At 37.6% G+C, this 122,001-nt stretch overlaps 2 protein-coding genes across 3 annotated transcripts; both read right to left on the bottom strand.

Moving 5' to 3' along the window:
• Window positions 1-1,189: 1,189 nt before the first annotated feature.
• On the bottom strand, window positions 1,190-74,957 carry LOC306871134 (zinc finger matrin-type protein 4-like). Of its 2 annotated transcripts, none has more exons than XM_079418851.1 (7): window positions 74,806-74,957; window positions 63,721-63,822; window positions 54,219-54,308; window positions 38,549-38,705; window positions 26,597-26,821; window positions 15,905-16,001; window positions 1,190-2,897 (listed from the first exon to the last, which is right to left on the bottom strand). In XM_079418851.1, exons 1-7 carry the CDS (start codon window positions 74,890-74,892, stop codon window positions 2,870-2,872), a joined length of 786 nt encoding a protein of 261 aa, XP_079274977.1. In that variant the 5' UTR covers window positions 74,893-74,957; the 3' UTR covers window positions 1,190-2,869. The 2 variants fall into 2 exon arrangements, with proteins under 2 accessions (XP_079274977.1, XP_079274978.1); XM_079418852.1 differs by lacking the exon at window positions 1,190-2,897 and adding an exon at window positions 14,983-15,165 and having other exon boundaries at window positions 74,806-74,910.
• A 19,151-nt stretch (window positions 74,958-94,108) lies between these two features.
• LOC306871251 (secreted frizzled-related protein 1-like) lies at window positions 94,109-104,040 on the bottom strand. The gene is made up of 3 exons (XM_079419049.1): window positions 103,297-104,040; window positions 100,543-100,623; window positions 94,109-95,527 (listed from the first exon to the last, which is right to left on the bottom strand). The coding sequence occupies exons 1-3, from the start codon at window positions 103,808-103,810 to the stop codon at window positions 95,202-95,204; spliced, it is 921 nt and encodes a 306-aa protein (XP_079275175.1). The 5' UTR covers window positions 103,811-104,040; the 3' UTR covers window positions 94,109-95,201.
• Window positions 104,041-122,001: the final 17,961 nt, after the last annotated feature.

Below are 122,001 nucleotides of genomic sequence, written 5' to 3'. Positions count from 1 at the left end.
GAAAGCTATAAATTATAAATTCATAATCACAAGAGACTTTTCCATCAACTGGATTTTCCATTCTTATTGCTGTGCACCAGCAAGACACTTTGGGTCTTGTTTTCATATTACATGCAGTTATGTAGTAGTGAAAAACCATGTTATGGTTTTGGAAGATTGTTTATATTATGTACATCTACACATGTATTCTCTGTTGACTTTCCGTTATTTGTAGCTCTACACAAAGTGGATATCCTTTGAAAACACAAATGTGGAAAAACAGATACCCCTGACTGTTACAGGCCTCCTATGGATCTGCTTTTCCAGCACAAGTGCACAGAGCAGGGGCTTGGAGCAATGGATTATTTATGGCTCTGGTGAGTTGCAGTCTATGGGGTCTAAAAGGCACTTGCCTGTTTACCAAAAATAACAATCATGCAGCTGTAGATAGCTCTGCACACCTGAGTGAGACTGAAAGCACATCGAAATATGCGTTATATCTTCTTTTTTTTTTTCTTTTGCTAGGCCAGTCTCTGGACTCTTTTGGGATGGACATGGCTGCTTTATTACACACTGTCATTTGCTCACTTTAACATGTTCACCCAGTCAGCTTCCTTTTGGGAGAATTCCCCATTTACATTCCATTATTTAAATTTCCTCATGAGCAGAATTAATGACTCAGGCCTTCTGATGATGTGCCGCCATCACTTAATTAGAATAATCTATCTCTATGGGTCAGGATGCATGGAAGGGGGGCACAGCATTGGAACGTTTCATTAGAAAAGTTCATTATCAAATAAATAGCTTTGACTCGCCGAGAGACTGAAGGTGGAGAGGTGCTTTGAATGAACATGGCAGTCTGAGTATCGGTCCTTTGAGAGGAAAAGGAGGATAGAAAAGCGCAACAGCTGATTGTTTTTTATTATCGAAGGGTAACGTATCGGAAGCATAGTGGGATTCTGGCAGGCAATTTCATGACATGTTGCAGCTTAATTAGTATCGGAAATGGGACATCTGAATGTTAATTACATTTGATGAAGGCTTGTGCTCACTGCAGAGTGAATTATGAACCTGTGCCACTCCTTGCTGCTCAAATTGGGAAATAATGATGTCCCACCGAGAAATAACCCACTGAGCATATCTACTGTAAAAGCATATCTACAGTACGTCTTAATGAAAGAGGGTAGAAATCAAAACAATGTAGCAGAAGTGATTTGAAGTGCCTTTTATTTTGTTTCAGACACAGTTGATCACATGACCCAGAGCACAAAGAGGGAGAGAGTTGCTCTCTTAAAGGGACCACACACTAGTTCCAATGAAACGATGGATAAATGGATACTTCCATCTTTGTGACGGAGCGGTGATTATTTGTGCACTGAATTGCTCTTATATTAAAATCTTTATATACATTATGACCTATTACGTTCGAACACACTTGGCTAAATATGTTATGTTTTGATCTAAAGATCTGGCTTTAGCTATTTCTTGATTGTAAGAAGAATAACATTGACATCTTTCTATAGAGTGTAAAATAGGAAAGGGATAATGGGCAGTCAACCATTATCACAAAACAATGAACCCTGTCAGGTGTCTTGTATCACTTTAAAAGAGTTTGTTTTGAAATGATGACGATATAACTGTACTTACATTAACATACATATTTCTAAGCTGATTTGGGTTGAAATGACTCTATTAGCTCACTTGTAGAGACAACCGAGAAACAGACCATGAGCACACAGCAAAGAATACAGATAAGTGAGCAGATGTACACCTTTGCATTATGCAGAAATATCTGAATATTTGGAATGCAAAAATTGACCAAACAAAATTAAGTATTTCAAAGAGCTGTGCAATAAAAAGTCATAAATTAAATTTTAAAGTAAACCTTCCAACTGTAAATTTTTTTTAACAAATACAATACAGGTAGTGCAAACCTCTGAATAACTATATTATATTTTAAAATACCTTTTACCTTAAATTTTTAAAATATTGTTAGAATACTTTCAAAAAACAATTTTGTATGCATCTAATTTCCACCGTGACATGTAAAAGCAAAGAGGCATATAAAATAAGTGACGGACAACCGTATGAAGGATTAGCTGCTTGATCTTTGCTTCTCGATCTTCTTCTGAAGACCTTTACAACTTCATTCTGTTCAAAATGTCAAAAATGTTTTAAAAACCAGACCGTAAATCTGAATAGGCTCACATTAGCTTACAAATATTCTCAAATGCCCATTCATCAAACAGCTATCTACAGATCACACATACATACAACAAACACATTTAATAAACTGTTTTTCGTTAGAGCCCTGCCCCAAATGCCCATATTTATAGGCCAAAAACACATAGATATTTGTATAACGTGTATTGTTTGCTCACAAACAACAAATAGTGCATTAAAAATGAGGACATAAAAATAAATGTGGACCAAAGTTTCTATAGAGTGCATTCTCTTTTTATGTTAATTTTTATGATTTTAACTATTAATTTGGCAGATTTTGGACAAATATTGCTTAGCTGAGAAAGTGACAACGAATGCAGTATTCAGTCATGCACACAACAACTGACTGAGATTAGCTATATAAACTTCTGGCGCTAAAACAGAATAAGTACCGGATGGGTGTCCCTGGATGAAGTCACATCTCCAGAGATTCAGAGTCTGATGTCTGTGTTTGAGTCATGAGGAGGAGAGCTGCTGGAGAGGAAGGGTTCAGGATGACTAAAGGCTGACTTTAAGAGAATCTTCTTTTGCAGTCAAATTGCGAGTAAGACAACAGAGTAAAAGAAGGAGAGAGAGAAAGGGATGACAGAATAGAGGCAGAAAATCCTGGGCAAGCTGATCACAGCTTGTCTGACATCAATCCAATCATCTTGTTTTTCCTATTGGTTCACTGGACACACAGCTGATTTTTTAGGCTGGAAAGAGAAAAAGAAAGTTCAGAAGGTCAGATGATACTATAGGATATTACGGTCACTGCAGTTGAGAAGCACTTTAATGTAGAAATATTTACATTTTCACCTATCCAACCCTGTCATTTCATCCGAAAACCTTTCAGAGCTCAGCTTTAGGGCTTGGAGTGGTTGGTGTTTAATCCGGTGTCTCTATCTGATAGGTTTAAAAGTTAAAGTCTAAAGTCAAAACACAGTATATGTAACCCATACTCCACACAGAAGAACCCATCCATTTCCCCCTTTAATGACAGGGCTGTGAAAAATTTCCCTGGAACAAAAGATGATAATGTGCTGTGTAGAAACATGAGGGTGTTATGTCATTACACATTACCATAACTCTGACTCTAATGCTCTACACCGATGCAGCCATAGAGAAAAAATACAGGTTGAGATCTCACAGTAAAAGATGAAAGGGAAATTATGCTTGAGGCCTGTAATTTGCCAGCAGTCCTGTAAACCATGTTAACATCTCATTAAATATTTACATTGAAATATTGATAAGTGACTTTCGCCCTTGCAAAAGACAAATCTTCAGAAGGAACACTGATATTATTTGTCTTGTCAGTAAAACGGGTTATCCAAAAGGGTTGTCCCTTTCTCTTAATGAGTGATAGGTGTGTTTTGGGCACAACGTGCAATATAAACCAATCAGAGTATCATCTCCCATTCCCTTTAAGAGCCAGTTGCTTTCATGCCATGGTGGATTTGCTATTTACATGGCAGAATTTGCAAGAGAAAAGACTGAACGTGTCTCCAGAGAGGAAGCTGCTCGTGTGCGGGCAAATAGGTAGGCTAATTCTGATACATGCAATGACTATCCATTATGACATATTTTTCTATTTATGTAGCCTACACACTAATAATATTTTACATTGTAATTCTTGAATTTGTAATATTTGGCATGGTTGTGTGCAGCTGTGTGTAATTAGCAGAATGTGCGTTGTGGACCTGCCTATAGGAGCATATTACTAACGCGCTCTTTAAATAACAAGTAAAATACTGCGCCATTGACTTTAGACCAGGTTTTAGTTGGTCAGTGGTGCGGTCTATTTCAGTTGCCTCAAAATAGCAACGTGCCAACGATGCACCTGAACACACCTGGTTTTCAGACCAGCACGCCCATGAGCGCACAAATGGGCGCAAATGCATTTGCACATTAAACAATGTGGCGCAGGACGTGAAAATGATAACTGAAACTAGCAAAAAACACCTGCGTCGTGCCTGGAGCTGCATTGCAAATTTCTTGCAAGTTTTAGGTGTCAATAAAATATGACACTATATTTCCTTTTCTGGATAATTCAAGGGTTCTTAAAGACAAGGACACTCTGATGGCTCAAAGAACGTTCCTTGAAGTTAGAGATTTGAGGGCACTGTTGATTCAACTATAAAGAATAAGAGGCTGTATCTACCCAGATGTTGCTTACAACAGGTTGTTACTCTAAACTCTCCAAACAAACAAGATAAAGGCTTGGTTGGCAAGCCAGAGCGAAGCCATAATGAGCAATAAGAGCTATGGAGACTGAAGTATGGAGGTGGTGTAACAAAAGAAGCTACTAACTAGAAACAACCATGTCAAAAGATGATTGTGACTGAGCTAAAATCAGATGTATAAAACTATTATCAGATGATATCAAGAGCCTTTTTAACCTTAAATTCAGACTGCTTTTAATCAGCATTGATATTATGCATCTTTAACAGTATGGAGTAATGAATGGTTTTAGTTTACCATAAATTCAAGCTTTCTGGACAGTGACCCTAAATAGGCTACTAGATCATATGAACACTGGAGTGGCCCCAGAATATGCTACAATAGTCCACTAAATGTTCTGACATCGATCCAACTGAAAATCTGTATTTTGTATCTGCAAAACTACTAATTTTTTCAGGTGTTTAAAAATGAAAGCATCAAGGAGGTGAAATGAGAGACTTGCACTGTACGTGATATATAACCATAAACAAAAGCATGACAGGTAAATGCATTTGGTGAAGACTTTTTAACATGGCTCATTATGTTAAATTAAGCACATGGTTAGAGTAACACTGGAACCGATTGCATAGAGCAATAACAGCACCAGCGAGAGCACTTCAGACTTTAATTACAACCTTAATCTTTGATGCACCCCAGTATTGTTACAGCCAACGTAAGCCAAAGAACAGACACAAAACTCTGCGAAAACATCACTTCATGTGACATTTCGAAGGACTCTGCTGAAGTTTAGGTCACTTGATACAGTGAGAGAGAGAGGACTGTTTATCTTTGCCATAGTAATGAAATACCCCAGATGCCTCTTCAAAGGGCAATTTGCATTTCAGGCCTCAACACTAAAACCATCCATCATTTCCAAATGCCAGGCCTCAGAGGGTTATTCACATAAATTCTGCAGTACACAATCACTTTAAAACAGCCCAGTAAAATCTAGAAAGACCTCCCCACCACCCACTTGTCTCCTGACACAGCTTCAAGCCTAAAGTGAATGAAAAGCCCTCTTTGACAGTAACTTGTTTTGCTAATTGTTTCATTATTGCTTAAATACAATATGCTATAATTTTATTTTGTCACAAAATGGTTTCTTTCCCCCAAAAGAATTTAATAAAAATATTTTTTGCATGGATGAAGCTGGTGGTTTGAGGTATACACATGGTTGCCTGTGATAAACATATCAGTCATTTTACACCAAGACCCACTGACATTAAGAAGAAAGTCAGTCCTAAAAGACTTGCATGTGAAAAATGTTGCCGGAGCAAGTAACATAAGCTGACAGTACTCACTCGATAATAAAATTGAGTATTTTCACCACAAAAACATGCAGTGCATAATGCACAACGAAGCTAAACCCTGGATAGGCAATGGTCTCAATGGAAAATATTCTACAAAGTCAAAAAAGCAAGATCAAACAGTTGGTGCATATTTATCCAGTTGCTGAGTCAATTCATGTGTTTTTATTAGGTTTTATTGCGATTTGCTGTTTTATCAGCAGCCAAAAAAATTCAAGCAATCCAATTTTGGCCAAATCTGATTGTTTGCATTTTTTACTGTGTGACAAAAGTAAGCTTTATCTTACTTTCAAGATGTTTCTGATTACTTAACAGGTCAAGCTCACAAGCTGAAGTTTACTCAGCAGAAGACATAGGCCTACCTTCGTCATGAGGTTTTCATACAGCATTTGAATTGTTGCCGCTCCTCTTAAAATAGCTGTATTAAACATGCCGTCTGTTGTTAATAATTTACAGGGCTCACATCCCAAATTAAGCCAAACGAAGTAGCCTGGAGCAAAATTTTACATAATAATCTTCACAGCTTTAGATCCCACGTTCAAATGAAATTGCTGTTGCCAAACCAATGCTGACCTCCATCCACCTTCTCCCTCCCACCTTCCATTCATTCCTCCCTCTGGTGTTGTTTTCAAGTGTTGAACTTAAATATGATGGAACGGTCCGATTTTCGCCTGTGCAGTTTTGTGGTTTCACTTACAAAGAAATTTAGACAAATACATTTAACAATGTTCTTTTCAGTTTTGTAAGGGAAAAAAAAAAGTGTTAAATGACACAAACCTTTCATAAAATGTCACAGTGACATTGTACTTTTGATTCTGAGACCCTTTCAATTCCTACCACTGACACTGGGTCATTCTTGTGCGATTTCAATTACCCAGACCTCTGTATGAGCAGGACTCAGGCAGCAGAACCCTGAAAGTGAGTGAGCTGCAGTAGTGGTGATTCATTCTTCTCCAAAGGCAATGCTCAAGCAGCTTCCCTATTATGCTTCTGAGTGGAGGGTGGGTGTCTCAGGATAGAGACATCAAAGAGTCATGGTCTGATCTTCTGCAATCGCAGCTGTGATGTGAATGGAGGAAGCACTTGGGGCATACAATTTGCATTGAAGCTGTGGGACTGTGTATGTTAAATGCTGCTCTTCACGTGTAGGGTCCTCAGAATGGATCAGCCCACTATAGTGATACTGTTGCATTTTACTGTACATATTAAATAGTCAACACTGAAATAGTTTTTTCAGAGTCAAAATATAAGATAATATACGTGCAGCTTTATGTTGGATGAAGAGGCTGTTTATTTGGGGTTGGTTTCAACAGACCTAGATGCTTATTAGGACCTTTCAAGTCTAAAATCCAGCAGGCAATCCACAGGCAGAAATTATATGTAACAGTTTAATACTTACAATAAATAATAATTCATAAACTGATACCATTTGTTTTGGAGGGGGGGGGGGGGGGGGGGGGGGGCATTATGGTTCCATGAGGAACCTTTAACAATAATAAAACTTTTTTTTAGTGGTTACCAGAAAGAATCAGCAACATTGTATAAATAATTTCATCACTGAATGTCAATGAAGAGCCTTTGTTTTTAAGAGTAGCAAAAATGGTTCTTTCAAGAACATTTGACTGAAAGTTTCTTTGGAGAACTAAAGCCTGTTATCTTTATATCTTTAAAAGCGAAGCTCTTAGTGAACTGTAAAAACACTACCTGTAAATCATGGAAGGTAGAAAATAATGTGTCAGAGCCATGTCTCCATAGGGTAGTGCACAGCTCTTGTCTATTTCTAGCTCATGTCAAAGCAAGATCAAGTTATTTTTCTCTTGTCTTTACTACCATTTACTTTCTTTTCCAAAATAAAGCAAAAAGCCCATAAATAAGAAACCTAGGCATTCTGAGGTCAAGTTTTCATCTGACATTCCTCAGGACAAGCAATCGTGTATAAAAGGAAAGAAAATGCAAAGCAGAGAAGGAGAAAAAAAGGAGAACAAACCCACAGATCATGCTGATGGGAAACACTTTCACTCTTCAAAGAAATAATGAAATGGTGAATCAACAGTGTCTGTATAAAACAAACAAGTCTATACAAAGGGTGGCTTTTCAAGATGAAATACAATGTTTAAGGAATGAGTCATCGGAAAATGCCACAGTGGGTTTTTCAATGTCGCTGGGGTATATTTGTAGCCAAAAATACATTGTATGGGTCAAAATGATCCATTTTTCTTTTATGCCAAAAATCATTAGGACATTAAGTAAAGATCATGTTCTATGAAGATATTTTGTGAATTTCCTACTGTAAATATATAAAAACTTCATTTTTGATTAATAATATGCTTTGCTAAGAACTTCATTTGGACAAATTTAAAGGCGATTTTCTCAATATTTAGATTTTTTCACACCCTCAGATTCCAGATTTTCAAATAGTTGTATCTCAGCCAAATATTGTCCTATCCTAACAAACCATATATCAATGGAACGCTTATTTATCCAGCTTTCAGATAATGCATAAATCTCAATTTAAGAAAAATTGACCCTTATGACTGGTTTTGTGGTCCAGGCAGGGTTACATATAGGCCTACCGATAAAATATATACATAGATACACTTTAAGTTGCTATGAATAAAAGTCCTTGTTAAATCAATAACCGTTAAAGCGGGGTTGATGAATCTCCAGTATCTCTGTGATACTGTACAAAGGATAAGTGGTTTGGAGAATGGATGGGATGAAAGAGTTAACTCAAAAAAAAAAATTCTGTCATCATTCACTCAAGGACTAGTTGTTCTAACCTGCATGTTATACTTTGTTTTGTGAAACAAAAAATAAGTTATTTTTGTTTTTAAGATCTATACAGTGAAAGTCAATGAGGTCCAGTGAGGTTTTGGACCCCGCACCGACTTTCATTGTATAGACAAACAGTTGAAACATTCTTCAAAATATCTTCCTTTTATGTTACAAAGAAGAAAGTAAATCATACAGGCTTGGCATAACATGAGGGTGAGTAAATGCTATATTTCATCCTTTTAATTTACAACTGAACCAGGACCGTTGAACACAGTCACTATTAAACATTTGTCTTCTCCACATTGTAATTTGTCAAGACAAGTAACGTATCTTAGTTAAGCGGAGAAGAGAATTTTTTAAATGCATCAAATCAATCATGTCAATGCTACTGAGTTTTGTAAAAACTTTTGTAAGTTTAAGAATTTACTGTGAGATGATATTGGGATTAATAAGATTTAAGCACAGTTTGACACTGAAATATTGTTCACCTCAAAAAAAATAAAAAGCTCCATGCTCCACTTCTGTCTCTGTTTTTATCTTCTGTAACACAAAATAAGTCCTCATCTTGTCTCATCACAATATGATGCAAAAAGCAAACAATTTTGTTTTAATACTGTCTTAGGCTATTTGTTCATACTGTAACAAAATCAATACTTCATGTTTTATTAGCACTTGGAGTGTAGATATGTTTATTTTACACCGAAAAATCAAGATTACCCTAGGGAGCTTACTTCTTGTTGAGACAAACAAATCAGCCAAGATGGTGTTTGGAAAATGGGGCAAGCGAGATTGAAGACAAATAGCTTGTTTCAGACAGGATGAGACTGGAATGAAAGAGCTTTCAGGTGGCTGCGCAGAGACATATCCTCCTGGCTGTAAGGTTGCTGAGCAGGAGAATTGTAGGGGGAATAAGATGATGGACAGGAGAGGGACCAAGATGAAAGAATTTCATTAACCAGCAGGGTTAAAAGTAGCGGTTGGGGTAAATGATGTCTGGGGAGGGGGACAGTGATGAGAAGTTATAAGGCAGGCGTCTTACTGTGTATCATTTAATGTACTGAACAGCACCTTTAATCACTTCAGCTGAAGAGCAGCGGGGAGACAGGCAACATCCCTGATGCATTCTATGGGCACTTTCATAACCTTTAAGTTGTTGTTTGTGATGGCTAGTAAATTGAGATTTGTAGTCAATGTGAGGGAGTCTTTTTATTTTACTCTGATTACCTGTTGAGGAAAACATTTACAGAACAAATTAAAAATGACTGAAAAGGTGTTTGCGAGACAAATTAAGTCAAAAGTACCCACACTTTTAAATAGTCAAAGCTAATTGTCTTTGTTATTGTCTTTCTGCAGTTGATATCATGTGCTGAAAGACTGACTGATAGTCAAAATAAATCTGTATTATACAGGTATTATTATCAAAAAAAAATAATACTTAGCTACATGCCTTTGTTGTGTGCCCCTGTGGTTAAGAATCGTAAAATCGTAAAAATTTCAATTGTATTTGTACCAACTTCTGAGCTGGAAAAATACACAAAAAGTCACTTTTTCATTTAGAATTTACCTTAAATCTCATTTTCTAAAAAAAAAATATCAATATCGTGAATCGTATCGCATCGTGAGTTGATTGAATCTTTACATCCGTAAGAATAATAATGTTCTCCATCAGAATGTCGTTAGCTCTGAGACATATTTTATGAAACAGCAGTTGTAGTTATCAATCAGAAAGTGAACAGTTGCTAAGAGAAAGAGTGTGTTTGTCGATTAAGGGCTAGAGAAAAACATGTTTCTGTATGTAGTAAGCATGCTGTTCCTGTGTTTGTAAGTTATTTGATGGATGGTGCGACAGGAGTGTAGTGATGCGATGGTAATGAGCCTGTCGGACATGGCTTTACCTATTGATACTGGAGTACACGAGGAATGAGTCTTTTACATCTTTCTTATTCTGATCATATCCCAAAGCCTCTGTTGTTTCTTTATCATTTGTCTTCTATGTTTTAATCAGGAAATCACAAGTACACAAACCCTTGTGTTATGGGTCACTTGCTTATGTGTGTATAACCAGCGTTAAAAAATGGTATCTTACAGAAACTTAAGAGTTTAGAGCTCTGAATCAAGAAAACAAGGTAACACTTTATTTTAAGGACAAATTTCCACTGCTAACTAGTTGCTTATTAGCATGAACATTACTAGATACAGTGCACTCTACAGATACTGATGTAATTGTCTTGTCTGAAACCTGGTTAAGTAAATCGGTTTCAGATAAAGAAATCAATATAAGTGATTATAATGTTTTTAGGACTGACCGCCCTAATAGAGGTGGGGGTGTAGCAATCTACATCAAAAACCTGTATCAAGTTAATGTATTGCTATCAATATCGTTAGTTAAACAGTTTGGATTTTTAGCCTTGGGGCTCAAAGTCTCTAACTCACTTTGTATAACGGTCGTTGGTTATTATAGGACACCTTCAGCTGTTAGCGGGGCTTTGCCCTCCTTAATGCAACTCCTGTCTGATTTTAACTCTAAGGAATTAGTAGCCTTTTGAGACCTAAATTGGAACTGGTTACAACCAGTATCTGATGGTTTCAGAGCTTATTGTGATTAAATCTCTATCAGATTGTTGACAGTCCCACATGGCCAAACTTTAAAAACCCGGAAAAACCATCGCTAATAGATGTGATTTTAACTAACGTTCCTCATAAGTACTCAACCGCTTCTATATTTGCAAAAGACATCATTGACCACTGTGTCGTATCAACAGTTAGAAGTACTAAAATACCTCAAATTAAATCACGCATTATAGTCAAGCGTAACATGAAGCACTTCTCAGAACAAAAATTCCTCCACGATTTATCTAATTATGACTGGGGAAAAATTAATATTAGTGCAGATGTTGATAGTGCCGGCAACCTCTTTTATGAGGGGTTTACCAATATAATTAATAAGTATGCTCCATTAAAGAAGTACAGAGTTAAAGGCCGAAACAATGAAACGTGGCATCGGCAAAAGCCAGAAAATCAAATCAGAACTATGACTGGCTGGTTTTCAGGCAACTGCGTAATGCTTGTACTCTAAAAATTAGAAAAGCCAAAGCTAATTATTTTCTTTCTCAAACCACTCATAACCTGAATAATCCATCAAAATTTTGGAAAACTATTAAATCATTATCAGAAAACAGTAAGGACCAGGAGCTTCCTTCAAGCATTGTGATAGACTCTCAAAAACTTACTGATAAGACCAAAATACTTGACTGTTTCAATTAACATTTCATAGCCTCAGGATTTTTATTTGAGTCACTCAATACTCAACATGAGTGTTCCTCTACAGTGGAGACTGTTGGTTTGGATTCTTCTGGTCAGTCTTTTAGTTTCAGTCCTATTACAGTTTCAGATGTAAATAAAGCCCTCAAGCAATTGGACACGACAAAATCTGCAGGCCCAGATAAACTGGATGAAAGTTAGCAGCAAATTTTATTGCATGCCTTTAACTAATATTTTTAATCTGTGCTTGAACACAAATGACATTCCTTCCATTTGGAAATCAGCCTTTGTGGTTCCCCTGTTAAAAGGTGGTGGCCCTTCTATCTTAAATAATTACAGACCGATCTCTAAATTATCTGTTCCGGTCAAGGTTTTAGAGTCCATTGTTAGTTATCAATTAAAGGATTTTTTTAACAATAAAAATGTTTTATCTGACTTCCAATCTGGTTTTAGAAAAAGGCATGGTACAATATTACATTATTCCATATCATGATTTAAGTGTACAACACTTATTCAAATTTGCCAAATCCTGCGTTGCAGAAATCATAGGGCCCCATTATTATATGCAGCATGCCAGCATGCTCTCTGTGTCTGGTTATATGTTTGTGACAGTGTGTATTTGTATCTCAATCAGTCAACTTGTTGAGGTGGTCCGCTCAAAACAAACCACCTGGTTAAGGATGAGCAGGCAGAGTGCAGAGCAGTACACCCCCAAAACATATGCTACTGGACCACACGACAGGGAAGATATCTACTATGACGGCAGAGGGTGATAAAAGGACATCTGAAAGCTATGTAGATGGAGTCAGGCTGCACTTTTTTTTTTTTTTTACAGTGCTCAGAGTTATAGAGCAGTAGATTTTGTCTAGTGAGAAGGAGCAATGGAGAAGGATTTTTAATAAGTGATGGAGAGCTGACTGAGAGTCTAGTCTCCAGTGTTCACTAAAATCTCAATTTTGGATGTGCTCCTAATGTTGGCACAGCTAATGACACGCATGTGTGTGTAAACAGAGGAACTGGGGTCAGTACCAAAATTATGGAGTAATTGCTTCAAACACGCTTGGAGCAGAGTGTTGAAAGAAGGGGGAAATTCCGAACAGTCAGACTGCCAATCCAGAGGACTGAAAGACTGTGAACAAGCATAAGAGGTAGTATATCAAAGGGGACAAAAACTCCACTTTAGGGTTAAATTAAAGAAGAACTGTCCAAAAATTCAATAATAATCTAGGAACTGTCAGACCTCTGTTGTGTGTGTCTTGTGTTTCCACGTGCTCCCTGTGTTTCCATGCCCATATTTGGTTTGTTTCCTGTCCTCATCCTATGTGATCATTAGTTAATCCTTGTCTAGCTGTGTTGTCTCGTTATCTCTGATTTACCTGTGTATTTATAGTCCTGTCTGTTCAGTTAGAGTTCGTTCTAGAGTCTCGTTACTCCCCGGTGTTCCTGTCTGTGTCTGCCTTGCCTTGTCCTGCCCTGATGTCGACATTAAAGATATGTTATTTGAGTTTACGTCCTCGTCTCTGCGTGTTCCTCGTTCCTCCTTGCTGTGTGCACCGTGACAGGAACATCCAAAAATGCCCTGGAACCTAGCAGCAATACTTCCAAAAAATCTGTCTAGTAAACTAAACTATTGCGCTCCGTTTGTGTTATTATCCTCATTGCAATATGTCACTTTCATTGACAGATATCAAATGGAAAAGAAACACACAACGCACTTGATGTCTAGTTCCACTAAAATCAGTTGCTGTTATATGAGAAAACTCTTTGTCATATTTCAATTAACTATTGATCACAGTTAATTATATTATAATACTGTTTTATTATGTATATATAAATGTATGTGTGTATGCGTGTGTGTGTGTGTGTATATATATATATATATATATATATTACACAGTGCAAAGCATAAATGAGTACATCCCCCTCTAAACCTTAACAAATTCAGCAATTACTCTTTGCTTATATGACATGTTAGGGTTCTTTGGAGATATAATGTTCCAACAAGCCTGCTTGATCAATTACCAAAGAATAATGTCAAAATGATTCAGCAAAATAAGATTTTCTTGTCAAAGTGATAAACTGTTGTGTTGCAAAAATGATTACACCCTCCTGTAAGTTACTAAAAACTTAAAAAAATAAATAAAAGTGTACAGATTTAAGGCTATTTTTGATCAACAGGAAAGTATATTGAACCAAAACTGTTAAAGACAAGTAATTTCCTGACAAATAAAGTGTGGTAACACTTTATTTTACGGTTACACCTATTAGTTGCTTATTAGCATGCATATTACTAGAATATTAGCCATGTATTAGTGCTAATTAAGCACATATTAATGCGTTATTCTACATCCCTAATCCTACCCAATACCTAAACTTAACAACTACCTTACTAACTATTAATAAGCAGCAAATTAAGAATTTATTGAGGGAAAAGTCGTAGTTAATAGTTAACAAGTGTTACCTATTCTAAAGTGTTACCAAAAGTGTTATATAGCCCACTGAATCATACTCATGATATAATGAATGACTTAATGCTGGCAACAGTGGAACCACTTGGTAGAGAACTGCCAGGTGACTTATTTCTTAGAATAAAAGAGCACAATGTTACAAGAGGAATACCAAATTATTGTTTTAAGTGTGAAAATATAGCAGATGTAACACCAACATTCAAAAACAATGGATTGGTGGCAAGGCTCCTGAAATAATCAGGTCTTCACTTTAAGTATTCATTTAGTGATGAGAGAAATTTTGCTAGAAAAAGAGCAGTAGAAATAACATGCGAGTGTCCCAGAGCCGGCAAAAGCTATGAAAAAAGTGACACTTTATAGACACAAAATTGACATAGAGTATGACGCAGCCTGCAGAAGTGACATGCATGGTCATTGTCACCACTAGAATTACGTACTGTGGCCAAAGCAAAATAAACTAATTTAACCTCTTCCAAGGCCCATATTTACAAAATAGAGACTTCAGGGAATCCATACTCTGGTCTCAAGAGACCAAGTCAATCATTTCAGATCCAAAAGCATCCAAAATGTTCTGGTATTGCTAGAGGAGGAGTAGAGTGAGAAGTGCTTGGTACCCACAGTGACGTTCAGTGGTAGTAAAGCTTTTATATAGGGATGAGTGAGTGCTGAAGGTGTGAGGGAGTTGTGCTTTATCAAAGCTGTCATGAATTCAAACACTACTGTGTGATGGAATACAAAAACTTGAAACAGAAGAGGCTACCCTCCCCTCATTCCTGCATTATTGGGCATTTTTTCAGCATGACAATGAAGATATTCATCCTCTCAAGGTGAAAATCCTTCAGTGGACATGTATTTCACTGAATCTTAGCGCTCGAGCAGCTGTGGGGGATTCAGTAGAGACGAGCTGAGCAAAACTCCCCATTAAATACCAAAGCATTTAAGGAAGTCGTCCTCTAGGAGTAAAACAGGACAGATGTGAAAATTTGTCATGAACTTGTACACTCAGTGCCAAGAAGGGTCAGAGCAGTATTCTGGAGGACATACTAAGTACAAGAATATTGTACATTTGCTGAATTAAATCTAGGGTGTACTCATTTCTGTAATCCTTCATTTAAACAAAATTTACTAATTTACTTATTTTACAGAAAATACTGGCATATATTTTGTTGTTTTTATTAAGTATATGTTTAATACATTTCAATCTTTCCATCTTTCCATGATTTATATTAGAAAATACATCTTTTATATTTATTCAAAGGGGGTGTACTCATTAGGCCATATATATATATATATATATATATATATATATATATATATATATATATATATAATATATATATATATATACACATACATACATACAATATATATATATACATAGTAAACGCACATCATTTTGCTTCATTATATTAAAATAAAATTTTTTGGTAATGAGTTCCAGAGGCTTTAAATGGGCTACCTTAAGCATTGAGATGGATTGCATCAATGTGAACGTGAAATTTTACGCAAGGTTTAATTTAGCTATTTTACATAATTATTTACAAAATGTTTAATTTTATTAATTTAAAATACATTTAATTTAGATTTTTTTTTTTTATTGCTATTAAAAAAAAAAAAACAAAAAAAAAAAACAACCACCTCCAAAATCAAGCGTTTATTTATTTATTTATTTTGTTACACGTTGGCACTTACTTGTTTTGGTGCTTGGATCCCTGCAGGTGTGCATGATACTGTGCCACTGAATTCAGTGTGACACTGCAGACATCACATGTATAGCAGCGTTTTAAGCCTAAACAGAAAAGAGACACACACAAATTTTGTTTTTAGCAAGTACAAATTCAAATGCGCATAATCTAGCATGACAGTCATAGCGAGAATATTCAGCTGTGAAATCTCATAATGTATATCTTTCAATTACATAATCTTTACAGCATTTAGAGGACAAAATGATTTCATTATATTTGGGGTGAATCATAAAAAATAACATTACATGCATATCCTTTGACTATCTTTTGTCCACAGCCTCTGCACCATGCTAAGCTGAAAGCAGAGTGGACAATAAAGCCTTATCATGTCATTCCTGAGAACAGAAGGACTAACTGGGGAATGAGATAACGCTGGTCTCTCTATCTCTCTCAGTCAGCCGAGGCTCAGCACGGGTCACTGCTCGGCTGTGTTACACAGTTCTGCCTGATCAACTCTCCTGATTACCGTACCCTGAGGGAATGTGTGTGTAGAGAGAATCAATTAAAGAGATATAAATATAGAAATGTCAAGCCTTTTTATGTATTTATTTGTGCTTTTAAGAACAACTATGAAATTACAATGGAAGATCTCTCCATGAAATGTGATCCGTGTCTAGGGAGGGGGACCTTAGAGGAGACAAGTTCCTCTGTTCTTGAGTGTGTGTGTGTGTGTGTGTCAAGTGACATTATAAATATTTGAGAAGGCCATGTGGCTTGTAATCCAGCTTGGGATGCTGATGTTGTTGCACCCGTAAGGGCAAGAGAGGGGAAGCCACGAACTGTGACGCTCTTGTGCAGCTATGAAGAAATATAAGAGGAGTGAAATTTGGCCGAAACGAAATAACTCTTCATATTATTATTCAGTGGGGAAACCACTTTAAAGCTACTTATTATTTTAAGTAGTTTATAAACAGTCAGATGATACTTTTAACATTAAATTGAACTTATGCTCAAGTTAGATTCTAAACAATCAAGAAAGCTATACATTTATATTTATATTACTAATTCAAAAAACACTACCTCATTTATTTGATGTTGAATTGTTTATTTACATAAACAAGTTATTATATATGGCAAACGGGACAGAACATCTCTGATCATAGCCTCAGCTTGCTCTGTCTGCTATCAAATAATATGAGACAAAAAATACAGTAATATAGCATTCTGTCACACTTCTACCTGTTGGCACTACTAAAAAATGTAGTTAAGTTAGTAGCACTTACTCTCCTCTACCTATTCGTGTGTTGACTCTGGACAGCAAAAAGCTTGTTACTAACGTGACACAGCAGCACTTTGGCTCTCTATCAGTGCTGTTTCCCGCCTGCGCCCCCGTTATGGATTAAGCGTCCCGTATAATTGCTGTCATGTTGCACTAATGATATTGTAGCTGAAAAATGGCCTTTGCAATCTCCTTCTCTCCAAATTGAGTTAAACCCATAAACCACGTTTGCAGGAGAAGGGCATGGAGAAATTAATGTTGTACTGTTGATTCATCATCATGCTTAATTTGACTCATTCTCATACATCTAGAGTTTGCTCCCTCTGTTGATATGCACTTGCGGTGTATTACAGTAGGTTGGCAAAAAACAACAAAAAAAAAAACTGACAATGACAGACCAGGAACAAAGTCTTCCTTGTGTCTATCTGTGTTATACCCAAGAGTCTGATTATTTCTGCCACTGGCCAGCCAGCAGGAGTTTTTAAAACTGGCTAATCATATCAGCAACAGTGAAACTGAAAAGCACAGCAAAAAAAAAAAGTAATTTCCTTCCACAACTTTTTAAAGCTCCTAGATACATGGTCATAAACAAAATATTTTTTGACTTCAGCAGTTTAACATTTGTACAATGTGCCCATGGTTTGTATCAGGCTGATGGCCCAGAAAGAATTTGCATATGTTTATTGTGTTTTCTGCACTGATTTTTTGGGCAGAAATTCTGCATAATTATGCATAAAAAGTCTTCTGAGTTTTGTGGGTACCAATTCAGCTGACCATATCGTCAGCTGTTTAGTTTAGCTGGTATATTTTATTGGTGGGATAAATACACCCACTTGCTTTATTCCACACACCCACACTCTTGGGTACTGACATTGAGAGGATGTGGCAGAGCCGTGTAGCTTGTGGTGACTCCCAGCTGGCCTTTTGACAGGCCGCCTCTCAAATGCTTTTTGAAAAGGTGAAATAATGGAGCACCGCCCAGGCATCCATCAATGTTAGCCATCCATTCTGCTTGTCGCGGTGCCCACGGAACAAATGAGCAATGAAGAGTCGAGCAGTGCGCATCTCCTATGAAGTCTCTTTCATCTGTGTCACCCTTGCCTCAGATTTATTACCGTTAGCACAGAATATCCTCCGAACGGGAATAGAGGAACCACAAGTGGAAAAAATCAGATGGAATGTTGACTCTTTGCTATCCCTGTTGCACAGTGTATATGCTGTAAATTATTTTTCACATATGGACGCAGATGAAGACTCACTTACATAGAAATGTAGAATTTTCAAGGAAATCATTTTTCTATACATTAGGAATTACATTTTGACCATTTGGCTCAGAGTGTTATTCAGAATAAAAATGTGAAGTAGATGGAATGGAACACACAGCTTTCAGAATTCCTAGAGCACCATAAAGTTTAATGATGCCTTCAGGGATATTATCATCTCAGGCTTCTGGTCCCGTCAGGGATCATAACACCACTGAACTGGGACATACTTGCTGAGATTCCCATCTGTCGATCCTACAGTTTATCCAACTTAAACTAGTTGGCATAATAGTTAGACTATTAGTCACTAACCATTACACTCTAAGACTCAATTCATTTCGCCATCAATAATCATATAAGGCACCAGGACACACTCACCACAGATGGGATTTCAACAGACATTAATGTGTATCAACTATAGGTGTTGTAGGACTCTGCTTCAAACAGGCTTTAGCTAAGTATTTACTTTTTTAAAGGTAAAAGTTAGGTGCTTGGCCATTTTTCATTTCCTTCTTTATATAAAGTGGGATTCAAATGTCAGAGTCAGCTGTTTAGAGCATGTTTTTTTTTCTTTATATAAAAATGAATTACTGTATTCTATTTGAATATATTTTAAAATGTAATTTATTTCTGTTATGACAAAGCTTAATGATAGACGAATAAGCAAATAGTTAAATTTCAGCAGCTATTACTCTAATTCTCTGTCACATAATCCTTCAGAAATCATGAAATCAGAAATGTAGCCTTGGTAAACAAACTACTACTAATTAGAAAAATGCTTTAGCATGCCCACGTTTATTTTATTTTTTTCCAATCTTGCCTCTATAGGACAAGCTCTCTGGCAAGTTGATGATTTATGAACTTTAAGGCAACACTGGTTCATCTATTTTTACCTCCAGCAATCTGTCCTCCTGATGGTACAGCACAGATCTCACTTTGACTCTCTCCGTGAGCCAGAAAACCCAAGCATATGTTTTATTATAGTACGACTCTGTAAATTATAAGGCGTTCCAACTACTACATCATTTACATGGGCAGTGATCATGAGGGCAGAGGTCATATTAACAACATCCTGCCATATTCAGCACATTATCAACCACTAATCTGTCGGACAGGCTTGAATCAGCATGTTTGCACTGTAAATAGACACTATTTCTGCCTCAATCAGCTCTGCTGTGTGAATTCAAACATGAGCAAATATACACTATACAACAATGAATGAGAAAAATATGCCCATATTTGTACAGTGACACACAGATGGCATCTAAATGGTGGGTAATTCAGCAAACAGTGATCCACTTCTGCTCCAGAAGAAAATATATCAACCATATCAAATTGAAAAAGCCCATGGCAAGTGCACATATAATACAACACAATTCATTTAGCATCTGAGTACATTTACATACTAATAATTACAGTATCTCAATTATGTGATAAAAGTACCTTATACAGTTTACCCAAAATTAACATTCTGGTCACCATTTACATGTATGACTTTCTTTTTTCTGCAGAAAACAAACAGACTCCTATATGTAGCATATTAGTAACTTAAAGTGTAAATATTTAGAAAGGATACCATCTTAGTGACAGCTGTTATACCAGCTGTGTAAAGATACAGAGTGTAAAGACCGTTAAAACATTCCTCAGAATATTTTCTTTTGTGTTTCACAGAAGAAAGTGCAACATATGAATGAGTTAATGATGACAGAATTTTATTTTTGGGGTGAACTAGCCTTCTGACAATTGCTGGTGCAAGATGTCTTAAATTAGATATTTTTCCAGGACATAGAAGTCTTTCCAAAATCATTTTAGAAACAAGAGCTAACGTCTTACCTTTACAATAAAATATAATTTCAACAAAGCCTAAAAGAATACAGATAACATGTCACCTTAGCATGAAATCACAACAACCACCAACACTCCTCGATTGGTTTAAGGTTGGCACGTAAGACTAATGGCTTGTACACTGAAGCACTAGGCAGGAAGAATGTAATTGCACAGTCCTTTGGAGTGAAGACGCTGATTACCAGACGAGCCAAATTATATCTCCAAACTTGTCTTTCCAATTAACCAGCAGGACTGTGTTTGGATAGATGGAATTTGTCACAGGCGTCGCCTGATTGGCTTGGTGATGACACTAAAAAAAAAAACTCACAGAAAAGAGCCATAATCGCTTCTGAAATCATATCAGTTTGAATTATATCAGCATTCTCTGTTAACATGAGGACAGCTAAGCAGACTTGATTGATAAAGTGTTTGAAATGAAAGCTCTTTTCCTCAAAGGCAAACCAAAGCCTTAACTAAAGTCCAGTTTTCAACATTCATTCTGGTCACTGCATTGCTAAATATATGCCAGTAATAAAAGCACTGTATGAGACCATGATTAAAAGCAAGTTAGCATGCTGTTTTATTGAAAATATGATGAAAACCTCATTCTGATGTTATTCTTTGGAAGGTTTTGTATTAGTAAAAAGAGTACATAGATTGAATTAAAACTATTTTTGTAGTTTTGAAAACATAAAATGTTGTGATAGCTGATAGCTACATGATAGCTGTGTGAGACAGAATGTTAAAAAAGGCCACTATGTATAATACCAACAGAACACATTGGGATGTTGGATCAAATCATAAGGGCTTCCTCCACGGAGTGCTGAGAAAAACAAAAATAATCCCCATTTGCTGCCTCTCCTTCAAAATGACTATGTATTGGCCCGCTAATGAGTTGGGTTTTGTGCAGTGTGCAATGTTAAGTGTTAAAAGGAAGGATTGGATGAATGTGAAAACAGCAACTACACACTCGTACATGAGGAGAGTGAAGAGCAAAGAGACATAAAATGAGGTCAGCTCTTCAGTTCACTGCTGAAAAACTCAAATTTGACAGGCTTTAGACCCCTATTACTGCACAGAGTCCTAAAAAGCCACAAAAGACAAAATAAATATAAAGAGGAGCTAAAAGGAGGGAAAACCCCTGTGCAATAGTAAAAGAAAAATGTAAAAAATATATATATTTATAGAAATTCAAATACCATATGTATTCAGTTATTTGTGTATTCATTTTTATTTGTGTTGTACATTTAAACAACATCTGATCAGTACATCATACTAGTTACGAAGAAGAGATAACCTCCAAAAAGGTGTCAATTATAATTACAAATTAATAATAATAATATTAATAATTATTTATATCATGAATGATGAATGTGTATATACACAGATACATTAATCATACTGTATAATAATTATATATATATATATATATATATATATATATATATATATATATATATATATATATAACACCCCTCTACTTATTTCACCTATCTGACTGAAATACATTTATTTTAATCTATAATTGATAGATTTTTTAAATGTCACGTATTAAATGATTATGTATTTCTGTCCGTATATATTTGGCATCATGATACATAATGATAGTTGCGAAGAAAAGACGACCTCCAACATTTCTGTCAGTGCATCATCAGCTTTACCAATAACTGCATACAGTTTAAGTTCATGGGTGTGTAAAAAAAATTAACATTCAACTGGTATCACCTGGATAGTGGCCCTTTTTCAACAATGTATAAAAATGCAAGAGACCCCTTGATGTTTACCCTCCCAAAAAATCTACAGAATAGAGAAGTAACAGTTAGCCCTCCCTTTGTGTAAATAAAAAGGTGCTGCAATTCAAAGCAGCAGGAAAAGAAAACGTGCTATGCACTCACAGATACACACACACACACACACACACACACATTCACCACGCAGACATAGTGCTCAACAGAAAAGCTATGAATATTTCATGATGTTGCAGTCTTCAAAGTGTGACTGCTGCCTCCCTCTCTGATGCTCTGAACATCAGACAACACTCAAAGGATGCCCGGGACAGATATATGCAAACAGAGAAATAGGCAGAAAAATCTAAGGCAAGCAGACTAAAGGAAAAAAAAAAAACATGGGATGGATACTGAAAGAGAGACAGAGGCAAGTGTTCTAGGTGCTAACGCTTTGTGTGAAAGATGAGCCTGCCACCAGCAGCTCCCAGCCCGATGAATTAGACAGCAAGTTCTCCTGCAACATTTCCCTCTCTGCCAAACTCTCTCCCTCTCGCCCTCTCGCTCTGGCCGTTAGGGTGATTTGCCACATCATTACTAATTGATAATCATGTTGGAGAGAAGCCATCAGAGGCGTACTACTAAACGCTGCGGTGTCTGCGCTGACATTTCCTGGCTGGAGTAATGACTAGGTGACATTAGTGAGAGACCTTGCAGGCCAGACAGTGAGACCAGAGAGACAGGGCAGCCAAGGGGAAAATTGCAGATATGGTTGGCCCATCCATTTTTCCCTCCTTAACCCAGTGAAGAGGAAACATGTGTGAAGGATCAGCTGTGGTGCAGTATACTGACTGGGTATTTCTAAAGGTCCGTTTTTGTCTTGGTCTTCCTGATGCTGAAATCACAGAGTGTGGTAGTAAATGCAAACTGAAAATGGATAAATAGGAGAGGCCGAGGATAACTGTGCTGGACCTTAAACCAATTTAAACTGAAATAAGTTGTAAGTCACAGTGTACAATGGGGCTGGGCAGTAAAACGGTAACAGCAATTATCATCATGAAATAATTTTCTTTGATAAAACAATTAATAGAGTTTGATAAACGTTCAATGTAATGTTTAGGCGCCAAAAGCAGAATGAAATAGTTCTACTCGTTTGAGCTGTGCCACACGGACCATTTATCTGCTCGGCTCAAAGTTCAAACGGCAGCGCTGTGCAAGCTTACTACAGCAGATGTATTTACTCGCTGATAAGATTCGGTCACACGAGCACTAAACAGCGCTGTGAGATCCAGTGTGATGCGCTTGAATTCAACGAAGAACACAAATGAATCTGAGATTTAAACTAATGAACGCGCTGACCACCATGATTTACTGTAGCAACACAAAGTGCATCATGGTATTGTGGGAGAACCATATTTTTACCATGGTATTGAGGTACTATATGTGTGGTTTTAACTGTAGTTATCATAGTCTAAATGTATGCTAGAATGGAAGACCAATGGTTAATTTGAATAAAACTCTCACCAAATAAAACATTTCACCACATAAAAATTAAGTTGCTACAGTTTTTGCAGATGTCACTGTTTTTGTGTCACGGCACGGCGAAGAGGCGCCACGAAAAGACGAGGTCAGGGCCCAATTGCAGGTAAGGTGCTCTTTAATCAGAAAACAAAAAGCCAACATGGCAAAAAACAAAACTATAACGGACTGGGATACAAACGGCAACACAGTGCATGTATCCCAGACCAGAGCAAAAACTAGCACTACAACACATTCACAAATAACAATTAACAAATAATGAACCCAGGCAGAGCAGTGGGAGAGTGGTGCATAAATAGTCTGTGCCAAATGGGGAACAGCTGGGAGTGTGACGTGTTTGCAGGTGTGTGTAATGTGACAGGTGTACGTGGTTACAGGAAATGAGTCCGGGAGGAAGGGAGATGGTGACCTCTGGTGGAAACGGGAAGAACTGCCGAGCCCGGACTCATGACATTTTGTTAATGAACATAAATCCTAACTCAAGTTACTACTGTCAAGTATGCATTTCTAAGAGATAAAAAATATATATATATTATTATTAATATTGCAGCCTGCCCTGCAAACTGTGCTGAAGATACAGGTCATCAAAGTCAGGCAACACAAGCCTGTTTCATTGAAATAATCAATCGTTAGAACATGCAGAAACTAAGAAATATTTTTTTTCTATTAAGATATTTATTATTTTGTTAAGGAAAAGAGACTGGAAAAGTGTAAAGAATTCAAAAACGTGAAGTGTTTGTCATGTTCTGACCATAAAGGGTGGTTTAAAACCACAATTAATGGTCTGGTTTCTACAGCTTTCACTTAGGAGCAAACTTCTGCCTTTAAACTTGAAAAAAATAAAGATTTGAAATTTATATGGATAATTATCAATTTTACCGCTGATATGAACATTTTTATTGTGATAAAATATAATAGAAAAAAATATAATGGAAATATAAAGGATTTACAGAAGAAATGATGGGTGAAAATTTAATTTGCGATTAGGTTGATGTTAAGTGACAGAACTGGTATCATCTGAATCAGAAGATTCTCTTGTTTAATTTCTTGTTTTAACTTCCACCTTTACTACCAGTGTGGGATTGGTACTTGGTATTGCTATTAAAAAAAAAAATAGTCTCTTATGCTCAGCAACACTGTAAAAAATAAATAATAATAATATTGTGAAATATTATTCAAATTTAAAATAACTGTTTTCTATTTTAATACATTTTAAAATGTAATGTATTCTTTTGATGGCAAAGCTGAATTTTCAGCAGCCCTTACTCCTTTATTTTCGCCCCATTACAATTATTAAAATAGTTGGGAAAATGTGATAAATTATATCAAAGTTTGGGATAAATAGAACAAAAATCACTTACAGTTAAAGGGAAAAAGTGGAACTAAAATAGTGATCAGTGATCTCTCCCACTTTAAAGTGTGACCTACAGCTTTGAGCTTGCATGTGAAGGAGGATGTTTGATAAAATCTTAAAATAATTCCTAAATCTCTTGTGATCTTGGGAAATGAAGATAACTTCTATCCTCAATGAAGTAAAAATCTCCAGTTTATTTTCTCATTCTGCACTCAGACTAATTGTTTTCCATTTTAATCTTGTGCTGACAGAGTAATAGTCACTATGTGCCTGGCCAAGTCTTCAGTGTGTCTTCCATTAACAAGGATGCTCTGAATTCACCATCCATCACTCTAAGCTAGGGATAACCTTCAGTCCAAACAAACTAAACCCAACCTCAGCTCAGTGCTCATCTCAGTCTCACAGCGCCAATCTCTCCGAAGCTTTGATCCGTACCTCAATAGCTCTAATGAGTTGAAACATCCCATGTTACCTAACAGGTCTACTAGGAGGTGGAAGCCCTCACAGCAATGACTGCTGGCCTGGTCTCTTTCCCTCTCACCTAAGAGAAAATTTATTTGTAATTGTTATTGACACAATGTAAGCCATAAGACAATGGGAGAGCACACTCTTCATCCCTGAGAAATTAATAGCCTGTATCAAAGTCTCTGGATGCACAAACCTATTGCTTTTATTCTCTTGGAGCCCAGGCTGGAGAAGAGGCAAGGGAAGTAAAAGACACATCGAGAAGTTTTATTGTATTGTGGGAGCGCTTTCATTAATCTATCGAGGAAGTGAGCCCCACGGCACCAACTACCGCTCTGAGCTGGGAATAGCCTTCAATAAAAAAAACACAGTGAAATATAACATGAGCAACATAGGTCAATCTTTGTGACCTCACAGTTTGCCATTGAGCTCTCATTTCTTGAGTAACAAAGAGGATATATAAAATTCACACAACTCTGAATTCCTTTTTCAATGCAGTTACTTTTAAAGACATCACAGCATCAAAGGAAAAGGAGCTGAGATTTATGACATATCTGTGCTGCATGATAGACAAAATAAAAAAAATAAAAAAATACTGAGACCAAAAACCGTTTATAAGATTTTTCGAAAAAACAAACAAACAAACAAAAAAAAAACATTATGATGTTTGATGAACATTGATGATGTGACTTTCGGTTCAGAGTCTAAGTGCTGCTATCAATAAGCAAAAAGGTGGCAAACTATTTTTTTCCCTTTACATTCTAATTGTTTTGCTGATTATAATGTGTAATGATTTTATATATTTAATAAGAAAAATGTAAAATCGATGCATTTTGAAGAATGGCCTCTGATTTTTGGACCCCATTGTAAATACTTGGGTTGTTTAAATTAAATATAATAAATTACTATTGCAAAACACTGAAATGTTTTACGAAAACCATAAGGAAAATATTTGCATTATTCAATGCATTTCTCCTTAAATATTTTTTACCGTTAAATGGCATCACACCTAGTAATATAAAGCATAATTATATGACACAGTGTGTAATTTTGCTAAACCAATTCATTTCTCGGCAGTTGCACTACCATTATAATCAACATTCTCATTTCCATCAAAGACCTGCAGGACAGTAAAGCAATACAAATCTTGTATCATTCAGTTCAGTGCTTCATCATCTAATGAACTAACAGCCAAATTAATCATGCAGCCATAAACAGCCATTAAGAGAGAGTTTAAGTGTGTCTGTACCTTTCATCTCTCCCATGTCTAAAGTCTTCCCTAGTTGTTCCAGTAGGTCTGCGCGTGCTGCATTTTTCTTGTGCTTTTTGCCGTCGTAGTGTTGCTGTGCCATTCCAGGATTGTTGAACCAAGCATTGCACAGCTGACAGTAGCGATCTGAATCCCGGTGCTGACGGGTCGAGGTCACAGGTGAGGTTTCTGTGGAGGGTGTTTTCACTGGACTAGGTGTCACCTCTGAAGAAACAAAGCAGAACAAGAATTAGAATAGAATAATGATTTGTTTTATATTTGACATATTTAAAGGGGTCATGAACTTAAAAATTACAATCCCCTTGATCTTTTATCATAAGAGGTCATTGTGCTATAAAAACATTCTGTAATTTTCAGAACTCAAAACTTTCTTGTTATTCTAAAATCAGCTTATATTGAAGCCAGTCTGCCAAAATGACAGGTTTTGGAATGTACCACTCTATGATGTAATAGTGTGGCTTAACTCCGCCTCTGCAGAAGATCAACACCTGCTTCTACATCACTGCCTGTTTAGCTCCGCCCACCGATTCACACACATAGTGTAAATAATGAGATATGCGAACACAGGTCTACATAGAAACAAAATGATAAAGATGGCTCTGAAGACAACAAGATGCTGTAAAGTGCCAAGTTGTGGAAAAACACAGTATATGCCTTCCTTCTGATTCCAACATTAGGCAAGAGAGGATGAACTTTACTTGTTATGAAGATTCAGACTGCGCCAGTAAGAACTTGGTCCTTTGTTCACTTCAATACCATGGATTTGTTTAAAAACGAGGCACAATTCCACACAGGATTTTCAAGAAAGTCTGAAACTAAAAGACAATAATGTGCCAACTATATGGATCTGACAGTAATGTTTTCATAAAAAACAAAAAAAAAACAACTTCATAACATTATAAGTGGATCTCAGAGAACAGTATAAAATAAAAATGCAGTTTATGACCCTTTTAAGACCAGATTTGAACGCAAGAGCAAAATACTTTGGAGAGGTGTGTTTGGTAAGGCAGCAGAAGTTTGGCAGCCAGGTACAAGATGGTAAATTCTGTAGATTGCTATATAAAACTTCAGGCAACGGCCAAGATTCTGTGCTCTCTGGGACATACCCCTAAATATTGGAGGAGAGATTCACTGCAAACTGCAGGAGATTTTTTCCTCCATATTTCCATCACACTCTCTGTACTAGTGATATGCGGATGGCGGTTACATCCGCGTGGCAGGTGGGTCGGGTAATAAAAAACGCATTCTGATTATTTGCGGGTGGGTCGCGGGTGGATAAGACAAATCATTAATGATGCAAATATTAACTACATTTTCTAAATAGGCTACAGAAATTGAATAAAGTGTAAATTAACATATTAAAGTTATTCAACAAAACATTATTTAGTCAAGAGCAGTGAGGGGTTTCCTCTGTCTTTTGTTGTTTGATTCACATTAATGACAGACCGCACAGCTTTATTAGGCTGCTGTCACAAGACCTATTTCACGGATCCAATGCTTATACACATTTGTTTTCTTTTGCAACTGTTTGCATTAACTTAAGACAAAACCGTGCTTATGAGTATACTCACCAGGACGACCATTTTGACGTCCTTTTGTATGTATTTGGCCACTTAAGCGCAACAAGATTTGCTTGCAAACTCAATTTGGTACTCACAGAGCAAGCTTTGGATGTGACTGTGAGCGCACAAGTACCGAATGGCTTAAAAAGATGTGAAAATAATACATTTTTGTGACGATGCAACAATGACCGATTATGAAATTGACAATTCTGTCAACTGCACCGAAATGCGATCTAAAGTCTTGTATCACAGCGTACAGCTCTAGATGCGCCGATGTGAAGAGAAGGTCAAAGAGAGAAGACGCAGTACAGCTGAATCACTCACGCTGTTTTCAATGACTGATTTGATCTGACGGTTTGTGTGGATTTATTTACTCATCTAACCTATACGCTATATTGAATAAATGTTTTTCAGTAATTTCCCTCATTTTAAAGCTGAAAGCTGCGGGAATGAGTATTGCGATATAGCCTGCGCAATCCCGCACCGAAATTCAGGATCTAATTAAACATAATTCTATTATACACAGGATTGTGAAACAGATTTCCATGACTTTTCCAAAACATTCTGGGTTTATTTATTTTTCCAAAACTTTCCAGGCCTGGAAATTGCTGTTTTAAAATTCCATGACTTTTCTGGGTTTTCATGACCGTATGAACCCTGAATGTGATGATCGGGTGTGGGTCGGGTGCGGTTATCTTGGCGGGTGGATAATTTATTTGAACCTGCGGATTCGGGTGACGTTTTAGCTCATCCGCGCATCACTACTCTGTACATATTTGTTGGAATTGCGGTACAAAGTTACTGCTAACCAATTCTGGAGAAACTGAGAAAATTTAGTCATAAATGTTTCTTACTGGCCATTAAACTATATTTTGTATTATTTTATTTTAAATATACATACACTACCATTCAAAAGTATGCAATTAATCAAATGATTCAAAATGATTCAAAAGCATGCAATGATTCAATTAAATGAATCAAAAGTGACAAACACTTGTACTTCATTGCAAAAGATTTCGATTTTCCTATTAATCAAGAATCCTGAGGAAAATAATCTATAGTATACATATGGTTATTATATTTCAGTTATGTTTTTATAGATTGTTGTTTATATTTTCCATTCACTTGCAACACTTCTGTTTCCACATGAAAATGCTACAAAGAAGCGTTTAGAAACTTAACATGAAGAATATTCTATACTTTTGTCACAACATGGTTTTCTGAGGAAAAATGAGGAAACCTTTGTTCTAGATAAACAAAAGTTAGAAGAGGTGAGGTTCGGAGCTAAGGTTTTACAGTTTGTGTGGCTTTGATTCTACTGCTTACATCACAAGGGGCACACAATCTGTTTTAAATCATGTAATGTTGCCATTTCTAATATAATTATCTGCCAACTTGCAATTAATTTTATTTTATTCACTTGCCAAAGCCAAGTTTTACTCTCATTTGGTGCTTTAAGGGTATGATTTTGGACCCTGGTTGCAATCCAGATAGCTTGAGGATTTTGGGATTTTCTGTAAGTACATGCTCAGAAAGCCAAAGAGAAACTCACAAATCAAATGATTCCCAGCTATGTGAAGACATTTTACTGTTTGGAAACCCAATGAAACAAAACAAAAGTATGTCTTATTCTTGTTTACTTCAGTGATTCTAGTCGGAAATTATTTCTGATCTTGACAGCAACAACCCAATTACTGAGATTTTATTCATCATTGTGTTTGGATGTGTCCTCTGCTACATAACTAACAAGCTGTTGCCACTGACTTTATCAGGAAGGTGATGCTTTGCATTGTTTCTGACAGTCCTGAGTTTGACCCACACACACACACACAAAGCCAAGCTTCTTTACTCATTTACTCTTGTGCATGGATGGCGGCATCACCACAGAGCAGACAGCATAAACATAAAAAACACCAGAGATAATGCCAGGCCAAACAATCAGTTTTAACACCTCAGTGACTGTCCACTCTGCCATGGACAATGTTTACAAAAGCTCTGTTCAGCCTTGACATCAGAAGGGACAATTGGAAAGAATAAGCCACTTCCTGTCTGAGTCCATTAGTGTTCAAAGGTGTTATTGAGCGGTGAGATTGAACTGACCCAATATCTTTGACGGAGTTTGTGTACATTTACACTGACTGCCCTAAAGTCAAACTCTGTTTTTCAGCCCTATTTGCAACTTTATATATGATTTGATATATAAACTACATTAGTAGTGACTGCAAAAGCTATGGCAGAGGCTAAAGAGACTCCACATAAGCTTCCTACAAAGCTTTGATTTATTAGCATATCTCTAAAAACTGTGACGTCCACGAACAAGAGACGTGTTGAAAAGTACTCTTGTTGTGCCAGGAAATTTATACCCTGCCAAAACACGTGCATTATTCCTTCAATCTGTTTTTCGCTCTTTTTTTACATTCCTTCCAGTGGGGTTGATAAAAGTATAATGCATGGTTTGGTTGGAACGCAATATTTAATTTAGGCAATCAACAACCACTGCTGCAAAAATTTAATTTGATACCGTAAATTAAAATGCTACATGAGATGAAAATTTAAAGAAGATAAATGAGCTGCCACAAGAGAGGGTGGCTGTACATGAGCAGGCAACTTCATTTTGAGAAAGCTTAATCTAGTTTATTTTTAACTGATGGTCATTCTCTGTAAAATAAATATTGTTTATTGCAGGGCCTATGAGTTCTTGGCACAATGAGAGACAATACATTTGCATTAAAGCCATTAAATTAATTAATCCTGCCTGAAGTGTGGTCACACTCCTCTTACAGGACATTTACATAGCATTTTATGTGTGGCAGTGCTAAACTGTCTATGAAGAACAAATGTTAAAAGTGCAAAGCAAATACAAATTTAATAAAAGTAACAGTAAAGGAAAGCACATAATGTGTAATTCAGAAAGCCCCAGCTGCCGTTATTGGAGTATCTGACAGACTCTTGCAGTATAACACTATGGATATTAGCAGAATCCAGCACTGAAACATTGGAGTATTGATTTACAAGCTCAGGGGTTTATGGAATGTCATCCATCAAAATGAAAAACAGGAAAGTTTCTAGTTTCCTTAACACAAGACCAAGGCCATCCCTGGCTTTAACACAGACATTTTTGCACTAGTTTTTCATTCCATGTTTAATACAAGGTCACCAAGCTTTTTGACATTATTTACTAGATTATTTGCATTTATTGTATTCGTTGTTACCTTTGAGTCATGTGTCACATGGCGACAACTTAATAGCAGTTCCTTGCTATGTATAGGTGGGGTATGTATTTTTTCAAAAACACTTTAGAAAACTGAGTCGGGCCCATTACCAAAACAAACTTGTAGCCAATCAGCAGTAAGGGGTGTTTCTACTCATGATGTGGAGGAGAGAGCACTCAGTGCACATGACGGACATTAGCCGAGTGCCGACAGAAAGATAGAGATGGCGGATAAAAAACTAAAGAGGAAAACGTCTGCGGAACAAAAGAAGGAAGGCTTACACCGTGTCGGTGTAGACACGGTGTTACGATAAGGCAAGAAGTAGGACCCGCGTAAATATCAGATCAACTTTCCAGCACTGGAGAGAACTGCGAGGTTGCTTTGTTTCTTCTCGATAGGTAAGTAACATTGCTTTTGCTTTGTTTCACAAAACTAATCGTTGCCTGGGTTGCGTATGTATGTGTGGGGCGGAGCTATCAAAATAGGGGGAGACCCTTTTGGGGTAGGGGCCAGGGGGCTGCCCCTAACTATTGAAAGATTTTACAAAATATTTATTAATTAATAATGTTTTCAACTCAAAAAGTAAATATGCACATAATGTAGTTATTTTAATATATTTTAAATTGTTATTTTTTTTTAATAAATTAAAAAATATAATCAAACTTACTAATGGCTTCAATCTCATTTGCGTAAGAAGTTGTCGCGTGACGAATCTGCATTTTGGCGGATAATAGCCTATACTGCTTGCCTGTAAATGGATATTTACAGAAATGCTAAAATGTATTTAAAAGTTTGACTGAGCAAATCGACTGGCTTGGTTTGGCCCCCCCAAGCTCAAATGTCAAGCTACGCCTATGGGTAGGGGCGTGTTTGTTTTGGAGATTTGAAATGTCAACATTGGCTACCAGAAATCACTTACCCACCTTTAATAGTGAGTGTCACTGTCACTGTTTTTTGTGTGTGGAATATGCAATATGCATGAATGTCTTCATTAATTGTTAGATTTGTGTACTAAAATGCCATATACTCTTACGTCTGTTTCACAACGCAAGCTTTAGCTTCGCGTTAGCTTCATGTCAGCGTAAATACATCATTACTGCAGCTGCAGGCTCAACAGAGTATTTACATTGGAAGTGTTTGTACAGCGCCACAGCAAAGCTAAATATTTATTTACAAAGACAACTATACATTTGTTTTTAGAAGTTTATCAGTTATAAACCTGAAAGTTTTAAAGTCTTGAAAGTTTGTTAACATGGATTTGCTTGTAAATAGTAAACAACAAATAAAAAAAGCTCTGATCACATTATTTCAGTCATACTATAGAACGATAATGTTCAATAGTGTTTTTTTTTACAATACCATACTTTTACCCAAACTAAATAATTAAAAACAATTTTGAACGGGTAAATCTTCTATACATATTTTAGATTCAAGTTCAAGTTCAAGTTTTATTGTCATTCTGCTACATGTGTGGACATATAGTGGAACGAAATGTCGTGTCTCGCAGGACCATGGGGCTACATACTTGTTAAACATAAGATAAACATAAAACAATGCAAGTATAAGAGAGAAAAAAAAAAAAGTGCATGTGACTTTTTTATAGTCAAATACTATTACTACTATACCTAGTTGGCTAGACATACACAAACTGAGACTGTACAAGAACTTTACATATATACTGTACATGATGATCTTTGGTGGTCCAGGTGAGATCCTCTGAGATGTGCACCCCCAGGAATTTAGTGCTGCCGACTCTCTCCACGGTTGAGTCGTCGATGGTCAGTGGGGGGTGGTCAACGAACGGAGTTTCTCCTGAAGTCCCTCACAACCTCTTTTGTCTTACTTAATCTGTGCATGTTTAGCACTTTTTATGAGAATTCATATTTATTTTGTAAACCAACAGTGTGCTGTCTCTTTAATTGAGCGTGAGCAGCGCAACAAAAGCCGAAACCATCGCTTCAGTGCTGCTCATGTGCCGCTCCAGCTCCCAGTGTGAATGCTCTCATTTGTTAACATGCACGCCGAAGAAAATATGCATTGCTCATGCGCCACTCATGCTTGCAGTGTGAAACCGGCCTTATTCTGCACAGTTTAGTTGATTCAATTCTTTATTATATCTGTTGTCGATTGATTAATGCGGCCCGTGAACTGTTTGGCCATTAATAAATGGTTTCTGTCTTGCGTGTCCTTCTTATGTTACTTAACCCCCTCTTTACTGTTACTTTTGAATAAAAAGAAGACTTACTGACCCCAAACATTTGAACATATAGTTCATGAGGACAAAGTGGCAGTGTGAAGTCCTTCCAGAAATATCACGCAGCAATTCACTGGGTATATTTAAGCATATTAGCTAAAACACTGAGCCTAACAAAAGTGATAAAGGATAAATGAATATATTCCCTGGGAATGTCCCCAATAACTCCATCACTAGTCTCTCAGTGCAGATGGCAATGTCTCAACCAATGTAATTACTGCAACCAGACTTCTGCCTTAATAGTCCTTCTGTATTGCCTAAATTAAATTTGGTGCCACAGGCCAGTGACACTAAAGTCCTTCATTACCGCTATCACAGTTTTACTTAATGTTCTCTTGGTCACTGGGGGTGGCCAAAACCTTGTCTAGAACTGTTACTCCTTGCTCTTTTTTTGGGCATGAAACCAGCTCTTTAACATTATTTCAGTGTATCATTAGCACCTCACTGTCCCCTCCCCCACTGTGCCTCTTATTCGCAAGCTCAGGGAGGAGCGATGAGCATGTCTGTTCCCCAAAAGACACATCCATCCTCCCACTTATTTGCTGCCCTTTGCCTACTGCAGCATAAAAGCACTTTAAAATCACTTAGAAGGCTCCAGAGTATCCCTGGTTAAGGCTATATATATATATATATATATATATATATATATATATATATATATATATATATATATACACAGTAACTGAAATGGAATTAGGAACAGACAAGGGGATAGCAGGTCGAGAACAGTAACAACTAAGAACAACAACAAAATGTTCATAGTGCACTGATTGAAATCATTTCATACCCTCTCACATTCTAATAAATTCAGTTCATGGCCACTGCTGCAGTGAAAAACATTCACCGGTAATGTGTTTCCTGTCTTCTTTATAACAAACAATAGTCTGACACCAGCAGGCAAGAGATTTCAAACATTAATGAGATTCTGTGGGAGGAAATAACAGAGAAACTTCAGGTAATTCCAGGTGACAGTTTAGGCAATAAGGGAAGAGTCATCTACCAGGAGATTTACTGCAGGCACAAAGACAGCTACTGGATTTGGGTGACATAAAGATGGAGAGGGACTTTCGAAGAGATCATTCATCCAAGCAGAAAGCCTGCACAAGTCATATGCACAAAACTTTGTGTGATTTCTTTGCGACAATTGTTGCGCGTCGTTAAGTCTGAGTACACCCACACGTCTACACACTTTTATCACATTTAACTGTGGGGGAAAACGTAAAATACCTGATATATTTATTAAGCGAACATGCAAGGTGCAGGCGATGTGTATAACTTTATAAATTATGCTTTGTCAAACTTTACAATCCATACAAGGCCTAGTTATGAAGTTTATGCTGCCTTCACGTTACCTGATTTATCATGAAATTTCTAAGTTATATATAGTTTCTGACTCAGAAGTTGCACATGAAAAATCATTATGCCTTATTTAATTTTTCCAAATACAAATTGCCATACATATACGCATAACAGAAACCATTCAATGCATATTATAAGCTATTTTTACACATTTTTACAAAAAAACACCAAAATTCCACTGAATATAAATCTATATTTCTGTAAATTAAGGTTTTCTTATTTGTCTTATTTACATTCTAACTAAACCTCTAATACATTTCCCCCAAATACACAAATCAGAACCTATAACCTTATAAACAGCTTTAGTGCACAAAAAAATTAAAATGGCACAAACCACCGAATGTGCATTTCAGATGCAATCTTATCCTAATGCAATGAAGGTGTACGTACGGCTTGAGAGATTTCATTTCTGGATCAACCAGAACAGGATCAAAGGCCTTTTTTTCTTTTTTCTTTAAATCCTTGCAGTTATCCGCTTTCCTATCTAAAAAGTCCTCACTGGAGTTTCTGTTCAGTTTTCTCACTGCTGAATCTCATCTAGCCCCCTGCTTTATATAAGCAGGGAATTTTTGACCACATATTTGAAATATTTTACAAGATGAAAACACTTCGCATTAAAAAAAAGCTTTTCGAAGATGCTGGAAGGCTTAAAAAATGAAAATCATAATTATATTTAAATTATAATTAGGTAGCTTGCCCTGTTTCCACAAACTGCTGTGTCTAGACACACATTTGCACAAACAATTTTCCATATTTACCAGAAGCAAAGATGTTTATTGTAGTAACAGGATGCACAGGCAACCAGACATGACGGCAAACCACCCTGCTGAGTAATTTAATAAGATGGATGTAGTACCCTTAAATGTCATGTATAAATAAACAAATGTACATGTAGGTCAATACACATGGCCTTCTAGTGATTTCTCATTTGTCTTATTGAATACAAAAGAGGATGAGGAGAAGGAGAAAGACACAGGATGTTTTGGGTTATTAGCTGATATCCAGCAGAAACAATAGTGTTTCCCAGGAGATGAGCTTGGCTCAGGTCACTGGCTTTACTCAGCCATGTCACTTATGCGTGTTATGCAGAAATCAATAAGGGTTGCCTTTTAATGGCCTGGTTTTATTTCACACAAACTGAACTAGAGCCACTAAGATCCTAACACATCACACAATACAAGCTAACTTCTTAAAACCATCATCGAGCATTAAATTACTTGCATGACCAGCATATCAATGAATATTCAAAGATATACAAGTGGATAACTTGCTGTTGTAGATGCACACAGTCAATGCGTTCAAAGATTTGCAGACCGTTACAAAAATGGCAGATGACTTGCGTATCGCGGCTCATAAAAACAGTCGATAACGAGGCATCTAGGTTTATACTGCATATCTATGGAGCATACTAAACTTCAGCTGCAAAACTGGCTAACTAGCACAGTATTAGGAAAGGCGATTTGCAAAGATTCATAAAAACCCTTATACTCACTTCTTCTGTAGATAAAGCTGGATCACGAATGATTCGTGCGAACATAGATTCATTTATGTAGATCGGGGATCTGTGCATTCACTTCAAAGCGAAAGTAATGTTAATCCTCTGCCTCTTCAGCGGCTCAGATGTCGGGAGTAAATGACGACTGCTATATTCATTATTACATCAAACAACTAAACACTTCAATCGCTTAATCGGAGACATCTTGTCTTCCCCGGCACCGGAGTCGACACAATGGAGGACTGATGACAGCTCTCTCAGGGCGGGTCTAAGGTAAGACGGCCTTGTCAATCAACTATCATGGGAGCGGTCTGTGCAGAACTACGTCATTCTGACAGGAACCTCAGAACAGCCTGATTTGAGAAAGGGGATTTTAAAACAAGGATTTGAAAAAAACACTGGGTGGATTTTTATCATTATAAGATGGATGTGTACACACACTTTCAACACACATTTATGTTCAAACAACTTGTAAAGAGAATTTTGCATCCGATGACCCCTTTAAAGTCAATAATTGCATTTAAAAATGGTATAAACATGTTTTCAGAAATAAAACCAACATGAAAACAAAGATTGTATTTCTAAAAAATCAAATAATCTTTCCCTCTAAAAAAGACCAGCACTTTTTGGTTACCGTGAACAAATGTTGAAGTGGCACTGCAACATGTTTACAGTTTGTCCCCAGATTGCCAGGACATTGAAAAGCTTACTGAGTTCCAAGAGAACTCCTCTCTGCTCAGTTAAGTTGGGCCTGAGCTAGTCTGTCTCAGTATGCCACATGTCAGAGGGATTGATGGTCTGCCTCAATCCCCTCAGAGTGGCACACAAGCCTCGTCTGTCTCTAGCCATCAGACGCAGATGGCACAGCTAATGATGGTATCAGTCAGTGACAGGAAACATGGGAGGAACAAGCAGAGACAGAGAGAGAGAGAGCAAAGAAAAAAATAAGACTACTGTGGTAATTAATTTTTAAGCCAGATATGCTACATAGCCTTGCATTTAAAACCAGATTGTGAAAAGAACGAACCTGCGAATTTTAAATTAACATGGCAACACACAAGACCATTAAACAATATTTGTTTTTATTTAGATGTTTTTAATCATTAAATTGATTTTATAATTATACTAAATGTGTAATATTTGAAAAAGCATAAGAATAATTATTATAATAAAATATTAATAAAAATATTAATAAATAATAAAAATAATACAGTATATCCCACAGGACACACTGTGGTTTTCATACACCAGTCTGTCTTGTATGCCCATTAGATTACATCCATTTGACATAGATAGAGGACAGACTGTGGCTCCATCTCAAGCGTTAGAATTGTGTAATTGATCCTAAACACTGGATGTGATGTGGTGGGCCTCCTAACTATGCCATATGCGGCACAGCTGTCCAGAGAAGAGTGTAATTAATAAACACATTGGGCATTTGGAGGCACAGCCAGTAGGAAAGCTGGTGACTAATGGATGCTGAACACAACTGAGAGCCAGTGTAGTCTCTCTCCATTGGCTGAAATGGAAACGACACATGAAACCTCTCTCTACTGTACACAATGTATATCCTTTGTGCATCCTCCTACAGGCAGAGGATTTCTGAGAGCCCACAGATCCCTGAGTGTTTCCTGTTCATTTCTATTGTGTTGTAAACAGGTCAGAAACCTAACATGCACAGCAAAGCACTGCATGACAGAAACCTAATGCAAGAATGAACACAGACATAAACACAAATATGCAGACAGTGTGACAACAGTATTCTCAAACTCTCTGCTTTCACTCGGCTGCTTCAGTAAAGCTCCTTTTACAAAGTCACAGACAGACACATGCACACTCTTCCACCTTATTTTTAGGTCAATTACCCCTGTAGGCAAGTAGGCGGCGAGCTATGATGTGTAGTGCAAGGCTGTGAGTGCCCGGCTCGTTCATACGTCTGCCCTGATCCTAAAGCAACACGCGCTCATCTCCGACAGATCTCCTCATATATAAACACCCTCCTAGAGAACTTTTTAGTGCTGCATGTGTGTTTGTGCGTGAAACACGTACCTTTGGCTGTTATGGCAGGCTGTTCCCCCAGCAGAAGTTTGAGCCTCTTAGCATGGATCTTGCCTTGGTAATGAGACTGCGCTACCACCGCTGAAGTAAAGGACATGTTACACAGTGTACAGCACTTGTTCTTATCCACATCTCCCTCCTCACTCCCCTGCAACACATCAGACACATTTATCATGGTCAGAAGGTCAGACGGAGCAAGGGCACGGGGTTAAAAGAGGAAATCTAGAACTTAGCACAATATTTCTCACAGCAGATTTTCTCCTCCTAACCCCCCAGCAATGCTTGAGGGTAAACGAGTTACACATGTAACAGAGTGAAGAATGAGAGCTAGAGGGGGGAAATGTCTTGGCTTCTTTGGGATTGCTTATTTGGTTACTGGTGGAATGCAAATGGAGGTGATTTAACAGTAATGGGGCCAGTTTGATTGAACTATCACAGGCAGAAAGTGAGGCGATAACCCACTGCTTGCAGTAAGATCTATTACATACTTTACATCAAATACAAGATGTGGAATCTATGGAGCCATTTCATGACTGAGTTCATCTTCCTTGTGATGCATTCATCAGTATATGCTTGGGCTGAAGATCCAATAGAATTCACTTTTAGGGATGCACAGTTTCTCGTCTATACCAAAAAGCCGAACAGTATATGTGACCCGTGCTGGCAAAATGAGTCGAAATGCGCAAAGTCTAATTTTGAGCTACAGGCAAAAGAAGTGAAAAATGTCAGTTTTGGTCGAATTTGAGGTTTTCACAAAAGAAGAGTTCATCAAGCCCTCTTCTAGTGATCCCAGTGCTCCAAATAGTAATTAAACATCTAAAATTATCTTTATTTGTACGTTTTTTGAGAGGAGTAGCCTACCTTTTTCTCTGCTCGCTAATGGTATATTGTGAATAATAATATAGTAATAATTATTAAGAAAAGAATTGAAGGAAAATATGCAACGTCGCTTGGTGATTTTGCTTTGGAATCTTCAGAAAACTTGATTTCACTCAAAATCAACTTCGCTGAATCTATTGCCTTAAAACAGCTGTAACTCAGTAATTTTTTGTCCAATTCCAAAAAATCATATATCATTTTGAAGATATTTTAATGGAGAGTGTGAAAATAAAAATGAATAATTTTTGAAAATTTGCTTATTCCGACTCATTTTGCCAGCACGGGTCAATTATTACTTATTAATTAACAAGCTAATTATTCAATTATTTGTATTATTAAATATGAATTTAAAGTTATTTAATCAGTTTTTAAAAGAAATGCATTCAAACAGACCAATTAATTTGAGCAAATGTAACAGTAAAGACATTTATAATGTTACAAAAGATTTCTATTTCAAATAAATGCTGTTTAGTGCTGTCAAACGATTAATCGTTTAATCGCATCCAAAATAAGTTTTGTTTACATTATATATGTATGTGTATATATATATATATATATATATATATATATATACACACACACACACACACACACACACACACATACAGTACATATTTTGAAAATATTTACGTTTGTATATACGTTTACATATATACATATTAAATATACACAGTATACACACATATATTATGTAAACAAAAACTTATTTTGGATGCGATTAATCATTTGACAGCACTACTGTTCTTATATAATAATAATAATAATAATAATAATAATATGTTTTGAGCACCAAAATCAGATTATTAGGATGATTTCGGAAGGATCATGTGACACTGAAGACTGGAGTAATGGCTACTGGAAAATTCAGTTTTACCACCTCAAAAATAACTTACATTTTTTACATATATAAAAAAAAACATTTACAATTGTAATATTATTTTAAAATATTGCAGTTCGCTGTATTTTTGATCAAGAATAAATACAGCAAAGCTGTATTATCAGATGATATCCAGAATTCTGCCCTCGACAACACTCCTCACTGATATCCCAACTGCTACTGTACATTGGATTAACCTACTAAGGGCTTCAACATCACCAAAACAGAAATAAGGTGACAAACCTGATGTGATGTCTTTCTTTTTTTCTTTTTTTTTCATTCATTCATTCAACTTTTCTCTCTTCCTTTCCCTAAAACACTGTAATTTTTGTTAGAATTCCACTGTGAAATGTTCTAGTCTTTGGCCTTGTTAGATGTTACTTACAGGCATTGTAGCTGTTAACTGTAATTACAGGAAGAGACTTTATATTGATAGTAATCAAAAACAATGGGTGCCCTACAGCTTAGGTTCCAGCTCTATGAATAAAACAAGTAGCTTATTTGCATACATTTTCCAGCAATTTTGTTCCATTGCCACACAGAGCCTTGGACCATAGAAAAGGCAAAATGATATGACACATGTGGAGTGAAAACAGGCTTAGGTTGCGCTCGGAGGCATTCTTACACAAGCAAGCAAACACACAAACTCACTCTGTGTCTGTCTTCCTAAACTACTAGACTGCAATAATAACACTGCTGAAGTATGTTAAAAGAGAGTTAGAGGTCAGAATTCCTGAGTATGTACAAGTATGTTCTATCCATATGGAAAAACGTTATCGGACACACTACAGCAGCCATGTTGGTTTTGTCCATTGCATTGAAGCTATTTTTGGTCTGCAGGTTGGCCTGCAAAAATCCATTGTTTTCTCTGTTTGTAAGTATCATGGAAGCCAAGCACCCTCAGTGTTAATGGAGGGAGCTAAACACACAGCACACACCAACACAGCACTTCTCCAGATGACCTTGGTCTGTGCTTCAGTATGTGCACTGTACATTCAATATATCCATTACCACATCACCTGCTCTGAAAAGAAAGAAGAATCTCCCACACAAGTCCTCATATAGTGCATTCAGAATGTTGTGTTATTTGTGCTACAGTGACATTCATTGTGAAATACAGCTAAATAAAATCACTGACAAGAGCAAAACAGAATGACTCCCTATTAAAAGCTAATTTGATAAAGAACACAGGTGTTAATGACTGCCATCTGCAAAAGGGGAAGGTCACCATGTTGCAAATTTGCATTGGCTCGACAAATTACAGCAGTTTAATTGTTAAATTACTGTGTATGGTTGTTTTGGACATGTATGATTTGGATATGCATAATTGGCTGAGAGTGTTTCAGTTGTTAAAATTGGTCATTTTGGACATAATGAAAAAGTTTTACTAAAGTTATGATACAAAATGATCAAGCAATTAAAAGGACTGCTAAATTAAGTTTCTCACTTTAAATATTTATGTAAATGGTAAATTTAAATTTAAGTGTAAAGATGTTTACAAGTTAATACTCTTTCTTAGAGTAAATCTTAAAAAAAAAAAGTTATAAACTGCACCAAAATGTTCTTTATCTTAAACAGTTTTCTTTGTCTGCTGACATTGCTTAGGTTGTCCCAAACTCAATTCCTGGAGGGCCGAGCACCAAAACAAACTTGTAGCCAATCAGCAGTAAGAGACGTGTCTACTCATAATGCTAAGGAGAGAGCGTTCAGTGAACAGCTGAGCCGAGCGACAGAAAGATAGAGATGGCGGATAAAACCAAAAGGAAGGAAAAGGAGGAAAACGTCTGCGAAATGATAAGGCAAGAAGTAGGACCCGTGTAAATGTCGGATGACGAGTAACTTCTTACTGCTAAATTCTAAAAAAACAGAGGTGTTAATTATCGGACCTAAAAACCCCACATGTAATAACCTAGAACACTATCTAACACTTGACGGCTGCTCTGTCAATTCTTCTTCATCAGTTAGGAACCTAGGTGTTGTTTGATAGCAATTTTCATTTGAAAGCCCCGTTTCTAGCATCTGTAAAACTGCGTTTTTCCATCTCAAAAACATATCTAAATTATGCTCTCAACGTCAAATGCAGAAATGCTAATTCATGCATTTATCACTACTACACCTCTATTAATCAAATCCGTTAAAGGATTGTTAGGCTGCATTAATTAGATCAACCGGAACCGGGAACACTCCTCATAACACACAATTTACTCGTTACATCGTAATAAGAATGGCATCTTATTCTGTTTCTCAGTCTGTGTCCAGATCAGATGGTGGATCGGTGCCAGTAAATGATGTCTGCGGCCTTGATCGTCGGCGGAGGCTGGACACCTGGATTAGCCCTGGGGACATATCCCCAGTTAAGACCTCGACAAAAAATACAATAAAAATAAAAATAAAACAAAATAACTAAAAATATAATAAAATACCTAACTACATAATACTATTATTGTTAGAAATTGCAACAATATAAAAATAGAAATATAATACATTTATACATTTAAAATTTTAATTAAACCAATAATTAAACAATAAATAAACAATAATATCCTGGCCAGAGGAGAACTGCCCCCCCCGAGCCTGGTTTCTCCCAAGGTTTTTTTCTCCATTCTGTCACAGAGGGAGTTTCGGTTCCTTGCCGCTGTCGCTCTGGCTTGCTCAGTTGGGGACACTTGATTTCTAGCGATTATCGTAAATTTGATTTCACAGATACTATTTAAACTAAACTGAGCTAGACAATGACATCACTGAATTCAATAATGAAATTCCTTTAACTGAAAATTGAGTGTTTAATCTTATTATTATACATTACTGACACTCCTATCCTCCAATTTGATACTGTTAAGTGCTTTGACACAATCTGTATTGTTAAAAGCGCTATATAAATAAAGGTGACTTGACTTGACTTGACTTGACCGGACATGGCGCGCCGCAACAGCTTAAGTCTGCCTTCTGTTACGGAAGAGGTTCCTGTACCGCCTCCCTCGCATCACCAGAGGGAGCCATCGCCCGAATATTAGCCATCTCATGAACTCCAATTCCCATCATGCCTCATACCTGGGACTGATTGCACTCCACACCTGCACCTCATTAACACACATATAAACCATTCACACACAGCACCACACCGTGAACCCTGGCTGTCATTTCCGAGTGTTATTACCCGTGTTTGTTTTGTACCTCTCGACCCTTGGACTGTTTAACGTTACTGATTGTTCTGCCTGCCCCGACTTGGATTTGTTTACTGGACCCTTGATTATCGCTGCCTGCCTCGACCTTTTGCCTGCTTCTCAACACTATCTCTGCCTTGCCTCGATTGTTCAGTTTGCTGGTGTTTGACCCTGCCTGTTTGACCATTCTAAATAAAGCTGCAAATGGATCCAACCCAGTCTGGTCCTTCACAACACCTACAAAGCGACTGTTGAAAATCATTTGAAATTTGTGTCAGCACGTCATAAATAGAATGCGGCAGCAGTTTTCTGTCGGGGATTTGTCGTGTCAACCTGCGCAGCTTCCAATGTAGACAGCATCACTTATTATAATGACTTCTATAGTATTTTGGCGCGCCGTTCACATCTAGTGTAGACACGGTGTAACATTGGTTTTGCTTTGTTTCACAGAACTAATCGTTGTCTGGGTTGCGTGTGTGTGCAATCCTATTAGATCATTGCATGCCACACTGTGCACACATGGGGCTACTACGACGTGTGTAGATAGGTGTACGATGATGACACCTATTGACTCGCTAAGCTACGCACGTTAGTATAGAAGAAAAACCGTCATCAGCATGCGCTAGTAGTAAACAAAAAGAGCATGATAAATCACGATTTAGCAGTTGTAGTTTTTATGTGTGCTGAAAAAAGTGGAAGCGGTGAAAGAGGAAGGCATAAGAGCTTGAGGTAAGCAGTTTTATGTTTTAGCGCCATGTTGTGTTGATTTCACGTCGCATTTTTATTGGTTGGTCAGTAAACGTGGATAGCGGCAAACACTGTGCGAACATCATACTGTATCGTAGGCTATCTTTAGTCGCAAGACCATGACAACAGCCGTCTTTGAAGCTCTCTCACTGTACAACACAGGGCCACTGAAATAGGAGCCAGGATCACAGAAATCACCACGATTGTTTCACGATGCCAATCTTTTGTCTGGGACAGCCAAAAATCATGCATTGTGTTTCGGGCTTCAAATCACACCTGCTTGGAAGTTTATAGTGATCCTTAAAACCTTAAAATTAGATGGATCAGGTGTGTTTGATTAGGGTTGGAAGTAAACTGTGCAGAGCTGTGGCCCTCCAGGAACTGAGTTTGAGCCTTCGGCCATGCGGACTAATTTTAACTAACAGCCAAATGGCTACTTACTTTGGGATTAAAGGCATTTTGATGTGTAGGCCAATCAATTCCCAAATGGAGTGTTGAACTATATTATTTTCATATTGACTTATTCACTTGGAAATATATAAGATTATGGAAGTGAACTGTGCCATGTTAATAATCTATGTTGTCTTTTAGATAAATGAAAAATAAATGCATAATATCCAGAGTGTGCATCAAATCCAGAGTCTAAGGCAAAACCCACAAACATGTGCGTGCATGAATAATATTGATAACATCTGAACCGAAAAATTACATCCAGGGCTCTTCTATAGGAAAACGCTAGATTTAATCTCCAATGTGATTCTTCAGATATGTGCGGCTCACTTATTCTAAAGCCATGCTGAAGATAATTACACGTCTGAATATACGTCTACACAGCAATTCACAGCCTGTCACTAAGAAAGCACTGCTCTTGAGCAAACACGGATTTGTGTTTATTTCATTCATGCAATAAAATAATCTTTTTATCTGAAAGCGGAAAATTTAATTGCTTGTATTCTAATGTAGCCTATTCACACACAACAATGAAGCCTCTTTGCATTCAACCATTATCAGCTTCAGCAATAGCTAATCTTTTCTGAATGCATGCATGCATGCCCATGAATACCTTTGCCAACTCTACTCAGTTCAGAGCTTTTTTTTCCTTTTGGGTTTTAGCTTTTATTGACAGAGACAGTTGAGGGCAGACAGGAAATGAAGCAAGGAGAGAAAATGGAGTGAGCGTGGGAACAGTACATCACACCATAACCACTGCTCACCAACATCATGGCTTCAACATAATCAAATTCTTCATAATTATTATAATTACTTACAGTAGTAAGCAATATGAAGGTAAGATATCAATTTATAAATGAGGTTTACAAACTACATGCAACAGATATATAAATTAAATCTTGTTAGGTTAATTTACCACCCCTCAGAGGACTTAAATGGAAGTGGTTTTGCAAATACTGTTTTATGTTGTTAAAATTCTATTGTTAATAGTGTTAATAGTTAATAGTGCTTTTCATCACTTTTTGCCTTTTTGCCTATTTTGAAGTGTAATCTTATACTGTACACTCTTAAATTAACTTCACTTTTGTACTTCAAGATGTCATTCATAATTCTGACAACTGCTGAGAATAAAATGATTTCAAAAACTACATACAATATGCTGGTTAAATGGATAGGCTAATTCACTGATTGCAAGAGATAAAACAGAGAAAAAAGGATGTAAAGGCAAAAAAGTAGGCAAAAATACTTTTTTGTATCCATGCTCATGTCTGTGAGCATGGATACAAAAATGCAGAAGTACAATCTGTAGTTCCCACAAAATCCCTGGAGCTGTCAAAAGTCCATCAGGTAACATATTTTACATCATCTGGCAAATTTTGCTGACAAAAATAATAAACAATGTTCATTTACTTATATTACTGGCACTCTAACTGCATTTCCATGAACTTATTTCAGAAACATGTAGCTCAAACTGAGTTAAACTGAAATGATTTGTCTGTTATTTTAGTGCTTCATTTGTGCAGTAGTACTGCATTTTGCATATCTCTGCTGTATCGTATAAAGTCAATTCAAAGTGACAAATGACTGCCTATTGCCCAACTAAGCAAAGACAGAAGTGTTAAGAGTCTGACAGGGTTCATCAGGGCTGTGATGGAATAATCAGGAGGCTGATAACCATCTGATTGGAACAGCAGAACCAGCCTGTGGGAAAGAGATGCTGAATTTGTAAATGCTGTTCAAATACCAAGAAGAGAGAAGGAGATATGACTGTATACATAAGATCAACGAGCCTCAAAAGGAAACATAAAGTGCATTCTTCTATGTATGTACAAACTCTGTGTTGTTTTATATTTTTATGTTAGAAAATAACTATAATATTGTAATAAAATTGTAAGAATATCAAACTGCCAGTAAGTTAATGACAAAATATAACAACTGTATGTAACTAATGCTATATACAAATAAAAAGTAGATTAAAATAATATATCCACTGTATATAATGTAACAAATGCACATTTATAAAAAAATAAAAATAAAAAAATAAAAAATTATATTATATATACACTTATATATATAAGTGCTGTCAATCGATTAAAAAATTTAATCGTGTCAATCACAGTCATGGATTAGTCACGATTAATCGCAAATTTAAAATACTAGGATTTACCTGTAAATGTGTTGGAATAAAGGAAACAGAACTTTTCACACCTCCGCAAAAAGTCATTTTCCATAATCCTTATTATTCAGCCATTATCAGCCTTTATGCTGGCAATAAAACGTTTACCAAGCCACATTGCTTCAATCCCAGTATACATTTACCCAACTATTATCAAAAGTATTTCTAAATAAATACAACAAAACATTTTCTTGCAACCTTACATGAAGTATTATGATAAAATGCATTATGAAGAAGAATTGGACCTGTTCTGCAGGTGCATTAGAGCTAACATTAGCGTCATGTCACATAAGACAATTTATGAGATTAATAGTGCACTTTTACTCAGAACTCACTTTAAACCACCATCGACTGTTTGTAATAACTTCCTTTTGCAATCACATGTGGTACATTATAAAAGTAGCCAAAAAAAAAAAAAACGCAACCCACGGCTCTGTAATTTTTCCCGCGACTGTATTTTCAAAATAGCCCAATTGTGCGTGAAAACCGCGACCCTGGCAACACTGGTTCACTGTAACTTTATCACATATGAGTATACATATCGTGCACTGTCTCACTGTTGTTCACTCTCTCTCCCCGTTCGCTTCACTTTCGTCGAGCACGGCGCCTCATAATCACACAATCCCTGCGTCCCAATATGCATACTATCCACCCTATCTGCCCTAAATAGTATTGAAAATCACTAATATCACATAGAATTTAGGATGGATAGTGTTCACATTGGGACGCAGGCAATGATTACCTTCCGTGCTGCGGTGACGGCAAGAAGTTGAGGTCAAACCTTATCAAATGATTCATTTGCGTAAAAAAAATATTAACGCATTACAATTTTTAGATTAATCGCATGCGTTAATGCGTTAACGTTGACAGCCCTAATATATATATATATATATATATATATATATATATATATATATATATATATATATATATATATATATATATATAAATACAACAACAATATAAAACTGCCACAAATAATTTGGCTTAGGAGCAATAGTGTAATGCTGACAATGTCAAATGAAATACATGACAAAATACACACTATTATCACACTATTATTATGAATTTAACTTTCGCACATTTTTTCAAAATTTTCTTTTTGTTAGGTTTTAGATGATGCTTAAGCCTGTGCACCTATATACATGATCATAAAGCAAAGTACATTTTTGTGAACAACGAAAGACTTCAATTCAGCACTTGCGTCTGAGGCTTTCAGGCAGTAGTTGCTGGTGAAAGCTCTCTGGGGGCTTTGGGGAGATTGCTTTAGTTCAAAACCTTTTGAGACTTAATTCTGTTTACACTGTATATACGGTTGCTGTGCAGCATAGCTATTGCTTTGTGGATTCAGAACACTCAAAACCAAATTGAACAAGCACAATGTGCTTTTAACTGCAGTTTAATTATGGATTACTCACTTACATTTCTTACTGTTTACTACTTATTTCTTCCAGCAAGAATGGAAGAGTGTCCACTTTGAGAAAGAAACACAACGATAAAGAAAAAAAAAGGTCAGAGAACCCATGACTCAGTCTGGTCTGCGTCTCCATGAGAACAAGATGCTATGCCAACCATGGCAAGCACAGTGCTGTCAGTTCACATCGCATCAGTCAAGTTCCAATGGATCCTTCAAAACCATCCCCATATTTGAGGCACTTATCTTGTAAGCCATAGTGTAAATATATTTAATTCTTACAGCATAATTCCTTAAACAGTACATAGTACTTATTAACACTGGAAAGATACATTAGATCTTAGCTTTTGAAGATATCTATATTAATTATATTAAGGCTATTGTTTTTTGAGAGACAATTTCAAATCTGCATCACCCACATTTGCATTTCAGCACTGTTTCTGAAGCTAAATACCATGTCATATGAAAAGTGATGGACAGGTTTCATTTTCATTCACATGTCATGTGTAAGCTCAGCAGTACATCAGTATCTGCTTGTTAAGTCTGATGTTACATGTCACCATTTCCGGGACCAAGCGGTCCATCAGACCCCAAAAGCAAACAACAAATGTTGTTAATATACACTCACTTTCTGCTGGAATACTGAAAAATCATAATCCTAATCTTTATGTTCATAGTGAAACTTCAGATGGCCAGACAGGCAGTGATTTAACTTTTCAAAATCCTTAAAATATTGGAAAAAATATAAACACTTTGAGCCCAGAGACTATAATGTTCAACTATAGTTTTTAAAAACTTAGCTTAGTTGTGCTATAAATGAACAATACTCATAAACGCCTCTTGAGATAGTATTCTTATTTGAAATAAGAGTAGAGGCTTGGATCCAGAAACAGTATTCAATATTATGGCTTAACAAGCAGATCGAGCAGCATTTCTCAAAATAAAATTGCCTGTGGTCTGCAGAAAATTCCTCGACTGTCAAAAAAAAAAAAAAAAATCTTGCCTAAGACTATGGCAAGTGATAAAGAGTCAAATGTTGATATTGTTAGCTAAAACTATTAATATCTTTTTGTTAACTTAAAATAAAATATAGATACATAGATGCATTGAGTAAAACAAAAACTTTTTTTGTTAAAAGCATTTAACAAAATGACTAAAATTACAAAAATAAAATGAAAAAGAAAACTGAAAATATAAAACATAGATCCAAAAATATATAAATAATAATAAAAAAATAACACTGATCAGAAATGATAATACACAACCACTGACTGCACAACACTGACTAGACAGCAACAGAGCAGGTTGTAAGGGCATATCAAATTTTCACTTATTTATTTATTTTTATATTTCGCATTTAGTTAGGTTTCTGGTGTGTCTGCCAGCTCCAAGAATCTGAAAAGAAGACAGGCAGACAGTTTTTTTAATGGGCTGTCTGAGTCTGAAACGGTGTCTTTCAGTGAGCTGGAGCTGTTTTTGACAAGGCAAAAAGGGTGTTGTTTTACACAACCACTGAGGAATTTTAACCAATGTATGTTACAGACATTTTATGAAGACTCTAAAGAGTCATACCAACTTGGAAAATGTCCCCTTCAAACAAAGCTTCATCTGTGAATGCATCCCATTAGTTTTTCAGTGTTTTATATGTCTGCCATATACATTGTGATTATTAATGCATGTAGAACACTCACAAAAAGAGTTCTGCTGATACACAAGAGAAAGAAGCGTAAACTGAAATGTAAATGTAAAGAGAAAACTGCTGTATCACTCTCAGGCTGTCTGGGCATTCCACACACAGTCACTGATCTGTCATTAACTCAGTGAAACAAAGTCTAGAACAAAAGCTGAAGATCCAGGCTCGAGTTTCAGTTCACTTTCTTCTCTCTACTTTCATTCTTGTCCTCCACACACGCTCCGTCTGCCCTGCTCTCCCCTGGAAACATGAGCCCCAGTAGGGGTTGATTTAATCACCGCTAATTAAATAGGAGTAAGTATCCGATGGGCTATTCGATCAGTGCAGATGGTGTCCCAGGCCGCTAATTGTATCCTTCACCACAGCCCTTGCATTGAGTTACAGTGTGCTGGAGACTTGGGGAGAGATTTTAAAAGTGTCCTTAGGGGACCATGTAGCTATTAGTAGCTGCTGCAGACAGCTGATTTGTGTTAAGCAGATGGATGTGACCAGTGATCTCCTGTACGATCTGCGGCTGCTTTATTAGGCGTTGAGAGAGCAGAGGACAGCTTGTTAAAACTTGGCTTACTGACTCTTAATTAGGGCTGTATACCTTGGAGAACCTGGCGATACGATACATACCTCGATACACAGGTCACGATTCGATACGTACCTCGATACAGAGCTGTCTCGATACGATTTGATACAATGTGACACGATTCGATACGATTCAATAAAAATACATGGGCCAGAGCCAATTAGTTAATGCTGAACACAATTACTCAACAAACAGAACTCTGCATTTTTCTTCAATTTATTGAAGACAAAAGTACATTATAACAAAGTGCATTTTGCTTAAATATTTGCAACTTTAATTGCTCTGATTAATTGTACACAAATTGTATTAATCTGGAAAGTACCACAAGTAAACATTTAACTTTCCAAGGGTACAGTCTGAGCTCACACAAGCACAAAATCTTCTTCTTATTATTCTTAACTTCTTATTAAATCTTCTTATAATTCTTTTTTGTGACACCATGTACTGCCATAACATATTTCACTATGAAATCAGTTGCTTGCAATGCTTGCAGATTGCATTTGTTTTATCGATCCCTTGGTTTCCTTCCTTTGCTTTAAAACCAAAATGTGTCCAAACATCTGCCTTTAGGGACAACGGCGCTTCTAAAATCTTCGACATTTTCCATGAGTTTTTTTAAACTCGCGGGCGCCGCTGCGCCCCCTAATGGCTGGGCGGAGTGTCGATACTAAGGGCTAGAATGTCGATACTGTATCTTTTTTTATTATATCGGTATGTATCTAAGAATCGATATTTTGAGCACACCCCTACTCTTAATGCAGGTGAATTTTAGTTCTCTGCTGGTCAAGGGCCAGTTTATCCTTATACAACCCTGTGCTCTGGGAAAACAGCGGAGGGGAAAGAATCTAAAAAAAAAGCAGGCAGCACTGTGTGTAGCACTGACTGACAGGTGCTGAACAGTTGGACTGGTTGACAATATAATGAAATTACTTACCTGTAATTATTAACATTTCAGCACTCCCCTTAACATTGTAGGTGTAGTTTAGTGTTTTTTAAAGAATGGTTTGGAAAAAAAACAATAACCTTTGTTATTGAAGAAATCAAGAAAATCAGTATGTCTAAGCTTTTTATGCAAAGCAAAATTGTTGTTTTTCTTTTTTCCTTGCTGTGGAGCCAAACACATTACAACAGCATTCACACAACAGTAGCCATGTAGAGTTCATTGATCTATAAATATCAGAAAGAGCAATGTAGTGGAAAAATAATTGCTTTCAGTTCCACTCTACTCCCTCGGTCCCACTGTGAAAAGTGCTGATTTTGACTGAACGCCTCCTGACTTAGTTTTTCTCTATCACATTTATAGGTTAATGACAGAGAAAAGGTAATCACAAAAATTCCACATCTTGCACTATTTTTATATTGATTTTCAGGAGAGCATTAACTGATTAGTGATAAGAGAGTGTAAGAGGATTAACTCAATATTTAAGTGGGAAAACCTACCCTAAACATTCAAATTTAATTAATTCAAACTAAAGACTTAAATGAACAGTTCTCTCTCCCCACTTAAAAACGTAACATAGAATTGGTTAATATGATTCACGTGCTATATTTCAGGTCTCATGGAGTCATATGATAACTTTGTTTGAGAAACATACCGAAAGGGTGTTTTCACCCCTGGCTTGTTCAGAGCATTTGTCTTGGAACCAGGTGAATTTTTCCCTAGACATTTATGAGCATGACAATCATGCTTGGATCTGCATCAAAATAATTGTATGATGAGACTGTCTGAGATTGCCTGAATGAGGTGGTGTCATCTCGATTAAAAAAACAAACTCTGGAATGGCTCACTTGTGGTGAGAAAGGAATTTAACCAAGCTGTATCATAATTTATAATGCATAATGTAAAATGTAGTAATGTTTAATTCTAGAGGTGGGCACATTTTGCATTATTGGAGTTCAAATCCATAGAGTGTATAATATACACTTAATATACAGTTACAGTCAATTACAAAGCTAACAGTCTACAGGTCTGAAAGTGCCCTAATTTGTCTCTTAAAGTGGTCATCAGATGCCCATTTTCCACAAGTTAATATGATTCTTTAGGGTCTCAATGAAAAGTCTGTAACATAGTTTGGTTAAGATTTCTCAATGGTAGCTCTTTTCAGAGCAAGCAGTTTTGTAGCATTTTCCTTTAAATGCAAATGAGCTCTGCTGACTCCGCCCCTCTCTTCCGAGCAGCTCTCTGAGGGACTGTTTACTTTGGCCACATTCATCATGAAACTTGCAAATTAGCACATTATAAGGACGTCACACAGACAGGCATCTGAGATCGGCTCGATTTGAGAAATGGGAAATGATTTTTAACGAGATTAATAAAAAAAACACTGGATGGATTTTTATCATTATAGGCTGGTTGTGTACGCACACTGCCAACACACATTTCAGTTCAAACAACTTGTAAAAGTGCATGATGACCCCTTTAAATGTAGCCACTTTTAATTTTGTTCTCTCTCTTTCATTTCTGAAAAAATGGTCTATGATCTGTACTCATTGACAAGACCTGTCCACACGTCTACCTCATTAACATCAGCTTCAGTGGGTAAAAACTCATTAAAATTTGCTGTCCAACTTGCACAAAGTCGAGTTTGTTTGCAGAGCCTATTGATAGACGACACATGGACACATGGAGATCGATGACTATTTGAATGTCTGTTCATTGCTATCGATCTGCTACAAAGCTATAGTTCAGTCAAAGAACTCAAAAGCAGCACGATAGTCTTTTGAAATCTGGCCATTGAAGGTGGCAGTTTCCTACACAATTCGTGTATACTAATTACCTTCATTACTGCAATTCTCCTCACCTCAGTAGCTTGTATAATGATGTATAAAAGTGCTGTTACCATACAGAATATCAATAAAACATACACGGCATTCAATATAATTTAATTCTAACCGTATCCCATAGCCGATGGCTATGATTTCGCATTCTCTGACTCTCCCATAAACATTTAGATGTGCATTTGGTCTCCTACGGTGAGAGCTTTGTTGGACTCTTTGGAAGCTGTCTAAAGAACATGCAACATCTGCAAAAACCACAGGCATCATAGACTTTCTCTGCCCAGCCGAGAAAGCAAAAAGGCTGATCCCAGCAACATTCACACATCCTTGTGTTTGTGAACCCCTCTCGTTGTGTGAATAGCCCATCAAACACGGCAATAAAGCAGAAGCCTGCTTTATCCTACTGAGAGAAGCAGAGCACACTGACTATCATCTCAGCGAGACTCATCACAGAAGATGGCTGAAGTTCAGAGTTGAGTTTCCTGAACTTTCTTGTTTGTTTGTTTGTTTTAATTTAATTGGCCTTCATGTCAAATCTGCTCCATTATTAAACCCAAGCTTGAACACACAGGCTCACCTATTAACTCAAAGTGACAATGCAGTGCAAAACCAGATGGATCAAAACATTTCACACATGCCAAGCTGTTGTCTCCTTGTGATGAAACGCTGGACTGACGTGCTACAACCATGGAGTCACCACTACAATCATCCATAAATAGGGCAACAGTCATTCACCAGTATTCACTGTGCTAACAAACATACTATAAAGAGGGTTTTCTAAAAATAAATAAATAAATAAATAAAGAATTAAGGCTTGCTGTGGAAAACAATGACTAGAACTCATTAAAATAAAAAATGTTCTCCACCTTGTCATTTGTGAAAAAAAGAATAGGAAGAGATACTCACGTCATCTGTTCTGAGCTTCTTAGCTGGACATCCCCCGTCTACTGGATGCAGCATGTAATACAGACGCACTTTGTTTGCATGTTTCCGGCTCTGAAAAAGACGAATGGAGAGGAAAAAAATATCATTTAGGTGTGTTTATTATTCCTGCACACAATCAGATGATTCTGCAATCTGAATATTATAAGAGAATAAGATGATGTAATAAATCAAAGTGAAAGATCTGTACCCTTAAAAGATCTGTACAGACTTAATTGTGAAGAAACAGTACACAAAATTACCAAAGAAAAATGAGCACTGGAGCAGGAACTGAGTGAGAAGTGAATGGCAGTGCCAGTCTCATGCACAGGCCAATAAATAATTACTGTGGTTCAGAGGTGGGTAGTAACGAGTTACATTTACTTCGTTACATTTACTTGAGTACATTTTTTGGGTAACTAATACTTTTAGAGTATATTTTAAAATGGGTACTTTTACTCTTACTCAAGTATATTTTTAGAGAAAAAAACGGTACTTTTACTTCGTTACTGTGGGCGACTCTCCTCTCGTTACTGTATCTTAATGCAATACAAGTTCAAAATGCTTCGGTTTATTCCAAACGCGCCGTCTACTTTTCTCTGGGCAATGAACGATGCCCATTCGCAAATGATTCATTCTTTTGAGTCGATTCTGTTTAAAGGCTTTATCAAACCAGTGAATCGGTTCGCGAATCAGTTTGAATGATTTGTTCAGTTCCCTGCCGCACGCGCTGAGTCTCTGAAGCGGTTCTCTCTCAGATAACAGAGAGTTTAAGAACATCAAGAGCGCTGAAGACGTGGCTTTGGATCTACAGTCAGTTGAAAACAAATCTGCAAAGGCTTGTTTGCTAGAGCTATATGAAGATCTTTTATTAGATGAACACCGCGTGTGCTGTCTACTGTTCCACAGGTATAGGCCACGATACCACTATGACATTACCAGTTTGTTGTACATGTACCTTACATTAAATACAATTAATTAAATAAGCTGTCACAGAGTATGAAATGAACACCCGCGGAACCCGCGTTAGCTCTGCGCAGCGGCGCGCGGCCTGTTCTAGACACAATTAATATTCATATTTTTACAATATTTACGCTTGCAAAAATATAGGCTACATTTGTTTACATTTTGCAGAACAGAAGATCCGTCAATATGCATTTGTTTCGTTATGTTCAGAGCAGTCATGTGAGGCGTTTTCAGAGGTTTCAGTGTCAGAGGTTATAGGATAATACATAGTTAATTTACTTTAAAATATAATTTAATTCAGTGATGCAAATCAGAATTTTCATCAGCTGTTACTCCAGTTTTCGGAGTCAAATGATCCTTCAGAAATCATTATAATATATCGATTTATTACCAGTGTTGGAAACAGTTTTGCTGCTTAATATTTTTTGGAACCTGTGACATTTTGTTCAGGATTCTTTGATGAATAGAAAGCTAAAAAGAGCAGCACTGATAATAAATCAACATGATTTCTGAAGGATTATGTGACTCTGAAGACTGGGGTAAAGGCTGATGAAAATTCTGATTTGCATCACTGAAATAAATTACATTAAAATATATATATATACTGTATATATATATATATTTTGAACGGCAGTGTGTGTGTGTGTGTGTGTGTGTGTATATACACATACACATTACATAAATGTAATCTATATATCTAAATAAAACTAGACTATATTCAGTACCTATATGATCCAAAGTAACTAGTAACTAACTACTAGAGTAGTTTTTTTATCCAATACTTTTTTACTCTTACTCAAGTAACTATTCAGACTATTACTTTTACTTTTACTTGAGTAAATATTTCTACAAGTACTTTTACTTTTACTTGAGTACAGTTTTTGGGTACTCTACCCACCTCTGCCAGTGTGGTTGGTGTTAAGTGAGTGTGGAGCCACAAATCAAAAACCCATCAATTACTTGGGTTTGACGGCACAGTTTTCAGAGAGTGGGCCACATCAATTCACAGCTCAGTTTACCTGAAAATGATGTTGTTTGACAAGAGGGTAATTGAACTTCATCCTCAACACAAAGGAAAGAGGCAAAGTGTGGGCAGAGAAGGACAGAGAGTGGCACTGGAATAATCTGCATTGAAAGCCACTCATTTCCTCTTGAAGAAGTGAAAGATTGTCTGCTTTTCTTGGACTCCCAAAAAATGACACATGGACCTGGATGAAAAAGACCTGACTGACTAGAATAAGAAATGAGACAGAGAGAGATGGAAAGGGACAGATGCAACTCAAGATTTATTGAGAATGCTGCTGCTTCAGCACATGAAGTGTGTGCAAATACAAACATTTCTCTTCAGCAACAATTCTATCCATAATTTCTCAGTTTCCTATAACACCAGCATGCAATAAATATGCAAATTTGTCTGTCTCTATTCTTGCCTGTCAGTGTGTAATAGTCAGGTGTTATCAATTGATTTTCTATAAATAAATAAGAGACATTATATATTTATTAATGAACTGTAGTTTTTAAAAAAATTTTAATGGTCAGGCCAAGCACTTTAATATAAAATTTGCATAAATACATATTATACATGCAAGTGTGTGTATCATGTTTGAGATTACTGCATTAACCCCAAAGAAATCATCAGATGTAATAACAATTCATTTGTTTAATTATAAATAAACAGACACTCCCCAGCCACAATCCTTAGCAACAAACAGTGGGCTTGTATTTGAATAAATGACACTTGTGGACTAATCTGACCCAAAGTTTATCGTTAAGTACTCTTGACTTCAGGGAGTCTTGGGTATTGTAATTACATGGAGGTAGACAAAACTAGTCTCAAAGGGTTAGGTAAACTCAGATTGGGGTTGAACTGTCACAGCAATAGGTTTAGAGGGCCACAATTTAGCTCCAAGCACAAAAAGCCCATGATGTTCCAAACCCCACTGTCGTTTGGCCAGAGGAAAACATCAAGCTCTACTCATGGGTAAGCTCAGGGGGAAAATAACTGGCAAATAGAGAAAGCTTTCAAGACTCATTACTATAAAAGGACCTACACCCAACTTGTAAAGGACTGTTTACTGAGACACATCTGCCGCAGGTTTTACTTTATGTTTTCATATCAAAAGTCAGTTAAAGTTTAGATGACCCCGTCAATAGTGCAGGCAGGATTCGCTTTATTCAAGTTTATTCACTTGAAACAAACTCATGTTTACCTACAACAACATTTTAGCTTTCCTCAAACCTATAGATGATGCTTCAGCTTCTGATACCCTTGTTGCTAATTAACTTTTTTTAAACAAGTAGTGTAAGTAGGCCTTTTTAATGGATTCATCAACCAAAAAGCAGACTCTGTCACCTTTACAGATAACAACAGCATGTGTGCCATAAGGACGCACAAATTAAAACCAGTAAAAGTCTGTTTTTGGTGGCACGAAGACAGTTCATTTCCATGCTGAGACACAATTTAGAGGAACCCAGACGGCAACTGAGCACAGAGTTAAATTTTTTCTCATAGCTTTTCAATCTGGCAACATAATTCGAAGGAAAAATTGTTTATAAGGAAAAGCCTACTTCCTTCAACATATTAAATCCTGCTCATGCTGCGAGCTGCTTATATGTTGTTCTGAGGTTTGTCAATACTGGTATAATACATGGCAAGTTTTGAATCCTAGAACTAACCAGTGGGACAATAATTATGCACATTTCTATGAAATACAGTTTAAAGGGATACTTCAGCCAAAAATGAAAATTCTGTCATTAATTGCTCACCCTCATGTCGTTCCAAACACAAATTAAGATATTTGTGATAAAATCCGAGAGCTCTCTAACCCTCCCATAGACAGCAAGGGTACTAACACAAAATTCAAATCAGCTACTGAAATAAAAATACCAATACATTTACATCATCTTCCAGTTCCACTTCTACCAAGATTTAAAAAAAATGTGTACAGGTGCAAAAACCCAACAGATGATGCTGAAAAATAAATTTCCTGCAATACATTTTAATTAGTCATTTGCATCAAATAAACTGGGTTATCAACATGCCACAGATCCACTGCATATTCTATTCAAAGGCACTATATGCATCCTCACTATTTGGCCTCTGGTTGCTTAGTCACTAGAACATGTTCAGACCCAGTTTTGGAGGCAGGAATTCTATCACAGAAAGCCAGGAAACTGAGTGGGATTTCAGAATCATGCCAAAACCTCCTTGCTCAATCGGATTCACTATGCTGACGGAAGATTTGTAGACAAAATCACAGTACATCTGTAGATTACAAAAGGGGAAAAAAACTAGGACAGGCTATTAGAGCTTCTTATTGTTCTTTATGTCAATTATTTTTGGAAAATATTTCAAACAAACCTTCAAACATATTTTAACATGAGCACCTTGAATTTTATTATTATTAAAAGGATAGAATACTGAAAAGTACTTCAAAAAGAAATAGCCTCAAAATAATGAGCAGACAAAATTCCATTAGCATGACATCCCAAATACTTCTTTACTGGAAGTAAAACTCCTGAGCATCAAACAGAAATATGTGACTTGTGATGCATGGTAAATCTAAATATGAATCAAAGTGTGGAAAAGTGAGTTCATTATCAATCAGTCTTTGTTTTGGGTATGGAAGACTTTCTATTAGATCCAAGGACTCTTCACATGATATGCGTTCATGTTTTTCCTGACAGGCCCTCATCCATATTTCATCGGAGCCTTTGTTTTGGACATTAACACATCTACTTCCAATTTGTTTGCCGCTCCTCCCCACTTCTAAGAGCTAAAGAAAATATCAGCAGAGACAAAGAAGAATTATACTACGGCTTCAGTTTTACCAGATAATCAGTAAGATCCTCAAAGCATAAAAATCCACTGCAGCAAGATTCAAATCCATCAAATACTTTCTTCAATGGATGCATTGTGCTTTGTGCCTTCAATACAGTGTTATGTTAACTGTTTAGGAATTTCACGCCAGTTAAAAATGAGAACAAAAAATCTCTATACTCAGAAGAAAAAAAATATCAAAGGTCAAATACAACAATTATTGTATTTTTTTGTGACATTTTTGCTCTGTATCTAAATATATGGGCATTTTATCTTCACACTGCAAACAGAATCCCCCACTGTTATGGCTGGTTTGACCTCGCTGTTACTGTCATTAGTGACTGACAATGAATCAACAGAAAACCATTTATGATGCAATTATGCTCTCTGCAGATTGTGCAAGAAAAGTTATATATAGCCTTTACTGCAACTGAGTGCTGGATGCAATCATTGCAACACAGACAAAATAAACATTAACACACTGGACAATGTAACTGCATAACCTTTGAAAAACGCATAAAAAAACTCTAAATATACAAAATCTGTTTTGTATATCCCAGAAAGCAAGTTGTCAAGGTTGGACTGGCAAACATTCTTTGTTCTTAAAATCAGCTGACAATGAATTCATTATTTTGTAACTGTACAATATGTGCTACTAAGAAATACAATTACTGGTGCATTTTTCATATGAATTTTTTTTTGTTGTTGCATCTGAAAGAGATGGGATGAGAATCACGTTCATTGGTTGGCCTCATGCACCCCAATTTTATTCGAACTTGTTTTAATTAGCACTATCTTAAGAAGCGTCTTACAGAGAAATTATTTCTTCTCTTTATACGACTCTAACGGCTGTTAGGCCAACAAGAACGTCCCGATTTAGCCCACTGTACAGGAGCTAATTGAGGAAGCCAAATTTAGAGCCATATTTAAAGACATTACTGATCCTTACTTAGATAATAACAGAGTAGATGTGTTTAATAGAGCTGTGCTGAATCAACGTCAGACCTCTCACAGCTCACAATACAAGATTCACATGCAAGGCAGCCTATATCCTACACAACAGCATGAGGCCATTTACCCTATGACATTTTGCCTGACTGATTTATTTGTTTGTTTTTAATCACACTTAATCTACTTTTGTGGAAGCTGATTTCGCCAGAATAAAAAATGACAAAAAGGTTAAAATAAGAAATAAAGTCACACTGCAGATATCAAGTCACAATCTGGGTCGCTATTACATTTTTATTTTTTTTAATTCTCTGCAGCCGAAGGCGGCTAAGAGGCTTATTTATGCATACATAATTAATATACAGTACTGCTCAAAGTTGGTTCGATTTTTTTAATGTTTCTGAAATATATCTCTTTATACTAACCAAGTCTGCATTTGATTGAAAATATAGTTATTATTTAATAAATATGTATTATTGAAAATTTAAATGACCTGTTTTCTTTCTTAATATTTAATTAACAGTTGTGCTGCTGAATGTTGCAGTGAAAACAGTGAAACATTTTTCTTGCTCTGGTGCCATTTTTTCCCAGAATTCTGAATCAAAACTCCAAAAGAACAGCTTTTATATAATAAATGTTATATAATAAAAAATAATGTATATATTTAAATCTAAACGATCAGTATAATGCATCTTTACTGAATAAAAGTATTTCCTTCAATAAAATCTTACTGACCCCAAATTTCTGAATGTTACATACACACGTGTCAAAAGTTTGAAAGATCACAGAAAAAAAAATGGCAGCCAATGATTCAATCTCATACTTTTTCCCCCACTTTCTGTCCTAATTTTGCAGGAAAATTAACATCAATTCTGTAGAATATATTAAACATGGTAAAATATGTTAAAAAGAAATCAGATTAAACATTGATATTATCATGATAATTTGCACAGGTCTAGTTTTGTGTCAGGTTGGGGAAAGGCATCAATCAGCTGTTTCCTAGAAATATGCACATTAATATTTACATGAAACAAGAAAATTTCACCCGTGATTATTGTCCTTTAGTCCTTATAGTGTGAATCAGGAATCTCATTTACATTACATTTACATTTAGTCATTTAGCAGACGCTTTTATCCAAAGCGATTTACAAATGAGGACTCTCATTAGAAACAAACTCACATGGATCATTCCAATCTTGTAGAGGAGGATCCAGGACAATGAGAGGGCGGTTGGTCCTTGAGCGCTGATAATATCACCATGGCCAGGCGTAAATAAAAGCCTACAGTCTTCCCGCTCTCCGCTATGCTGCTCATACATATGTAAGATTATGTATGAACTCTGATTGGAATTGCATGGACGAAAAACATAAGCCAAGGGCACACAAACAGATAGAAAGAGAGCGGGACAACAAAAAGAAATGAAATAGCATAGCGCACCAGAGAGATTACACTCAATAGGAGACACAGGCCACAGACCTCGCTTACTGCTTATAAGACACCAGATAACTTCTGTTTGCTTTTGGTAATGCATACCTGATGTACCGTCAGTAACAGAAATGTAGAAAGAAAAAGTCACCTTGAAGCATGGTGCTAGCAATCATAGCAGCACAGCAATATGCTTGGATTTAACATTAAGAGGATGCTAGCCTGGAGCTCAACAATAGCATTTACAGTATCACACCTGTACTTGTGATAGTCTCACAGTCTTACATGAAAAGGTATGGAATGTCCTTGAACACATAAATAGAGTCCCTGGATCAGTGCCTTGAGGACTATAAAATGAAACCCATGCTGGAAGTGCTATTCCTGTCCATGATTGTCTTTCTGCATTATAAATGTCCCTTTTAATACAGCTGCTGTTAAACTGTTCAGTTCAAATGTCTGGATTTTCTCTCCCTCCTCCAATCTGTCTCACTCTCTCTCTCTTTCTTTCAGTCTTTGATGTTTCAGGGACGAGGATTAAAAGCTCATCGCAGAGGAAAAATTGTGCCCTCAGCATAATTTCTAAAACCATGACCTGAGTGCTAAAGCCTCTGTAGATGTTACAGCCGCTACAGTAAATGAGCTTCAGGGCAATTTCAATGCAAACACAAATAATTTTGTTTTTAAATTAAATCCAATGTCAAAATTGTGACAAAGCCCCTCATTAGTTAAAGAAACCACATTGTAAGTTTCTTCTGAATGTCAAAAAGGATTGAGCAGAGTATATTAGGATTTAGTAAGTGAACCATGTAAATAAAATGAAGGTTTTTGTCATTTGTATTATGTTTCACTTTATTGATTAACATCAGAGTGTACTTGAGAGACCCTTTATGTTTACGATTTATATTGAATTTCATAAGAATGCTGTTACTCCGTACTTTATGATGCAATCTGCTTTTTTTATGTTTTCAACCATACTTTCCCTTTTGCTGCCACTATAGACATTAAGCATCACAGGTGATATTTTGCTAAGCTGCAAATAAACAGCGATTGTCCACTTCTTTTGTACACAAGTCAACATTTGAAGTGGATCAAAACCTTTCATCAAAGTTGTCCTAAAACCAAAATGCATACTTGTTTTTGGACAACTTTCATGAACTTTTTTGATCCACTTAAAATGTTGACTACTATATATATATATATATATATATATATATATATATATATATATATATATATATATATATATATATATATATCCCCTAGCACTATCTGGTACACTTTGGAGTTTGTCTGAGGTGAGACAGAGTAAGAGAGACAAAAACTCTCAGCATTTTTCATTTAATGCCTGTGGAGGTTTGCAAAATGATTTAAGCTTTTTAGCAGCTTTTAGTAATTTACCCAGCAGCCTCAGATGCACCAGATAGCCTTTTTCCTTTGAAAAGACTAAATTAGTGATGCACCAAAACAGAAACCGAAATTAAGTTACTTATTTATTCAAAAACTGAAAACAAAAAGAAGTCGTATGTGAAAAAAATTTCAGTAACGAGACACCTCTCAATATTTCAGTCAAACAAAACAACTTGCTCTTGCCTCAGTTTTGGTCAAGATAAAGTACATCCACACAGCTGACATGTTTGCCTGTTGTAGCTTATCCATGTTTTGTGCAGCTGACAGTCAAAACACATGATTGAAAAAGCATGATTTGTTCAAGACCAGCAGCTCTTAGGGATTCACAGGAAGCCAATTTTTCTGGTCAGGTACTGTCTTACTATTGAAATGCATAAAACGGTCAGATTGGGCATTGGCAAAGGACAAAGCGGCTCAATAGTCCTGCATCACTCAGTCCACATGGGACAATTCAGCCAATAACACACTGAGCTCAGACAAACAAAACAAACCCAGAATTAATATTTTACACTGACCAGCACACTAGCTTCTTCTTGTACTCCATGCCTGCCTGGGCAAATATATTATGTTCCCATCTGGGCCCGTTCAGGTTACAGCTCTGTTGACGAGTGGCCATATAATTCACCGTTCAATGACCACAGGGAAACACTCTGTAATACAGCTATGCTGCTTCAGTATTCCTCACAACACAGATCAGAGGACATGCACACAGAAACTCTTATAGAAGATGTTCAGAAAGCAGTCTAGTTAGTTGTCACTGTGTCCTTGAAGACACTTAAACTCTGATTGCTCCAGGGGGATTGTCCCTGTAAGTACACTTTGGATAACAACATCTAAAATGACTAGCATCAAACAAACAAAAGGGCAGAAGGAGATTTGTACATACAAGCAGACATGATGTAGACAGAAAGCAGGTCTCACCTCATAATGTGCCACTCTCTGTGACTCTGAGATGAGCTGAGCGCTGCACACTTTGCAGTAACTGTCTGTGAAAAGGCCTTGATCCACCTCTGTTGACTTCATCTGAACAACAACAACAACAAAACATTTTTATATTTCAGCACTTTATTATACACTTCCATCACTAAACACTGAATTTGAAAATTACAGAAGTCGAAACCACTGCACGTACTGTACTGCTAGACATATTTTTGGGAAAAACAGTGTCATGAAAACATGTCTGACATAAATTATTCATGAAGACATGTTGTTTCTGTCACTTTAATTATTTCAGCATGCGTCACTAACCCTAACACTGAACCAGCATGAGGACGTGACATGCCTCTATTGGAGCTGCACTCCCAGAATGGCTTATAAACAGACTGCAGGGGTTTTAGACCAACAGATAAAACCTTCATATGACCTTCATGTGATGAAAAATGAAAAATAAAAAATAAATGCATTTAAATGGCAATTCACTGCAAAGCTATAAATACATATACATAAAGTTAACTTTAAATACCAGGTGCTTTGTGGATGATAAGTCAAGGGCCTAAAATTCACATATTAGTTATTTGATGGTTGCAGCCAGATACAGGTGGAGGGAAAAATAATAAAGAGATAAAGGAACAGTAGGAAACATTTTGCAATAACTAGAAATGCGTTCGGATTATAAGTTTTACTTCCGGCAAATGCTAAGCTTTACTTTAGATTGAAATTTTTGTTCAGTTTATTTCTGTGTCCTGGGTAATGAAGGAACTTATCACTCTGTAGTTTCCCTTTCCTCATAGACCAATTAGAGTGTCCTTATTACTGCCAATTACTAACAGCTGCACTGATGTGGAGACAAGGTGTTAAAAGCCTACATACTGTGTTTGAAAGCAGCTGCCATGCTGTACAATTGATTATTGATTTAACAGACAGCAGATTTGTATGAAGGCACTTCTTAAGGAAACTGGTCTCAGGACAAATAGAGGTGTAATACCTAGAGAGAGCTGTCCGTTAGCATCTCTATCCATCTTAACAGCACATGTGGAAGGATACAGCATGCTTGCTTGCCATCTTTGCTCAAGGGCACACAGTTGCACTTACACACATCTTCCCACGCACACGGTGGGATATCATATACACTATATTGCCAGAAGTATTGGGTCACCCTCTTCTAATGAACATGTTTGACTACTTTAGTAATTTCTGTGAGTACAAATCTTAATGTTAAAGCATATAATGATATTCTACGGAATTGTGTGCTTCTAATTTTATAGCAACAGTTTGGACAGGACCCTTTTAACATGACAGTGCCTCTGTGTATAAGGCACGGTTCAAAAAGACATGATTGATTCAGTCAGTGTGGAAGAACTTGACTGGTCTGCAGAAAACCTAGTCCTAATCCCAGTGTTTGGTGATGGGTTTTTGGCTCAAGGTCTGCATATAAAGTCACACCAGAGGTGTTCAGCTGGGATTAGGACTTGGTTTTCTGCAGACCAGTCAAGTTCTTCCACACTGACTGAATCAATCATGTCTTTTTGAACCGTGCCTTATACACAGAGGCACTGTCATGTTAGAATAGAAAAGGGTCCTGTCCAAACTGTTGCTTAGAAGAAAATTAGAAGCACACAATTACCTAGAATATCATTATATGCTTAAACATTAAGATTTGTACTCATAGAAATTACTAAAGTAGTCAAACATGTTCATTAGAAGGGGGTGACCCAATACTTTTGGCAATATAGTGTATATGCTGGCTTTAAAAAAAATGACCAGGCAACAATGAATACATTGAATTCAGACATGCATTGATGCCTTTCAATCTCAATATACTGTCTGCAATCATTCTTTAGTTTGCAGGCAAGCGAGAGTTTGAAAAAAGTGCTGGCGGCTTGAGCAGCTGGCATCTTTGATGTGCTTCTGTAATCCTCTTTTCCCCGATATATATATTTTTTATCTTCTTGTTTTCTTTCTGTCTGCTTTATCACACACACCCTTGCAAGGATGCAAACTTTTTGCTCTAAAGTGTGATATCGTGACACTTTAAAAGTTATTTTGATGTTTTTGATGTTGTTCTTGAATGTTTAAAAATCCATTAGACCAGGAGCCTTCTGGCAAAATTCAGTTCCTTCTGTGCTTTAATGAATTTGTAATTTAACCCCAAAACTTCGATTGGCTAGTTTGAGTGTTTTAAAGTCCCTGTAAGACAAGCCAGTTCACCTGATGGCTATATTGTGAGTGAAAGAAATTATCTAAAAAGTAAAACATAAAAAAATAGTACAGGGACCTGGTTTGATCCAGCAGTTGTTGATTGGATGGAGGCAGATCTGAATGCAGTCAATTGTAAGAAAGGTACAGGGTTTAAGCAGACTAAATGAAAGTCTGATATATGCTACCAGGGATCAAGTTATGACATTTTGATTAAAAATTACAAAACAAATTTTAAAACCAGAGAAATGCATGGATGAATCATTCACAAGATCAATAACATGCATTTAAAAAGATGGGTGAATTTTCATGCCAGCAGATTAAGACACAGGGATTTTGACATTTTTAGCATGGCCTGATTTGCAAATGCTAATGACTGCAACTTCTCGAAGACAGAATAAATAAACATACTGAATAGTTTCCAAATAGAGTCAGTTTGTTACGCTAATTCATGCATAGATAGATATATAACACCATTACCATATTCAAGCTATTCAAATAAAATTATTATAATCTTTCATTCAGTGGCCCAAATCTATCCCAGGCTGTTGCTAATCTAGATATTTTCTAAATCTTCATCAGATTTAGAGGACAGGTAAATCTTCAATAGATTCAATCTTCAGATTCTGACTCTCTGCTCTCATACTTTGAGAGACATGTGGAAAGTACTTTGCTGTTGTAACTTGTGATGGACCTGCAAAACCATACACCAACATTAAGAATACTGCGCATGGTTTTTCAGCTTCCTTTTGTTTGTGGCCTCAGTTTACCCATCGTCAGAAAAAAAGGCAACCTTCTCAAACAAAGGACTGTATATGTGCTGAATTCAGACAATAAGTTTGTACAGACACTCCGGCAGCATAAGTTTGCAGAGATGAAGATAAAAAAAAAACTATAAAAGATAACCACAGCTACTGCAGAATAGGGGAGGAATGGACAGAGGGAATGAAAACAGAAGAAGTCGAAAGATAGTGTGGGGAGAGGAGCTCACTGTCCCTCTCTGAGGAAACCGTGCATAAATTCAGCAGAACAAAATCGGCAAAATGCCATCACTGGAGCCCAAGCTCCATCGCTCTCATGAACACATACACACACACCGCACACATCTAAAAAAAACAATTGCATTATTAATCAGTCTGAGGCCTGCTTAGAGAGAGGAATGGGGCTGACAGAGTTGAAGAGTTTCCCCCCTTACTTATTTGCCATGTGAATGTGATTAAAATGTACCCTATTTCCTTTATTAATAAAATGGCTCTGGCTTTAGCATGCACAGTTTATCAGTGCATGTAATTCCTAAGTTTTTTTCCTTATCTTTAATCAAAAAACATCTTTGCCTCAGCTGCTGTCACACAACATGATCACAGAACAAAATGCAAAAGGCACTAATAAAAATAACTTGACTCGAACTCCTCTGCTGATAAAAACAAGAAAGTCTACAACAGATTTTCAGACTGCCAAGGACCTTCAAACTTGCATGGAAAGCTTTAATGGAAAGTTCAGAAAGTTTTTTTTTTTTTTTATAAAGCAGTACAACTGTTTCCAACATTAAACTATTTCTTGAGCACCAAATCAATGAGAATGAGTGCTAATTATAAGAATATTAGTAACACTAAGGGACCAATTCTCACTATTAACTATTAACTACTAGCTTATTAGCATGCCTATTATTAACATATTAGCTCTTTATTAGTAGGCTACTTATAAAGCACATATTCTACATGATGATATTCTACATCCCTAATACCTAAACTAGTGTTTATTGAGGCAAAAGTCGAAGTTACTGGTATTTTAATGTCGAGAATTGTACTTTATTTCATATTTAAAATAAAGTGACCAGAATATCATTAAAAAACATTATAACAACAATTTATATACTATACATGTACTGTATGTTTTATTACATTTTCCACTTAAATGCATTTGTTAATGCTTTGCCATGTAGTCCAAATCATCATCTAAAGACTATGCAAAGCCGAGTGAACAGATACCATCCATCACTCAAACTCCCAAACCACACATGACTGCACTGAACCTAAGAGGATGAAATATCATTTAGAGAAATACTGTGCATGTGTGTCCATAGTGAGGAGCATGCATGTGGGATGCAGCAGGAAGTGCAGAGAGGGCAGTGCAGTGGGCGGCCCTGACAAATGTTCTGGCTGTCAAAGGTGTGCTGTAATCGCTGAGGGGAGGTACTGAGCTGGACGCCAGCTGCTTCAAGTTCTTCTACTGTCACATGAGCTTAAGAAAGTCCCGACACTGCAAAAACACTTTCAGATCTCAATCGCTCTTTAAAACTGCAGGAAATAACTGTCGCTCCGCTCATAAACTCCATTCCAGCTTGATGCTTTGGATTCTTTGCCCTCGACCCTAAGGGCAAAAAGTGATATTCAGAACAACAGCACACTTATTCATGAGTATATTGCATTTGGCTATTTTTCCAGTGACTTAAAATAGGCTCAGAAGGATGCAACCAAACACAGCAGCATAATAACCAAGTCGGTACGTTTCCAATCCCTGCTGGTGCTTTAACAGGCATGCAAACACATCAGTGCTGGTTGCTGAGTAATGTCCTCATGTCCTACTTGAGCTCATTAGCATTCTGAGGCAACACATCCCAATGCACAGAGAAAAGCAACTGGAATCACAGGGAGAGTGTCTGTGTGTCCTCTATACTAATAAAAAATTGCCATAGGCAGCAGGTAGCCACAGAAAAACAACTTTTATGTTTTTGTATAAGACTGTCTTAATGCAAATAAAAAAACAAAACAATGAAATGAACAATGATATGCATGATGCATGAGGGGTCTTGAGCAGGATGATATTCATTAAATTACAGCAACTCCAAACGGCTGTTTTGCTTGTCAAAAACTGACTGATTATCAATTGGTTTTAACACTATAATAATTTAAATGTTTAAACGACTACTAACAATATTGACTATATACTATAAACAGTATACATGCTACCATTAAAAAGTTTGGGGTTGGTAAGATATTCAAAATCTTTAAGGTTCTTATGCTTACAAAGGTTGTATTTATTTGATCAAAAATGCAGTAAAACTAATATTTTGAAATAATAGTAAAATTACAGTTTTTATTTAAATATATATTTATTATGTAATTTATTTCTGTTATCGCTCCAGTTCACTCCAGTTCAGTCAGTGTCAACATGATCCTTCAGAAATAATTTTAATTGATTTGATGCTCAATATATTTTTGTGAAAATAGTTGTGCCGCTTATTATTTTTGTGGAAACGGTTACATCAAAAATGTTGTAACATCATAAATGTCTTCAATTTGCACTTTAATATTTTAAAAGCGTAATCAAATTTTCACCTAAATTATTATTTGTTTATATCAACTTTTTTCTTTTCATCTAAACTTGATCACATTAGTTAAAAGATAAACTCGTAAACAGAACAAGATCTTCTTCATAAGCATACATACTCAACTGAAAATTGGGACAAAATTAAGACAAAAAGCTTCTAGCAAAATGAAAAGAAAAGATTCATGAAAGCACAGAGATAAAATGGGATGTACATATCTCAGGATTGTTACTGAACTTTATCATGATCATTTCAAGAGCAGACAGAAAAACAAGATCACTATAAAGCCGGATTTTTAAAAAAGTATAATATCAAAACCATGTTTTATATAACTTGGTGACACTTTGCAAAAGTTAAGTTCAGAATCAACATCCCTTAAGTAGGTCTATAAGCAGCTAAAAGCAAACAAAACTTCAGGGCAAGAAACAAGATTTGTTCACCTAAACAAAATAACACATCCTGAGTAGCTCCTCATACTGCGTAAACAGGACTGACAGAAGAAAATATGTCTCAAGAAAATAACATAAATAATGTAAAAGAAAGAAAAGAGAGCCTTGCACTGCTCAGCATCTGCCTGTTCTCGTCTGCTAATCTTTCTAATGTTGTGTTGTATTCACACAGTTGTTTAGCCTCCCTGACAGGGCTTTGAAACTACCCTTGGAGTGCTTATGGATAATTCAGAACCTGTGTACAATATGTACCAAGATAAATAATGAGAGGAAAATTATGCTATTTGACTTCTCACCAACTCCACGAACAGCTTCATAAGCCAAATGCTGGGTGGGACGGGTCCACTCCCCCGATGGTTTACAAAATAAAGCGACAGAGGAGATTCTTTTACACAGCAGATGTTTAGATGCACAAGAACAAAGTATCTCTCTTTGCTAGACTCATGAATTTTGGATGCATCATGGACATGGGCTGTTATGGGGACATAGTACAAAATGCTTTTTCCACCATCCTACCGAAGACAGTGGTGTTATGTGTCCAGGGGATGGGGGAAACATCTGCTGTCATGTGCAGAGTAGCAAGGAGATGTGATGGAATTTACTGTAGCACGATGAAGGAAAGTGACCTGTTCCTGACAGCAAATAATACATTTGTCACAGTGGGTGATTATCATGGGGTAAATTAAGACGGCTTTATGTAATACTGTGGCCATGCTACAATAAGCCAGCATCTAACTCATTTAAATACGGTGTTGGTTGGTGAGCTAGACCTGTTTGCAATCAACTTACAATAGAACCGATTACATATCTGACATTTTAAGCGCATCTTAAAACAACACAAAACATAATTACTGATTCACTTAAAGGATTAATATTTATCCACTTATTTCCCTCCTCACCTTTGCACATTTTCTGCTGTTTCAATGTCAGTTCATTTCTCAAGGCAAAAACATTGCTCATTGCTTCTTCCCTGTGGCCAGCTGAAGGTCAAACATCATTAACCTGTTCTATCGCTTTAATTGGAAGTGGTGCAACATTCAGATGGGCCTCATGTAAGACAGAAGGTGTGTGACCCTAAGGGGGCCTGTGACAATGCTGCAGGGGATCCGCCAATTATCTCAAATAAATTTCTGTGAAAAATAGTAAATAATAGTGCAAGAAACTATACACTTCTCTACTATACACTTGGGCAGTGGTTTTCACCCAGAAGGCTGGGGCCCACTAGGGGGCTTCAGGATTATTAGAAAATTCTTCAAAATTATGTAGGCTTTGAAGATTGTTGAAGATTGAGAACCTAGATATCTATCTATCTATCTATCTATCTATCTATCTATCTATCTATCTATCTATCTATCTATCTATCTATCTATCTATCTATCTATCTATCTATCTATCTATCTCTCTGTCTGTCTGTCTGTCTATCTATCTATCTATCTATCTCTCTCTCTCTCTGTCTGTCTGTCTATCTATCTATCTATCTATCTATCTATCTATCTATCGACTGAAAAGCGTCAAACTAAAAACTTTTAAAACTTAAACTTTTGAAACTTCTTTAACTTTTTTTTAACTTTTCAAACTCTTTTAAACTTTCTGGTCCGGCTTTCTCAAGTCAACTTAAAGTTTGTCTCGACAAACTTTTTTATCTAGTTTGACTGTACTGTTGTACTGTAAAAAACTGAAGAAACAATTAGCACATGGGAATTTTACAAAAAAATAAAAAATAATTTAACTGACAGTTACAAAGACATGCCAGGTAACACATTAAATAAAACATAAAAATTTTAAGAATATAACTGAAATAGTCTTTTCTTATAAATCATACTCCAATAATCTTTGTTTTACAACTGCACAAAATATATTTTTTTAGTCTAGCAAACTCACACAATTATACACTCAAACTAGACAAAAAAGTGTTTTGCAGTGTTCGTTGGAAAACAGTTCAGAACATGTACTGCAAGGTTCTCAAACAGACAATGCATTCACTGGGTGTAAGGACAAAAATCGACCTTGAACACCGCCATCGGTTATGCACTGTGCCATTTCATTTAGAGCTACCTTTTTTGCATCTTTAATATCTGTAGGGTGCTTTCAATGCCAGCTAAGAATATACTCCCTCAGTGTGAAACCACACGACAAACGCGTCGTACTCATACTAGAATAGGGCTGGACCATGTATTATAAATTTGATTAAATTAGAAAACTCATTTTCTTCATCACACTAGAACCCCATGGACTCCAACAACATCTGATAAAATGAAGAAAGAGTTCATATAAAGGACACATTCCCCACTCCTCCAAAGCAAATAACCCTTACTTCCGATAAACAATATAATAAGATTTGATATGAGCGGTATGTTTAGACAAACAACTGAATTTTTATACCTATTTTATAAAACAGATGACTAGACAACACCATATTTTCAATAAATAAGATCATTTAGGAGGTTTTTAATCAGCATATGTATTCATGGTGCAATGAGGATAGCTAGTATTGCTGTAAGTAATGCTGGGAGTCTAAACCTCAGCTTTGCTACTTAATGCCTGTGAGCAGAAATGGAGATGGATAGTGAAAGATAATATCATATCATATCTCTGAGCTTTGGCAAGGCATTTTCCTCTCCATAAGCTTCTCCATAAGTTTGGGCTTTGTCCCTCCCAATGGAAAAACAGCATTGGAGAGGCAATGGGCTGTCACTTCTGCCTCAGAAGTCCTGGGAGACAAATTAAGATGCTCTGTTTATGGAGACAGCAGATTCTTCTATTATTTTTATGTTAGAATATCACTTTTTTTAAAAGTATGTCTCAAAGAATTCAACTGCTCCTTATTACGAAAGATATTTGCTAAGATATACATCATAATGTAAACAACGGCTCTTTTGAAATCTCAATTATTCAGATTTTATCACAAATTCTGATGTTATTAAGGCCCTCCATTGTTGTGGAAAGGACAGTCCACAAAGATGAACCTCAACAGAATTTGCAACTATAAGTATGGCAGGCTTTGCACAGGAGTCTTGAAAAAAAAGGTCCAGCCAGAGGTAATTCTGAGGTGATTCTACACTAACAGAGCCACCTTGTGGTGCACGGATGATTTTATCTGACAGTTTAAACAACCACTCACCCACCCACCCACTGCTGTGCAATTTCACTGCCCCCAATACTGAGAAAATGGCTAAATTCTAAAAACATGGCATGAGGCAGGAAGGCTCACGTGTGAATGCTGATGGGAAATAATGTTCAAATGAGCAAACTTTGAAGTTGTCTACTCCTTTATCACTGAAAACCACACAGCGGGACGGTTCGGACTATGATACATCTATAATGAATGCAATAAGTGTGATGCTGTTATATCTGGCATTGCTCTCTCCTTATACTGTTTTCCAGCTGGCAGGCAGAAACTGCTCATTTGTAAACACGCCATAATAACAAAAATTAAAGATGAGCCTCTTTTCTCTGCACAGAAAAACAGTGTCAAGAAAACATCAATAATTCACATCTTACTCTCTCTCTGCTGTTTATAGCCCAGTTTAAACTGTTTATAGCCCAGCTTGTTAGACAGTATACTAATGAATGGCTAAAAATGAAAACTTATAATGTATTTCTCATCTCTAATCCTAAATGATAATTATAGAGTTTAATACAGACAAATAGACAAGTTCAAACAAAAGCAATGAGATTTGACTCTTCACTAACTACAGCAAATGTCATCTGCAGCAGACAAAGTACATATCCAGGGATAAAGTAAAGGTAAGCCACTTATTGCGAAAAAAGACATCTGCTTTTGTGTCACGTATTTGCACTCCAAGGAATATGAAAGAGAATATTAATGCTACCATTGTTCCGCACAAAGATGATCTAAGCAGCACCTGGAGGAGACACTTTAAAGGGACAGAGGCTCAAAATACAAAAAACAAATGGTTAAATACTTATATAATAAAATGCTTAATGCATTATGTTAAGTTAATAATAATGACTAGAAAAATAACACAAATACCAATGGTTGTTCTTAAATTCCTAAAAAAAAAGCGAAGCCAAGTCACATTTATTTATATAATGCGTTATATGCACACAGTTTTAAAGCAACTACATAGTGGTAAAACTGTTAATACAATTATTAAGGAAAAAACATGCATTAAAATAACTTTGATTACTTATTTGGGCATAGTGCTTTAATGGTGAGTGTCTACTAAACTTACAAAGACTGTAAAACTGAAAAAATGTCTAAAACATTCTGCTTCTTTTCTTTGTTTATTCAATGTACTGTACAGAACAACCTGTACCCTAAATGTAAAGAAAACCTGCCTAAGCAAGATCATTGAATCAACAAGGATTCTGAAAATAAATAATATATGCGCAAAACTAAACTAATTTGCTTTGCAGAATTGTTTTAACATGTCTCCTAGTACATACGACTGCAAATTGTATAAGTCTAAATCAATTGGTCTTCTCTTGGCTAGATAAAGGACAGGTAATAATCCAACAATTGCCCAGGGCACTACATTAAATCCTCATATATTCAAGAGCTGACACTACTACAATCAAACTGTCTCGGTAAATTACCCAGATCACAACAGGTGAAAACGAAGCTCAAAGCGCACTGACACTGTCCTCATCGACGGGGTTCTAAAGACTGTACAGTGATACATAATTGATCGTTTGCAGTAAATGAAACAGCTGTGAGATTGAGCAATCTGTCAACACTGCCTCGTGCCACCGAAATGTACCTTTTTGGGGGGTCATCATCACTGCTTCTTGGTAGAGCTTAAGAAAATGATACTGGTGAGGTCTCTCAAATGAAACGCCAGGTATGATACTATGAATTGTATTTACAGTTCACGAGTCCCTTATCATGTAAACATCACAGCACGCAACACATTCATCGAATTCGCGCTACAACTGGCTTTCGTGCGTCACAGCGTCAAGAAATCTGAGAAAGTGTAACACCACCGTATAATATTAGAATATCCGGTCTAATGTTGTTCGTGTGTTTAACAAGTATCTCCAACAGAGTCGAGAGAAGGGTTAGTTTGGAGCCGCGCGTATCACCGATAAACAAACTAGCACAGACTTTGACTTCGTTTTTTATAAACATACCTGTAACTCTAAGCTGTAGTCCTCGTATAAGTGTGTCGGGTATACGGTCAGATGGTGTTGCACTTGGAGAGAGAAGGTGTAATCCATTGACTGTGTGATGTGGGTGCGTGTGTAGAATAGAGGATGCTCGTGCACAGCTGCCTGCGGTGCTTTAGTTCAATTGCAGAGCGTTCTCCGCCCAGCCGTCCTCCATTGGCTGAATGGCAGGAGTAGTTTTTTTTTGTTGTTGTTGTTGCAGTAGTGGCCTTACAAGCTGGGATTTATAACAAGACACTAGTGCACAAATGAGAAAGATCAGATAAGATCACATGACAGAGTTCCAGAGCGATCTCACTGTTTTAAATGATTTGACTATAAACTGTTGGCAGTCTAAAGTGAGTTTGAGTCATACATTGACGGTTCGTGTTGTTAATTATATGATGCAGTGAGAAGTTCAGCACCTGTTAATGATTTAATGCACTGAGCACTCTAGTAATTTATTTAACAACTCTCTCTAACAGCAGAATGCTACTTTTATTCCTTTTAAGTCTAATTCCTAGTCAGATTAGTTTTACCGGCGATATATAGTTTGTGATTGCATTTTCTAAAGATATGTCCAGACGTGCAGTCTACCAATAACATTAAAAAAGGACAGAAGTAGGAACGCCCTCAAGCGTCTTCAGAGTACAGAGTAAAAATCGCTGGCGGTGTGAACGGGGTTTAACGCATGGATACGTATTGTACGTTATTTACGCTGATTTGAACGGAAACAACGTATCCATGCTTTAAGGCCCGTTCACACCAGAGCTGTTGAGAAACAGAGTTGTGACACGCTTTGATTTCGCCGCCGCGCGGTCACCTGGTTCATGGAGCTCTCAATAGTTCCAAACAACTCCGGCTGTCCATAGGTTAGAATGGGATTAATCGGGTCAGACAACAACAGCGGGTATACTTGCAGCATTTTCTGGCAAATATTAACACAAAACGTCCATTGATTAATTCGTTTAATACAAATCTTGTTTAACTATGGAGGAGTAAAAACAGTTACACTTATTCCCGTGGATGTGCAGACCAATGAGGAAATAAATTATGCTTATTTAAAGAGTATAAGAAATCTAATTAGTATGTAAAATATGTTATTCTATTAATATATATCTATTAATATATATTTCTTCATCTATGGTCATCTATTATTCACATTTTAATATAATATTATGTTAAAATATAAGATACAATATGCATACACAAGTGAATAACAATGAATGCTAGAAAAATGCTAGAAATGGTTTTAGCCATTTTCAAAATAAAACCATCTAAAGACCATCTGCCCAATTAATACTAGCACTTACCTATTCTATTCTATTTATTTATTTATATTTATTAAAAAAAATAATTGCTATGTGAACTGTGCTAGACTAACTGAGACTGTAAATTTAAGTTTTGCAAATACTTCAAAATAAAAAAGGCAACCAACTGTATTCATCTATTTTATTATATAATATATCCACGTTATCTAACTGCAAATATAGCATATACTGCCTATTATCTAAAAATAAACATGAACTGTAACGCGTTTCATAAAATGCAACTACTGGTCAGATTTCCGAGAGGTAAACTAATGCGTTAAAATGGCAAAAATGCTGTAATTTCCTCAAATTTCTGGCGAGTGTGCTTGAGAAGCACTGAAATGAATGGGCTTCAATGCTGAAACTATCGGTGGTTTGGAACTATTGGCTGCTCCATGACACGCTTTACTTCCGCATTCCTAAGTTCCTATGGAAGCCTATGGGAGTGTCGCAACTCTGTTTCTCAGCGGCTCTGGTTCACACCAAGCAAAATAAGGATAAAGAGAACTATAAAGATAACGATATTAGCGTCCACACCAACGAACGATATCGTCTGTTAGCACGTGCGTCTGCCGCTTTAAATTCTCAGCACATTATAGCAGGATGGATTCTGATTGGCTGTCAGTGTTTTTATGTTAATCAGCTGGAAAAAAATCGTTCTGGAAGTGATTCCAAGGATATGGTTTCTCTGTGCCTTTATCGTTATAGTTGTGGTGTGGACGCTGCTATTCTTTAATACTGAAAACGATTTTTAGAACTATATCTTTATCGTTATCGTGCTTGATGTTAACGGGACTTAACTCATGACAGAGACTTTATTTTGCATCCATCGGATGCTTTTTAAAATGGCGCAGAGAGACAGAAAGGACACAAATTGTTGAATAAATGTCGTTATTTTTATTTTCTTTTTTTCAAAAAGTATTCTCGTCGCTTCATAGCTTTTACGGGTTTGGAGCGACATGGGGGTAAGTGAATATTGACAATTTTCATTTTGGGGTGGAGTATCCCTTTAAGTGCTGTACACCAACCTTTAGCTACTTTTACATACAGTATGTACATAATGATTTTTACAGTTTATATGTCCCTTAACCATAAACCTACCCATAACAGAAAGTTTTATACAGTTTGCACCGCATAAAAAACACCTATGAAGAGTCCCTGTAAACCACATATGCAAATGTGTGTGTGTACGTGATGGCGCAGTGGATAAGACACATGCCTTTGGTGTCAGAGACCCGGGTTCGAATCCACTGTGAGACACCAATCTGTCCCTGAGCAAGACACTTAACCCCTAGTTGCTCCAGAGGCGTGCGACCTCTGACATATATAGCAATTGTAAGTCGCTTTGGATAAAAGCGTCAGATAAATGTAAATTAAAGTAATTTCCCATTTTCCGTGACCTAATCTAAAATGAGAACTACTTACTCTTTCTTAACAATTAATTTACTATATTATAATAATAAGTACATGCAACAGGTGTAACAAAGACACCTTAATTAACTCACCAAATTAGGAGTTTATAGTTCATGGTTTGTTACTGGCAGGAATTGGGCCTTAAAATAAAGTGTGACCGAACTTACTATTTGTATAGAGTATATTAATGTATTAACTACAGTTTATAAACTATTAATAAACTATAACACATCCCCTATAAAACAATAGTTTGTTAATTTATTAGTGTATACTTATTAGTGTTACCCTACGGTGGCCGAGAGAGCTCAACGCGCTGCAAATAGATAAAACACTTGCAAATAAAGAAAACAACTTCCTCAATTTGACAACACACACGCTGCAAATGCTCACAACACAACCAAAAAAAGAAACGCACTGCAAATAAAATTTATTTGGTTGTGTTGTGAGCATTTGCACCACCTGCTGTCAAACTGATGAAGATTTTTCTTGATTTGCTGGTGCTTTGTCAATTTGCATGTGTTTTCTGAAGTTGCAGCGTATTACTTGCTTACCAATGTATCCTATGCAGTGAATGGGTGCCGTTATACAGTTCATACAGAACATTTGACCACTTGGGGCAAATACATGAAATATAGTCATGTACAATAAGTAGACAAATAGTCAAGTGCAAAGATTGGAAGTGTAGGTATTGCAGGCCTTACATGTCTGAATTTATTTACTTATTTATTTTTTGAAGTGGACTATTTTTTTGTAGAATATTTAATAATAATAATAATATTTAGGTAAGATCATTCAAAATCAATTCAAATCAATATTTAATTGAATAAATTAATATGTCCACTTATTTATTTATTTGCTGATCACCTTGTTGCAATTATTTTGCCATTTTATTTATTATTTATTATTATCCTGTCATACATCATTCGTCACTGTAGTTTTTATGGTGAATATCTGGGAACGGCTGTTTGTTGTTGTGCTTTTTTTTTTTAATTGAACATGATTTTTTTACAGTGTGGGCCTATGAATGAAGTCCTTTTCATATCTGAAAACAGACTAAAAAAATAATGTATGCCCTGCATTTTTGTGTGTAAATGTTTACCTTGAAAATGTTCTAAAGAAAACAAATTGCATCTTTTAACTCTGAAAAATCCATTGACCTTAGAGAGATTTTTGATTATGATTTGAAGTGATGCCAGGCTGTGTGGGGAGCAGTTCATCAGAATGACACTAAAGAGGATGTGGCCTTCGGCTAAACTCGACTTTGAGATCCTTTGCAAAACAGCAAATATTCCCTTTTGTTATACTATTCCTCAGATAGATGGTCACACATCTATTCACGTCAGATTAAAATTCCTCTTTAATGAAGGAAAAAGATTAAAATTGTGACATATACCCATCCACATTTAAACATGCCCAATTGATTTTGTTCATTCTTCTCAACATTGTTTATGTTATGACATCTACTCATTATTGACTTAATTATCTCAATGAATGGTATTCTGTCATTAGTGTTTCTTGTCTGCATGGTTTATTAAAGCATAAATGCCTGAAAGGCTGAAAGGTTTCCATAAACGAATGAACACTGCTCCGTTAACTTCCTGTGTCTGTAGAGTCACTCAGCCTCAAATCTCATTTTCAGGTCACCATGTCTGCTAACAAGCCAATCCAGACTTAGGCGAGTTTTACATGAGCTGTCACACTCTGAAAATGTGTGAGCATTCACTCAACAAGCGTCACAACCCCACATAAACCAGGATTGAAAGGCTGTGCTCCAAATTTGTTAGGTGTATAAGGTAGGCAAAAGTATGATAGAATAAATGGTGTGTGGCCTCTAAATAAAATGTATTTTTATCCTCTCCATAGTCCGCTAGTTCTCCACTATTGTTGTGTGTATACAAATTTGCACCTGATATATCTGGACTTTATTTCTTGTCTTGAAATGTCTTGAGGATTCATTTGTGGACAGATTAGGAGCAACTGACCAGCTGTTATTACTGTGGTCTGAATCTCAGACAGATGGTTCGAGAACTGTCTGACGCATATTGCAAACAAAAATGACAAGAATTTTGCAAAATCACAAGCTCAAATATTACATTTATTTACAAATAATGCACTACAGCAGATGCTTTTATCCTTATCCATGCTTTTATCCAAACACAATCAGCTGGATTCTTTACTGGTTTCTATGCAGAAGTTTTAATCTGACTGCTAGATTTATCGCAGTTTGCAATTTTCATAGTAAATGGGATATCGTTGAGCTTAATTGTATATTGAGAAAGCCATGAACTTGTGTGAGTAGTGATGGCTGGGAGAATTTGTTATCTTTTGTACTTATAATTCATCAGAATAACTGCATATCATAAGAGCTGCATATCTTAAAACATAAAAAAGAGCATTCCAAATATTAAAAAGGCTTAGACATTACTTTTAAAAGACGGTATGTAGGGTTGTTCATGTTCAGTTTAGTCTACACCAGAATACTCTGCAGTACAAATCCCCCATGTTAAATAATAATAGAAGGTTCTTTTTATATCAACCCAATCATAGCTCCAATAGATTCCTTTATTACAGTTAAGAGACTAAGTCTGAGTTCTAAGCCTACTTCTCATTCTAAAAGAAAACTATTGTGAGATTCTAGGGAGTGCCTTGGAGAAAAATCTCCTGTGGATTGTATATTCTATTCTTCCTTTCTTATTCCACTCTTAGTCTCATAGCTGGCTACATTCGAATTTCCATCGGCTCATTTACATTCTCTACAGGAATTCTAGGTAAATAGGCATCTAGAATTCAAAAGTAGAAGCTGTTGGTTACTGCGTGACTTTATCTGTTCAATGGCCATCTCACAATAAATCACAAAGGCAAGCAAAGCAATCACGGCAGTGCAGTGTTTTTTGTTCTGTGATAAGTGTTTCTAGACTGCAGTACTTTTCCAGTCCGCTAGGGGCTGTGAGAGTGTATGTGGAACGGCTGAAAAGTGGGGAGACTGAGAAGTTCTAAATAAGAATGTTATTGAACCAATCGTCCTCTTCCCTTGATTTGTTCAATGACAGTGAAAACATTACAGTGTGTACAGAGTGTGAGAAGGCCTAAATGGTTGAATCAATTAAAAACTCTTTTTAAACAGAGATTATAGAGAATGTGGGATAATGTGGTTCATAAATGAAGCTAAAATAAATATCCATTATATGTGAAAGCAGATAACAAACAATTTTGCTTGTTTGTATTTCATCCCACATCTGTTCCATGTTCTAGAGCTGGAGTGAGAAACAGTTTCTTAAAGCCAAAATTAGTTTGTCTCTGCCTCTGCCAGATCCAAATGTGACATGTCAGGACATAGACTTTAAACCCAGCCTGGGGTCCTTTACAGATGACACCCACGACCCTGTCTCTTGCACTTTTCATTTTGTCATCTGGGGGTCATTAAAAAGCCATGCCCACTGTAAAAAAAACAACAAAAAAAAACAATCTACTGATATTTAATGGACATCATCCATTAATTTTATAAGCATTACTCTAGAAAAAGCCTCGCAATACAAACAACAGTTAAAAAAAATCATATTAATGCAGTGCATTGTGCCATATTTTTATAGATTTTTTACAGAGTGTATCTTAACTAAGCACTGACTCATTTTGGATCAGGAATATCTGGTTTTGAGCAATTAAATATTAATTTTATTAAATGCGATTCATTATTTATTTGCTCGTTTTAAATGTAAAAGCTGTTAAGCAGGATTAAGGGAATATAACAATATTTTTTTTTAAAAGCATTTGATATATTGTGTTTCAGATCATGTTTTTTTTTACATGAAAACAGAATTCACTGACAATGTGGTTGCTAAGCTTAGTACCCAGGCATTTATGTCGGTTTTAAAAGTAGTTATATTATGATACAGGTTACAGCCTTCTTGATAAGAACAAGAAAAGAGAAGATAACATGTTAAGAACAGGTTTGCTCTTTCATTCAGGCTTTAGGCAAATGCACCTCAAAAGTTAAGCTAATGTTCTGCTTCACAGCCGCTGCACAGCTCGCTGCCTGAGCACACACACACACACACGTTTTCACACATGCACGCATACGCACACACTCATACCAGTTTCCATACGGCTGTGGCTGACAGGGAACCAAGGTCACCTACAGTGATGTCACAGCTTCTTCCTTAGGCAACTCCAATCCCCCAACACAAACACAGAGAGAAAAGAAAAAAGGAGAATTGGGGGATGGGAACTGATGGGCTATCAGTCCACTGGGGAAGTTTTCTATACGGTACATACATACAGATAGACATGCAGTGTGACAGAATTGATACAGCAATGGATTTGATCCCATTTTCATCCTCCATGCTTTGTAACTTAACAGGATGTAATGCTGGATTTAGCAGACTGTTCCAGTGAACATAATAAAGCATTCAGTAATTAAGACACATTCAACAAATTGTCATTTTGTCACTTAATTTGACAAGAAAGTTGTTTCCTATGGAAGCTGAAATAATTAATACTTTTAATACTAATTAATACTAATACTTAATTAATTAATGACTTCACAATTGAGACTTTTTTTCTCACAATTCTGAGATATATACTGTGGTGGCCAAAATTATTAGAACACTAGTATTTTCACCAGCTAAAAATGGCTTTAAGTCAGTTATTTCTATTTGTTGCTGTAGTGTGTCAGTGGGAAATATCAGTTTACATTTCCAAACATTCAACATCTCCAAGATGCTTCAAAAGGCCTACCTGCAAAGTTAAAAGTTTTAGGCACTTGTGTAAAAATGGTGTAAAATGAGGATTCTGTCAAAAATATGTCATAAATAGATTTTAAATCAAAATTAATTTAAATTAAATCAACATTTAGTGTGACTATCCTTTGCATTTAAAGCAGCTTTTGCACTTTTTTTCACTGATGCTCCAGAACGAAAGACAATGCATTAATTAAGAGCCGGGGGGGGGGGGGGGGGGGGGGGGCATGTGAGTATCTTGTGTTGCTTCCGAAGGGCAGTACTAAATGGAAAAAAAACCCCATCTTCATCCTGTTCAAAAGGTTTCACGATGCTCTTAATGCATCGTGTTTCCTTCTGGAGCATCAGTGAATGTTTGAACCTTTTTTAATAGTTGTGTTTGAGTCCCTCAGTTGTCCTCAGTTTGAAAATTTGGATCTCAAAATCATACAGTCACTGCTGGAAATTGTTCAAATATGCAAAAGATGCTGGAAAACTGAAGAATCTGCATGGCATGGAGGAGTTTTCTGAAGAACAGTCCACAGTTTAACTGTTCAGAACAAACAAGGGACTCATAAACAACCATCACAAAACAAAAAAAAAAAAAAACAGTCATAGATCATCCAGGTAACCACACACAGAGAACCAGGCTCCCAAACTTTTGGAGGGTGTTATTTTAATCATTTTAGCTTTTTTTTTTTTTTTTTGTCTTGTGGACTATATGTAAACATCTTGTATGTAAAATATCTTACTCAGGACAGTACTAAATAAAAAATAACGCATTTTGTATGATCTCTCTTATTTTGTTAAAATTATTCACATTTTCACAGATTCTGCAAGGGGTTCCCAAACTTTTGCATGCCACTGTATATATATATCAAGAACTATTATACAAAGCACTTTATTTATATACAGCAGAAAACTGGTGAGTGCTGTAACCTCAGGCTAAAACATTCACAGTGATGTCATGTTCAATGCACCCGCAGGTGTCAAGACCTCATTCTTGGTGATGCTTGAAGTGGTTTCGGGGTCAACCCGGACCAATTTGGCTGTTTCCTTTCAAACGGTTAACGTCTGGATAAGGGAAGCTAGTCTAAGATAAGCACATGAAGGCAGCCTCAACCTGGAGTCTGATGTGAAATAAATTCAGTTTTCAATTTAAAGGTAAGATGTCTTATCAATGCATGGTTGATTCCACTGGGCTGTCACTTATGCACAGGTATTTTGAAAGTTTGATAAGTAGTAAGGGTGAATGAATACGCCCAAGGAAATGATGTGAGGAGATGTGATTTTTTCCCCCCTCTGACACCATTCCAAGTGTGCATCAGTAGTGTAGTAGAAATTGTGAAATTGAGGTCACGCAGCTGCAAGCTCTTGTGTCCCACCACTGGTGATGCTGAGGGTTGTAAAGGGCAAGGACAGCCTGTAGCGCTCTGTGCCATTGTTCAAGACTAATTTAATAAACATATTCCTGTGTGCATTTTGTTAAAAAGAGCAGTCATTCCTTCCTTTGTCTTTTTGCTGATGTAAACCACTTCTAGACATTATGTTGTATTCTTGTGGTTGATCACTTGTTCTGAGGTGTATTGAGAACTTGTGGCGCATTTTTGATTACCGCAAAAATTCATTTCCATTTGTACTTCCTTTTCTTATAAAATTCAAAAATCTGGGTTATAGTGAAGCACTTACAGTGGAAGAGAATGGGGACACTCTGTACAAGTTAAAATACTCAAAAGAATAGCTACAAGACATAACCAAAATTTTATGAGAAAAAATATAAAAATAAAGTCCCCATGAAATATATATTCGGTGAAACGTCAGACTTCTTCACTCATTTAGACAGATTAAACCCTGGATTGTTCCCCTAAAATCTACCGAAAGGTATTCTATGCTATACTTTTAAAACATTGTCAATGTCATCCGGTCCGCTTTTTTATCAGACAAAAAAAATAAAAAATGTTTGCAGAGCCTGCAAATGAGGCAAAAATCCTCTTCTAATATTGATAATAATCTAAAACACACCATATAACCTACAATTGTTTTGTGTGATGTAGGTCTACTGTATACAGCACAGCAGCAATACAGTGTGTTAGTACACAGACAAATGATCTTTTCTTATAGTAGTATCTCTCATCATTGTCTCTATCAAGTTATAAAGAGCATAAGAGATTTGAGAACACTGTGGGCAGAGAGGACCAGGGCTATTCATACAATCTGCCCACAAACACCCACAGATCAATGTGCCCGAGAGCAAATACAGCATCCATTAAACTACACACATGAGCATGTGCTGGCTACGGTGGAGATAGATTATGTGTATAGAGAACAAGTACTATTTACACATTATCATTTTAATTCCTCTATTAAAAGATTACCTGGAAACTGTAAGTTCTTGTCTAACTGGATAAACTAAATAAAAAATGCAGGGCCTTTTCGTGAACATCAAAGTGGACTGTTGCAAACGATTTTGTCTCCCTCTTGTGGTAGTCTGTAAAAATACTGATTAACTACAGAAAGTCATGACAAAGGGTGGTAGTCAGGGGATGAGAGGAGGAAAACTGGAAGGAAGAGAGTAGTTATTGTGGATTACCACAGGAATGCATAAAGGGCTTCCCACTTTACACTTCATTTCATACTATTTCATTCCAAATCAAAGCTCTCACTACCTTAAACCACATTTCTAGTCTGAAATCTTAGGGGGGAAAATATGAGCTGGAAAACTGAGTAAGGCATTCTGGGAATGTGTGGTGCTTTACAATTAGAGAAGGCAGTCAGAGCCAATGAGGTCCTGGCAGAGAAGTGCATGATGGGAGCCAGCCTTGCCCAGAGGGATGGAGAAGAGCCAGTGACTGTGGTGTTAGTCTTGGAATCCCTCTTCATCACATACTTGAGCTCGCAGCAGCGAGAAGTCCCCATCTTCCTCTCAGAGGGGGTATCAGGTTGGGGTGTAAATGTGCAACAACGTCTCACCTCCTTGCACACTGGAGATCACAGTAAGTGAATCAGAGTGAACAATGACTGCCTCGCCTCTCATGCCAGACAAGACAGCTTTCTTTTCCCAAATAAGGCAAGTTTGTTCCTGGCCTGGTTGACTTTTGAAAATACCGTTTACAACAGCATAAATAATCTGCAATTAACAATCACAATGGGGGTGTAGAAACATTTTTTATGTATCATTAAGTTAAACAGATGTCTCTGCTCACGGACAGACTTTATCTATACAGTAGTTTCAGTAAATTCTGTTGTAGAAAATGTGAACCTTGAGGCAATTTTGTTCCACAATTTAAATAATGTATTTTCTCAATGGGGAAATGCATTACTGCAATTCTACTGAATTTTCTATTGAAAGACCATGTATAAAAGTGCACAGTGACCTCTATAGTGAGGCATAGCTTGGTTTTTAAGAGTGATATTAAGAGATAAAAGATAATCGTTCACCCAATGTGGTGGAGCTATTGATAACATAAATGAAAAATTGATGAAAAAGTTTTTTTGAATGTTTTCTTCACAGACTATGTCTGGGCTTTGGGTTTAAATGATCTTAATTTGTAATCTTTTTTTTTGGTGGTGGGGATGGGCATTTTTGCCTGTTATTGAGTCTACTTTATGAAATCAATCAATCATACCACAGAGGGTTCGACTGGCAGTGCATAAAGAAAACAGTTATATTTATAATCACAGCTGTCATTTGCCATTTTAATTTTTATATCACCTCAGGCTAGTAGTAAGAGTACTATTTTGCACGTGTTTCTCTTTCACATACATAAACAGATGTAAGAGTGAACTCCTTGCGCTCAGATAGCAATGGATTTATCAAAGGCAAATGTCAAATTGGCCGTATCTTCAGAAACAGGTTAATCTTCTTCATTTTCCACAGGATATCTGCATTCTGTGATCTGCTGAAAAGCCATGTCAGCCTCCACTTTTCTCCAACAGGGGGAGACTTGAGACAGACACTACTGTGTGAGTTCTGGCAAACTTAGGGGAAACTTATTCTCCAACAGATAAAATCTCCCTAGCATTATCTGTTCTTCTCCCTGGGTTTATTTATTTATTTTTTAAGCAAGCTGTCAAATTTAGAAAAATAAGGTCTTCTGAGATAGGTATCTCTCTTTCTCTTTCTCTCTCTTTCTCTGTCTGACTAGCCATAGGCACTTGGAAAGATGATAGTTCTCCATCTCCAAGTTGAGCACAAAGAAACATTGTCCAGGAGAAAAACGCAGGTATGACTCTAGTTGGAGCTCATTAGTTTGAATCTAATCTCAGACCATTCTTTAATGAGAAGGTAAATGTTTTTTTTTGGGGGGGTGCTTCACATAAGATGTGTGTTTACAAATCCTGTTCCATTATGTTCTGGTTCCAGCTGGAACTTGGCACACTGAAAATAAGAAGCAAATTCATAAATTACAGCATAGGTGACCTCATAAATGGATAATTCACCCAAAAATCATCATGTCAGTTTAAACCTGTATGACTTACTTTCTTCTGATCAACACAAAAAGAGATGTTAGGCAGGACACCCATGATGATCAGGGGCTGTCAAGCTGCAAATATGACAAAAGGACACATAAAATAATTCATATGACATATTGTAGGTTTGTGTGAGGAACAGACCAAAATTCAACATAAAAGTCAACATAAATTTAGACCCCTCTCAGCTGTGCCTCTCAATTCTCATTTGTGAAAATTTAATGTTGTAATTGATCGGGAGACACATGAGAACCAACAATGTTATTAACATTAATTATTAACATCAAACCAAAAGGTCTGACACCTTTTGATGCACCATGTTTCAATATGAACATGAATGAGATTCAAGAGCTATGGTGAGGTTTGTCAGTGAACTATGATGTAAATTTCAATGTGTTTCTCACACAAACATCTTTAGAAACAGAACACTTAAAATATAAAGTAGCAAAGGAGTCACTATTCGCTTCAGGTTATCTCTGTTTGTGTTCCATGGAAGAAAGAAAACCACAAAGGTTAAGAAACATAGTTCTCTGTCTGACCCAAAAAGCTATGCAAAAGTAGTCTTTCAAAAGGACCTGTCCATCATTTTGCACCAAATATTTTGCACATTAACTATAGAGATTTTTGAGAAAGTGCTGTAGTTACTTTACTGGCACTATACACAAACTAATGATGACTGAATGATGGAATGAGCAGTTTGTAGGGCATGTACATTTATGGCTCTGTGTGCGCTGTAGTCCGAGTGGGTTAAAGTGTGTTTACAATATGAATAAATGTGTGTGCTGTGTATGCCTGGTATAAAACACATTCTAACCATGACGCACCTCCCAAGCTCCACACTAAAATGAAAAATCGAGCCACAAGTGTGTTTCTGGTCAACGTTCTGCAGTCAGTTGTAAGTGGGAGCTGGGTAAGAATAATAAACAATAGTGGTCTGAGGTGCCTCAGGAGTAAAGCTCCCCTTGACAGATCTGGGAGGCGCTTTATAAATTAGAAATGAGTCTTGCGGCCAGGTGCACCAACAATAGCTGCCTGAGCTGCTTAGCTGGCAAACCCTGTCCTCCTACACCCCAACCCTGACACTCTTTCGGCCCCCGTTTCTCTCTGAGCAGCCCCTCTTCTTGGTGTGTGAGGGGTCCGGGTCAGCGTTGCACACTTGCGTTCATCTTAGTCCCGTCAGGAGACACCTCGAAGACAGAAGGCAGTTACAGAGAGCGGCAAGTATGTCAGTTATATATTTAAACCAAGATAAAGCTGCTTTTGTATGATCGTGTTCTATTCTGGCAAAGCATAAATTATATGGCATATATGTAATGTACAATTACTGCACATTTCCCTAAGACTGAAAGCTTTAGTGCGACATGTTTCAATAAAACACTCAGCTAACCTGTACATTTATGTCTCTGCAGTAATGCTACCATTTTAATTTCCCTGGTCACTTAACACTTCATTACTCAATGTAACGTTTACGGCTAATTTCATGAGAGTTCGACCCCTTAACCTTCATTCCCTGTCTGGTTTTTGGGAGGCTTAAAGGTGAACGTTTCAGGCTGTAAATTACATTTAGGGTTTTGGTATACCCAAAGGAATCCAACAATTGCAACACAGAACACTGAACTTTCAACTGAAAATCCTGCACGGAGGAAATTTCATTTTTTCTTTCTTTTGCAAACTCTACGTCAGTACACAGGAACCTGTTAAATAAAACCTGGGTTTGCCAAATTGCGTCCTTTTTTTTAGCAACAAGAGACTAGAGGCTTTCATATGAGAACTGTAGCAAATAATGGAACATTATGAACTACTAAAACATTTTTTTTCCACAATCTATAGGATTTAAGGTGGTTTTAAATTAAATGTCTAATTTTTAAGTATGAAATGCATTTGTGATGATGATTTGATATTATATATTATAAGACTGATATGTTTACCCATTTATTCATTTCAATAGATTTTCTTTATATATATATATATATATATATATATATATATATATATATATATATATATATATATATATATATATATATATATATATTTCTGACTCCAGAGGAGGAGGTGGCGGGCGAGTTGCGACATGCGACAGGAGCGTAGACCACCGTGTCGATTGATGTACACAACGGTCGCAGTGTTGTCCATGCAGACGAGTACGTGCTTGCCTCGTGAGCGCCTTCTGAGACGGATGAAGGCCAGACGTACTGCTAGCAACTCTAGGCAATTGATGTGCCAGTGCAGTAGGAGGCCCGTCCAAACCCCCGACACTGCAAGCCCGTTGAACGTGGCACCCCAGCCGCTCGTGAGCAGCCGAGAACTGCTGGGCCATGTTCTTGACTGCGTCGCCGAAGAGGCCAGTCTGGGACACAGGGCCCTTGAGGAACCGATACTTTGTCGGCGTCCCCACGTCGACCAGACACAGCCAGGGGTGAACGTCCTGGACCACAAGTGTGGACATCGCACGACCCAGAGACCGCGTCACCTTCGTCGCTCGTAGCGCGAGGTACAAGCTCTCAGAGCTTCCGGATCGTAACCACCCCCGTGCATGTCCTCAGTGCTTTTCGCCTGAGGACCCTGCAGTAACACCATAGCGTAAGGTGGAGGCAGCTTCCCCACAGGCCATATAAGCACCGCCGGACAGACCAGACGAGTACCTACAGGCCCGGAAGGGGAGGCACAGTTCGCCCCACCGAGTAGAGACGGTATTAGGACACAACTGCATCGCAACTGACCGCTCCACCGGGGGGACCCCCGTATACCCCCTAGCTGCGCCACCACCGAGGGTGGTGAGGGGGAGGAGTTAACAGGGCGGTTTCTGGCAGTAAAAGGTGCCGTCCACGACCTGGTAAGCTCCCCATGCACCTCCGGGAAGAGAGGCACTGGGGCAGGGCGCTGAGAACCAGCGCAAGCTACCCCGAGAAACCAGTCGTCCAACCTCGAGGGCTCGGGACACGGTGGGATCTCCACTCGAGCCCTACCCTCTCAGTGGCCCGGGAAAGCATAGCCGTGATTTCTAGATCCGACTCAGGCACTGCTACTGCCGGAGCAGCAGCAGCCGAATCTTCTTGCCCAGAAATCTCCAGCTCACCCTCCGATGCAGCAGTCGACGTCTGGTCATCGGGAGGAGCGCCAGGGTAACTGCTGGTACTCCCCTTGTAGAGGGCCCAGCACGTTCCACTGACAGCTCAACTGGTTTTGGAGCGCAAGAGGGGCGATGGTACCTCGAGGGTTTGCCACCATGCCACCGCCTGAAATGGTCCCCGTCTGTCTGCAGCCAGAACGAGAGCCAAATCAAGGCAGAGGCAACAGAGCTCCGTCCCTTTGTCGAGGTATCAGAGCCTGGCCCGCAACTCCAAGATGATCATCTTCCCACCATGAGAAGATGCCTCATCCACGAGCGCCACCTCAGCATGCTTACTGCCCAGGCATGTGAGGCAGCGATCATGACCATCACCCGGCACCAGGCAACGACCGCATCCAGAAACGCACGGGCGACACGTTGTCTGAAGCAAGACCCAACTCGTCTTTACAAAGACGTAACGTCGAGTTTGCCAGATGCAACGTCGTCTTTAAAAAGACGCACCCGTGAATGCTCTTTTAGAGAAATCACTCTTTCAGTGTGCTGAAGCGCACAGGGGAGATGGCCGTTTGCAACACAATCAGTGGGTAGTGCAACCTGATGTGTGCAATCCACTCGACACAGGAAGAACCACCGCCGCTGACACGCCGTACCACCAGCACAAGAATGCCTCGAAGAGCGCACTGACTTGCAGACACTGTAGGTTGGTCAGGAGCAGAACGATGAACGATTGGCTCCGAAGCAAAAAGCTGAATATGCGCTGCACCCGCTGCCTACTTATACTCATGCTGTGATTAGCGGCAGCTGGATGCAATAATCGCATGCCAATATCCATTGGCTTGTTTAGATACTCTCGTAGGGGATTGGTCTCTCTAAGCGAGATCCCAATTCGTCGGTCACCGACGTGACTCGGAGTGACCGACTGATAGGGAACTATCATTGCTAATCTGTTCATAGGCTCCAAAGATTGTCTACATATTTTGATGTAACAAATATTTGATTTAACAAACGCTTATTTTGTTTACTAGGATGAGAGTTGCTGAAATCGCGTTTGGTCTCGTACTGTATCGTGTATCTTGTCAGTGTGTGCACTTGCTTGGCCATTTGTAGTTGATAAACAGGAAAGTGGGTCCAGCTGAATTGAAACGATCATTTGTTAGATTGGTATAATAAAGGTTATTATACCGCGGCAGCGGTCGCGGCAGTCGTCGTGTGAAGCCCTCCTAGTGTGAAGACCAAAGAGTGTAAAGACCATCGACTCTACCGTGCGACTCCACCGGGCAGGGACACCGCCAAGGGATAGTAGTAGCTTTTTATTTAATTTTTTCATTGATATGTTTATTATTGAAATGTTGTTGTTATATGCATGTGTTAATTTGATTTAATTTCTTTATTTTCTTAAATATGTGGGTAGATAGTATTTATAGAGTTGTAACTTTTTAGTTTTAGTTACTTTTTCTTATTTGTAAGTCGCTTTGGACAAAAGCGTCTGCTAAATGACAAAAGTAAAGTAAAGTAAGTAAGTAAATATGTTGAACTGTTGTCATAGAAAATGAATGAATGATATACACTAGAGAAAACAAGTTTGTTTTTTTCTTTTTTTCCCCTTCTTTTTCTTTTCCTCCCTTTTCTCTAGTCAGGTCAACTGTATCAAGGCATGACCAAAATCTTCACATCTAGAGGAATTCAGTCGGGTCAAATGAGTGTGTCCACTTATCAAATATCAGAGTTGAATGGAAAGATCAGACCTCCCACGTAGCACCAGAACTGTTTTGGATTCATCTTAGCCACTGCATGAAGATAAGTAGCACTTACAGTTTAATTTGCAGATAGCTTTTTTTCTGTTTTATCAGCATTTATTTAATCAAGATGTTGTTATCTATTCCTGAACATTATGAAGCAAATTCCTATGTGAGTAAGCGAGGACTCAGAAACCAAATGGAGACAGAGGTGACTGGGAGATGCAAAGCACCTTAGCATTTTTTGATGCAAGCGTTTTACAGAAAGTAGTCATAACATAATGTCTGTGAGGAATCTAAACCATCATCCTCAGACTGCCTCATGAAAACACCGACTTTTAAGTATGATTTTGGTTTTGTAAATGAACGCGGTATACAAGCGGGCGTAGGAACAACCTAAAAAGTGTTTAAATTTTATAGCCAATTTTTTTAGGTTTCAAATTCCATCAGCCTTTCTTCACTAGGCTACATGACACAATTTTAAACACCGTTTAAACAGATAAATTCATATGGGACACAATTTGAAAGCATAACAACTGAACGTTAAACAGCTGTCATGAATTAAAACGCATGTTTTTCATATTAAACTGAACATGGGCAAGTAGTGGTGTTTGAGACATTATTGGTCATTCTGTGTTTTCTGAAGGAGCAGCTAAGTAGCAGCTAATGAGACCCACTTACATCAGTCGAAGACTATTTTGCTCATGCTTTTTTAACTGTAAATTTAACTGTAACGTACCGTCTATTTTATGGTGTGTCGAGCTTTTTGTAGGCCAAATTGTCTTATCTGATAATATAGCCTATAAGTTATAACAACGTAGTAGTTTATCATAATACATATAATTTAGATGAGAATGAATTTTAAACATATTACACAACCTGATATATGGATTGTGCATCTAATTTATTTGCCCACATATTTTTCTAGATCAAAATCATGATGCTATAACATATTTTCATAGCATTCATTATTATTCAAACTCACCTCGCTGATGTTTTGCTATTGTAAACTCTAATAAACCCCACTTGGAGTATGCAAATATGGTCTGTTAACAAAAACGAATTAAAAACAGAAGGTGTTGTCTGACCTTTGGAGACAGAGAGAGAGTTTTAATCAAAGATTGTTTCCTAATAAGGGAAAGCTGCATCCTGACTCTTTCCAGGCTTTTGAAGACAGCGGTAGGCTAACTATGGCGGGGATGGAACCACATCTGAAATACATTTTGCAATACTAGGTCATTTACTAAAACCATATGTCCGAAGATTGGTATTGGTATTGGTATTATTCCTTAACTTTTCATTCTTGTATGTTTTTCTATTGAGATGCACACCAAAGTAATTTGCTTTTTATTTCTTACCGGCATTAACAGGAACTCTGCACTTATTGGCATTTTTATAATAGTTCTGTGATTGAACATCACACCAATCAGTCTGAGGTTGTGTAGTTGTCTCGCTGATTGATTTAACATGTTAGTCGATGGTTGATGTGGTTTATTGTTACCTTAAAAAGTGAGTCATTGTGCGGCAAGAGTACTAGGCTAGACCACAAAGAAAGACTATTAAAATGTATTACTTATTTTCAGTGCATACTAATGTTGAAAGGTGAAGAACCATTATCAACATTAAAACGTATCACTTCATATGACATTATTAAAACAGCTCTGTCAGCACCGACCGACATGCTGGTATGGATATGCCATCATCCAAGACCAACTCTGTGAAATCAGTTTGACAGCTGAAACATAAGAGATTTGTTAGAGTTAGCGTTTCATATCATAACCATATTGAAACAAATAAGAACAGCATGCCTGGGTTGGGATTCTTCTCAAAACATAGGTAAAACAAACCATAAAAACAACAATTAGCTGTATTTGGCAGTCATGTCTGAGGATGTAGACAGTTTGATTAACTCTGACAGTCTATTGTACTCATCCATGCAATCGTTTCCAGAGCTGGCTTGTTTTTTTTTTTTTACGTAGAGCATGGCCCATAAATCATCTGAAACATGGCAGTGAAATTGGCGTTTATTGAACTTGTGCTCATTGTTGATATAAGACTGTTGCAACATTCCAGACAGGATTAATATGCTTGAAAAACATGCAGTAAGAACGAACACTGCATTTTATTATATATTTATATATATAAATGTATATTGAAGTCATTTCACTTTGTGAATAATTATCTTGGCCACAGTACATGTACTCTTTTCTCTGTAATTATGTACCAGTCTGTGTGTTTGGCCTGAACTTTCCAGCTGCTACCTGTCATGTCATGAAAAGTCCCTCATACATCATAGTGCACAAAAATCACAGATCAACTAATATCAACTAAGCAAAATAAATGAAAAATAATCTGATTGTGCAAACTGAATTCTAGTGTTTTGTAATGCTGTGGCTATACTGGTCAGGATGTTTTGTACATATTGACCACATAAATGCTCTGCATGAGAAAATGACTGTAAATGACCACGACATATAAATTTACTAAATATTTTCTGCCTAAAACTTACTAGTTTAATAAAGGCTGGTGTGCAAAAGACATTCATATTTTTATAGTCTTTATTTTATATTTGTGCAAGAATTTTATGTACAAAATGATTGCCAACATAAAAATGGGAACTGAGAAACATTCAAACTAATAGTGCTACGCCACAACAAGATTATAACTTTAAGGAAAAAAGGAAGCAACACTTCACGCAATTCGCACTATGCATTCTTAAATGAGTGGTGACATACATTTTAGACAAAGCTGTGGACTAAGAGTTTTGCAAAACCTCTTTTCACCTGCAATGCTAACAGCGTTATGCACTAATAACAGTAGCGAGTTGTGAGATTACATGGAAAAATGTTGATGTTATATGTTATTGAGTACTGTTCTTTTATAATAATTGTACTAGTTAGAAAACAGTTTGTTCTATACAGCAGATAAAGTATAGGCCTATGTATACAATTCTCTATTATCAACCATGTCCATAATCAACTCAGTTATATGGGATTGGGCAGTTCAATTTGTCATAAACATGGCTTTAGCAGTGCAATAAATGTTTTGCATATATATCTTGCCAGTAATTAAGCAAAGGAGACCTCTTATTCTTCACCAGAGTTAACAGAGAACTGCCATATGTTTGTTGGCTGAATGGCTCAGGTCACAGAAAGGTCTGTGACCAATGCACATTGCAAAATAATGTTGTCTATTAAACTTGGAGTAACTCTAGCAAAATGGACTCAATATGCCTAAAGAAATGGCTTATATGGTATGTACTTTCACAGTGTGTACAAAATTGTATCGATAAATTGAGAAGATGTTTAGCAGAGAACTATGCATTGGAAATCTGTTGTAATATTTTTCTTAGAAAAATTTAAAAGAAAAGTCAACAATCAATTGCAGGTGAATTCTGATAATTTTACAACATATTATCAACAGTTTAGATATATACAAATGTGATCAGTTGGTTGTGGTGGAGAGATTGTCTACTGTATCATTCATTATCTTTTCAACAGCACATATCCAAGACAAAATACCTCAAGTGTTTGATCTATAAAATACATGGGAGATATATATATATATATATATATATATAGTACACGAACAATGAAAAATAAAACAATATTTTGGGTTGCCTGGATGTGCAAGTTCATAAAGTAAGTGGGAGCTCTGAGAATGTCTATTTGAAGACATTCTCAAAGGCAGGGCACTTGTAGCTTTTGAGTTTTTTCATGGCCTTTTTGAACTCCGTGCTGGATTTGTCCCACTTGTGAATGCCGGTGAGAAGGTACTGTTTGTCCACCTTGCGTCCCATGATAAGGTACGTGTTTCCGAGATTTTCTAGCTGGGTGCAGGGGCAGTCGGCTCCATTCTTCAGGTATAGAGTGAGTTTCTTCAGGTCCTTCTTCTTCAAAGGGCCCAGCTTTAGAGTTTTTTTCCTCTTCTGCAGGATCACCCTGCGATCCATGTTCTCCCGTTTGACCTCCTTGATCTTGGTCTTTATGGCTAAAGAAAACAGACATATGGATAAGGTCGAGAATATGGATAAAGAAAACAGTGAGAACTGTGATCAGCTTTCTGAATCTTCTCCAGTGGGTGGAGAGGAAACTGAAGATTACATCATCCTGCCAGTAAATATTAGTTTTCGCTATTTCTTCAAATTGAGCCTTGTGTTTATTTCCATAATTACATGTAGATTTTGAGCTGCCTGGAAAAGCCCCCACAATGTTTTTAAACACTGCTCCCACCTACTGCCTCTGTTGTGGTCTATGATATTGCAAAGCTTCGTTCAATCTTGCATCGTATCCCTGAACTGTGCAGCGCTCTCTCATCTACACAAAGTCATCTAATCCCTCAGGCCATGTGCTCGGTTCAGGGAGGCCAAGAAGGGTTTGGGTTGCAAGGGGTATCGCTGGCGTTTCCCAAATGTCCAGGGCCATAAAAGAGAGATTAGACTGCTAAGTAATGCAGAGGGCAAAAAGAGATGAAGGAATGGAGAAAAAAAATGAGGAGAAGCTGTAATCAATATCAGGCCTGTCTTCTCTGCCAATGGTCTCAGGGCAAAGCCATCATGATACTGGTCTCTCTGTCAAGAACTCTGTCAAGTTCAAGAAAAAGCATCGATATCCTTGCAAACCAAAACTGCTCTCATTGCCTTATTCTTTTCCCCGGGGACAAGAATGTCCCAAATTGCAGCTTCACTGCCCTCTGCCCCACTAGACGTAACTGGATACTAGGTTTTGTTCCTTTGAATACCTCTCTTATAAGCTTAGGGCAATTAGTCAAAGGTCAGAATTTTTCAAGCTGGATATATTGGCCATTGGTGAAATGGTCCCCATTCAACTGCAACTCAACTGGAAAAAAGCACTAAAAAGTAACCAGGGATGCACTGATAATTCAAATTCTGATCGACAAGCTTAAATATAAATAAATGAACAATAAAACAAAAATTAATCATTTTAAGTGCTTTTAGGCATCACAACTTAATGTGCAATATGAAAACAGATATTAATTTTGAGATGTGCTAAAAAATATTTATATAAATTAAATATAAACAATTCTTCTTAAATTGTAAGAATTTAAAATTAATATTGGACTGGAAAGGTAATCTAAATGTAAAAAAGGGGAAAATGAGCATAAACAATTAAATATTTAATACCAAATGATACTAATAAATAAAAAAACAAATGTCTAATATCAACCTATACAGTTAAATTAAAAATATGGCTAATAACTCCTATGGTGTATTCATAATTGATGTACCTTATCAGACTCTTTGGGGAAAACATGGGGAAATTCTATCATGACCGTACTTTTGACAATTTAACTCCTGGTTTAATCTTACTCCACATTCTTAGATTTGCCTTAATCTGTCTGATCTGTCAGTAAACTCTCTTTAACCTGTTAATCTTTTCATTTCCTTAACCTTCCTATGCACGAGTCAGCTCCACGGTGGTCTTGCCAGAGTGAAACTTCAATGGCTGTTACTCCCTCACTGCCTCGCAGGTGATTTTTTTCCCCTTCTGTGTTAACGATGGAGAAACAAGCAGAGCGTAACATCTTATCAACTTCAACGGTCTAACATCAATGACCCACCAGTGAACTTCAGGCAGTCTGCCACCTACAGAAGAATTTGGTCCAATTAGCAGGTCGATCCTGAAGACCCGTGGAAATGAGCAGACATCGGTATTGAGATTTACTGCTAATTATGTTTTAACAGCCTGATCAGTCTCCATTGGCTGTCATTGAGCAGACCACAATGAAACTAAAACCTCCTCATATCCTCTTGAACCTTAACTGCTATATATATCCTCTGCAGCCTGGAACATGAAAATATAATGCTTGATCATTGCCAAGGAAAGTTAAAGTCCTCCATGGGGACCCCATTTAAGTCACGAGAGTAGCTCTTCACACTGTTACACTGATATTCAAAGAGCTACATGATGAAATGCGTTTTAGTGTGCAACCCATAACCTCATATCTCACACCTCCTCACTTCTAATGACTCTTGTAGAAATAAGCCAGTCTTCCCAGTATTAGTGCACATGGAAGGGATTACAGCTTGATCTGAAGTCTATAAAGGAGCTTAGTGTTTGACGTAATAAAAAAAATGCTCTGAAGGTTAAAGAATTATCAAGCCAGGCTAGAAAGTCTTGCCTACCTCCCACAACCACTTTATCTTAGTCCAAATCCCACTTTAACTCCACCGTGAACTCCATTTGCACCTTGTGTTTGTGAATGTTATCCTTACAAATGCAGGGACATGGGTACAGTTGAAAACCTTCAGATGTGGCTTTACAGCTAATACGTGTAAAACCACACTTTCCGAACAATAACAATGGGAAAGCTATAACAGGGTTAGCCTCTCTTGTTCTCTGCAATCCAGTGTCTCCATATAAATCAAGCATATAAATCAAGCCGTTTCAGATGCCTTTCCAATCTCCCTCAAAGTGCTAAGACAATATCAGTAAACGGGGGGGGGGTTCACTAGCATACCACACTGCAAATACTTCACAGATAGATCCGCATCAGTAAAACGCAGTTTACTGAACCACGCGAGGATAGCAAGCAAACACTGCGTGCCAAGATCGCACATAATTGCTGCATTCATACTACATACTATAAAAACACGAAGCAGCAACCATTTCCAAGCACAGTGGGTGGATCAGATTCTAAACACAAACCCAGGGCAGATAATGTTTCAATCTCAGATGGTCCAAATAAGTACTTCACGCTTGAAAGCTCTGGTAAATATTTGATAAATAAGATATAAACAAAGAGAGCATATCTCAGAAATTGTGTGGTCACAATCAGTGTTCTTTCCAAACTTAAATGAATCATTTTGATAAAAAGCAGTGAAAGTATTTACACTTCATATGTGATAAACTCTGCTTTGAAAAACCTTTTAACCTTTGTCCCTGATCTTTGACCTGGCTTCCTCTGTCATTTTGGAGACATGTCCGCAGCCAGATGTAACGATGCCATAAACTCAGTAGGGAGAGTTTGGGCTGAAACAATTCACAAACATGGCACCTGTGGCTTGGGGTGAGCTCCAGTTAAAATGGTGCTTTTACTACAGTTTTACTACAGGAAAGCTGAGCATGCATCACTGACCACGGGATAGACAGCCAACTAAAGTATGTTAATGCAGTACTGTTTTGGAGAGACAGAAAAACTAAGTTTTTCTTCTGTTTCCATATTCTTCAAATACCTGGGATTCAAATATGTGGAGGGAAACTAAACTTTCATAGGATCTTCTGAGTATCCAGGGCAGTTCGAAATGTCTAACAAGACATCTAAACTTGACGGAGAGACTAATCCATACATTTACTTAATTACTTAAAGCAATACTTCACAGCGTGAACCCTGTCTTCCTTCACTGTCTGTCTCTGGCAATATCCCGGAGAAGTAATGTAGCGCTGAGGTCACAGAGAGAGTGTCAGTGGGGTTGGTTTACATAAAGCTGACCAGAGAAAGATGGCAGCTTTCCAGAGATAGCTTACCCATTTCAAACACTGAATGAAACTTTATGGTTTTGTCAGAGGCTAACCAAAACCAGCTTTTGTTTTCCTCTTCAGAGGAAAGCAGGAAGTCACTCTCGCACTGCTCTCCTTTTGTTGAGGTAACTCCTGCTGTGATTGGCCTTAATGGCTGCAGTTATAGGCTCATTTAACAATCATTGTTGTTAACCATCTTCAAATATAAATGTGCAGTCACACTGAAAATCCAATAACAAGAAATTAAACCCAGCTTTCTTAGGATTAGGGAAAAAAGACCAGCAATGTACCAAATGTTTGGGTTTTTAAGATATTTTTTAATTCTCTTATGTTAACTAAGGCAACATCAATATTGTCAAATATTGTAATATTTACATAAATTATATTTTTGAATATGTAATAAAAAAAAATGTTATCAATCAATTTAATGCATGTTAAATGCATGTATTAATTTATTTAAAAAAAAATGTACTGACCTTCCGAATATAGGCCTATTATATAACAAAAAGCACAATGCGGCGCAGACAAGTAACATGATATATATATAATGGACAAAATCCAGTAATAACGAGAAGGAAACTGTTGGAAATTACAATATATACTGGATACTCCGGTTTACTCCAGTGACCAAAGAGTAAACTTAGATTTAGACTTAGTCTCTGCCCAGTAGTCAACCCCTGGGCTGCTGTCACATCCAGACAGGAGAGCAAACATCCCAATTTAGAGCTGTTAGAACAGCCAAATAAAGACTTTAGGGCCTCTGTGAATTACTTCAATTCATTAGTTAAACAGTTGTGGCCTCTCAAAGGGTAATCCAAACCATGACATAGATTTACAAGGGTTAAGACATTCTGCTGCTGCTGTTTTAAGTGTTTAAAACCATTGCATTGTTCTATTAAAAGTGGATTTGGCAGTCAAGACCATCAAATATGTGCAAAATAACAAAATCATGATCCAGTGATTCTAAAAGTGCTTGAATCTGTCCCAAAAGCAGTGTTAATGGCCATGAAATAAAATATCATTCTGGCACTCAACATTCATGGCTAAAGAAAGTTATGACTCAACATGATGACTTAACACTGGTGAAAGGTGGACCTCATCTTAAAACTAAACGAAACTGAAAGATTTAATATACCGGTAAGTCATTATAAAAAAAAAATTAATTGCTATGGTTTCCGCTCCTAAAAGAATAAAGTTTTCCCTCATTATTCTAACACAAGACCATGAGAACTAAATTTAAGATGAGCAAAACATTAAACTACAGGCATCTGTATGAGGCTGCTGGGGAAGCTGAAGAAATAGGTGAAAAACTTTGGTTTAAGACTGTGTGGTTTTGGCTGTTCTTTAAAACTAATATATATCAGTCTTGGATCACTTGCATGCCTACTCCATTTCCAGAATACAGAAGATGAGAGGGGAAGATGGGCTGCAGTCTTGGCACGTTCAATATGTGAGTGCAAAATAGAATGAATGTGTGTTTTTTTGATGCGTAGGCATGTGTGATGTATGTACTGATGTTCTTACCAAATTCACTGGCGCACATGTGGTCCAGAATCACATCCGTTTTCATTTCATTGTCACAAGGAGGACAAACTGGAGAGTATCCTAAAACAGAGGAAATACTGTCAGAGAAATTCACCATCGATATCAAAATCCAGAGTAATTGTGACCAAATGTTTTTGTCTTTTGTCTGCTTTGGTGTTTGTCCCAAATTGTTTTTGTGTGCAACTCTTTGAAAGGTTTGCAACTGGCTTTTAACAGCGGGGACCCAATCACAGTGCAGTTTTCTTTCAAAAAGAAGAGAATTCAAACTTGTTCAACTTTCTTTAATTATCTCCCCGTCAGGCAAGCTACGGGATTTTCTCCTGGCTTTCTTCTATTTTTGAAAGGGCCTGTAAGACATTCTGTGCTTTGAATTGTTAGTATACTTCTTTTGTTTGGCTCCGCTTTTCTCATAGCACTAAAATATTAGAATCAAGCCTTTTTACATAGACATAAAAATGTTTGCTTGTTTCTTTCTTTGCATGTCACATGGTAATTTGAAGTGAACCAATTTGATCTGCGGAGTTTACATTTCTATATAAACTATTGCTACAAGTTATGCCGGTTAGAAAAAGGAGGCACAGGATAACACCCCAATAACTGGGGCTGACTGTAATTAAGACAACTATTTTTCCACAGATGCCTCCCTATAGTCATGGAAACAGAGGAATTAACCACTGAAAGTAAATTCTCTTAGTACCTTTTAAGATTTAAAATTAAATTCAAGCAAATTATCATTATAATCGACTTTTTACGCCATTTGACAAGACTTTGATTTAATTTTTGGTGACTAGCTGTTTTTTTAATTGCATCTATTTAACAGATTATTGTGGAAATTGCACTCAGGTGAAAAGAGCTTGTAAAGACAGCTGTTGGCAAGGAATTTCAAACATTTTTATGCCCCAAGATTTCTGCGTAATGCAAATTATCACCCACTTGCAAGCTGCCAATGGATCAAAATTGTGCAAAAACTAGTATTTTAAAGCAATGCTGCATATTTGCATGGTGATATCGGCAGTAAACGTAAACTGCCCTGCGGAAGATAAAACAGAGTTTAAATTTCAGTGGCTCTTGTTGAGTGTTACTTTCTCCACAGGCATTATTACCACGGAATCACAAGAAAACAGCGAACAAATGGTTAGGGCTCAACCCCTTGTAGTGAGTAGGAAGAGAGGAAATCCTTTCTTCTCTTTAACCCGGCACTGCTTGAAGCTTACAGTGGGTCGATATGCGAGGGAGGGTCTAATGTATCTGTGGCGTTGGGTTCATTTGACCGTGATGCTGACAGCATGTGATAACAGCTGACGGGATCTCTGTGGGGTGCTTATTAATTGAACATCTCTGCTATTCCGACTTCCAAGCCACCATGCTAGTGATCTCTCACTCAGGACTGTGCGTCACTAACAGCAGGCTAGGGCAGATGGCTGACGTCACAAAAGTATCTTCTCTCAGTGTGTACATCGTTCTGGCACAGTCTGTTCATTCTAAAACACCATGCTGTAACTTTTGAAATGGAAATTCCCTTGTAATTTATGAGCCATCTACATAAGCTAGTTGTACTTTCCCTTGTCTGGGACATACAACTATAGGGCTTGAGGGTTTCCATAGGGAAAGTCTGACTGGTGCCAGATGCCCTGACTTACCTGGTAAAACAGTCCGCATGACTACAAGATATACTATAACCTACCTACTAACATACCCAATTTGCTTTAAATTGCAGGGCAGGTTTTTGACAGGAGTCTTTTTAAGAGTATGGAAATGTATTTATTTATTTTCTAACCCCGGAAAATTTAAATTTTCTGCTTTGGTGCCACCAGTAAATAAAAGCAGCTGTTCAAATCTGTCTTTGTCTGAACTAAAGTACTATCCTCCTGCATTACCTTACGAAAAAAACGTGTTAACAGGCACAGCGGGGAAGCCTGGCAAAGTTTTTACTGGTGTCGTACTGAAATAGCATTACATTTACAGAAATAATAGGGTTACTCATGAATACAGTAACTCATTTTAAGTTAAGAATACAGTAACTCATTTTTGCTGCCTGCCTGCAGTGTCTTTTTTACAAAGAGAAACTGCACTAAAGAAAAGTATCTATTCTCCAAATTAGGTGCCGCAGTTGCAAAATAACACCAAATAAATAGATATGTAATGGTCTGTTGTTGGAACACATCCCAGTGTTGTCCTGGAACTCAACTAACACCCTAAAATCAATTGCTACCAGCTGTTAAACAAGCAAAAACTCAGATATTCATCTATCATGCTTTACTGAGAAGCCACCTTCATGTAACACGTAACCTAGAAATGTTCCCAAAACTGAATCATTTGTCAAATCAGACACAAACGTGAGGTATTTGAGGGGCTGAGAGGCAACAAAAGGTGTGATAAGTCTAGATGAAAACCCCCAAATGGACACCAGTCCCTGAAATAACATTGCAACTGCCGTTAAAAAGTTTAGGTGTTACTTCTCACACACAGCAAAAGGTGAAAGGTTGTAAAGTAGGTAAAATTATACTAAATGTATACAGAATACATTGAAACAGTCAGTATAACCTTACATGTTTATCAGGATAAAAAAATAAATAAATCCGTATTTGCAACTTTTTTCGCCAAATTCTCTTTGCATGTCAAAATTTGCATCTTGGTATATTTATTTGACAGGTTTTTGATTAGCTACACATTTATTTGAGTGAACCTGATCACACCTGATTTAAATGTAGGCTATAAGTCATTTGGACTTACCAGTGGGCTTGGAGGCCTCTGTTGCATTGGGCGTACTGATGCACACATCATCTTGCGGAAACTTCTCGCAAGTGAGCATCTCAGGCCAGGGGAACCCAAACGCTTCCATGATGGGTGTGCAGCCATCACGCACATTTTCGCAGAGCCAGCGGCATGGGTAGATGGGCCTCTCCAGGCACACGGGCGCAAAAAGAGAGCACAGGAACACCTGAGTGCCCGGGTGGCAGTTCTTGTGCACCAGGGGCACCCAGCTCCCAGCCTGCTGCTTGACCTCAGCCATAGTCTCGTGCTCCAGCAAATTGGGCAGCAGCATCTGGTTGTAGCCCACTCCGTGACAGAGCTTCAGGTCATCTGGGATGTCCACACACTGCGGAGGCTTGTCGTAGATACGGCCGCTATTGTACAACTCTGCCTTCCAGGTATCATACACATACTCAGATGTCTGGCCCAACGAGGCCATTGGCATTATCAAGATGATGATCCTCCAAAGCAACAAAGATGCAAGGGACTTCATTGTGAACTCCTGGTCAGGATCCCCAGTCAATGCAGCCCCCAAAGCGGTGAGCCTTGAGTGAAATGAGGTCCTCTTTGTCTAGAAAATGAGGAGGGAGAGCCAAATACCTCTGAATTTTATAAGACTCCGCAGTCAAAGTATTGAAGTTGTGGAAACTCCACCTCTGAAGCCCCGTAGCTGTTGCTGACTCACACGGCTGAGTTGCTTGAAATGCGCTGCGCTCGAGACCAGGGGAGACCGAGACCGCCTCGGCGACCAATAGGAAACTTTCTGCACCTTTTGCTTCTCATGTGTCAATCAAAGTATTCAATGACCCAATGAATGAGCCAATATCCCCGCCCGCCTGCGTTTCTCTCACTCTCCTTCAGTGGAAACAGATCCTTAATAACTTCATTTCGATAACATTATTCGAAGCATTGAAATGCATGAGGAGTTACTCGCTGAAGGCTCGTGATAATTGCGTTTACCATATTCTGAAAAGCCGACAAGAGCCATTACCTGAGAAAACGCATTATCACGGAACTATGTGGCATGCCGTGCATTTTTTAATTCCATGCAATGAAGTCAACTACTGATTTTCTTGTGAAACCGTCATATAGGTAAATTCTGGTCACAGAGCGAGCGTTTAAATGTGTATATTTGTTCTGTGTTCGTGGTCTCATTTGTATTTCAACGAGTCAAATTAAGTTAAAATGTGAGGCGTGAAATCTCCCGACGCATGTTAGCTCTCCTCTGTGCAGTTGTTTTGCTAATCACATTGGTGAGATAATGAAGTCTGAAGATAGCTCAGGGCTCATTACCACAAAACTCCCATTGTCAAGACATTTTTAAAGCAAGACGGTCATTATGTGCTCAGCACCGTTTTAACATAAACTAAGAGTGTAGGAAAATGTTAGAAATTAGGAAGCTGTCAGGAAGGATAGATAAAATGTGTAGGCTACATTAAAACACATTCAGTCAAAGGTTATTTTGCCTTTCTTAGTTTATTTTTAGAAGATGATTAAATCACTGCAAGTGATAGTCCATTTTAATCCTATAAAGCATACTGTATCATTTGTTATATTAATTTCTATGGCCTCTACATACCGTCTACATATCTTCTGCTTTCTGACTGATAGTTCATACTTTTTTCTTGAAGTATAATTATAAAAATGTCCACCTTAAGGTTGTGGTATGTGTATTTTTGATGGAAAATCTATTAAATTAATGCAAAAATAGCTTTATCAGTATTTCAAGATAAACATTTAGGCTACTGATCATAAAATGGCCTATCATTTTACTAAGATTATAGAGAGATAAAGTGATAACTTATATTTATATGCATTTTATGCAAGTAATCAGAATTTTTTATCTTTTTAATCATAACAACCTCTGCAACAAATTGTATTCATTTTATTATTATTATTATTATTTTAATTTGGGTCTCTGAATAAAACAGTTTTTTTTCTCACTAGATGGGCCATAAAGGCCTTATGTATCAAATATTATATAAAACAAAATACATATGAAAACTTTCTGATGACTTTAATGGCTGTTTGACTCCAGCATCCGGTATCATTATAGGTAACAATTACTGCAACCAGATTAAGTTCAAATGGTGACACTTTTGATTTTCAGCGTTTGACAATCTAATATGTTTGATAAAAAATGTTGACTCCATATTTGTTTATTTCAGAAGGCTTCACGAAAGAAAGGATAAATAAAGATAATCTAGTTTGCCAAAATTATTGAGAGAAACACCACAGGCTTCATTTCCACAAACACTACTTATGCATAATCTCTTATAGCGTGAAATACTATATGTTTCTATGAATTTGGTCAAACATATGTCAGCTGAGATTACACTTCATCTGTGCTAAACTAAACAACATGACATGGGCTACGTGAGGGTGAACATATCTGAAAGATATGGGGCTAAAACAGCTAAAGTGTCAGGAAAAGGGAGAGCTGGCTTATCGGAAGAAGCAACCTGAAGCCCTCAACAGCTTTTCGACTGAAGCATTTTTCAGCCAGCACCTTTCCAGAGAATTTCTTGGCCGGCGGGTTGGCTGGCCTGGGAGTTTAGGGAGTCTCTTAAGCTGAATAAATGAATGCCTTTTCTGTTTGTATATCCTCTGGTATAGAGGGAAAAGGGCTTGATCAAGCTAATATCACACTGAGAGATGCCTGCATGAATGCTAATTGAATGGCTGTGAGTGGAAAAGTGACCCAACAGTAGGCCTCTTAACATAACATTTAAACTAACAAAGCAAAACTGTGGTAGTTGTATTGAGTGCCCATTGGACCTTATGCAAAGTGGTTTCCTCAGCCACAATAGAGATCATTATCAGTAAAATGCGCATGCACGAAAGGTCTAATCTTATACTAACCGCAGCACCTAAACACAGCAACTGTCCTAATTTAAAGGATAATAGATGGCTAAATGCAGGAATGTGATGATGCATAATGGGAGATCTTTGTCTCCTGTTTACTGTAGAGTTCCACACCCATGTGTGAAAAATAAGAATTCTTAATGAAGTTACTCAACAAATCGCATCAGGACTAATTAAACCTGTCGCATGAATTGCAGAGTAGCTCATGTGTTCTGATAAAGTGAAAATACGCATGCCATTTCATTATTTCATTTACTCACAGCTTATCCCACTTTAATATAATTGAAGACTGACTAAGGCCTCATTTAAAATAATGTTGTCCTGACATCTCCTGGGGAATTCACAAGATTGTATACCACATTTCCACATTTTACACCAACCTGTGAGTGCTTGTCTGCATGTGTTGCAAAGCCAATGACTAACATTTACAGAAAGCTTAAACTTTCATGTCGGGATGAGGAAACAGTGAGAGAGAGAGAAAAAAGGAAATAGCCGTTTTTACACTCCTGTTGATTTAGGCTGAGAGATTCATTTTTTATGTCACATGTCAAATTATAAAACATGTTCACACTCCATAATCACTCAGGAGGGAGAAAGCAGTCAGCTTTACCGTAGAGAAACTGATTCTGGTTTATTGCTCGTGTCTCAAGTCTCAGCTGGACTTGAATCGATTGCTTAATTTGTGTCTTTGTTAAGGCTTGTCAAATGAGTTGAAGCAGAGTGTCATCCTTGTGCCTTTTGGGGGTTGGCTGCTCTGTAAATCTTTCATTTTATGATTTAAACTAGGCCCAAATTACAAATTAACTATAGTCAACTCTTTCTGTGTCCCATTGATTGCCAAGGTGGATCATAGCAACCATTATATTTACAAACAAACAACTAGTTTATGTGGGAGTAGGAAAAAGTAACTGCATAGTGAAAAGGAGATTATGACAGTTGAACGTTAGTGCTCAAAAACTCATTGAATGTAAAGCAATATGAATCTTATGAAGATGTCTCCGGACCCTCAAGCTGATTTGGGTGATGTATTTTAAGTTGATCTTAGCAGGAGACAGCATTTTAAATATTAATTTTTAATTGGGCATAGCAATTGAATCCTTTTTCTATAGCCCACCGTAAAATCTCCAGGGCTTTTCGGGATAAAGAGACAATATATCCACCACACTGAACCACAGGCCTTCAGAAAGTTTGCCAAAAAGTAAAGAATGGACACTCAGATATTCGCAGTGTTCTCTCCAACCGCCGACAAGGCTGACAGATAGATTTGCTAGAGGAGGAGAAAAGAGGAGAAAATAGGAAAAAGTGAGGAGCAATAAAACAAACATGCTGTTATACTTTTCTTTCACAGCTCAAAGCCAAGGAAAGCAGAGAAAATCCCTTTGCCTCTGAAAGTCCATTTAGGAGCCTGTCCTGTGACAGTAGTAACATCGCAACTGATAACCGCTCTAGTCTTCCAACCCCGGGGTTATTTTTTTTATTTTTTTTACACAGCAATGATATCATCATCTAACCTCATGGGCATGATTAACAGCTAGCGTTTGATTAAATCAGCTCAGATTAGATGTTGGCCTTTTCTAAATTTTATGTCTGTTTATAATCACAATACAATGACAGCATGCATTAAACCACAAATACAAGCCAAACGGAGCATAACAATATGCCTGCATTTTATCTTCTAAGCCACTTGCAAGCCTTACCATCCATTTATTATGATTTTAAATATTTATTTGTAAAACAGCGGTTTTCAGAAAATGGGTTGTATATTGTTAAAAAAGGGTCACAGACAGCGGGGATTAAACAATGTTAAATGCAAATAATAACATTCATTCAACCAACCAGTCAGGATAGCTTGGCTTATCATAAATAAAGGACTTATTTGAGTTTTGAGTTATTAGCCTACATCTCTCAATCACAGGAGGCTTTCGTATTCGAAACCGTTTTATGTTCCAAAGAGGAACACTGCAAACTGAGTTTTTACCAAATCCATGTCAGAACATCTTAATAAATATGGAGAACGAGTTTGTGACTGGGAGGGAATGCTGGAGCTCAGAGGCATTTTGACATCCATCTGTTTATAATTACAGGAACCTCATGCCACCAAAGAACACACTTTTTCCTCCTCTGTATTTTACCACCAAAACATATTTTCATCTGTAAATCATATTCAGCTGGTTTGTTGTTTTATTTCCTTCTTCCATATAAGTGCTTCAATATCCCTGAGGGATTTTTTGTTTAATTTGATTTTAATGGGACAAACTTTCAAAAGAGTATATGTGGTTATTTATATAAAAAATAGACCTCCACAATTAGTTTGTCTTTTTTAATTTCCTTCAAAAATCTGTTTTGATCCATTACATGTACATACAGTGCTGTCGGCTGTAAAAAACATGTAAATAATCATTATGATCTATAAATTAAACAATATAATTATAAGGCTTACAAATCAAAACCACAATATCTTTTTCACCCATGGCTCTGAGACCTCCAGCATAAAGAGGGACTGAAGTAAAAGGAATTAGGTCAGCTGATGCATGACATTCACCAGACATAGAAACGTGTTGCGGTGGCTCTGTGACTTCATGCATGGACAGAGACATTTGTCCAGCTCTGCAGCCTCGGGGCTCTCATCTTTCTTTTGCACGCTACTCAGTATGAAGCTAAACAGGGCTCTTGGGACACCCTGTTTAACATCAGCACATATAAACCATCACATAAACAACATTTCACAGCAATGCTAGCTTAAATGAGTGCCAGACAAATCAGCTGTCATTTCAGCGCATTTAATTGTGAATCACTGTTCGCCTGAGACTATTAGCAAGTTAGTAAATTACTACAAATCTTTCCCTGCTAACTACAAGCGCTCACTAGATTTATTTTCTAAACAGTTGAGATTTGCTGTGAAAGTAGTGCCTTTAATTAAAGAAATTATAACCCTTAATGGCCCTCAAATTTAGTGGCTGCTGATGACTGTAGATAAGGCTATTTATGTGGTAGTTCTTCATTGTCCAACGAACTGAATGAAATGTAACTGGCGCTGTGTTCTTTACAACAAAGAGTTAAGTCACTGGCACTGAGAGCAACACCTCACTGGTGACCATTTGTAAACAAAATGGGAATCCGTCCAGCTCTATGCATTTATTTTTTCACAAAGCAGCCTTAATGTGGTGTCATCAGGAACTCATTGCATTTTAACGAGGAAGGCATGGCGTGATGTATTTAGTTATTCCAACCACTGAATAATCTGTCCTTCCAGAACCTCCACATTTTACCCACAAGTCTTTCCCCTTTCCTCTTCAGGAACTCGAGCTACGTCAGGAGACGCTTTGGGGAACGCCTACAGCGTAACCGGCTCTGAATACCAATGAAATCTGTCCAACGGATGGGAGGGACGTCACGGGCGAGGTGACGTAATGACCAGCTGGTATAAAAGCACGTGCGGTGCAACCGTCGTCAGCTTTCTGTCATTCAGCTAAGCGCTCTGTGTCTTGTAAGTCCTATTTACTGTTGTTTGTCCGTTTTGCAATGTCCAAGAGGCTTTGTAAAACAAAGTTTGGGAGGAGTGAGGCGCAATACAGGCTGTGCGTGCCTCCATGCAAACGTTATTTGTGTGCGGAGGATACACACAGCTTGTGTGTGCTTTGCTTGGAGCGAGGCACGCGGAGGCAGCCCTCGAGGGGGCTGACTGTCCTCATTGCGAGGGTTTTCCTCTGCGTGTGCTTTGCTCCCGAAAGGCCCTCTTTTCAGGAGAGGGTTCTTTCATTGGCGTTCCCGGCAGCGCGGGTCCCGCTGTCGCTGAGGCGGAGCGGAGACGGCCCTCGTGGGGTTCGCAACGGGATCTTGCAGAGGGATCGGAGACGAGCGAGTCTCTATCTCCATCCTCACCTGCTGGATCCCGCGACCGCTCCCCGAGTCCGGAAGCACGCCTGGCGGTTACTTCCCCTCGGGCAGCGGCCGCGGCGCTTCTCTTGTCTTCCCCTGAGGAGGTTGACATGGGAGGCGCCGAACACGTCGCACCCCCTCTTTCACCCCAGTATGAGGAGCATGTGGAGGTGATCACTTGTGCTGTGACCAAGTTGAGACTGGAATGAGCGTTTCCTGCGGTTTCAGACCTCACCTCCACATCGGAGCCTGCCGTTTTCCACTGAGGTGTCGAGGTCGTGGGGAGAATTTTTTCGGCCCGTCTCTTCGCCACCTTGTCTGGTTTCTATAGCAATGTGACGGGGTCGAGGGAGCGCGGTTATGGGGCGATGCCGCGTGTGGAGCAGACACTTGCGGGCTATCTGTCTCCTGATGCGGTGTCGTCCCTGAAGGCTCCGACCTTGCCCATCAAGCCGCTGCGCACATCGTCAGCGCTAGTGGGCAAGGGGTACGCGGCAGTAGGTCACGCTGGGTCATGTCTGCACACCATGGCGGTGTTGCAGTCATACCAAGCGGACCTGCTCAAGGAGTTGGATGAGGGTGAAGGAATTTCTGCGGAGGACATTTGTGAACTCCGCAGAACCGCTGATTTGTCTCTCCGCGCCACCAAGGAGACCGCCCGTGCCATTGGGCGGTCTATGGCAGCCCTGGTGGCGGCGGAGAGGCACCTGTGGTTGACCCTGTCGGATATTAAAGAACGCGAAAGGGTCTTCCTCTTGAACGCCCCGCTGTCGCCTTCCGGCCTGTTTGGTGACGCTGTTGACTCGGTTGTCAGCAGGCACCAGGAGGCCGGGAGGCAGGCGGCGGCGTTCCAGCGGTTTCTCCCTCGCCGCTCTCCGGCTCTCGGGGCTGCTGGTCCGCCGCTTCAGGGCACTGAACTAGCCGCTCTGATTACACCAGAGGCCAGTCTCGAGAGACTGGTTCCCTTAGTAGACTATTTTGCAGCGTGGAAACTACTGCCAAATGTGTCTCGATGGGTCCTGCGCACTGCAAAAAGAGGCTACAGAATCCAGTTCGGTTCTCGTCCGCCTCAGTTCAGCGGGGTGATTTCCACGTTAGTGGGCCCCGAGCAGGCTCTGGTAATGGAACAGGAGGTACATACTCTCTTAAGGAAGGAGGCCATCGAGGTGGTTCCTCCTCACGAGAGAGAGTCCGGGTTCTACAGCCGGTACTTCATAGTTCCAAAGAAGGATGGTGGGTTGCGTCCCATTTTGGATCTGCGGCATCTGAACCTCTCAGTCAGCAGACTGAAGTTCAAGATGCTCACGCTCAGACAGGTCACGTCCCAAATCAGGTCCGAGGACTGGTTTGTCGCGATCGATCTAAAAGACGCATACTTCCACGTCTCCATCCTTCCCTCTCACAGGCAGTTCCTGAGGTTTGCTTTCGGGGGCAAAGCTTACCAATATTGGGCACTTCCCTTTGGCCTAGCACTCTCACCCCGCACTTTCACGAAGTGTGTGGACGCCGCGTTAGCCCCGCTGCGGCTACGGGGCGTCCGCATACTCAATTATATCGACGATTGGTTGATTCTCTCTCATTCAGAGCGGAGGGCGGCTCAACATTGAGATGCTGTTCTCGCCCACATGAAAGTGTTGGGGTTAAGACTAAACGCCAAGAAGAGTGTTCTTTCTCCAGTACAGAGAACCACTTATCTTGGTGTAGTGTGGGATTCGACCACGATGCAGGCACATATGTCTCCTGCTCGGATCGATTCAATCCTCACAGAAGTCAGGAGAGTGAGAGAAGGCCAGTCACTCACTGTCAAGCAGTTTCAGTCTCGCCATCATCTCGCCTGGCACATCAACAGGCTCGAGATGCTGGCCGTGTTTCAGGCTCTAAAACACTTTTTCCTAGACCTTAGAGGTCACCATGTGTTAGTTCGCACCGATAACACATCGTGGTCTCTTATATCAACCACCAAGGAGGTCTGCGGTCTCGCCCCCTGTACAGGTTGGCACACCAGATCCTTGCGTGGGCCCAGGGCAAACTTCTCTCACTGAGAGCGGTTTACATCTCTGGGCATCTAAATATGGGAGCAGACACCCTGTCGAGGCAGGGGCTGTTATCCGGGGAATGGATGCTTCACACCGAGGTGATGAAGCAGATCTGGAGAGTGTTTGGTCAGGCTCAGGTGGACCTCTTCACCACTCAAGAGTCAGTGCAATGTCCCCTCTGGTACTCTCTACGTCATCCAGCTCCGTTGGGGCTGGATGCCATGGTACAGACGTGGCTGAGGCTTCGTCTGTATGCCTTTCCCCCGATCGCTCTGCTCCCCAGAGTTCTGGAGAGAGTGTGCCGGGACGGACTTCGGCTGCTATTAGTAGCCCTGTTCTGGCCGGGCCGAGTATGGTTCTCAGATCTGATTTCCCTCCTCGACGGCTCTCCATGGGAGATTCCAGTCAGGAGGGATCTCCTCTCACAGGCAGGAGGCACCATTGTGCACCCCCGCCTGGAGTTGTGGAAGCTGTGGGTGTGGCCCCTGAGGGGGCACAGCTCATAGCTGCCGGTCTCCCAACCGAGGTTGTTGAGACCATTCTCCAATCCAGAGCTCCCTCTACGAGGAAACTGTATGCCCTGAAGTGGAGGCTCTTCACCTCATGGTGCGGAGATCGCCAGCTCGACCCAGTTAACTGCCCGGTTGGTACAGTGCTGGAGTTCCTGCAGGCTCGACTCTCCGCAGGGTTAGCCTACTCCACCTTGAAGGTCTATGTGGTGGCAATCTCTGCTTATCACACCCCTCTTGGTGGACTGACAGTGGGCAGACAACCCCTAGTTACACGTTTCCTCCGTGATGCACTGAGGCTAAGGCCTCCGGTACGGTCCCGGGTCCCCCCCTGGGACTTGGCTGTGGCTCGTTTCCCAAAGCGTCTCCTGACGCAGCTCGGGTTCCTGAAGAGGAATGTCTTAGGTTACATATGTAACCCCAGTTCCTCGAAGGAACAAGACGCTGCGTCATGAGGCCACACTTCCGGCATCCCTGCCAGCGCTTGCTTCATTCTAGAAGCTGACGCCGGTTGCACCGCACATGCTTTTATACCAGCTGGTCATTACGTCACCTCGCCCATGATGTCCCTCCCATCCGTTGGACAGATTTCATTGGTATTCAGAGCCAGTTACGCTGTCCAAAGCGTCTCCTGACACAGCGTCTCGTTCCTTCGAGGAACTGGGGCTACATACATAACCTAAGACGGTTTATTTCAACATGGCTTTGCATTCTGGCATATGTGCAATAGTTTTTGTACATTACATTGTATCTATATCCCAACAAGAAACATTCTCAGATTGAACGTTCTTTCAGCGTTATCAGGGTTGATAAACATTCATCAAAGTTTAGCATGAAAATATTACTCATAAGTTCTTTAGACATTACTATGGGTCAGTTTGACCATTTTTGTTTTAAATAACTCCATGACTTAAAGAACAAACAGCAATTTAATAGGTTAAAGACAATTAAATGAATCATTAAATCATAAGTTGCAAGACACCTTAATTATTGTCAGAGTAAAAAACTCTAAATATAAACCCAGGGGACCTATTACCAAACTTAAATAAATGCGCGGTTGTAAGTTAAGAATGAAAATTTATTGATTTAATTAAACCTTTCAAGTTGCAAACATTTTTATGAAATCTGTTGACATGATTAATATTGTGTGTAATTTAAACTGTAATTCCTGCATTAATTGAGATTTAATAATAATAGTAATAAATAAGTTGTAGTACGTCCATGAAATTGTCTTGATAACTTGAGCAGTGGATTTTCCATTTGCCAGTATGCTTTGCATATAGGACTGAATAAAGAGAATAAATTCTGAAATAATCAAATCCTCAATGTAGTTTGTTGGTTTTAGATGATGCCCTAAAAATATGGATGTAAACTGTTGTTTATTTATTTATTTATTTTTAGAGCCAATATATTTAACTAGATGCCTATCCAGCTAATTTGTTTGTTTAAAGAATGTTTTCCTAGCATTCCCAAAAAAACATTATTTCCAAAAGTGAATGATTAAATATCCAGTTTTTTATCTTTAAAGAACATTTTCGCTGGTTACACAAATGTTCAGGAAAACATTAACATAAACACTCTTTGACCATAAAGTTGTTAGCTGGGCAGGGGATGAAATGTCCAATGTGCAAAACAAAAGCAATATACTGTAGCAATATAGTGGATCGAACTTTAGGGATTCATTCATATCTGTTTCTGATTTCTGACTTACATGTATGATATACCAGCGTGGACGTATGATTAATGATAGGTCCAGGTGCTGCTAAGAGTGAAGGAGAGGCCAGGAAGAGGGAGGTCACCTGCCTGGTGGCAAAGTTCCCAGAGAAAACAGCGTCCAGATTCTTGCTTATGGAGACAGACTGGATGTGACAGGAAAAGGGAGGGTTTTCCAGCCCGCAAGCTTCATGGGAGTGCTGCCTCCACCGGTGCACTGTAGGTCATCTCGTCGTCTCAACTGACTGTCAAAGTACTGTGAGTTTTGGCATCCCATGGGCAACTTGATGCCATTAATTGCGGTTCTAATCGGTCTTGTCTGGTCAAGACCGTTCCAATGATTACAGTTAATCATGGTCTCTAAATCTATAGGCTACAAGAGAAGCTAAAACCGTTAGGATATAAAATGTTTGGCAGTGATTTCATGTGTTTCTCTCGCCCCTGAGAGCTTAGTCCAGGGAGAGCATTTCAAGGCACTGGAAAAGCAATTAAATCAAACATGGGTGAGTGACTACAGGATAAATGCCTCGTCAGCACTTCTCAACATAGCAAGAGAAAGCTAGTCAGCATTTTGAGGGAAGGGGCACCGAAGGAGAACCCAAACAAAGAGAAGGAGAGAGAGAAACCGAGAAAAAGAGAGAGTACGAAGAGACAGACAAGATGTCAGTTACATGCTGCCCGGTTTGAGGACCCCCTTCAAATTTGCGTTCAGACACAGAGTTTGACCTTTGACTTCACAGTTCACATCAGCCCATAATTGCCCCTGCTGCCATCCATGGCCAAAGACAATGTAACAATTTGTCTTTTCAATTGTCTGTCACTCATTCGAGCCTATAGTCTTTCAGGGGGCGTATATGGTTTCTTTCTCCATTCCTATTTATTTATTTTGAATGTTGAATGGCAAAGTGGGGGTCGTCTGGACCCTGGAAAAATGGGCTCTTTGTCTAAGTTGGTTTCACATCTACCCCCTCCGCTGTTCACTACCACTCCATATTCAATCCTCCTCGCTTTATGCTCAGGGGTCTTTAAGAGGGCTATGTAGACTCTACCCTTGGGTCATTCCAAGGTGGATTTCAAACTCATCAATAAGGTTTTTCTTTCCCTTAAATCCCAACCTGTTTATTGTAATGGTCAGGATTTTAGGATATACCCTTGTTTTTCTCAGCATTATCTAAACAGATGTTTTCTACCCCTTCTTGTATCTTCCTCTTCCTCGCAATCTATCATTTAAACTTGTGAGGAAAGTTGCTTTGCTTGTTGTTTCAGTCTAAACATGTACTGGAGTTCATAAATCTTCAGATGGCTACATTCATCTCACTTGATGATAAAATGAAGGAATTCTAAAGAGGCAAAATGATATTCATTATTGCTTCACAAGAAAAATATACCTGTCACCCAGTGAGCTGAGATGAAAAAGGAAAAACATTTTTTGTTATTCCGTTTTCTCTGCTTATATCAATATAAGTGTTTTCAAGTGAAAGTAATTAGAAGAGAATGAAAGACAACATGATTGTTTGCTTGCTTAGGAATAGCTTGACATGCTGGTAATTGAAACAAAATATTTATCAAGAAATTTCAGCTGGTATTAAAATGGTAGGATAATACAACACAGATTTGGAGAAGTCTGAAAAGTTCTGGCTTCTTATATAATCACTCATGCAAAGATGAGCAATTTATCTTCAGATATCAGAAGCATGATATTGCTTTTTCCTTTTTACTCTGATTTGTTTCTTCCCTTGCTGCTTTTTAAAATCTCTAGGTTCTGTTCTTATCCGCATCCTTCCATTTATGGAAATCAGATCTTATTGTAAATAAAATCAGAAGATTAAAAGGCCTTGGAAACATGCTACATTCCTTTTACACTACTTACCAAAGTTATACATCAGATGGAATGATGTAGTTTGTCTCTTAAATTCAAATTTGGGGAGGCTATTTGTATTTTTAGAAATTAAACTTAAGTTTTATCTCGGTGTCATCAAATGTATACTAATATAGTTCTCCACTTCCTCGTAAAACTACTTATACGTTACCAATTCTTGGAAAAAATTCTTGCAATCTCCAATTTTTGGAAAAAGAATACGTAGATATTTCCTAAAAGAGTCTTATGCTTGATGAAAAATGAATTGCATTTTTTATGACCCTGATGAAGAGGTCTTGACAATGAGCAGGCAGAAAAATGTTGTGTCCTTGTTTGGAGAAGAAATGGCTTTAAGGAATATAAAGGCATTCCAGAGAAATATCTGGTACAGATACTGTTACAGCTGAGATAGAGTGATAAATGCACTCTGAGACACAAAGGCTCTTTGCTAGATACCTCAGAGTTTAAACACAGCACATTCAAAAGGAAATGAATATGACTGTACTGAACATATCTGCAACCATAATGCCTTCGGTAATCAAATCCAGAGGACATAAAATATGTTTTGAATTTGGACTGTTTAATATTTATTAGTTCTGGAGGGGAAAAACACACTTTTACTGAGCAAGCAATCTATTTTCAACACCTTCAGCCTTGCTTCTCATGAATCACATTTTGAGAAGAACAAATAATATAAGTATGATAATTTTTTTGAATGCATGGGAGAAAAGAGGCCAATAAAGTACACAAACGCGGTGAAGAACCCTGATTAACAAGTAGTCTGAATTGTCTGGCATGCTGTTATATTCTAAGGGGGGGGGGGGGGGGGGGGGGATGGTCAAACATGAATGTTGGGGGACACATTCAAGGGTCCATATTATGTACAGTTGTACGGGTCAAAGACAAAAAGGGGGTTTCAAGCATAAAAAATGTGTCCTGTTTGTTTATTTATTTATTTTTTCCCGGAGACACCCAAGACACTCAAATAATGTTTATTTGAAACATTAGAGCAGACGCTTTAGTTGCATTTAATATGCTTTCGATATATATAAAATCACTTTTGCAAATTTAATTTGATGTGGACACCAAAAGGGGATGTCTTGTCTTTGACTCAAACAATCAAGGAAAGGTTTACTAATCAGTCAAGCAGTTTACACACATGCACACACGCACAAACATGCACAGTTTGGGAGAGAGAATAATGAAACTGTCAATTTCAAAGTTTGATTAACAGCTTTTATAGAGATGAGTGAAGTATGAAGTAATTCACCTCTGGTTCAAACATGCAACTTAAATTAAATTCACTTGTTTGGGTACGACTAGACATGATCCCCGTTCAGCAACATGCAAATACTTTACCACAAGACGTGAAACCTTATACTCCATTTCTAGTAGAGATTAGAGAAGCTTTGTTTTGAAGGACAAGCGTCATTATAAATCACTTTTGATGGTGGCAAGACTTTGACCACAGGTTCATTCTCACAGCTTAAATTAGAATAACAAGACTTGATTGTAGGAAATGGAGAGCAAAAGGAGCTAGTGGGTTAAACTGGAATGTAATGACTAAAAAGGAATCAAATGTAACCAAATGATAAAAAAGACTCAAAGCAGGATATTAAACAGCTAATAAACATTAAGAGACATGCTTTGCTTCTCTTCAATGCTTACCAGCTTGACAAAACATGGCTCACTAGTACAATTAATGTGTTTAGGGAACATTTTCTAGTAGCTCCATGTGTTGCAAAAACAAGCCCTCATTAGTTCCAAACCAATGGTTGAGACTAGCTAAATGCAGGATATGTCAAACACATGTTATTACTTTCTTTATATATTTATTTTGTACAGTGCGGTTGCATAGACAGTTGTAAAAATATGTTTTATTGAATATTTTTTCTGTTACCACTGGACGGCATGCTTGTCGTGTTAACACATTTCATACATCAGAAGATGCAGCTTAAAACAATTTATAAAAACACAAATTTGGAAGCCAGGAAGACATTGAAATCTATCAGAACGTAAAACAGACTTTTGTTTTATATTCTGGTAAATAAAAGTGAAAATGTGTTCCAGTTGTGTCTATATTTATTAGTCTCACAGTTGTAAATCGCATTTTAAAAGGAACCAGCTGGCACATCTACAAGGCCATGGGGCAGCAGCCAAAAACCAGGGTAACCCCCCAAAAACCAGGGTAATCTATCTATACTCACTCCAAATGAAGTCGTCTATAAACAGTTGGATGGCTAGTTTAATGCATGGCTTATTCAAGTGTGAAAAATGCTGGGCAGGGAAGCGCTCGAAGGTTACTCGTGTCAGTACACACACAACTGGATGAGATGGATTGACCTGAGATTCAACTTTGGGTCCAGACCATAATATGACCAAAAACAAAGGCTGTATTGATGGTTGAAAATGTTATTTCTTTAAACAGCTGAAATTGTGTGTTATTTATCTTAGACAAAAATACTTTTTTTACTGTTAAAGTTAATGCTCAGTATTTGGCTTTCTGTGAAGCTGACTGGCCTCAGGTAACTCGTTTCTCGCTTTCAAATTAATGGTGGAAAAGAACCTAATTTTTTGTCACGACAATTTAATTTCTTTCTTTTTCAGCTTGTACACTGAGCCATCGTGACATTTGGCATACTGAAGTCTGCAGTTGGACTGGATCCAGATACGGTTGAAGGGAGCTTTCTGTGTTCCCTAAATTCACCACATCTGTTGCAGATTGTTTTGGTGTTTTTTAATTCGCCCGTAAAGCTACCATTTTAAGCGCTCATACTCATCACTGTTCTACTCTGATGTAACAGTAATTTGCCTGCCTTTAAGTTACCCAAATGTGAGAGATAACATATTTAGATTATTTTCCAGAACAAAAAGTATTCCTCATTATAATCCAAGCACAAGAATGTTGTTATATTCTTTCATGGTCACTCTGTTGTTTACAGCCTTAACCAGTCAGCTCAATGGAATTGATAGGTTTTGGTGTGTAAATGGGTGCTGAAACTGAGACATGGATATGTTTAAATGTGCTAAAAAATAAAATATGAGTTTAAATCCCATTTTGATTTTATGTTTTTGATTTACATCACTGCACTGCATTATTGCCACTATTTCCATTTTTGCACATCTCTCGAACATTTACATAGCACTTAGTGCCATCTGTAGCATAGATAAGGTACTGCTTCAATAGAGCAGTCATATGCCCTTGGAAAATGATGCATTATTTACCACTTAGACCAGATTGTTGTGTGCTGCCATAATCATGTCATGTTTACCTTAAGTTTGTATTGAAAACTGTAGCTTGAACTCTACTGTAGGGTCATGGAGGTAAAAATATCCTTAAGACTGTTACTTCAAAAATTCTATAAATGTTGATTTACACTTTATTATCTTAAACGTCTCTATTGCATTCATTCTGAACCCTCAAATGCGCAGGTTTGATATAATAAGGCTTTATGAGTAGGTCATAAAGTACACATACACACATTCCCATACCATAATAATACTTGGCTTTCTTGTGAAGCTGTAGTTCACTTCTAGAGTGCAATTTAGTTGCATAGCTTTTTTATTTTTATTATTATAATAGCTATTTTTATATCCCTCCAATTCCAAAAAAAACATGAGCCATTTTACAATCTAACAAATGTAAGTGAACTGATTTTGAAAGGGGTATATCAGGACAACAGTACTGTCCTTGTCTTTAATTCCATCAGGGGCTGTTGTGGAAGAGGCTGGTGAAAAGCTGAATACATTTACTTGTTTCTCTGTGTTTTCCATTGGCACATCACTGGTCCGCTGACACGAAATGAAAGCAAGAGTCTTATTTCCTTCGTAATTTCATTCATTGCTTTAAGGAACTTTATCCACTCATTCAGGCAGGATTTGACTATTTGCTGGCTGACAGTTCCCTTGATCTGCATCCCTATTTAAACTCTTATCATCTCCAAAACATGCCTTTCCATTTAAAGTATCAAATATTGATACCATTAGATCTAAACTATGCACAATCCCAAGATATGAAATCTTACTAATTTTTAATTTGCTATCATTTCTGTCAAAACTGTAACAAGATCAGATTTTTCTAATTCATTAATAAGAAAAGTGCCAAGCCACCATTAGAAAAGCACTTTTAATTAAACTACTGTCTCTCATAATTATTGATTCAAATGTCTTTATCTGGCTACTCACCAAATAAATAAATACATACACATGAAAAAAAAAAAATTGATTTTAAATCATTTTAGTCATTTGGACTGTATATTATCTTAAAGCTTCCATTATAAGAAAAAAAATAATAATCCACTTCAACATACAAAACAATTAGACAAAACCTGCTAATAATAGTAGTCATACTTAAGTCTTTCTACAATAAAAAAAAAAATGTGATACGACACGGTTTCAGATGGATGAGTGTACTTATTTAATTGACTCAGTTTTTATTTTATTTTATCTTATTTATTTGTATAGCCATTTTCAAAGCAAACTTACAGAAATTTATATTGTTTATATACAACATTGTCATGGACAACAAAAAATTTCCGACTGCTGAATGCTGCGACTGACCAATCAGAATCAGGTATTCTAAAGAGCAGTGTAATAAGTGACACAAGTAAAAGATCTGAATCTAGAATATGCCTCCTCCTCCCTGTCATATAAATATGGCCTTTCATTGCATCTCTCAGGGCTTATTTGTCCTTCTCCAGGATCAGAAAGAACTCTAACAAGCATCATTTGGGGTGGCCATTTACATGCCTTGCTGCTTAATGGCTGGTTTTATTGCTCAGCCTGTATTAATGCTCTTTCATGGAGGCAGCATATCATCACAGACTAACCAGTGTGACCCATGGCCTTGATTTATGCTGGGACGACACAACCATATAGCACAGTAAAACCTACTCCTGAGCGGTCATTAAGATCTGTCCTCATTGTACTTTTTTATGGATGTGTGCTTAGGGCTTAGGAAAAAAAATGAGATGCACGATAAATTGGGAAAATAATGATATCCAGACTGAGGGTAGTTTTTACATTTGAATGACAAATTCATGGGAGCTGTGCTAAAGCCACCATGTAAATGTAGTATTTGCATATTATCAAAAGCAATTACAAATCAAAATTACTTTAAAAAGTAGAAAATCTAGGTTTAATTTTAGGATTAAAAAGCAGTCAATAAACTTCACATAATATTTTGTAAAAAAAAAAAAAAAAAAAAAAGAGGTATTAAAAGATATCGTTAAAACAACATAGCAACATATATGTAAAGGTTTTTCCTTGGATGTTACAATAAATGACATCTTATATTAATTTATATTACATTCTCCCTTATGCAATATATGGGATTACAAAAATCAAAAACTTCTCTTTTCTGATATTTAAAACATTATCCCTTTTATGAATTATATGAACTGCAGTTTAAAGTCTGCAGTACAACTGTATGAAAAAAAAAAAAACATCAAGATGAAAAAATTTGTATTTTTACCACTTTGCCAAAACCAAAATCTAATATTTGAATTTGATGACGATGAAGTTCTAGCATGTTATTATCTTCTCTAAACAAAGTCTGATGTGTGTAACAAGCTACTTTATATTCTTACACTGTTATTTCAAGTTGATTTTAGAATGGCCTGCTGTTTATTTTTCTCTCAATTTGTCTGTCATTGCCTTCTAAAGGCAAATACTCCGTCGAGACATTTAGTAATTGTTTAGGCTTAGGTGGAATGGTTTCTCTATCAGTTCATGTCAAGTATCTTTAGGAAATCACTCATCCAAGCAGTGTAACAGAGAAGTCTGCATGATAAAACATCTCGTCTTATTTAGTTGAGACATAATT

This window comes from Barbus barbus (assembly GCF_936440315.1).
Source record: "Barbus barbus genome assembly, chromosome: 6".
Taxonomy (NCBI): Eukaryota; Metazoa; Chordata; class Actinopteri; order Cypriniformes; family Cyprinidae; genus Barbus; species Barbus barbus.
Note: the sequence above shows the minus strand (reverse complement) of the source record. Positions and strands in the feature narration are given on the sequence as shown.

Coding starts and splice junctions, on each gene's coding strand:
- LOC306871251 (XM_079419049.1), bottom strand. CDS start 103,810: ATGAAGTCCCTTGCATCTTTGTTGCTTTGGAGGATCATCATCTTGATA. Junction 100,624..103,296: donor AGAGGCCTCCAAGCCCACTG/GTAAGTCCAAAT, acceptor CCTCTGTTTTAG/GATACTCTCCAGTTTGTCCT. Junction 95,528..100,542: donor CATGTGCGCCAGTGAATTTG/GTAAGAACATCA, acceptor TGTTTTCTTTAG/CCATAAAGACCAAGATCAAG.
- LOC306871134 (XM_079418851.1), bottom strand. CDS start 74,892: ATGGATTACACCTTCTCTCTCCAAGTGCAACACCATCTGACCGTATAC. Junction 54,309..63,720: donor AGAGAGTGGCACATTATGAG/GTGAGACCTGCT, acceptor CGTCTTTTTCAG/AGCCGGAAACATGCAAACAA. Junction 16,002..26,596: donor AGACATGGGAGAGATGAAAG/GTACAGACACAC, acceptor TTTTCTGTTTAG/GCTTAAAACGCTGCTATACA.